Consider the following 126496-nt stretch of genomic DNA (forward strand, 5'->3'; position numbering starts at 1 on the left):
ACCCACGAGGCGGAGCTTGCAGTGAGCTGAGATTGCGCCACTGCACTCCAGCCTGGGCGACAGAGCAAGACTATCTCAAAAAAAAAAATTTATGAACATGTCTTAACTAAATATATAATTGGAAAAATTAATTTTTTTAATATACATTTTTAAAAGCCTTACCTGGTCTTCAAAGACCAGTTAAAATGCCAACTCCCCTGAGGGTTTCTGGGACCTCGGTCTGCTTTACTCTGCTGTGGTCCTTCCTTACCCCACAGTCTGCCTGGTACTGAGTTTAACCTGGGCCTATCCTATCTCTTCTCCAGCATCTTGAGGGTGGGGCCTGGCACAGTGTCAGCCACCCGGTAGGGGTTCTCTCTGCGTTGTGGACTGAATGACTGAGGCCAGCTACAGCCAAAAGGCTCCAACTGGGCCCCTCGGCCGGCTCATGCTCTGGCCTCTCTCCAGAAAAAGTCTGCAAATCTCTCTCACCCCAGAGACTGTCAGCTGCTCAGAGAAAGGTCTTTTTGAAAATGCAGCTGATCAAACACTTGCAACAGGCCCTGAGACATCTCCCAGATCTCGCTGTCACAAGTGCTCCAGAGGACAGGCTTCACAGCCTCGACTACACAGACACTGCTGAAATATTTACGAGGCTGCTGGCTTGTGAAACAGCTTTGGCTGGGGAGAAAGGGAAGGGATGTGGCGCTTGTTAAGTACCTGGACGTGTCACACCTCACACCGTGCAGGGAGCCTCCTGGCTCAGTGAAGGAGCTGCCATTAACCTCATCTAACCCCACTGGCAGGCTGAGACCCCAAGTCCCTGAAGCAGGACAGCACAGAGGCTGAGAGCTGGGCTCTGGGGGCTGACCGCAGGGCTGGGCAGCTGGCCCCATCACCTGCCAGTTGTAGCCAACCTTGGGCAAGTTACTTAACCTCTCTAAGTCCCAGTTTCCTGTCTATAAAATGGAGATGAGAAAGAGGACCTGCCACTGTTGGGAGGATTAAACAAAACAATCCACACAGCATCCTTAGCATGGGACCTAGCACATGTTAAGTGCTGCATAAATGGCAACAATTCTTATCATTATCGGCCCAGTCAAACAAGAGTGAAGGGGCTTGGGAAGGAGCCAAGGCCACTCACTAGCAATGGCAACCCTCCAGGAATGGGCCGGATCCTCCTCTGTCTTCCTCATGTTCACTCAAGCTGGAACCCTCTCCCTCTCTCTCACCTTCTACCGCCAGGCAGCCCTTCACCAGATCCCCCCTCAAACAGCCCCTGAATCTGTGAATTTTCTCCACCTTCGCTGCCCAACACAAGCCCAGGCCACCATCACCTCTCCCATAATGGCAGCAGTAGCCTCCTCATGTCTCTTCTCTGTCCTGCAGCCAGGCGGGCTTCTAAAATGGCCAAACTGGGCTGCACATGGTGGCTCACACCTGTAATCTCAGCACTTTGGGAGGCTGAGGCCGGTGGATCACTCAAGGTCAGGAGTTCGAGACCAGCCTGGGCAACATGGTGAAACCCTGTCTCTACTAAAAATACAAAACTTAGCCGGGCATAGTGGTGCATGCCTGCAATCCTAGGTACTCGGGAGGCCGAGGCACAAGAATCACTCGAACCCAGGAGGCGGAGGTTGAGCCGAGCTGAGATTGTACCACTGCACTCCAGCTCCAGCGTGGGTGACAGAGTGAGACTGTCTCAAAATAAATGAATGAATGAATAAATAAATAAATAAATAAATTAATTAAATGGCCAATCTGAGTGGGTGCCCACCCCTTCAACCTCCCTTACTCTGTAACTTCCCAAAGCCCTCCCCTGTCCACAAGGCTGGCATGATCTGCCTGATGCCCCAGGTACTTCCCCATCTTACAGCCTTTGCACAGGGGTTCCCCCTGTTTAGAACACTCATCCCCTCGCCAACCCCACCTCATCATTCGGGGCTCCTGGAGGCCTCCCCCCGACGCACTCCCCCAGCCATCTGCATCACTGCCCTGTTTTTCTCCCACAAGGCAGCTTGGGTTTTTGCTTTGAGGCACTCGCCATGTGTGATTCTGCACCGTTTACTTAAGACCTGCTTCCCCCTCTAGACTGTGAGCTCCTGGAGGGCGGGGAGAGGATCTCTTGCTTGCTTCTGCTCTCCTAGCTCACTGCATGACTCTCAGGCTGGGCTGGAAACACTTTGTTGAATAAATGAGCTCTGGTCCCCACCCAAGCACACAAGGAGTGACCCACACTGCTGCCAGGCCAAACTGCACTGAAAAATGGCATTGCTGTGTGGACGTGGCCCTGCCCACCTCCCGCAGGCAGAGCAGGGAGGGCTGAGGAGCCCTGGCCAGGCAAGGGGCAGTCATGGACACCTGCCCACCCCTTTCCAGTGACCCAGTCCTGCCTCCCACAGCCGAGCAGTGCTCTGTCAGTATGGATGGCCTGGACAGTTGGGGTCATGCAAGAGGCCTGGCATGTCGAGGGCTCTGGCCCTTGGCCCCGTCTGGCTCTCCGCTGTTCCCAGGTGTCTCTTCCTCATCACTCCCTCCTTGGCCCAGACTTATCCTTTCATGTTATTCCTCTGGGGATGGTCTGTCTCCTACTAGAGGCTTACTCAACGAAATGAATTTTTAGTGGTGGAATATTGAGCTTGTTATAGTCTCGGCCAAGGGTAGATGGCTGGGAAGGGGGTCCCTCAAACCCCACTTCTTAGACAATTGCCTCCTGTCCCTGTGAATACAGCTGCTTTGCCTGGATCAGCTTCCAACCTCTGGGCTAGGCCACCTTCCTCCTAAGATTCAGCTCAAAGTGGGCGCCTCATGTTTTCCTTCCTCCATGCCTTCATTTGCACGCCATTCTGGTCCCCTGCAGGGCCTCATTCTCCTCCCCCAACACCACTGTCTCTTGTCTGTTGAAGCCTACGCTTTTCTTTAAGATGCAGTTCAAAAGCCACCTCTCCTTCAGGCCAATCCTTTTCAATCTCCCAATCAGATATAACCTCTCCTTCTTCTGAATCCTCCAAAAGCACAGTACTGATAACCTTCAATCATATATGGCTTTGTCTGAAGGTTATTGGGGGACAAACAGCTGTCTCTGTTGTACCTGACATTCTAGAATGTTATGGTTCTTTGTTGCATGTAATACAAGTTGGTGCTGGTTATAAGCTTCTGAACAATGATGAGGATGGTGCCATTTGACGTTCGGTAGGTGCAATGGACTATAAGTTCCTCAAGGGTGTGGATGAGAGTTCCATGTCTTTGTCTCCCCAGCACCTAGCATGGTGCCGGCACACAGTAAATTCTCAGCAAATGGTTCTGTGGTTCAGAATGGATGTTCACAATAATGGCTGTAACTTGTCAGGCCTGTCGTATGCCAGGCACTGTGCTGAGCCCTGTCCAAATGTCATCTCACTGAGTTTTCACAATCACTCTCTGGGTCCGGCACCAATAGTCTCCACTAAGAAGTAACCCCACAGGGCCGGGATTTGTGTCTGTTGTGGTCACTGTTGTATACACATCAGTGCTTGACATGGAGTTGGCCCTCATAAATATTGTTTGAATAAGTAAATCAGTTAATGGATATCCATTGTATAAATGAGGAAACTGAGGCTCAGATTTACCTAAGGTCAATCATCTAGTAACTGGGAGAGTCAGAATTGGCACCCAGATTGATCTGACCCCAAACCCTGTATTCTTCAATACTGAACTCTACCAGGTCAAGGGATGGAGCAGGAAGGCTTGAGATACACAACCCATATCTTTAAGGCACTTGCCATCTGGTAGAGAAACGGAAATGTATGCACACAGCGGCACATGCGATGGCAACAGAACCCGTCAGACCCTAGGGAAAGAAATGACTTTTCAAGGGCCTGCTACAAGGGAGGGGCTAAGCCTGGCCTAGAACTCTAGTTTCCTGAAAGCTTGATTTTTTTTGTGTCATTCTAATGTGCAGAGGGCCTGTACCAGGCCTACTAAGGAGTGAGCTGATGCGGCTGAGAATTTTGGAATGTGAGGCTGGGATGACAAGCCTGGGGCCTGGTTCTTCTGTGCTCAATGAGGACTGCTTCAGCCTCAGCCCCAACTCGCAGCAAAGCCCAGGTGTGGGGAGCAGGGGAGGTGAGACAGAGACAAGGAGGGACAGAAATGTGGTTTCACACCTGACCCAGCAATTCCTGCAGCTGGGAAGCATGGCGACTCAGAATGTCGATGCCTGCCAGAGGCTTCGGCTTCTTGTCCTGCGTTTAGGAGACCATATCTGGAGAGGCACAGTGTTGGGGCATGGGGAGGCAGGAGTGGGACTGCAGCAGAGAGGGGTTTGGCAACCAGCCTCTGGCTGGTCAGCACGGGAGTGTCAGGTTCTTTGCTGTGGGGCTGCTGTGGATGAGAGAGGCAGGAAGAACCCCTGTGAAGAACAGTGAGAAGGCTAGGGGCCAGGGGCCTGCAGGGTGATGGCAGGCTTTGAAGTGTGTGGAGGGCTGCCACAGCTGAGGCCCAGCTATACCCAGGAGGGAGCAAGCAGCCGGATGCCTGAGCTGGCCTGGCCCATTCGCCTCTTGTGGCCCAACCTGAGAACCTTCTTACTGTGGGTGAGCTGGGCCCTGTCTAGCCCTGCCTCTGCGCCCCCATCACTGGCCTCAAAAGCACAGGTTCTCTTTTCCTGCACGGTGGGGAAGCAGAGAGTGGTGCAGGCTGGGTGTGCGGGTCTGTGTATCGGGGGGTTATTGGTGAGAATCTGGGGATAGGCGCCTGGATAGCTCTGATTCTACCCACCTAGGAGGTCTGAGACCCTCCCAACTCCTCCCGACTCCCAACCTCAGTGTTGTCGCTGAAACCCTCTTGAGCTGATGGTGCCTATGTGGAGTCAAATGCATTCTTCTCACCGGCCTTGGCCCCAGCGTGTCATGTGTAGTCACTCAACCTCTTTGGCCTTGTGCTTCCACGTCTGTAAAATGAGAAGTTGCCTCCATCCACACCTTTGCCCCTCCCCGCCGCCAACCCACACTTGCCCCAGACAGAGCTGGCAACAAAAGCAGACTGTGGAGTGGGAGGGCCTGCCATGGCGTGGGCCTGGAAGGAGGAGAGAGGCAATGCCTGCGGCCAGACCTTCGCTCCCCCCAGAGCAGCCCTGAAAATATTCCCGGCTGGTCTTTGCCTCTCCACGGTCACAGCAGCCTTGTGATGAAGATGGCAGGGGGAATTCTATAGGGAGGACAGAACTTCCTTCCTTCTTCTCCTGCCCCCAGCTGCTGCCTGGGATCCACTCATCCCCTTCTTCTCTCCTTGGCCTCACTCTGCAGTGGGGGGCTCACTCACTCCAGGGTTCAGCCACTGTCCACATGCTAATGAGCTAAGGAGTCTCAAACCTCCACCACCAGCCCAGCACTCAACTCCATGGGCCCCAGGGCTGGGCACCAGAGCGGGAAGGGATGTGGTCCTCCCCCTGAACACAGTGCATGGTGCCTCCTGGGGCTGCGCAGGGAGGAGGCCTTGCCTGGACCTCTCTCCTGGGCACCAGGAACCTCTGGCCAACTGCTTACAGGACATCTCCACCTGGATGTCCTACAGCCCTCAAACTCAACATGACCCCCACCGAGCACCTCAGCTCCTTTCCCTTTCCATAATGGGACCATTCTCCCAGGGACTCAGTCTTCACACCTTTGCCCTTTTTGATGCCCCTTCTGCCTTTCTCTCACCTCTACTGTCTTCCCAAGTCCTGTCAGTCCTGTCCCATGCTGTCCCTTTTCTCCATCTTTTCTGCCCCTGGATCACTTGTCTTATTTTCTGGTGATCAAACATGCATACAGCATGTGTTAGATGGCCGGCTATGCTCTAAGTGCCTTACAAATCCTAACTCTCCTCATTCTCACAACCTTCAGTTGACAGAGGATGAAACTGAGGCACAGAGAAGTCAAGCATCTTGTGCAGGGCCAGGATTGGGACCCAGGCAGCCTGCTCCAGAGCCGGGCTCTGAGCCTCCGCAAGAGCCGTCACTAAAGTTCCACTTACCGCTGCACCTTCAATCTCTTCCTCTCTCCATCCCTCCCACATGTTCACAGACGAAATCTTCTTCCTTTCTTATTTAATAAAACAATATAACGACCAGCCTGGCAAACATGGTGAAACCTCATGGCTACTAAAAATAGAAAAATTAGGCCTAGCGTGGTGGCTCACGCCTGTAATCCCAGCACTTTGGGAGGTCAAGGCAGGTGGATCACCTGAGGTCAGGAGTTCGAGACCAGCCTGGCAAACATGGTGAAGCCCCGTCTCTACTAAAAATACAAAAATTAGCTGGGCATGATGGTGGGTGCCTGTAATCTCAGCTACTTGGGAGGCTGAGGCAGGAGAATCACTTGAACCCAGGAGACAGAGGTTGCAGTGAACGGAGATCGTACCACTGCACTCCAGCCTGGGTGAGAGAGTGAGACTCCACCCCCCCCCAAAAAAAAAAAAGAGAGAAAACAATATAATAACAAAAATTACTACAGAGGTTGGTCTTTCTTATGTTTTTTTTTTTTTTGAGGCTGAGTTTCGCTCTTGTTGCCCAGACTAGAGTGCAGCAGTGCAATCTTGGCTCACTGCAACCTCTGCCTCCCAGGTTCAAGCGATTCTCCTGCCTCAGCCTCCCAAGTAGCTGGGATTACAGGCATGTGCCACCACATCCAGCTAATTTTCTTTTATTTTTAGTAGAAATGGGGTTTCACCATGTTGATCAGGCTGGTCTCGAACTCCTGACCTCAGGTGATCCACCACCTCGGCTTCCCAAAGTGCTGGGATTACAAGCGTGAGCCACTGTGCCTGGCCTGGTTGGTCTTTCTGAAGCATGACTTTAAACACGTCATTTCCATGTTCAATAAAACCTTGAGGCCAGGCACAGTGACTTACTCCTGTAATCCCAGCCTTTGGGAGGGCAAGGTAAAAGGATCGGTTGAGCCCAGGAGTTCGAGACCAGTCTGGGCAACATAGCGAGATCCTGTCTCTACAAAAAATAAAATTAACCAGGCATGGCAGTGCAGGCCTCTAGTCCCAGCTACTTGGGAGGGTAAGATGGGAAGATCACTTGAGCCTGGGAGGTTGAGGCTGAAGTGAGCCATGATTGTGCCACTGCATTCCAGCCTGGGCGATAGAGTGAGATTCTATCTCAAAAATTAAATAAATAATAAAATAAAATAAAGCTTGAAACTCCCCATTACTTCCCCACCTTGTAGAAACAGAATAAAGCCTATCATGGGGCTGGAGATTTGAGGATGTTACCCCAACAACCTCCCCAGCTCCCCTGGGGAGCCCCTTACTGTTTCTGACTCCCTTGAGGCACTCTTCCCCCAGCCCTCAGCCACCCCAGCACTGCCCGTCCCCTCCTGCCCTGGGGGGTGAGTCTGAAGGGACCTCATCCTTCTTGAAGAATGACTTCTATCAAATGTGTCAACAGGGACGGAGATCACAGACATGACAAATGAATGAACAAATGAGTAACTGTGGAACTGAGCTGCCTTATGTGGTGGAAATCATTTCATTAAACAATATTTGTGGAACCCTTAAGGCTAACACTAATAGCTAACACCAAGAGCTTATTGTGGGCTCATCAAACACGCATAGAGCATGTGTTAGATGCCTGGCTCTGTTCGAAGTGCCTTACAAATCCTAACTCTCCTCATTCTCACAACTTTCACAACTCATCTCTCACAAGCTCTCATACAGCTTTTAAATAGAGGAGCCAGGATCTGGAGCAAAGCTGTTTGACTCTGTAGCCTTGGCTTTTGACTACCACACCCAACTATCACCAGATCCCAGAGGAATGTTACACGAATGTTTAATATTTGAGTAATGTCAGCTGGGCACACTGGCTCATGCCTGTAATCCCAGCACTTTGGGTGGCTGAGGCGGGCAGATCACCCGAGGTCAGGAGTTCAAGACCAGCCTGGCCAACGTGGTGAAGCTCTGTCTCTACCAAAAATACAAAAAGTAGCCAGGTGTGGTGGCATGCACCTGTAGTCCCAGCTACTCAGGAAGCTGAGGCAGGAGATTAGCTTGAACCTGGGAGGCAGATGTTGCAGTGAGCTGAGATCGTGCCACTGCACTCCAGCCTGGGCAACAAGAGCAAAACTACACCTCAAAACAAAATTTTTTTTGAGTAATATCCAAAGACCACCTCATGGGAACATATACCTTAGTTACTTGGGAGGCTGAGGCGGGAGGATGCTTGAGCCCAGAATTCAGACTGTAATAAGCCATGATCATACCACTGCACTCCAGCTTAGGCAACAGAGCGAGACCCTGTCTCAAAAAAAAGTGGGGGGGACATATAAACAATGTCAAGGTAATAGAGTCCAACATCTGAGAAACATCATAGCACTGACAATGTCAACATGTCTGAGGAATATAAGGATTTTGTATAATGCTGTACTTTACTCAACCAAATGTTTATCAACCCACTACATCCATGTCAGGCACTATTTTAACCCACAGGTGTAGGGCAATGACACAACACCCCCAAACTCCTCCTCTTCTGTAGCTGACATTCTAATGGGAGAGAGAGAGAACTAAACAAAACTAAACAAAACAAAACATGTCAGAGGTGACAACTGACATAGAAAACATGAAGCTTAATCAGAAAAAAGGGACTGTCCAATGTGCTGGGCGGGGGTATGTGGGTGGCACTGCTACTTTGTATAAGATCAGGAAGACCACCCCTGAGATGATGGCTGAGCAGAGTAGTGAAGTTAGTGAGGGAGGGAGCCACGCAGTGATCTGTAGAATTTCCAAACAAGACACAGCCAGTGCAAAGGCCCTCAGCTAAGGGCATGCTCAGCCCAGTCTAAGGAATGGCCAAGAGTCCTGTGTGGCTGGAGCGAGTGAATGCGAGAGAAGGAACAGGAGGGATTCACAAACATGAAAGTGCTGAGGCTGATGAAAGTCAGGCTCTGCGTAGTGCCATGTCTGGGACACATTAATAGCTGCAATTGATGGAGTGCATTCCACACGCCTGGCCCTGCATTCAGTCCAGCTCCCACCAAAACTGCTACAGGACCTTAGAGTGTAACAGGGAGTCAGTCAAAGAAACTTCACAGCACCACGTGACAGGCGTTACATCAGGGTGCTGGGGAACTACAGAAGAGGAGCATCTAACACCAACCAGGGGGGAAGGAGGTTTCCTGGAGGAGGCGGCAATCAAGCTGTCAAGCAGGAGAAGGAAAACACTTCCAGGATGCAGATGCAGAGGGAGGGACCAGTTGGTCAGAGCTCCAGGAGCAGTGCTGGGGACCAGGGCACAGCTTGCTGGAAGGAGAGCTCGGGTTTGCAGGGTCGAGAGAGCCTCTGGACATGGCGGCCCAGGCTTAAGTGTGTTTGTGCAAAATTGGTGGTTATGGAGTGGGGGACAAAGGGCAAAAAGGGGTGGGATAAAGACTTTGATAATTAGGCCAGGCATGGTGGCTCACGCCTGTAATCCCAGCACTTTGGGAGGCTGAGGCAGGTGGATCACTTGAGGTCAGGAGTTGGAGACCAGCCTGGCCAACATGGTGAAACCCTGTCTCTACTAAAAATACAAAATTAGCCGGGCGTGGTGGTGCACACCTGTAATCTCAGCTACTCAGGAGGCTGAGGCAGGAGAATCACTTGAACCCGGAAGACAGAGGTTGCAGTGAGCTGAGATTGTGCCACCGCACTCCAGCCTGAGCAACAGAGCAAGACTGTCTCTGAAGAAAAAAAAAAGAGACTTTGATAATTTGTCTGCCCACCTGGGCCCTGCTTTCTCAAGGACTTTAGGTGGGTCCCTAGGCAGTGAGAAGGAAGCAGAAGGTAAGTGGCCACCCCCACCTGTCCCAGGTCTTAGTTTCTCATCCCATCCTAGCAGATTCAGATCCTTCTTTCAGGCAGATTTGTGGGTGCTCGCTCTGGGGCAGCCCAAGACACTCTGGTAGGAGATTCCTCAGTTAATAATGCCTCACATACTTCCAGCACTTCGTGGTCTTTTATGTGCTTTTACTGCCATAACCTGTGCGTCTGACAGTCAATCTAGGATGGACAGAGCTCTGTTTTTCGTAGGAGCTGCAGCTCAGAGAGGTTAAGGGCCTTGCCAAGGCCATGCGGCCAGTGGGTGACTAAATTGGGCCTTGATCCCAGCTCTTGAGATTGCAAACCCCCTATGGCACTGCAGCAGCTACAGAAAACGGGGCCTGATGATGGCTGGGTCCCAAAGACACGTCTGGGGAAGCGGGGAGAACGAGCTCTGGCATGGGAGGAATGGAACAGGAGGAAGATGGAGACGGGGTGATGGAAGCTAAGCGTGGAGGCAGGAAGAGAGCTCTGGCAGGGGTTGTAGAGGCTTTGAGACAGAATTTAGCGGTGTCTCCAGAAGGACCCCGTGAAATGTCCCAGCGGGGCTGAAAGAAACAGAAGAGGTGTCCTCCCACCCCATGTCTCTGTGAACCAAGGCAGGGAGGGACCTACTGTGTGCATTTCACAGGCGAGAAAAAGGAGCAAGGAGAGGTGGCTATTGGCTTGCCCCAGGCCCACAGGAGCGCAGGGCCCAGGGGCCCTGTTAGAAGCGGGCAGCACAGGCGAGACTTCCAGACCTTCCCCTCTACCGTGGATGATGAAATAACTGATGAGAGGGGAGGTGGAGATGGAGACAGAAATCACGGCCGCATCCAAAGAGGGAGGGGGAAAAGGCAGAGGCGCAGCTGGAGCTGCAGAGAGATGGAGAGACGGTGGAGAGATGAGGCCCTGATGCCCGGCTCTGGTTTCACGCGGGCAGCGTCAGCTGGTCGGTGTCACGGAGTTCCCGCGCCCTCCGCCCGCTCAGTCCCCGCGGACCCATCCACTGGGGTTGCTCCGCAGCGCGACGCTCTCTCATCCCGGGGGAGGGTTAAGGGCGGCGGTGGGGGGCGGGGGGGCAGCGGAGGGAGGGGGCGGTGCGCGGCCGCCTTCCCCCCACTCCGGGCTCGCGAATCCGCAGCGTCCTCCGCAGCATCTTCCCAGGCCCGGCCCTCTCCTCCCCCCCGCGCCGATGGTACGCGCCGGCTCGCCTGGCCCGGCTGCAGTGGATGTTGCTAGAACCCACGCGGAGGAAGGAAGAGACGCAGGCAGGCTGCGGTTACCCAAGCGGCCGCCCCGGCCTCAGGGACCCCTTCCCCGAGAGACGGCACCATGACCCAGGGAAAGGTACCGGCATCTCCCCCGCCTGCACCATCCTCCATCCTCCGGCTCCCGGCTCCCTGTCATCCTCAGCAAGCCCTCTGGACCACGAAAGCATCCTCCCCTGGCCCTAGTTTGAAGGTCCTCCGTGGTCCTTGCTGAAGTCAGAGGACCAAAAGGCCGGTGTCAAGGAATGGACCGGGGCCTCTTCCTGCCCGCAGGCGCGCCTCTCCTCCCCTGTCACCCTCCCACCCCTGCTTTGGCATCACAAGGCTCCTCACAGATACCCAGGCCCCCCGTGAGGAGTCAGCCCGGGCGTCTGGTGTGACTGTATGTGTGTGCATGGGTATGTGTGTGCCAGGGTGAGCCCTGAGGGGCAGTGCCTATCGGGCAACCCCCTCTGGCCCAACCCTCCAATCCCACACCCAACCACTTTATGCCCATCTTTACCACCCTCCACAGAAACAACCCCCACCCCACTCCCTGCCATTGTTCCACATCTGGGCGTCTTGGCTCCATCCCTGTGCTTGGGGCTTGCTATGACAACTCTGCATCGGGATGCTCTAATTGTTGTTTTGGTTTTGGCCAGGCTTGGATGGGTCCGGATGAAGCATCACTGCTTCTCCAGTTTTAGGCCTGAATTGTAGGGGAGGGGCTGGGGCAGAGACTTGGCTGGCCTAATAGGCTTATGTAACATCAATAGCCTGTGGAATTATACAACCACTAGGGCCTGGGGCTAAGGGGGAGGGTACTCTGCCCTCTGTTTGGGTTGCTAAGGATTGGGCAGAGAAAACAGGGGAAGGACGTCCCCTACACTCCCCCTTCTTCTCTTTGAGAGGAGCTTCAGAGCCAATGGCATCCTTCCCTGGACCCTCAGACCCTCCTCTCCCTGTATGCAAGCTCTTTGGGCCTCAAATGATGTCATTGGGTGATACCACCTCCTGCCATTGGTCACACCTCACTTGGGAGTGCCGTATGTGTGTCGGGGGGCTGGGCATTAGGGTCCAGGAGGCTCTGGGGGGCGGAGTGGTAGGGTGGGGGCTGAACTCGATTTAGGTGGGCATGATCCTTCAGATCCGGGTGTGAGGGGGGCTGGGCAGTGGGAGAGAGTGGGAGGCCTGGGGAGTGTTCAGTTTGGTAAACATGGAGAACCCACCCCCTTCTGCTGAGTCTCCTTCCACCTCCACTCTGCCTCCACCAGGCCCTTTAGTGGCGCTGTTCCCTTCCTGGTGTGAGGAGGACCTTTGCCTCCTCTGCCCCTTGTCCCCAGCTCACTCACAAGCTTGCTGGGGGACGGAGAAGACCACTCCAGTTCAGTGGTCCTTGGGCCTGGATGGAACCAGAAGTCTTCTGGTGCGTGCCTGTCTCCAGGCTGCCTCAGCCAGACGCCTCCTGCAAAGAAGGAACTCCGCAGTCTTCCTCAGTGGCCCTTTAGGTCTAACACAATCTTCTGGGAACCAGACCCAAATCCCATTTTCTGACAGCCAGGCCTTTTGTTGCTGTTTCACTTTCACACCACCCCCTCCACCCCAATCTTTCCATCTCTGGCTGCCTCATTCAGGCCTTCCCAGCTCAAATCCTCTCACCAAAGCTAAACATGTCCACGGGTGGGGGGCCGGGGACACACCTGAGTGTAAATGGACTCGCGTCTCCAACCTGCCTTGGGGACACTTCCCTTTGAGCCCCAGTTTCCTCATCTGTTCGGTGAAGAAAGAGACTCAACTGGATGTCTTCTGAGGCCCCTTCCACTGGGTCACTCTGTGAGTCTGTTCTGGTTTCGGGAAGAGGCTGAGATTCCTACAGGATGAGGCCAGACCCTTCACCAGGATCCTCTTGCCCTTCCTCCACCCTGAGGGCCCTTCCTCTTTTTTGTTTTCTCCCTCTGCTCTTCCCTTTCTGTTGCCCTTCTCTCTCCCATTTCCATTCTCCTTGCATCACTTCCAGCCCAACAGAAGGATCAATCCCAGTGGATGGTGCCTAGGCCCTGCCTCTCAGTGGGCCACATGCAGCTCTGTGACCTTGGATGAATCACTCTTCCTCTCTGATCCTCATTGTCCTCATTTTAAAGCAGGGGTCAAAATGCAACTAGCAAGTCTCAGGAAGATTAAATGACATAACCTTTTGTTTGTAACAGTCTACTATGTGCCAGGCCCTTTTCTGGAACCATAGAGGCCCTGCCCCTACCCCAGGGACAATGACAGTGACAACCAATGGTGGACACTCCTAAGAATTTTCTCTTTCCGACCGGGCGCGGTGGCTCACGCCTGTAATCCCAGCACTTTGGGAGGCCGAGGCGGGCGGATCACGAGGTCAGGAGATCGAGACCATCCTGGCTAACACGGTGAAACCCCATCGCCACTAAAAATACAAAAAAATTCTCCAGGCGTGGTGGCGGGCTCCTGTAGTCCCAGCTACTCTGGAGGCTGAGGCAGGAGAATGGCGTGAGCCCGGCAGGCAGAGCTTGCAGTGAGCAGAGATTGCGCCACTGCACTCCAGCCTGGGCGACAGAGCGAGACTCCGTCTCAAAAAAAAAAAAAAAAAAATCTTCTCTTTCCTCTGTTCCTATCCCAGCTCTACCGTGTGCCCCAGCTAGTTCTGACCCCTCTGGAGCTTAGTTCTCTTGTCTATAAAATAGAGACATTCTTGTCTGCACTCCTGGCTTCTGAGTGCAGGTAAGGAAGGACCCATGAAAATTCCAGGAATTGAGGAATTGGTGAGGAGGAGTTGGAAGGCCCCCTTTCCCTGGTGACTGTCTCTCTCTCTGCCTCTATTCCATAGCTCTCCGTGGCTAACAAGGCCCCTGGGACCGAGGGGCAGCAGCAGGTGCATGGCGAGAAGAAGGAGGCTCCAGCAGTGCCCTCAGCTCCACCCTCCTATGAGGAAGCCACCTCTGGGGAGGGGATGAAGGCAGGGGCCTTCCCCCCAGCCCCCACAGCGGTGCCTCTCCACCCTAGCTGGGCCTATGTGGACCCCAGTAAGTCTTTCAGCTCCTGGAACCTGGAGCATCATGGGGTGGGGGTGGACCCAGAGGCAAAACCTGAGTGGGAGGAAGTTGTCCAGAAAGAGGTACACTGTGTGGTTGTATGAAGCTGTGTTGTTAGATGCTTAGGATTTGGGGAACTCGTCTGAGGGTAGGTCAGAGACAACTCCATGAAGACGGAGAGAGATACAACGTCTGCAGCAGGGTGCTCTCAATAGGGAAGAGGGCATTTTTTTTTTCAAGTCACCATGCTAGAGTCAATGGAGGGGACGGATGAGGGAGAAAAGCTAAGGGCTAGTTAAGAAAGAACTCCTAGAAAAAAGAGATACAGAGAAGGAGGGGGCGTACGAGGCTGCCACTGGCCACAGCCTTCACTGGGCCTGGCCCCTGTGAGTGAGGGTGCAGTGTTTACTCACTGGCTGGTCTGAAACCTCAGTGGGGACAGGTCTCCATGGAGGCCCCAGGGCTGTTGGGGGATAGGGGTCTGGGGATCCACCTCACCAATCACTCTTCTCATATCTGTTCCCTTCCCCAAGCCCGTGCTGGGGCAGGAGGGCATGACGTGGGGAGGGAGTGTGGTTTCCAGCCTCAGTGTCCCCCACAGCCAGGCACACTCACCCAGGCGGATGCCAGATTCCTGCAGACCGAGAATCCCAGTGGGTAGGAGTTGCTCTGTTGGGTCAAGCAGACTGTGGGAGCTTTACCTCGGGGCCAGGGACGTATAGCTTCCCAAAAGCTCTGAGGAACTCCTCCCCAGCCCCTTCGGCCTTCCTCAGCAGCCCCTCCCCTCCCCCACTTTATCACTCCACCTCCAGCAGGATTCTAGAAGAGATCTCAGAGACAGTGCCCCAGACAGAGCTTCTGCTCACAGGGAGTAGCCACCATGGCCTACAGCTCCCACTACAAATCCCCTGGGCACAGACCCCTGAAGACTCACCCCACCGTGACCTACTGGAGGGTCAATGAAGGTCTGGTGTTTGTGGCCGTCCTCCTCCCTGCCCTACACACCTGCCGGCCCACTTTCCCTCTCTTTTTCCCTTCCCTCTGTGGCCTGGCCACCTGGGCTTTGGCAGAGGATGTAGACAGGACACGAGGGAGAAGTGAAGGACAAGAGGGCAAGGGTCTCCAGGCCCCAGGTTTGCAGTGGGTCTACCTCTCTCCCCCTTCCTCATTTCCCATATCCTCGTTGCTAGGACTGCTGTTTTAAGGAATGTTTTCCAAGGAACTGTCGAGGCAGGAAGGCAGCTATGACAGACATTTGCTAAGTGTGTGCCAGGGCACAGGGTTCGCGTCTGGGTTTGTTTCGGAGGATGCATTGACTTGCAAGACCTGCTGGGATCTCTGTCCTCAGAGAGCTGACTGTATAGACAAGTGATTGGACAACTACCACACAGTGACACAAACACAGTAACAGATGCCTGGGCACCTTCCCTAACCCACCTGACAGTCAGGGAAGGCTTCCTGGAAGAAGCAGTATTCACACTGAGTCCCAAAGGATAGGCATGAGTTAGTCTGGTGAAGAGGCAGGAAAATGAGTGTTTAAGGCTGAAAGAATAGAATGTGCAGGGGCCCACAGGCAAGAGAATACATGGTTGAAAAAATATATTCAGGTTGAGAACATGGTTGCGGGGAGGAATGTGTAGCGGGGCTGGAGGGTGCTGCTCAGGGAGGCCGTGGAGGCTTTCTTAAGAAACGAACTTGAGTGAAGGGCAGTGGGGAGCCATTGAAGAGCTCGAAGCAGGGCAATACCATGGTCAGCTTTGAAAGACCAAGACAGAGGCTACTGCTGGGGGCAAATGAGATCGTGGAAACCTACTGGGGACAGTGGAGGGACAGAATGAACACATTGGAGGACTTGGAAATGGCCATGATGAGGGGCACAAGGGAGAGGGTGAGGCAGTGTAGTTCCCAGCAGAGAGCATGGGCTTTCATTTCACACACCTGGAGGCTTTCATGTTTATAGTCCCCAGGAGGTGGGTATCACTCATCAGTATCAGAAGAGGCTCAGGGAAGGCCAGTAACTTTATCAGGGTCACACATCTAGTAAGTTCTAAGGGAGGGATCCACCCCTGCGTCTGTTTGACTGTGGTCAAAGGCCTCCGTTCTGGGACTAGGCCTGGAACTGTCATCCTCACCCCCACTTCTTGCCCTTGTCCTGGCTTTATTTCCCCTCCAGCCCCCTACCCCCTGAAACCCTGGTTTCCAGCTGGAGTACCAGCAGTCCACCACAGCCAACCAGTCCCCAGCTCCCAGCCCAAGAGCCTCAGCACAAGCCAGAGTCAGAGCTGGGCACAGTGGCTCATACCTGTAATCCCAGCACTTTTGGAGGCCAAGGCAGGTGGATTGCTTGAGCTCAGGAGTTCAAGACCAGCCTGGGCAACATGGTGAAACCCCATCCCTACTAAAGATACAAAAAATTAGCCAGGCGTGGTGGTGTGCACCTGTAGTCCCAGCTACTCGGGAGGTTGAGGTGGCAGGATCGCCTGAGCCAGGGGAAGTCGAGGCTGCAGTGAACCATGATCATGCCACTGCACTCTAGCCTGAGTGACAGGAGTGAGACCCTGTCTCAAAACAAAACAAAATAAAACAAAAACAAAAAGAATGAGCCAGGGTCAGGATCTTTGCTGCTGGGTGGCCCAGAGAGAGTGACTGGCCCTCTGTGATCCTTGACCACAAGGGAGCCAGAATGTCCAAGGAGGAGGGTGGGGGGAAGAAGATGGGAGATTCACATTCGTATGGCAGAGCTTGGTCCCCGGAGAGCCCCAGCTGGGGTGGAGGGAGAGGTAGGGGATGACAGTTTCTTCCCAGGACTCAGAGCAGGAAAAGTGAGAATTGACCAGGGAGAGAGAGCTGGGGATTGGGGTGGAGCCGGGCTGGACCAGGGCTGGGTGTTTGATAATGGGGCAGGAGAGAAAGACTTCAGGGTCCAGAGAGCCAGGTTGACAAAAAGGCAGTTTTGAGTTGGGGGCTGTTGGGGACAGTAATTCTACGTAGGGGGAACCCTCATGTCCTCCTCCTCCACGTGCCACACAGGCAGCAGCTCCAGCTATGACAACGGTTTCCCCACCGGAGACCATGAGCTCTTCACCACTTTCAGCTGGGATGACCAGAAAGTTCGTCGAGTCTTCGTCAGAAAGGTAATGCCCCTCTCTAGCCCTCTGGGACTGGGAGGCTCAGTGGGGGAGCCCCTGGAGAGGCCCCTGGCCCAACCCTCTGCCTGCAGAAGCCATCCCTGCCCCCTTCTCTTGTGATCCCAGCTGACGGCACCCACTAGGAATTGCTTCCTTAGGTGTCACTCCAGTGCCCTGTGCTACACCTAAACACACTGTCCCCTTTTCTCCCAATGCTGAGAGGGGGTGCGCTTGGCTCTGCAGCATCTTTGCTTTCCTTTCGCCTTGCCCTGGGTTCACTCCAATGACCCCCAAAAAGGAGGGTGGAGGGCACAGGATGGGGACCTGGAGAGGTGACTGAGTCACTGCAGGGCTGACAGGTCCCTAACAGGGCCCCCCAAGCTGAGTAGAACCCCTCTTACCCCCAGGTCTACACCATCCTGCTGATTCAGCTGCTGGTGACCTTGGCTGTTGTGGCTCTCTTTACATTCTGGTGAGTTGGCAGCATGGACCGGCACCTTCCAGGGGTGGCTATGGCCAGGCCTGGAGCCGGGGAACCCATGATCAGACTCCTGCTGGCATGCTGCCTGGAGAGATGCCTGTGGGCCAATGGGCCTCCTCCTGCTGGGAAAGAGCCTTAGAGAGGGCACCAGGCGAGGGGCCCTCTGTCCAGTGTGGGGTGGACCCGGGGTGCCTTCTGGGTGTCTGTGTGGCAGTCCTTCTGATCCAGACCACTAGCTGCATGCCCAGGCACCTGCAGGTCCCAGCCGGGGACTGTGGGCTGGGACTCCCCGAGCCTCCAGGGGCTGCATTCCTTTGGCTTCCTCTCAAGTTCTGTGAACTGTGTGGGACAGATGCAGATGCTGAACCAGAAATGGAGACCTAGGGTACATCCTGACTCGCTCTCCCACTCTCTCTCCTCGCAGTGACCCTGTCAAGAACTATATCCAGGCCAACCCAGGCTGGTACTGGGCATCCTAGTGAGTATATCTCAGTCCCCAGTCCCCTTCCAGAGAAGGCTTAGTGGCCAGAAGAGGGAATCTCTGTGTCTTTCTTGACCTAATCTGAGCCCATAGCTTCCCCCAGCCCCATAGGGGACTGTCCTCACAGATCCCCTCCAACCCTGCCCCATTCTGTCGGCTTCGGAGCATGGCCAGAAGCACCTTTCTGGGGTGTTACATCTGACGGGGCACAGAGGAGATGGGGGTAGGTTCTGCTGCCTGCACGAATTGGGAAGGGTTGGGCCAGGGCTGTAGCTGGAGAGACCCAGACCTTGGTCCTAGGAGGAAGTGGGGCTGGAACGCTTTGGCCCACACTAATGATAATGTTGCTACTCTTATTAATGTTGTTAGTAATGCTTATGAAATATTAATCATAATAGCTACCACTTAAAGAGTGCTTAATAAGGGCTGGGCATTGTTCTGTGTGCTTGATGTAAAGTATTGCATTCGGTCCTCACATCTACTAGGTATGACTACTTCAGAAAATTAAGGTTCGGAGAAATGAGGAACTTGCCCAAGGTCACAGAGCTAGTCAGTGGTAGAACTGGGATTCAAACCCAGAATTCAGGTTAAGGCTTGTGCTCTTAATCCGTCCACTTGGCAGGCTCCCTGCAGCCCTCGAGCCACTTGGCTCCTGCTTGTCCTATATTCTGTGAGGAACCCGGCCGGTAACTTGGGAGAGGAGGTTTGAATGTGTAGGTGATCCTGATCCTCCTTTCTGGGTAATTAAGGAGTCATCCTGGATATCTCCAGACCAGAACCATCCCGGGGCTCAGAGCAGAACTGCTCTTGCACTCACTGTGAGCCCAGCCCTGTACAGAGGCTGCAGGAGAGGAGGCCTCTGCAGGGAGTTATTGGGTGGCCCAAGGTAGCATGGACAGATGCAGCATTCGGAGAGGGGAGGAGGGAAGGAGTGAGCCTGTACACGCAGCCCACATCAGGGGCGCCCCCCAAAGGATGGGCCATGAAGACCGGAGACAGCGTTCCCAGGAGAGAAGTGGCTTAAGCAAAAGCGTGGGGCGAGAATGCACGTGGTACCTTTGGTAAACTGGGACTTCTCTGGCAGGGAGCTGGCAGGCTCCATGCAGGGGAATTCCAAAGCATCTTGGAGAGCAGTGGGGCCTTGTGGGGTCAAGGTTCTGACTGCCCGGCCAAGGAGCTTACACACTGCGGCTGTCCCAAGTCTGTTCCTGCATAGGGCTCTGGTGGGGAGGTGGGCTCAGCCCAGAGCCCCTGGACCACGTCAAGCCCAGAGTAGCCTCAGAGATGGGCCTAGAGTTCACGGAGGCCCACCAGAGGCTGATGGTAAGGACCCTGGCCTGGCCTCTGGGGGTTCCAGAGTCTTTCCTAGAGCAGAGGACAGAGGGCCTGTCTGCAGGCAGGGAGGCGTGTGTCTTGGGGAGCTGGGAGGCACTGTACGGTAAAGCTAATGAGGCCCCAGAGACCACCACCTGGGCCAGCCCATGTGGCAGGTTGGCATGGCTTCTGGCACGTCAGCATGGCCTGGCAGCTTTGGGCCCCTGAGAACTTGGGAAGGGATTCTTAGGCCCCTCTCTGAGCCTTCTGGAGGAGGGTCTGTGGGACTCTATGCTCTGAGCAGGTGGTGGCAGGGAGGCAGCCCAGGAGTGAGTAGGCCCAGGAGGTGGGGGCCAGAGTCCACTCCACTGGGGGGATGGGGGGATTGGGAGGGTGGAGTGTGAGAATCTGACCTCTGCATGGTGAGATCTGGAGTCCTTCCTCTTCGGCAACTCTGGGCAGAAAACAGAGATGCTCTCTCTGGCTTCTACCAGGGTGAGTGCTGGCAGAAGTGGGAGGTGGGCGTGGACTGGGCGCTTTTCATAGAGTGTCCCAAAGTGTGAAAGGTGCTTGGGAGTTTCACTACTGGGATGCTGCCCTTTTCCTCCAGAAAACCTGCCTGGGGTCCTGCCCTGCCCTGCCCTGCCCACTCCACACCCCTCAGCTCTCTCCATCCTGCCCCCTAAGTCGGCCTCATATCTGAGTCCTGGTAGGTCTCACCTCCTGCAACACATCATGTGCTCCCTGAGGACTCCATCCGGGTCTCTTCCTTTTAGAATAACAATAGGAGCATTGAGAAGCAGACAGCTCTTTGTCTGTATGGAGGGCACCGTGCTAAGCACTTTACATGTATTTTTCACTTGATCTTTCAATAGCCCTGCCAGGCAGACACTACTGTTATCCTCATTTAACAGATGAGGAAAGTGAGGCTCAGAGCAGCATAACCAGGGTAGAAATCCAGGTCTTTCTGAGGGTGAAACCCATGTACTTGCCCCCTGTGCTCTGCTTCCTCCTTTGTCTTAGAGCAGGACAAGCGGGGGAGGGCATTGTGTTTGGATGCTGGGCTGCACCTGAGCCTCACTTCCCTGTCCTGACATTCTGTAAACAGACTGTGGTTCCTGCCCAGGCCCTGGGGCTGGGGCTCTGATGCATAAATCATTGGTTCTCTCTCTCTCTCTCACTTCTTAAGTGACTCATTCCCTGCCCCCTGGGCTGCCAGCCCCCCCCTCCCGCACCCACAGCCCAGCTTTCTCAAGGCCCTCATCGCCTCCCTCCATCGGTTCTCACCTTATTGTCTGATTGCGCCCACTGAGCCACCATGTCTGCGGTGGTGGAAGGCTGGTGGGCCAGGAGAAACCCAGGCAGAGGAGGAAAAGTGTGAGACCAGAGCTGGGTGGAGGTGGGTCAGAGCCTTTCCAGGAAGCTGTCCATCAGCCAGCTTCTAATTATCATAACTCTAGTGGGGAGTCCCACCCCCGTGCCAGGCCCACGCAAAGCGCTTGAACTGTGCTGTCTCATCAGTCCTCCCAACAGTCCGGTGAGTTGGTACCAGTATTTCTGTTTCGCTAAAGTGGAAACTGGGTCTTGGCTGTTGTCCAAGGTCACACAACAGTAGTGGCAGAGCTGGGATGTAAATGCGGAGTGTCAGGCTCCCAAGCTGTACCACAATCCCAGGGTCTTTGGCTCCTCTGCCCTTCCTCTGGACTCCTTGTCTTGAGAGTTGAAGAGCTATGAACCAGAGAGAAAAGGAGACTGGGCTCTTGCCCTCAGGTAGCTTCCACTCTGGCTGGGGAGATAGAACCCACGCCCACATGGACAAGGGTATCATTATTAGCATTATCGCTGAGGTGGCTGACCAATGACTCAAGCGAGACTGAAAGAGGGCAGGTTCCGAGTGTTTCCTAAATCGGGCAGGATGGCTGTGCTGTCCCGCACGGAGCAGGATGTTCAGCAGCCCCTGGCACCAACTACCAGAAGAGCCCTCCAGTCACTGTGACAACAGTTCCTTATGATTTGAAAACCACTGAAGACCAGGAAAGGGTTAAGTTGAAGGGGTCCTACTCACCAAATCCAGTATGCTTGTCTCAACTCCTGCATCTCTTGTTTTGCTTTTTTGGGTTTTTTGTTTTCTTTTGTTTTGCATTTCATCCAGAAATATTTGAAGAGCACCTACCAGGCACCAAGCTCTGGGTCAGATGGTGGGAATAGAGAATTGATAAGTTGCAGGCTGGCCTCCAGATGCTATACCTGGGTGGGAAGTCAGAGGAGCTGGCCCGAAGGGTGCGGGGCTCAGGCTTTGGTTGAGGTATGCCTGCGGTGCACAGAAGATGCCCCCTCTAACCCAGTCCTCTCCAGCAGGAGCAGAGTGTGGCTGCCACGTTTCCAGGGAGCAGAGCAGGTTGTGATGAGAGGGGTGTAGTGGAGGGGCAGAGTGCAGTGAGAGAAGGGCTGGAGGGGTGGGCGGGAACGCATTGTCTGATTGCTCAGCCAGGGCATTGTCAGGTCTTTGGGAATTTTATACAGGGAAGTCACATGATTGGATCTGCCTGCAGCATGGAGGGTGGAAGGCAGGTGGGCTCCTGCAACAGTCCAAGCCAGAGAGAGAGAGGTGCCCTGACCTCAAAGGGTGGTAGTGGGGTGGAGGGAAGAGGGCAGCTTTGATAACTGCCTGGGTAGGAAGATCAACAAGTCCAGGTGGTTAATTGGGCGTAGCGGAGTGAGAGTTAAGGATGATGCTGAGGTCTCTGATTGGGTGACTTGGAGGATGCATGACATCCTCTGCAGGAAGGAATGCAGGAGATGGAGCAGGGGAGACAGGGAGCTCCCCTCTAACCCATTGAACATTACTTGTATCTGAATAGTCATGTCTGCCCAGTAGGCAGTTGGAAATTCGAGTCCAGGGTTGAAAAGGAAAATATAGATCAGAAATATGGGTGAGCAAGTCATGTGGATGAGTGAGCCCACCTAGGGAGAGCGTGGGGGAAGAGCTGGAGAGGACCCCACATCGAGGGAACCAGGCAGACTGAGAGAGACCCTGGAGGGACCGAGGAGTGGTGAGGGAGGTAGGAGGGACCCAGGGGTCATGTGGAACCAGGGAAACAATGATAGTGACCAGATGTTGAGAAGCCAGGCAACGTAAGGACTGACAAGTATCCACTGCACTCAGTAAGGTCCTGTGATGCGGCGGAGCCAGCTCTTATTGAGTAGTGCTGAGACTGTTTTTTGGGCTGGGAAGATGGAGGAGGGGGCATGGTGAATGGAGACCACTTTTTCAAGAAGCGTGGCTGCAAGAAAGGATGAAGTGGCAGTAGCTGGAGCCAAGGAAGGTGTTGGTTAAAGATGGAAAACAGCTGAGGAGGCTTGTGTGGGAGGAGAGGTACCAGTGGAAAGGTTTAAGTAATGGAGATCCCTGGGCAATTAAGGGGGTGGGAGGATTGCCCTGGGACGGGAGGAGGGACAGGAGGGCAAGTAGCACCACATGATATTTGCAGGTGGCAGGCAGGGATCCAAGGGAGCTCACCTCATTTCCAGTCTTTCTGGAGCACCGGAGGCAGACTGTGCGGGAAGAGAGGGGGCCTGGGAGGTTTGTGGATGGAGGAGGAAGCTTGAAACTGTGGGTGATGGGTGAGAGAACCAAGGAAGGAGATGGGGAAAGGATGGCAGTGCCATGTTGAAGGCCCATTGGGGGTTGGAAACTATGCATTGGTGGCACCGCTAACCTAGGTAGGCATGGGCAAGCTCCACCCTTGGGTCCCCAGCCATCATCTCTCACCTCCTGGACTGGTTTCTGCCTCCACTACCCAGAAAATCCTCAATCCTCCATCACTATCTCTGGATTGCCCTCAAGCTGCCTGCCAGCCTCCCACTGGACGTGGCCACCTGATATAAAAATTCACCCGACAGGTGCCACTTCCTGCTTGTGCCAGGTGCTGGCAGGACAGACGAGGGCCCTACCCTTGCTGAGTTTACAATTTAATAGGCTAGACCAACAGTAAAGTAACTCACAAGATCACTCCGGGTAATGACAAGGGCTGAGAAGGGCCTGTGTGGGGCAGTGGTCATGAGCAGGGACTCTAGAGCCAGACTGCCTGGGTTCTCATCCTGCTTCTGCAGCGTGGTAGCTGGATGGCCTTGGACAAGTCGCCTGACCTCCCCGTGCCTCAGCAGTAAAGTAAAGATACGAGGATTACATTCGTTGATACTCATAAAACACTTAAAACTGCCTAGCACGTGGAAAATGCTGTATATGGGCTTTTAAAATAGCAAGATAGTGTCTGGGGAGACCACTTTGGATTGGGTGGTCAGGAACAGCTGTCTCATGTGACCCAAGATTCCCTGTTTCTAGAAGCAGTCTCGTCCCATCCTTTTGCTCTCTTTTGGAACTGGACCGCCACCCTGCCCACTGCCAGGTTCTAGGATGACCGTTGCCTCCCCATCCTGTCCCGCCTGGCTGCCCTGTGGGCGGGGGTGGCAGAGAGTGGCATAAGCAGGGGGTCTTGGGGGAGGGACCCAGGAGAGGCTGGCTGACTCATCTATCCGTCCGTCTCTCACAGTGCTGTGTTCTTTGCAACCTACCTGACCCTGGCTTGCTGTTCTGGACCCAGGTATGCTAATGGCTTGAGGAGGGACTTGTGGGAATATGAGCAGGATCATGAAAGCTCTGGCCCCAGCCCTGCCTGCCACCAGTGAGCTGTGCACCCCTGAGAGGGCCCCATCCCTCTCTGGGCCTCTGTCGAGCAGGCGGCCCCTCCCTCCTTTACTTGGTGCCTCTGAAGTAGGGAGACGGGGGATGCAGAAGGGAGCAAATGGGGATGTGGCTGAAGGAAGAGGCTCTGAGGAGTGTGGAGGGGGTTGGTCAGAGACTCGCTCCCTGCAGCAGTGACACAGCCTGGGCCCACCGCCCCCACCCCCTACTCTCCCCTCAACTCTGTGGCTTGCCCTGCAGGAGGCACTTCCCCTGGAACCTGATTCTCCTGACCGTCTTTGTAAGTGATCCGGGGTGTGCTGAGGACAGACGCTGAGTGGGGTTGGAGGAAGAAGGGAAGCAGGGTGGACTGAGGACCAGGAAGACTGGGGATGTCCAATGTGAGGTCCCTGGCGGGGCAGGGGTGTTTTCACCCCACTTCTTCCACAAACACATTCCATCTTCTCTTTCCAAATGGGCTTAATCTTGCCCGTTCCCCATCCACTGTCTTTTTTCATTGTGAATTCTTTTAAGGGGTTTGCTTGAGGCATCCTAGAGCTACGGTAATAGAGAAGAGTGGAGGGTCTTAGAAGGGGGGAGCAGGGCCTCAGAAGAAAGGAAGGGACAGCTGGCACAGAGCCTGAAGCTGGCAGCAGGGACACTCCTTAGCCAGGCCTGACTCCTGAAAGTCAGTGTGTGGGGGGGTGACATAGACAAAGAGTTGAGGGGTACCTGCAAGGGGTGGAGACCTGGGCTGGACCTCGAGGGTGCCTGGGCCCCCGTGTCTGAGTTTGGAGCGTTCCTTTACCCCGCTTCTCCTTTCAGACGCTGTCCATGGCCTACCTCACTGGAATGCTGTCCAGGTAAAGGGAACAGGTGGAAGGAGAGAAGGACCATAGGCCAGGCTTGGAGCCAGGCACCGGCCACACCCGACGGGAGCTGCCCCACACCCCATCCTTCCAGGGAGCACGTGGGTGGGCCCGGGGGCTCAGGCATGCAGGAGGCTTTGGCCTAGGGTCCTCTCCTTGAGCACTCAGCTGGACAGTGACTCCAAGACCTGGCCTGGTGGATAGGGGGTGGGGAGCAAGGTGGCTCCTCCTAAACAGTAGCTTACAAGCCCCCAGACTCATGACCTGCAGTTACTCGTAAACCACCTCCGGGCCCGGCACAAACCCCTCCCCACTCCCACTCCCACCTCATCAAGATCCTTCTAATTTGATTTTGAGTCTAAGCCTGTTGGGAGGGGCGGGGCCCAGCAGAAAGGCTGGGGAGGCAGACAGAGGGATCTGGGGAAAGGGCACCAGATTGGGGCCAGGTCCTGGCAGAAGAGAGGGGCCTGCTAGGACTAGGGTGGGGGAGACCAGATGCCCTGCCTGAGAGCTGACCCCTCGGCCTGACGGTCCTCAGCTACTACAACACCACCTCCGTGCTGCTGTGCCTGGGCATCACGGCTCTTGTCTGCCTCTCAGTCACCGTCTTCAGCTTCCAGACCAAGGTCAGCTCTGGGGTCTGCAGGCAGGGACCCCTGGCCTGAGGCTGAGCAGGGGAAGGCAGATGGGGTGCGGGGCTCAGAGCTCAGACCCAGGGCTGGGGAGAGAAGTAAAGGGGGTGAGTTGGGTTTGGGGAGGCCACCTGGTGAGGGGGAGGAGGGGAAGGCATGCCAGGTTCTTGGGGTGAGCACAAGACTATGGCCTGCTGTATGGGCTCGGCCTGTAGTTGGGGCCCCAGGAAGGTCAGGCCGCTCCTGCAGCTGACCCCATCCTGTCCCCACAGTTCGACTTCACCTCCTGCCAGGGCGTGCTCTTCGTGCTTCTCATGACTCTTTTCTTCAGCGGACTCATCCTGGCCATCCTCCTACCCTTCCAATATGTGAGTCTCTGGGTCCCCCAGCAGGCCCCATGGGGAGGGAGGGGCCCCACTGGCCCAAGGTGCCGTTCCCTCCCCTGCCCGCCAGGGAAGGCCAGGAGCCAAGGCCCCACAGCCTGCCATCCTGTGCGGCCCCTCCTGGCACCTGCCACAGGCGTGCTGGCAGTGTAAGCAAACAAGGAGGCTTTTCTTGTCAGGCCTGGGTACCTGCCTGGCTCCACAAGCCACATCCGGCTTCACTTTTCCCATCCTCCTCTGTGGGGTGGAGGTGAGATTGAGGGTAGGGTGTGGAGCGTTTAAACCCTGGGCAGGGAAGGGAGTACTGGGGCTCCATGAGGCCCACCAGACCCAGAGGGGCCTTGAGGAAGGGTCTTCTGGGGGCTCCTGGGGGATCAGCCATGTCCAAAGAGGCAGAATCTAGCTGGCCAGGCAGGCGGGAGGTGGGGCAGTGGGGCTCGGAGCATACCCACATCCTTAGAGCATCCACCAGCTGGCGGCAAGTCTTAGCTCTTTTAGAGGTGTCCAGCCTGCCCTGGGGAATCCAAGTGAGACTCTGCAGGCACCCGGGCCCCTGCATGTGGAGAAGGGGCAGATTGGGGTCATCGCAGGAAGGCCTTGAGATCTGAATCCTGGGAACCCAAGAGATGAGCTGTTGGACCGCTCCTGGGAGCCCAGTACTTATACCCCTCACCCCCATAGCCACACATGGTACACGGTCCCCCACTGCCCTTTTCTAGCAGGGCTGCGAGCAGTAGTCCTCACTTCCCCCTCCCCACCTCCATCCTGCCCAGCCCCAGCCTCGGGGCACTTGGCGTCCAGTCCAGGACATCAGGATTGGTGCTGGCATTTCCTTGGCTCTTCTCAGGATCCTGTTGACGAAGGGAGGGGCCAGAGCTGGGCTGGGGGCCCTCTGTGTGTCTAGGATGGGGAGGAGTGTTACAGGAAGGGGCCGCAGAACTTCAAAGAACCCTTTATTGACCCAGGTCTGGTTGATGGGATGCCTTTGTTTCCGAGTCCTCTGGAGGAGGGCCCCATGGAGGGCCCTAGTGCGGTGCCTCCAGCAGAGTTTCCCCCACAGCTGGCTGCTCCAGACCTGGAGGAAGACTCAAGGGGCAGAGTGTGGGGAGGTGCTGTTCCAGCCTGTGCAGGCAAGCCCACCATGCACAGCTGGCAGAGACTCCAGATGCCCCCCCCACACACCCCTGAGGTGAAGTCTTTGTCCCCTTCTACCTGAGTTCCTTGCCTCCAAGGCAGAGCCCGGGAGTGCCCTGACACAAGGACAGACAGATCCTATGCTGGACGGGGATGAACGCACACTGGGAGGCGGGAGCAGCCTCAAGCAGTCCCAGGCTAGAGGGAGGACGGGGCCCACCGAGAGTCATCTTCATCTGCCCTGAGCCCAGGGCTGTGTGCTGCGGGAAGAACGGCCAGGCTCGGGGGAGTTCTCCCACCAGTCCCGCCAGGATCGCTCTTATCCCGGGCCTCACTTCACCCACCATGGGCACACAGAGAATCAGGGGCCACTGTCAGTCCTGGGGCTCCTTGGGGAGCGCTGGGCAGGGCTACCCCATGTCTTCCATTCTCTAGACTGAGCCCCCCTCCCTGCCCCTCTGACTGCTGCCCCTTCTTGTCATCCCTAAGCCCATTTTTCCTCTGCCGCAGGTGCCGTGGCTCCATGCAGTCTATGCAGCACTGGGAGCGGGTGTGTTTACATTGGTGAGTGTGGTCTGGCTCCTTGGCAGCCTCCTTCCCAGCATCCTGACCATCACCCCAGTCCCCTTCTCCTCCCATCTTCCTCACGACCCTCCTCCCTGGATCCTCGGGAGCGCCTGCGGGTAGGGCTAGGCTCAGTGCTGCGTCTGTTTGTTTGTTTGGGGAATTCTACCTAGTTTCCAGGACAGACCGGCTGACCTGGGCAGGAGGGAAGATTGTAACAGCAGGATGGAAGCTGTAGACAGAGGCAGAGCTGGGAAGAGGCATCCCTTCCTCCAGGGGAGAGGCAGCGGTGCTTGCGGGGGCGGGAGAGTGGGGGTGTCCTGGCCATGTGGACCAAGTTAGTAGTTACCCTCCTAGGGGCAATTGGAGAAGGCTTATTGGAGCCAAGGAGATTCCAGGTACCCTGAGAGAGAGACTGTTACATTGAGCATGTTCTTTGCTGTTCTCACAAAACTGAGAATGTTGATGATGATGATGATGGTTAGGATAACAGTAACAGCTAATATTTATTGAACACTTGCTTCCCCCCAGCCAGCTCTCCATAGCATTTAATCGTCATCTTAACTCTATAAGATAGGTTCTACTATTAATAAATTAAGATGGGGAGGCCGGTCACGGTGGCTCACACCTGTAATCCCAGCACTTTGGAAGGCTGAGGAGGGTGGATCATGAGGTCAGGAGATCGAGACCATCCTGGCTAACATGGTGAAACCCCGTCTTTACTAAAAATACAAAAAAAAATTAGCTGGGCGTGGTGGCGGGTGCCTGTAGTCCAGCTACTCGGGAGGCTGAGGCAGGAGAACGGTGTGAACCCGGGAGGCAGAGCTTGCAGTGAGCCGAGATCGCGCCACCACACTCCAGCCTGGGCAACAGAGCGAGACTCCATCTCAAAAAATAATAATAATAATAATAAATAAATTAAGATGAGGAAACTAAAGCTCAGAGATATCAAATAACATGCCCAAGGTCACACAGCATCCTAGGAAGTGATAGGGCCAAACTGGGAACCTGGACAGTCTGATGTGAGTCCCCCTTGGGGTCTGAGGCTAAGTGGGGAGTGGCTGGAAGCAGATGCCCAGGAGGCAAGAGATGACCATGGACAGACACCTGCCTGGAGCTGCCCAACACAGGCCTTCTGCTCAGGTGGGCCCCATGCACCCGAATGCAGTCGTGTTTTAGGACCCACCCAGTTGGGCAAGCTTGTGCTGGTGACATCCTCTCAGAAAGGCATTCAAGGTCAACATTTATTGACAATGGAAGCAGTAACCAGACTCTCCCCTCCCTTGCTGGAACGTTTAGCTCAATTCAAGTGGCCAGAGTTGCAGCTTAGTCCAGGTTCTAGAGGCTTGTGGGCGACAGGCTGAGGGGGCTGAAATGGGGGAAGGGATGGGGAGAGAGCTGTGAGCAGAGGTTTTGGGGGCTTTGGATAGGGGTCAAGCCTGAGTGAGGGTGTGGTAGGTTCATTCATGCGTCCTTTCCTCGGGTCTTTACAGAGCACCTACTGCGTGTGCTGTGCAGCGCGGCTGCCCAGATGCCTGGTCAGCAGGGAGAGTGCAGTGCGTGGTGCAGAGTAGCACACAGCCAGTATTGTAGAATGAATGAATGACCTCCAGGCTTGGAACTGGAGGGCTGAGATCTAGATGAGAAAACTGAACTCCAGAGAAATGGAATGATTTGTTCATGGTTTGCCGGCAAGATAATGGCTCAATGTGGTCTTGATCAAGACTAAAGTGTCAGCTTATCCCAGGCTACCTAGGACTTTCCCAGTTTCAGCACTGAAAGCCCCACTTCTTGAGGAGCCCCTAAATCCTGGGCAAACTGGGAGCCTGGTCACCAGAAGACACTAACTTTTCTCAGACCCCGCGCCATGCTCTTCCCTCCAGGCAATACTTCCCTAAAGAAAGGTTTCAAAGGATGTGGTGGGGAATCGGACTAGGAGAGAAAGAGGAGGGCCACATTTGGGAGAGCTAATCTGGGCAACAGCGCCTGGAGGCCCTAGAGGGAGGCATTTGCAGGGGACAGAAGAGGGATCAAGCCAGGGCAGACAGGCTGGTGATGTTGGAGGCAGTGAGCACCCATAGGGGGCCGGCCAGGGAGTTTACTTGGCTTCCGGTGGATCAGGTTACAGCCAGTGTGTGAACCACCCGAGAAAGCCATGCATGCAAGTAGGGCTGGGTGAACAGTAATCCCTTAAATTTGTTTGATAAGCCCTAGTGTTATTAGAATAATAACAATAGTCCCCATCCTCTGTTCCATGCTTTGTTTTACAAAGCACTTTCATACCTGTCACCTCCCTGCATCTCCACCACAGTCTGGCTGGGGAGTGGGGGCAGGCAGCCCTGAGGCTGTTAAGACTTGCTTTCCATCCAAAGCCCTGGGTGTTAAGGGGCTGGCACAGAGTCTTTTTTTTTTTTTTTGAGACGGAGTCTCGCTCTGTCGCCCAGGCTGGAGTGCAGTGGCGCGATCTTGGCTGACTGCAAGCTCCACCTCCCGGGTTCATGCCATTCTTCTGCCTCAGTCTCCCAGGTAGCTGGGACTACAAGTGCCCGCCATCATGCCCTGCTAATTTTTTGTATTTTTAGTAGAGATGGGCTTTCACTGTGTTAGCCAGGATGGTCTCGATCTCCTGAGCTCGTGATTTGCCCGCCTCGGCCTCCCAAAGTGCTGGGATTACAGGCATGAGTCACCATGCCCGTCCTGGCACAGAGTCTTATGGCCAGTAACAGGCAGATTGAGGACCAGGACCCAGGTGTCCTGTGCCTGGCCTGGTGCCATTTCCAGTGCCCCTGTGGTTCCCTTCAAAGAGTACACCTTCTGTGGTTCTACCGGCTTGGAATTGGGGAGAGGCTGAGGAGTTCTCTCCAGGAATTTTCCTCTCTCTCTGTCTCTGTCAGTCATCAGCATTGCCCTCTCTAATGGAGTAGTCCCATTAACATAGGAACATGCTGCAATTTCTCCCACCTGAAAATAACCCACAAAACACTCTTGACCCACATCTCCCTTCTCACTCCTGCCCCATTCCCTGCTCCCCATATACAGCAAAATTCCTTTTAAGAGAACCTCCACTCACTTTCTCCAGTGGCTCTCCTCCCTCTCTCCTTCTTCCCTACTCTCCTCACAATTCCTTTCCCTCCCATTCTCTCTCTCTCTCTTTTTTTTTGAGACAGAGTCTTGCTGTGTCACCCAGGCTGGAGTGCAGTGGTGTGATTTCCACTCACTGCAACCTCTGCCTCCTGGGTTCACGCCATTCTCCTGCCTCAGCCTTCTGAGTAGCTGAGACTACAGGCATGCACCACCATGCCTGGCTAATTTTTTTGTATTTTTAGCAGAGATGGGGTCTTGCCATGTTGGCCAGGCTGGTCTTGAACTCCTGACCTCAGATGATCCGCCCGCCTCGGCCTCCCAAAGTGCTGGGATAACAGGCGTGAGCCACGGGGCCCGACCATCTCTCTTAAACACACTCTCATCCTGGTCACAGGGACCTCTGTGTAGCTAAATCCGGGGACCCAGTCTCAGTCCTCATCTTGCTGGACTCCCAGAAGTATTGGATACAACGGTTCCTTCCCTCTCCCACCCGCCCCGAAGCATCTTCTTCCCTTGGTGTCCAGGCCACCACCCGCCCCGAAGCATCTTCTTCCCTTGGTGTCCAGGCCGCCACCCGCCCCGAAGCATCTTCTTCCCTTGGTGTCCAGGCCGCCACCCGCCCAGGCTTTTCTACAGCTTTCTTGATACTGCAAAAGGCCGACTCTTCTCTTTCCACCCTGTTCCCTCAGGGTCTCAGGCAGCCTCAAAGCTTTGAATGCGATACTTTATGATGATTACTCTAACATTTACATCTCTAGCCTGGATCTCAATCTTAAATTCTAGACTAGAATTTCCGGTTGCCTAGTGAGGGTCTGCATGAGGAAGTCTCATAGGCACCTCGGACTTCACATGTACGAAACCAAGCTCCTGCCCCTTCCCTTGGATGCCTGCTTTTCCCAAAGCCTTCCCCATCTTCCTGTCACTCAGGACAAATGCCTTGGTGACATCTTCCACTCCTCCCCTCTCCTCACCCCCTACATCACGCCCCACATCAATGCTGTGGCCCCCACTCCTATCCAGAATCTGACAACTTATCTCTGCCCTCCTGGCTAGCTACTCCCTGTCCCAGCCCCCGTCGCCTCCAGCCTGGATTGATTGTTGCCATGGCCTCCTGCAGGCTGCCCCTGTGCCCGGCGTCTATGCGCAGCACAGCAGCTGGAGTTGTTAGGTCCCCTCGTTCCTCCGTTGAGCATCCTGCAATTGCTTCCCACAGCCTGCAAGCTCTCTGACCTCCCCACTCCCCTCTGCTGTAGCCACGCTGGCCTCGTGCTGCATGAGCATGGCAGGCTGTCTCCAAACCCAGGGCCTTTGCACCTACCTCTGTCTGTCCTTAGGGTCTGCTCACAGCCCTCTCTCCCATCCTTCAAGTGTGTGCAGCTCAGTCCCTCCCTCTTCCTCCCTACTCTATTTCCCTCTCTCTATAGCGCATCTCATTCTGACCTACTATGTATTTTTCTGATCTGTTGCTCATTGTCTGTCTCCCTCCAGCAGAATCTAAGTTCCTTAAGGACAGGGATTGTAGTCTGGCTTGTTCATCACTGCAGCCCCAGTGCCCAGAACAGGGCCTGGTACACAGTAGGTACCCAGGAGATGTTTGTGGCATGAACAGATCCCCAAGAGGTGTGGCAGGGGGCAGGGCCAGGCCCACGGAGGTACAATCAGAGCAAGGCAGAGAACGCACAGGCTATGTGGTTGAATTCAGCACTGCCCATCAGTCTTCTGTGAGTCACAGGGGAGGGGAACTGCAGTGCCAATTATCTCATTAGGAGATCAACACTCCAAAAGGCCCTGGTCAGGATCATCCTGCAGATTACAGAAACAGCAATGGAGAGCATGGGGCCAGTTCCCCGGCTCCGTCCCCTGCCCGGGTTCATCTGCAGCTCCCCTGGGGCCCGTGGGGCAGGGGAATGTTGATGAGAGGGGCTTCGAGACTCATTCCCTTTACCTCCTCTCAGTTTCAGGTAGACGAAGGCCTTCAGAGGCCCAGCCTCATAACTAAATCCCCTTACCCTCCCATTAGCTTGAACTCAGAAACATGCTGACTTCGTCCTGACCCTCAGGCCTGCGGACTCTGTGGTCCCCTAGCTCCAGCCTATCCCATAACTAGCACCCAGCACCCCTGGTCTCTTGTCTGCCCATCCTGCCCTCTCCCACCGTAGCCTTTGGGGAATTCTCAGCACAGTGGGGGCCACTCCCAGCCCTGCAGCTGAGCAGAGCTGCAGACAGCACACTGCATGCAGGCGTCCCTGCCACGTGTGCCGCCTCAAGGAGACTGTGCGAAAGTGGGGTGAAGAGAAGTGTAGGAGGAGGCCCCAGATCCCCAGGGGGACCCTCCCCTCAACCCCCACCAACCTGAGCTTTGGAAGCGCTGTGAGAATCCAGCTTCGAGAATCCAGTTTCTCTCCCAGAAACATCAGCCCCTCCCTTGAGATTCTGCCATCTTTGAGGGCAGGGCTGCCCAGTGGAAGGGGCAGCACCTGAGGGGGTGGCAGGCGAGGCTTCTTAGGGCTCTGGTCCAGCTTTGAGGAACAGGCCCCTCCTAGGCCTCACCCATGTCAGCCTTAGTACATTCTCAGGGAGCCTTGGGTTTTTGGTCTCACCCCTACCCCATATCCCTCACTGGATGCCAGAACCGAAGTATGCCAGTAGAAGTGGGCGAGACAGCTGAACAGCCCTGACCTCAGAGTGGCCAAATCCTCCCATCCCCCCAGTGCCCTCTCTTTGGGTGCTTTTCTGTAGAAACTCAAGGAAAGTCGCACAGGAAGCATGAGGGTCGGGCTGGGCTGGCGTGATGGGGCAGGGAATGAGGTGGGGGCACATGCCTGCAGCTGGCTTCTAGCCGCAGCTGAGACTCCAGGGCCCATGGGACTTGGAGCAGGTTGCCCCATCTCAGAGTTGGTCCTTCCTTGGGGAAGCTAAGGTCTCTGAGCCCCCTAAATCAGGAGCCCAAGCCCCAGAGTCCTCGGGAAGGAATGAGGCATAGGACGTTAGAAATTAGGTGATGGGCCCAGTGGGGAATAGACCTCTTCACTTCCTGCCCAGCCTGGCCAATTTGAGGACCTTGGGAGCCATTGACAGTTGCTAAGAAACATCACAGTTGTCGTGCTTTAAGGAAGATTAGTGAGAAGCTGAGTGGACAGACCAGAGGCTGGGAGACCAGTTAGGAGGTCACTGCAGTGTCCCAGAGCCGGGGTGGGTGGGGGCAGGGAGACTGTGCATGGTCAGTACTGGATTTTGCAAGCCTAGTGGCATTTGGGTGCACAGAGCTGGGATAGGAAGATGCTCAGTAGAGATGCTGGATCTCCAGTTCTGATGTTGACCACTGACTATGGAGAGACATACAGCTATCTGTCCTCAGTCTCTGGAAGAAAAGCAGGGCTGAGACCTGGAGCCCTCAGAGCTGGCAGGGACCTGCCTGAGGCAGCTGCTGCTGAAGCTGAGCAAGCGCTGAAGCCAAGACAGCACGTCCAGAGAGACACACACACACACACATTCACGCATATACACACATGCACATCCATATACACACACTCACATAAACTCACATATACACACATAGCGACATGCACAAACACATACACATACATACACACTCATATACACACATATACCCACATGCACATACACACACATGCACACATACACATATACACATATACATGCATGCACACACATGGACTCACATGCCCACATACACATGCACATATAGATATGCACACACACATGCACTCTCAGACACACATGCATCTATACACACATGCACATACACACTCATGCACACACAATACACATGCACAAACACACGCACACATAGACACACACATGCACATATACACACACATATACACACATTCATACACACATGCACATATACACACATGCACACACACATGCACACATATACACATACATACACATGCACACACATGCACTCACATGCACACATAGACACACACATACACATTCACATATACACACATGCACATACACAAACACATGCACAGACATATGCACATATACACATGCACATACATACACTCACATGCACACAAACACACATGCACATATACATACATGCACATACACAAACTCACATGCACACATAGACACATGCACATACACACATACACTCACATGCATACATATACACATACATATACACATATGAACATACACACACACTCACACATACACACATGCATGCACATATACACACATGCACATACAGTCATATGCACACATATATACACACCTGCACATACACACATATACACACATGAACACACATACACAATAACACATATACACAAACACATGAACAACACACATACACTCACATATACACATTCACATGCACACACATACACAAACGCACATACACACATGCACACACACATGCACACAAATACACACACATATACACACATGCATATACACACATATACACACACTCACATGCACACAGACACATATACACGCACATATGCACACATGCACATACACTTACATATACACTCACATGCACATACACATGCACACATATACAAGTGCACATACATACACATATGCGCACATATACACATGCACATACACACACTCATGCACACATATACACATACGTACATATACACATATAAACATACACACATACACTCACACATACACACATGCATGCACATATACACACGCACATACAGTCATATGCACACACATACACGCACATACACATACACACATGCACACACATATACACACATGCACACACATTCACTCAGACACACACATGCACACATACACACATGCACATACACACATACACTCACATGCACACAGACACACATATACACACATGCACACACATAACACACATTCACATGCCCACATACACACACGCACATATACACACATGCACACACATACACTCACATGCACACAAATACACATACACACCACATACACACAGCACATACACCCATACACTCACATATACACATATGCACACACATATACACACATGCACATACACTCACATATACACACATACACTCACATGCACATATACATATACACACGTGCACATACATACACATATGCACACATATACACATGCACATACACATATACACACATGCACACACACATGCACTCACATGCACACTAAACACACATACACACATATACACATGCACAACAACACATGCATACATATACACACATACACACGCACACACTCACGCACACATGCACACATACACACATACGCACATACACACATGCACATGCACACACATAAACACATACATGCACACATACACATACACACATACACACATATACACACATACGCACATATACACACATGCAGATGCATACACTCACATGGACACATATACCCACATACACATATATGCATACACTCACACACACATGCACACACATACACATATATACGCACATAGACACACATACACATACGTACACTCACCCACACATATACACATGCGCACACATATACATATGCACATACACACATACACACATATATATAGAGGCACACATATCCACATGTGTGCGCCCACACACACATACCATGACCAGCCTGGGCCAGACCCACAGCGTCCAAGGGATTTAAGAAAAATACTCCCGTCTACCCCAACCCCTCACCCTGCTTTTCTGGTGAGGATGGCGATATATGCCCTACCTTCCTCACAATTAGAAAAACACTTCGAAAAGTAAAAATGGCCACACAAATCCAAGGCTGAGGCATGACTTTTAGACTTATCTTCGTTCCATTCAGAGCTTAGAGGCCCATTTCCCGCAATGCGTTGCGTGAGGCTGAAGGAGCCAGTGAGAACCTTCTCTATTAGGTCACCGACCCTCTGCCACTGAAACAGTCCCAATGCCTCCCCTGAGGCCTCCCCGACGCCTCACCCAGACAACCTGGAAGTGGCATGGGTTCCTCTGGGCTGGGGTGGGTGGACTGATCAGTGATTGCTCCTGCAGGGGAGAGTGTGCAGGCCCCCTCCTGAGGCCTGCCTGTCTCATTCCTGAGGAGCTCATCCCCCAGCCCACACCCTGCTCAAACCTGACGGGAGGAGGTGGAGAAGCCCTGGGGTGGGGGACTGAGGGAGGGGAGGCAGAGGCAGCTCCACACCTGCCTGGGGGCAGAAAGGAACTTCTGCTTCCATATCCAGGACCTGGTTCTTCAGAGCAGAGCCAGGAAGAGGCACTGGCACGGCCAGTAGGGGTGGGGAGGGGGCTCTGCAGCTGGCCAGTGCCCCCCACAAAGTCACATTCAAGTCCTCGCTGCTCCTCTTACCATTCTGTGACCTTGGGCAAAATGACTTGACTGCTCTGTGCCTCACTGGCCTCATCTTTAAAATGGGGCTAACCTGCCTGTCTCAGGCTGCTATAATGGATGAACAGGGTAACGAAGGGAAAACAGCCTCCTCACACTTGGCACATGGCAATTCTCAATCGATGACAGCTTTTACTCTTTTTTTTCTGAAACGGAGTCTCGCTCTGTCACCCAGGCTGGAGAGCAGTGGCTCGATCTTGGCTCACTGCAAGCTCTGCCTCCCGGGTTCACGCCATTCTCCTGCCTCAGCCTCCCAAGTAGCTGGGACTACAGGCGTGCACCACCACGCCCGGCTAATTTTTTGTATTTTTTTTTTTTTATTTTTAGTAGAGATGGGGTTTCCCCATGTTAGCCAGGATGGTCTCGATCTCCTGACCTGGTGATCCACCCGCCTCGGCCTCCCAAAGCACTGGGATTACAGGCATAAGCCACCACACCCGGCCCGGTTTTTACTCTTACGGTAAATGATAACCTTGTCATTTAGATCACCAGATTTAGCCTGGCTTCAAAATCTGGTGATCTAAATGACAAGGTTATCATTCACTGTAAGCATCAAAGCCCCTTCTCTGCCACATTCTAGCTGTGTGGACTCACCGAGTTACATAACGTGTTTGTGCTTCAGTTTCCCTATGTGTAAAATGGGGACAAGAACAGTACCTCCCTCATAGGCAGCTGTGACTTTTGGATGCATTCACATATGTAAAGCACTCAGTGCCTGGTGTGTGGTCAATGATCAGTAACTCTTACCTGTTAGTAAGTTCTCTGAGGTCTGAGCCAAGATTTGAACCCAGGTCTGTGTGACTCCCCAGTCTGTTCTTAGGCACTGTATTATACTGGACTCATGCCCTTTCTCGTATGACCACACATGGCTCTTTCATACAAAATATTTTATTCCACTTACTGCCACAGGCTATTGATGCTTACCTTGCCTCCTGGTTCCTTTTTTTTTTTTTTTTTGAGATGGAGTCTCGCTCTGTCGCCCAGGCTGGAGTGCAGTGGTGTGATCTTGGCTCACTGGAACCTCCACTTCCCGGGTTCAAGCGATTCTCCTCCCTCGGCCTCCCAAGTAGCTGGGATTACAGGTGCCCACCACAACGTCCGGCTAATTTTTGTATTTTTAGTAGAGACGGGGTTTCATCATGTTGGCCAGGCTGGTCTCAAACTCCTGACCTCAGGCGATCCCAAAGTGCTGGGATTACTGGCGTGAACCACCGCACCTGGCCCACTTTTTAAAAAGCTGATAGATAATCATGTGTCATTAACACACTTTCATACACTACCCCCCTTTCATTCTGATTCAAATGCCTGCCAGACCCTGTTCCTTTGGTGGCCCTCCTGGGGGTGCAAATGTTGTCTGTGCCATCTAAATTTTTGACACCCAGGTCAATGGAGAGAAGCATCTTCTATTGGTATCAGGCAAGAAATGGGCCCCAGATCTCCGCTCAGTGGTCTCTCTTCACTCCCTCACCCCCTCACCCTCTCCTGCCTAGTCGGCACACCTGGGCATATGGCTGGTAATCTCTTCTCCAGAGGCTCCCCAAAGCCCGAGCTCACCCTCCAGCTGTCCCTGGGCTGGGTGATGCGGGCAAGTCACTTACACTGTCTCTGCCTCAGTGTCCTGAGCAAATGATGGAGCTGACAGTGTGACACCTGCCACAGAGGCTTATGGTGAGAATTCAGTGAAAGAGTTCACGAACTCTTCTTTTGTGCTATTTTAACCCTTCTATTTTAAACTTCTAATTATATAATATGTGAATACATTTATTCACATATTTCACTTTTGGAAAATCTTAAATATAGAAAAAAGCAAATGTCATTTTGATCGTGTCCCTCCCTGCTTTCCCCAGCAGGAACCATGAATTCTCTCTCCTCCCAAACCTTTCTTCATGCATTTCATAGATATTTGCTACGCGAGCTCCTCTGACATGTATAGTTTCATGGGGATCATACGATATAGATTTTTCACAACTTGCTTTTTTCTCACAGTAGCGTCTGTCGCAGATGTCACCACCTCAGCACTGCTGCCCGGAGTTTATTTAACCAGCCCCGTGTTGGTGGAGTTTGGGTTGTTTCAGCATCTCACTGTTAGAACCAATGCTGCCAACAACAGCCTGGGGGTTGCCTCCATGCACCCTCACACTGGCATTTCTGCAGGACAGACGCAGTCCACGTGTCACTGTTTATGCTGATTCAACACATTGCAACCCCAGCTTTTTGTATTCAGTGCCTGCCTGCGGGTGGCTCTGAGCTGGCCTTTCCATGGCATGCACTGCCCAGAGCCCCTCAGCGTCACCTCTGGGGCCACATTCAGGGAGGACAACAGACATAAGCCTGGGCCCCCGGATCCGGCAGGGTCAGGCCAGATGTGTGGCTGGGGGCCCCGGCCAGGTTTAGCACTGGCCAGTAAAGTGAGGCGGGGAAGTTTGCCTTTGGCGCCTGTGCCCTCTGCACATGCTCCCTCCCTCCCTGCAAGCCCACTCCTCCCCTATCTCCACCAGCGTAGGAGATGGCACTCGATAAGCAGCCATCAGCAAGTCACTCAGCTCTCAGACTCCTTTCCTCATGTATAAGACCACGAGGACGCCCACCTCCCAGGGCAAATGGGGAGAGGGAGATGAGATCAAGTGTTGGTCTGGGGAAGGACTCTTCAGATGTAAGTTAATAGCGTCCTTGTCCCGGGGGACCTCCTGCCCCATCCCACGTGCTCCTCCTGCAGAGTCTCCTGTTCAGCTGGCCACTAACTCAAGTACCTGCCCTCCTTTTAGGGGTTTGCAGTCAATTCGGTTGCTAGCTCTCAGCCAAGATCCTAGCTACCCACTAAGATGTTAACTATAACCAAGATACCTGCTGTCAACCAAGACATTAGTTAACAATGCTTTCCATCTCCAAGGAGATAGCAGCAGATGACTTTCCCCTGTAAATCAATGCACTACCATGCAGAATCTCTGATCATGTCTTTTGCCCTCATTGGACTGTCAGTTCTATGAGGGCAAGTTCTCTGGAACATAGTAGGTGCTCAGCAAATATTGTTGGGAATAAATCAATGAAAAGACTTTGTTTGACTCACAGACATCAGATGGCAGTGATGGGTCATACTGGTCAGTGGGGTTGAAATTTGAAGCAGGCCATCCCAGAGAACACCACACAGATAAGCATCTGTGGCCATGGACCAAGGGCTGGGGCAGAAATCATTTCATTCCTCTTCTCTCCAAGAGAAAAGCCAGCTGGCTGCTCTAGGGGGTCTCCTGCGTGGGTGCTTCTCAGAAGGGCCACCCCCAGAGCTGGACAGGTCCAAGCCTTCCAAGTTAAGAGACTCAATTTCATTAGCTCACCCAGGGGTGACCAGGCTCTGGGAAACCAACCAAGCAAGCTACTGATTGATCAGCCAGATCAGCAGTTTATGAACTGATGCTGGCAGCTGTGACTGCCAAGTGGCCCAAAGCATTTGCGCTGGGCCTTCCGCTTGCTCATTCTCTCTGCAGAAGGAAAATGTGCTTGGGAATCCAAATCAAACACAGAAGGAGCAGAGTGGAATGGAGAGAAATCATACTCAAAAATACAAATAGTGGATGCCACATACACTGTCATAAATCTACCCTCAAAACCACACCATGGTGTGGGCATTGCTACTGTCCCATTTTGTAGATGAGGACACTGAGGTCAAGTGGATGACTTGGCTACTGAGCAATGGAGCCGGGTCTTAAACCCAGGCATTTCAACTCCTGTTCCTGTCTGGAGTGCCCTTCCCTCAGTGCCACTGAGCTCAGGAGACTGACGCACCCTGCGCAGGGCTCCTCTCAGCCCTGGCCATGGCTCCCCATTTTTGCTCTGTTAAGGCCACTCAGCTCCCCAAGGAACAGTGCTGCCTCCCTGATGAGATGCAAGAGATACCTGAGTCTCATCAGCAGCACGTGCACGTCCTCAAGAGGGCACCTCTCCTTCTGCAGATAATAACAATGAAACCGCGTTACTATAATAGCAAGCATTCATTAAGTGCTTCCCATGTGTCAGGCACCGTGCCAGGCCCCTTGCATGCATTATCTCATTCTCACAACAACCTCAGGAGGCAGGCACGCTCATCTCCCTTTTGCACATAGCGACTCACAGGCCCAGAGAGATTAAATGCTCTGCCCAGGTCCTACAGCTAATGAGTGGTAGAGCAGAGCCTGCAGTCCAAGTGGATCTGACTTTCAAGCCTGTGCTCATAATTGCCCCCACCTCCTCACCTTTGAAGGTGGCCCTGCCTCAATGTCCCGTGTGCTGGAATTGCTCCCTGTTGGAGCCCTGGCCTCTTGGGCATGGCGGGGGGACATTGCACCAGGGCTGGGATTCGACTAGGATTCTACGGGGCTGCGTCTATAGCAACTCTAAAGCCTGGGTCTTGGGGGTCAAGGAGTCCATGGCGGGGGTGAAGGAAAGGGAACTGGGCATGACCCCTGCCTACCGAGCAGAGTGCAAGCTGCAAGGGCAGGCCCCAATCCCTTCCTCCTCTATCCACTTCTCCCATAGTTCCTACCTCAGCGAGTCCCCCACTCTTCAGTCAGGCCTCCCAGGCTTCCCTAGGCCTTCCCAGCTAGCAAACTCCTACCTAAGCCTCAGGTGAAATGCCACCTCTCCTGGGTCACCTTCCTCTGGCCCAATTAGTAGGTCCTTCCTTCATAGTCCTAATTGTGCATTTCCTGGGTTTCCTTGTAATGACCTGTAAGTGTCCCCCATGATGCTGCGAGCTTCCCCAAGGGAGGCATGGCTTTGTGTTTCTCGTTGTTTCCACTCTCAGCAAGTCCCTGTCCGCAGCTGTTGCCCCATACATATTTATTGTATAATGAATGAGTTTCAGAGGACCCAGGGAACATGCCTTTCATACACAAGTGACTGAAGAGCCCAGTTAACAAGAATGCGACTCAATGTAAAAGAATTCTAATCCCGGGCTGGGCCTGGTGGCTCACGCCTGTAACCCCAGCACTTTGAGAGGCTGAGGAGGGCAGATCAGCTGAGGTTGGGAGTTCAGGACCAGCCTGACCAACATGGAGAAAGCCTGTCTCTGCTAAAAATACAAAATTAGCCGGGTGTGATGGCACATGCCTGTAATCCTAGCTCCTCGGGAGGCTGAGGCAGGAGAATCGCTTGAGCCTGGGAGCACGGTTGCAGTGAGCCGAGATCACGCCATTGCACTCCAACCTGGGCAACAAGAGCGAAACTCTGTCTCAAAAAAAAAAAAAAAGAAAAGAAAAGAAAAGAAATTCCAATCCCACGTGGCACGTGGATCAGTGCTTCATCACCTTTGAGATACCGGTGGACTTTCTGGCCTCTTTCTCCAGAAAAGCGCACCACGCCTGCCAAATTTCATATGCTACTTAAGGGTTCTGCTCCTTAGGCTTGGAACCCAGAGGAAAGCTATGTGGGGAAGGGTAGGAGCCACTGTATACAGTGGGCAGGCCTGGCAGGGGCAGCGGGGTGACACAGTGCTGTCTCAAAGGGAATCTGTTCCTAGTCCATTAGGCCAAGCAGGGCCCCAGGGAAGAGCCTGTTTCCTGGGAGGAAAGGCATTAATCCCGGGTGCTGTTAGCAGCAGGGCAGAATGTTTACACCTGGGGCTCCGGAGCCGGCCTGCTCGGGTTCAAATCTTGGCTTTACCACTTTCCAGCTGTGTAACCTTTAGCTAATATTTAAGGTCTCTGGGCCTCACTTCCTGCAGGAAGAATCTGATTCTTACTTGATGGGGATGTCGGTAGCACTGATGGGCTGATGTCAGTACAGCACAAGTGCTCGGGCCCTGCTTGTACCTGAAGCGTTTGCCTTCCTCTGAGAGCAGGGTCCTGAGGGAATGGCAAGAAGACTAGGCCTCAGCTTGAAGGTCCCCTCTCCCAGGAAGCCTTCCCTAACTTCCTGCCACACTCACATAGGTGAGGCTCCTTGTTATCAGCCCCACCGCTGCCTGGAACCTTGTTATACTCATCATCCTAACAATTACTTCCTCTAGACTCTAAGCTCTGTGAGGACAGGGATCCCGGCTGTCTCGTTCTCTGCTGTATCCCTGTGCCTGGCACACAGCAGGTGCTCAGTAAATAGCTGCTGAATAGAATTAGGGACAGAAGGTGTCACAGGAGGGCCACTGGGCAGTCAGGCAGCAGATGAGGGTAATAAAATTGGGGGTGGGGCTGAGGGGGGCACCTGGGCTGCCATAGTCAGTGTCACACTGCCTGGGCCTCTGACCGCTGTCTCTCTCCTCCCTTCTCCCAGTTCCTTGCACTTGACACCCAGTTGCTGATGGGTAACCGACGCCACTCGCTGAGCCCTGAGGAGTATATTTTCGGAGCCCTCAACATTTACCTAGACATCATCTATATCTTCACCTTCTTCCTGCAGCTTTTTGGCACTAACCGGGAATGAGGAGCCCTCCCCGCCCCACCGTCCTCCAGAGAATGCGCCCCTCCTGGTTCCCTGTCCCTCCCCTGTGCTCCTGCGAGACCAGATATAAAACTAGCTGCCAACCCAGCCTGTTGCCAGGCCACTCTCTACCCCAGCCCAGCCCAGCCCTCTGCCGCTTGTACATACGCCATGGGGACCCTGAGGAACTGAGGCCACGTCAATCCCCGTGCCGCCCCATTCCCCCCGTTACATCTTCCAAACTGGGACGGTCAAGGCTGAAGGCTCCTCTGGGTTTGAAGGTCCAAGGGACAAAGAGGAGAAGCCTAGCAGGATTTCAGATGCGGGAGAGACCCAGGAAGCCCGGCAGAGCCCTGAGCCCCCACCACAATTCCTCCTAGGGCTGCACAACCATGTGACCTTGGGGCACACTGTCCTGCGTCCAGTCTGTGTCCTCCTGTCTTTCTTGTCCAGGTCAGGCAGTGACACTTTGTAAGAAAGGGGGTAGGGGACACAGCTGGGCAAGTGGAGTGGGTGGGCAGGATGGCTGTCCCAGGCTGCCCATCTTCTCTTGGCTCTAGGACCAGAGGCTTGTTCTAGGGATTTGGACCTGGAGGCCAAGGGCAATAGGAGAGGGTCTGAAGCCTGTGCTGTCTGCTGCTTGCTGTGAATAGCCCTCCCGGGTCACGACAGAGCTCTGTTGGGGCAGGAGGTGAGGGCAGGGGGCCCCGCTCCTCAGTGACGGCCTGCCCCGGGGCTCCCAGGGAATCCACCCAGACCCGCGTCCACCTGGGAGGCATTTGGGGTTGCAGGACCGAGACCCACATCCTCTCAGTCGCTTCTCCACCCGCCAGGCAGCTGCCACAGGCCTGAGGCTGAGTGAGGTGTGCTTGGGCCCTCCGGCTGGATGTTCTGGGGGAGGAGGCAATTGCTCCAGCTGCCAGGCCAGCCCTATCTGGAAGGAGTCCTGCTCTGCCTCAGCCCTAACCCGAGGCTGTGTGGGAGTCCCTTCTGCACCTCTTAGTTCCTAAACCCTTCCCGTCAGCTGCGGTTTGCTGGCTCGTCCCCAGCCAGGCCTTCTGAGGTCTTCGTAGTTGGCAGAATCCACATCTCTTCTAGCTTCACTGGCCACTCACTCAGCCCAGAGTCCCTAAGTGCTCCCCCTACTTATCTCTGCATCTCTCCAATTTGGAAGCCATCCGGCTGATGCCAACAGCCAGGGCCAGTCCCTCCAGCTGGTCCCATGTAATGAGGCCAGGGCTCCTTATCAGCTTCCAGGCGGCTGGGATCTCATGTAGGGTGTGCTTCAGCCCTCCAACCCCCAGGGGGGCGCCTGTGGGGAGGGAGCCAGGAGGCCACACTGGGGGAGCGTGCAGCCAGCATGTGCAGTGGCCAGCTCCAGGCCAGTGGAAAGTTACTGTGTGCAGACAGGAAGGCTCTGAGTGGCTAGCAGGACCCTCCCTTTGCTTCGCCCTCCTCCTCTTCTCTCTCCCCTGTGCTGGGAGCTCCGTCTGCCTTGGGAAGGGAGACGAGGTGTGCTGTTCCTTCCCAACCCCATCCCTCCCCACCCTTCCTACTCCCAGCTTTCAAGAAACATTGCAGAAGCATTTGAAGTTTTGTTCCATCTTGGGTATTTGAAGAGAAAAGGAGCCAAGAACTGGCAGGTGGTGTGTGTGCAGCAAAGGCACTGGGGCCATGGGTGACATGCCCACTGTGTGCTGCTCTAAATTAATCCATCGCAGTGATCCTCCAGAGACAGCGCTCTGCTCATGTCCGTAGCAGAGGGAAAAGCCGAGGTGCTCAGAAAGGCTCGCTAATGAGTCCCAGGTCATACGGCTAGCGAGTGGCGGGCCTGGGGTTCAGACCCACAGCTGCCTCACGCAAACAGGGTATCACGCTGGCCCCTGGGCCTGGGTGGGGGCCGGAATGAGACCACATGAGAGCGCAAAGAGGTGGGTGGTCAGGCCCTGATGTCCTGGGGATTTCTTGTCCTCAGTGCCACCGGGCCTCCCGTCTTTCCTGAAACCCCTCGCCAGATTTTGCACTCTGAGGTTTGTATCTTCCAGGCAAGAGCTGGGAGGCAAGATTTCTGGTTTCTGGTTCCTAGCCTCACTGCCAGCGGGCTCCTGCTATTAGGTGAGGGTTTCTTGCTGTCTGGAATTCAGTTTTTCCATCTGCCACATGGAAATTCATAGCCAGGATAGGGCGGGAGAGGCACCAGAACATTTCTCTCCACTGACTTTCTCACCCGGTTCCCACCCTCCTCCACCTCCTCTCCTCTGGGCCCCTCACAGTTTCCTCTCCTCATCCCTGGTCTCAGTTCCAGAGGGTTAGCCCCAGCACCCCACTCTCCTGCCACTGTCAGATAGCCTTGGTCATGCTTCCTAGAATCTACTTGTCCAAGTTCTCCTCTCCCTGGGATAAGTTATTGCAGAAACTGGGGATTTAGAAGCTTATTCAGGGCTGAGTGCCAAAAGCTTGGGGGAGGAGGGACAGGTCCCCGGCTATAAACAGTGTCACACACGCATCACGGCCATTTGAGAAATGGCTTCTTTGCAGAGCTGGGGAAGCCGGGCAGAAGGTGCCGCAGCCTCCCTACTGTGGGTCCTGAGGGGCGTCCCGGGCACCACAGTGTAGGCAGCAGGGTCAGGGCCAAAGTCTGTACGTTCCATCTCCAATCCAGGCAGTGAGGAATCCTGAAACACCAGGAGAGGCGTCAGAAGGAGGAAGGGCGGGGGAACAGGAATGCAAGATTAAGGAAACCGCAGCTGAGCAGGTGTCACAAGCTGTAAAGGAGGAAGGGAGCCTGCAGGCCCCTCACATTTTTGGCCTGGGTGGGGCTGGGCCCGGGAAGGGGTGGGCTGGATTTTGTAAAGCTGGAGGCAGCCAGGAATCTGACCGTCTGGAATGTGAGTTGAGGGGTCTCCCACTGAAGTCCTCTCCTGGAAGCTGCAGATGGGGGCCAGGGAGGCACACGCAAGTCTGGGACTCATTCCCGGGCACACCTATGGCTCCTTCTGTATCACCTGGGGAAGCCCCGGAATCTTAGTTCTTCCACTCCCTACTCTTCCTTCCGAGGGAGTCAGGATGGGACAGACACCCATTTTCCAAAAGGCTCCTTGCCTCCTTCCCTGGCCCACCTGAAGCCAAGTCCCAGGTGTCCTGGTTGCGCTCCTGGGCTGGGTGGGATTTTGCACAAGCACTTTGCTGCCCTCCGGTGGCTGCTTGAGGAAACGCGGGGCCTGGTTTGGGAGAGTCACCGAGGGCCCATGTGGCTGGAGGTTGGGGGCAGGATCTGGCCCCCAGCTCTCCTCAGACCTCCCCAGACCTGTCTTCTCATTAGCCACCACTGTTTTCTTTTGCCGAACGATGGTTGCATCTCTCGGACACAGTGTACCCCCTCCCAAGCCCTCCCTGAGCCGTTCTCCTGAGTCCCTGAGGGCAGACACAGCTCCAGGGACCCGGCCCGGCTGCCACACCCCAGACACTCCTGCTGTCCACTGGCCTCAGCTCCTGCAAGTTCCCCAGTGTCCGCACCTGTTCCCTTCCCTGACCTCACCTTCCTGGGGTCTGCGACTGACTGGAGATAAAAATAAAAGCAATTCTGACACCTGAGTCGTTTCCCTCGTCTGCTGCGTGCTGGTTGCCTCAGATGGTCGTGAAGTCTGTGTGGGTCGAACCCGGACTGTGTGAGAGCCTTCTCACCAGAGCTGCTGAGTTTGAAGTAAATCTCCACGTTTATTTTCATGTGGACAGAGTTAAATTTGCTCTCCTGCTCAATAAACCCTTTACGGAGGCTCTCAGGATCCCAGACTTGGAAGCAATCCCAGAGGCTCCTCCGGAACAGGGGCTCACCCCTTTCTGTGGAAGCCTGTCCGTTTGTGGGCTGTTCTGGTAGAAGGGTCCTTCTTATTTTGAGCCAAAATCTGCTTCCTAAAAGGTACACAGAAGGAAGGAATGCCTGGGTTGCAGCTGGACAGATTCTCCAGAGTGACAGCTTTAAAACCACGGAACCTTGGCTGGGTTCAGTGGCTCATGCCTGTAATCTCAGCACTTTAGGAGGCCGAGGTGGGTAGATCACCTGAGGTCAGGAGTTCGAGACCAGCCTGGCCAACATGGTGAAACCCCGTCTCTACTAAAAACACAAAAATTAGCTGGGCGTGGTGTCGCACACCTGTAATCCCAGCTACTCAAGAGACTGAGACAAGAGAATCACTTGAACCCAGGAGGCGGAGGTTGCAGTGAGCCAAGCTCACACCGCTTCACTCCAACCTGGGCGACAGAGCAAGACTCCATCTTAAAACAAAACAAAACAAAACAAAAACCCTACAGAACCAAAGCTCCTTGAAGGCAGAGTTATGACACACGGTCTCAGTAAACAACTTTCCAGTGAATGGAAATGGGTGGAATGCATGGGTGAATGTGTCTACTCCAACCCTCTTATTTTACCTGAGAGGAAACTAAGGAGCAGAGGGTGCAGCGACTTGTCCAGGTTTACGCACAAATTAGTGACTGGGAGTGGGGTCAGGAGGCACATGGGTTAATGATCACCCCACAAGCTCCTGTGGGGAATGTGGGGTCAGGGCGCTGTGTGGGAGGGGAGGGAACGCCATCGCACTGGAACCACGGGGGACGCTATCCTTGTCTCTGACAAGGTTAGGGCACAAATTCAGTTGGAGCAGGGAAAGTGGCTGGGGCAAGAGTTAAGGGACTCTGAGGAGAGAAAAGTGACTTTTATTAAGCGCTCACTGTATACAAAGCACTTCCACAGACGGTGAGAGATAGGAGAGGGAGAAGATACCAATGGTGGTGCAGGAGAGAAACCAGGCACCGCGGCTCGAGACCGTGCAGCTGTGGGTCCTGAGAAGGTGCAGCCCCACGGGGGAAGCAGTGCTGAGCTGTGGCGCCGGGGAAAGGGAAGATCCCTGGATCAGGGCTCAAGGCATGCAAAATGTTGAGGGGCAGGGGCTGGTGTGACAGAAGGGATGAATGGTCTAGGTTGGGGTACACGCTGGGCCCCCTTGCCACCCCCTGCCTCCAGATCCCTTCTGCCTCACCACCCATTCTTGCCTGGACTGCCTGTTAGCTTTCCTAGGACTGCCATACAAATTGCCACAAACTGGGTGGCTCAAAATAACAGTGATTCATTCCACCACAATTGTGGAGGCTGGAAGCCTGAAATCAAGGTGTCAGCAGGGTGGGTTCCTGCTGGAGGCTCTGAGGGAGGGCCTGTGGCAAGCTCTCTCCAAGCCTCTGGCAGCTGCAGGTGATCCGCAGTGTTGCTTGGCAGTGGCGCCTCCAGTCTCTGCCTCCATCTTCCCATGGCCTTCTCCTCTGTGTCTCTATGTCTTGAAGCTCCCTCTCCTTCCTCCTAGAAGGATACCTGTCTCTGGATTTAAGGCTCACAATAAATCTAGGATGATCTCATCTCAAGATCTTTATTTGGAAAAAGATCCTATTTCCAAAAAAAGGTCACATTCACAGGTACAGGGGTTTAGAACTCAGACATATCTCTCTTGAGGGGGCCCCTATTCAACCCTTTACACCATGCATTCTCTTCTGGCTGCTACTGCCCCATGGTGGCCTCTGTATGCATCCCCCACCCATGGGACAGTCTTCACATACAGTACCCAGCCCCCAGTGAGACGAGAAGTCCCAGAGCTGGGCAACCTCATCCAGCTCACTTACACCATCTGTCTTTACTCGAGTCTGGCTACCCCCAGCAAACCTGTTTGCCCTCACAGATTTTGTGTGTGTGTGTGTGTGCGTGCACACACAAACATGCACATGCGTGCATGCACACACACACACACCATGGATGGCTAAGATGCTTTCTTCCCAGCTTCTCATCCTCCACTCCCCTCCACACTCTCTGCTTGCTTTATCTGGGAAAACCCTGCCAAAAGGAGTGAGCCTCACCTGTCCCGCATCACTGCTGTCCCCCTCTGTTGGCTTCTTTTTCTCCTGAGCCACTATGTAAGAAGTCCAATGTCCCGAGGCCGCCATGCCAGAGAGGCCACGTGTGGTGCTCCAGCCATGGTGCTCCAGCCAAGAGACCCAGCTGAGCCTCCCAGCCAGCCTCCCAGCCACGCCCGCCAGGCTGGCAGCTGTAGGCAAGAAGAACCATCTTGGAAGTGGATTCTCCAACTTCAGCTGTTCCAGCTCCTGTGCACCGAATCTTCCTGGTTGAGGTTCAAGACCTCACGGAGCATTAAAAATCCATCTCCTCCATGCCCTATCCTAATTCCTAATCCACAGAATCCATGAGAATAATAAAATGGTTGTGGTTTTATGCCACTAAGCTTGAAGTCATTTGCTATGCAGCAACAGATGCCTGGAACAGGATTTGGTACCTGGAAGCGAGGCACTGCCATAGCAGAACCTAACATGTGTGGGAGGCGCCTGACACCCTCGGTGAGACCGCGCGGGAAAGCTGGCAGGGGCTTGAGGAGACTGCAGGCGAAGGCTCCAGGGAAAGTTGAGTGAAACACTACTGGAATCTGGAGGAACAGTGACTCTGGTATACTGGTGGACAGTTGAGTGAAACTTCCCTCTGTACTAATGTGAAAGATAAAAAAGGTCTAATTAACTGATGACTCTGGCTAGGATTTTCAGGCAGTGTTGAAAGTGTGTTTGGCTTATTTGAGCCTTGCATCCTAAGATACAGATAGTGAGAAAAAAGCTAAAGAAAGAAATATTCCGTTTTTTAAGCAGAATTTGGAGGAGATATAAAGAGCCCAGGATAATCTTTCCAGCAAGAAAGAATTGTCAAAGTAATAAAAAAGCCTCGGGGCAAAGATCAACTCCAGAGCACTGTCAGGAACACACAGTCTCTGGGTAAAGATGAAGTCAAAGCTATGGCTGTAAAAGCAGTCATTAAGCACCAGAAAGATCCAAGCGGGTGCCTCAGAATCCTTCAGACAGGCAGAAGTACTCCTAAGGATCCCACAGGCATTTGTTGCAGACCCACTCTGTTAAACAATAGGACTTCTAAGGATCTTTTTCCCCCCCACAAATCCACTTTTATTTATTGACTTTTCATTAGTTTAAATCCTTGAGGGGTACAGCATCACTCAGATTCTGTGTCCAGTGGGCTTAGCAGGAAGATTGCTTCGGAATTTGGCACGAACCTTGCCACTGTTTCCATGGGCCCGAGTTACCTTTCACCAGATTACTCTGGTTTTGTTTGGTTTGCCACCAGGAGTCACTGTGGTGTCCTTTGCTTTGTATACATAAGCACATCTCTTGCCCAAATAGAATTCTGTTTCATCTCGGGCATAAACCACCTTCAATTTTAAGAGGAACTGCTGTGTGCTCCCTTTAATTCCAGAGACTGTGCTTACAGCCAGCAAAAACGGCCTTGGAGCACAGCCTTCCCGACTTATTTCCTTTTAGAAGTCCTGTTCCCAGCAGGCCTCCACAGGATTCAAGATGGCAGGAAGAGAAAGACCTTCTGAGGATCTTAAGGATATTATTCCTCCACGGCCTCACTGGGTACCCAAGATAGAGAAGGCCTTGTCTTAAAGAGACTTATCAGTGTGATCTTTGTCTAATGGAATAATCCTCCAATAAGATTCATAGAGACGGAGTGCGGTGGCTCACACCTGTAATCCCAGCACTTTCAGAAGCTGCGACGGGAGGATCACCTGAGGTTTGAGACCAGCCCGGCCAACATGGTGAAACCCCGTCTCTACTAAAAAATACAAAAATTATCCAGGCTTGGTGGCACATGCCTGTAATCCCAGCTACTCAGGAGGCTGAGGCAGGAGAATCGCTTGAATCCAGGAGGCGGAGGTTGCAGTGAGCTGAGATCAGGCCACTGCACTCCAGCCTGGGTGACAGAGCAAGACCCTGTCTCAAAAAACAAAAAACTTAGCAGCCACTAAAAAATGATGAGATGGGCAAATATTTACATACAGAATCACAGTACTGAATAATATTAAATTAGAAAGCAAATTATGAAGCATTAATGTTGAGTATAATCCTATTTTTTTATTGTTATTTATTTATTTATTTTTATTTATTTATTTTTTTTTTTGAGACAGAGTCTCGCTCTGTCACCCAGGCTGAAGTGCAGTGGCACGATCTCGGCTCACTGCAAGCTCCGCCTCCCAGGTTCACGCCATTCTCCTGCCTCAGCCTCTCCGAGTAGCTGGGACTACAGGCGCCCGCCACCACGCCCGGCTAATTTTTTGTATTTTTAGTAGAGACGGGGTTTCACCGTGGTCTCGATCTCCTGACCTCGTGATCTGCCCGCCTCGGCCTCCCAAAGTGCTGGGATTACAAGCGTGAGCCACCGCGCCCGGCTATTTTTTTATTTTAAAAAATATCTTTGATGGCTCTTCCTTATAGTAAAATGCCAACTAGTAGATGAAGAAGTAATGATAGAAAAATCACCATTTTGCAATATAGTAATGATTCAGTCAAGAATCATCAATGGATGCTAAAACTCTTAGGTGCAAGTTTGATAGGGAACAGAATATTGATATAGTTTAAACATTCCTCCACACAGACTTCTTTTTTCTTTGTGTTTGTTTTTTGTTTTTGTTTTTGTTTTTGAGACACAGTCTCACTCTGTTGCCCAGGCTGGAGTGCCCTGGCACGATCTCGGCTCACTGCAACCTCCACCTCTCGGGTTCAAGCAATTTTCCTGTCTCAACCTCCCGAATAGCTGGGACTACAGGCGTCCGCCACCAAGCCCTGCTAATTTTTGTATTTTTAGTAGAGATGAGGTTTCACGATGATGGTTAGGCTAGTATCAAACTCCTGACCTCAGGTGATCCACCTGCCTCAGCCTCCCAAAGTGCTGGGATTACAGGTGTGAGCCACCGTGCCCAGCCTTTCTTTGTGTTTAAACAGCTTTATTGAGATATAATCCAAATAGCGTATAACTTACCATTTAAAATGTGCAATTCAATGTTTTCTTAGTATATTCAAAGGGCTGTGCAACTATCACCACGATCTAATTTTAGAAGGTTTTTGTCTCTCTCTCCCATTAGCATTAGTCCCTTTTCCCTGCCTTCCCCTATCCTCTGGCAACCACGAATCTACTTTCTGTTTCTAGAAATGTACCTATTTTGAACACTTCACATAAATGGAATCATACAATACAGTCTTCCGTGACCGGCTTCTTTCACTTAGCATAATGTTTTCCAGTGTTCTCTATGTTGTAGCATGTATTAGTAGTTCATTCCTTTTTCTTTTTGGAGATAGAATTTCACTCTGTCACCCAGGCTGGAGGGCAGTGGCACAGTCTCAGCTCACTGCAACCTCCACCTCCTGGGCTCAAGCAATCCTCCCGCCTCAGCCTCCTGAGCACCTGGGACTACAAGTGCACGCCACCATGCCCAGCTAATTTTTGTTGTTTTTGTTTTTGTTTTTGTTCTTGTTTTGAGACAGGGCCTGGCTCTGTCACTCAGGCTGGAGTGCAGTGGCACAATCTTGGCTCACTGCAACCTCCACCTCCTGAGCTCAAGCCATCTTTCCGTTTCAGCCTCTTGAGTAGTTGGGACTACAGGCATGCACCACCATGCCTGGCTAATTTTTGTATGTTTTGTAGAGACAGGGTTTTGCCATGTTGTTCGTGCTGATCTTGAACTCCTGGACTCAAGTGATCTGCCCTCCTCAGCCTCCCAGAGTGCTGAGATTACAGGCATCTGCCACTGCACCCAGCCTAATTTTTGTGTGTGTGTGTGTGTTTTTTTTGTAGAGACGGGGTTTCACCATGTCACCCAGGCTGGTCTCGAACTCCTGGACTCAAGCAATCCACCACCTCTGCCTCTCAAAGTGCTGGGATGACAGGTGTAAGCCGCTGCACCTGGCCACTTCATTCCTTTTTATTGCCAAATAATATTCTATTGTATGGATAGACCACATTTTATGTACCCATTCATCAATTGATGGACATTTGTTTTCACTTTCGTCTATATGAGTAATACTGCTATAAACATTCCTGATTTTTGTGGGGATGTGTTTTCAGTTCTTTCGGGTATATACCTAGGAGAAGCATTGCTGTGTCATATGTACCTATGTTTAACTTTTTGAGGAACTGCCAAGTTGTTTTTCGAAGGGGCTGCACCATTTTATATCCCATCAGCAATGGATGAGGGTTTCCAATTTCCCCACATCCTTGCCAACTTGTTGATGTCTGTCTTTTAAATTTTAGCCCTATTTGTGGATGTGAATTGGTATCTCATTATGGTTTGGGTTTGCATTCCCTAATGAGTAGTGATGCTTCGTATCTTTTCATGTGCATAGATTGCTTTTTGTCCACAGATTACTTTTAAATTACAAAGGAGAGGTCTGGCGCAGTGGCTTACACCTGTAATCCCAGCACTTTGGAAGACTGAAGTGGGTGGATCGCTTGAGTCCAGGAATTCAAGACCAGCCTAGGCAACATGGCGAAACCCTGTCTCTATTAAAAATACAAAAATTAGCTGAGTAGCACATGCCTATAGTCCTAGCTACTTGGGAGGCTGAGGTGGGAGGATTACTGGAGCCTGGGAGGCAGAGGTTGCAGGGAGCCGATATCATGCCACTGCACTCCAGCCTGGGCAGAGCGAGACCCTGTCTAAAAAAAAAGTTACAAAGGAAAAAATGATAACACTACAGTAGAAAAAACTGTGAAGTTCCAACTTAATCATGAATCACAAATAATGGCACAAATTGACACCTATGTGTTTTCTGATATGATGTGCTGAGAAGGACAAAAACATACTTTATAACACTTCTGCCAAAAGAATGCAAAGCCGGCTGCCAGGATGTCTCACATCTGTAATCCTAGCACTTTGGGAGGCCAAGGCGGGAGGATTGCTTGAGCCCAGGCAGTGAAGGCTGCAGTGAGCCAAGTCTATGCCACTGCACTCTAGCCTGGGCGACAGAGTGAGACCCTATTTCAAAAAAAAGAAAGAAAGAAAGAAAAGAAGAAGCAAAGCCTGAGTCTTATCATGAAGAAATACTACACAAAACCAAACTGAGGGTGGGTGCAGCGGCTCACACCTGTAATACCAGCACTTTGGGAGGCTGAGGTGGGTGGATCACTTGAGGTCAGTAATTCGAGGTCAGGAGCTCAAGACCAGCCTGGGCAACATGGTGAAACTCCATCTCTACTGAAAATACAAAAATTAGCTGGGCATAGTGGCACATGCCTGCAGTCCCACCTACTCGGAAGGCTGAAACATGAGAATTGTTTGAACCTGGGAGGCAGAGGTTGCAGTGAGCTGAGATCATGCCACTGCACTCCAACCTGGGCGACAGAGTGAGACTCTGTCTCCAAAAAAAAAAAAAAAAAAAAAAAAAAATTGAAGGATATTCTGCAAACTAAATGGCCTGTATTCCTCAAAAATGTTCTGAAATGTAGGCTTCTGGTGGCATCTCCAAAGGAGGCTATACTCACAGTTGTGATATCTGAGTGAGTAATATTAAAACTACTTAATCTGTTTAATGTTGATTAAATATATATATGCACACACATTTTATGCTTACTTATGAATAGAAAAAACCCTAGATGGATATACATTAAAATGTTAGTTAGGCAAAGCTATCCTGAGCAAAAAACAAAGCTGGAGGAATCACATTATTTGACTTCAAATTATACTACAGAGCCATTATAGTAACCAAAACAGCATGGTACTGGTATAAAAGCAGATACATAGACCAATGGAACAGAAAAGAAAACCCAGAAATAAATCCATACATCTACAGTGAACTCATTTTCAACAAAGTTGCCTAGAATATACATTAGGGAATGTACATTCTCTTCAATAAATGGTGCTGGGAAACTGGATATCCATATGCAGAAGAATGAAACTAGGCCTCCATCTCTCAACATATACAAAAATCAAATCAAAATTGATTGAAGTCTTAAATCTATGACCTCAAACTGTGAAACTACTAAAGGGAAACACTGGGGAAACTCTCCGGCACATCGGGCTGGGCAAAATTTCTTGAGTAATACCCCACAGGCACAGGCAACCAAAGCACAAATGGACAAATGGGATCACATCAAGTTAAAAAGCTTCTGCTGGTTTTTAACAGCAAAGGAAACAATGAACAAAGTGAAGAGACAACCCACAGAATGGGAGAAAAAATAGTTGCAGACCATCCATCTGACAAGGGATTAATAACCAGAATATATAAGGAGCTCAAATACCTCAATAGGAAAAAATCTAGTAATCCAATTAAAAATGGACGAAAGATCTGAATAGACATTTCTCAAAAGAAAACATACAATGGCAAACAGGTATATGAAAAGGTGCTCAACATCATTGATCACCAGAGATATGCAAATCAAAACTACAATGAGATAGCATCTCATCCTAGTTAAAATGGCTTTCATCGGAAAGACAGGCAATAATGCATGCTGGTGAGGATGTGGAGAAAAGGGAACCCTCATACTCTGTGGGTGGGAATGGAAATTACTACAACCACTATGGAGAACAGTCTGGAGGGCCCTCAAAAAACTAAAAATAGAGCTACCTTATGATTCACCAATCCCACTACTAGGTATATACCCAAAAGAAAGGACATCATTATATCAAAGAGATATCTGCACTCCCATGTTTATTGCAGCACTTTTCACAATAGCCAAGATTTGGGGCCGGGTGCAGTGGCTTATGCCTGTAATCCCAGCACTTTGGGAGGCCGAGGCGGGCCGATCACCTGAGGTCGGGAGTTCCAGACCAGCCTGACCAACATGGTGAAACCCCATCTCTACTAAAATACAAAAAATTAGCCAGGCATGGTGGCGTGCGCCTGTAGTCCCAGCTACTCGGGAGGCTGAGCCAGAAGAATCATTTGAACCCAGAAGACGGAGGTTGCAGTGAGCCAAGATCAGGCCACTGCACTCCAGCCTGGCCACAGAGAAAGACTCTGTCTCAAAAAAAAAAAAAAAAAAAAAGATTTGGAAGCAATGTAAATGTCCATCAACAGATGAATGGATAAAGAAAATAAATGAAAGAAATTTAATCAAAGTTCTCCCCCAATTTGATAACAAACCAAAAAATTTACATGACATTGCCAATAACAACTTGTGAACTTGAAAGAAACTTTTATAACTGCCACAAATAATAAAAGACAATTTTGATCCACCACGTTAAGAAAAGACTGAATTACCTTCCTGGTCTCTCTCTAAAATGATATTATCAAGTGATTGTCATGTGAAGAAGCAATCAAAGAGTATGCAGCCAAAAACGTAAGAAAAAAAGTAATATTCAAGTGTGACTAGCATTTAATCAATCAAACTATTATAGAAAATTTTTTGTGATGCTTGTAGTAGTCAGCTTCTCAAAATTTGTAATTTGTTATGATTTCTCATTATAAATAAATATTCACTTTTATACCTATCTTTATATTTGTAAGTTGGTGGGGGGTTTTTCCTTAAAGAGGGCACCCCCTTCTTCCCCTTTCCCTTGGAATTATATGTGCATCACACTCCATAAAACCTGGCTGACCAAAATGCAGAGTGAGCTCTTAGGTGCTGCTACAGCTATTTAAGGTGCTGGGGCTGGTATTGTCAAGTATTGTCAAGACACCTGTGCTGTTCAGGTTCTGAAAAGTGGTCATAGGTTAGAAAAGTCACCAGAGTGGATCAAATTAAAACACCTCTTTATGAGGTCACCTCTCAGGCATTTTAGATCACCAGTAATGTTACCAGGGCCTATCTTTGCTTCTGGAGGAACCCCAGGGTCAGGAGTTCTTGCCATTCACTGTCCCGGAAGCAAGGTGATTCCAGCTCCTTGAAAATTGTTAATTATTTGTGCTAGCGTCATCTAGTGACAAAAAGTGGTAAGTTCAGCTCAGCTCACCAAAACTTGTCAAAACAGTGCAGCTTTTTCTCCTTTTCTGTAATTGTGCAGAATACTGTGGTTTACTAAATTCCAGAGTGACTTTTATTAACTTATGTCCTCAAATAAGTGAAACTAGAGAAACAGCAGGCCAGATAGAGATGAAAATATAAAGTAAAGGCTGGGCGTGGTGGCTCTCGCCTGTAATCCCAACACTTTGGGAGGACGAGGTGGGCAGATTACGAGGTCAGGAGTTCGAGACCAGCCTGGCCAACATAGTGAAACCCCCTCTCTACTAAAAAATACAAAAACTTAGCCAGGAATGGTGGCGGGTGCCTGTAATTCCAGCTACTTGGGAGGCTGAGGCAGGAGAATCACTTGAACCTGGGAGGCAAAGGTTGCAGTGAGCCGAGATCGTGCCACTGCACTCCAGCCCAGGCAAGAGTGTGAGACTCCATCTCAAAAAAAGGAAAAAAGAAAAAGAAAATATAAAGTAAAAACTGAGAGGAAAACAGCGCTTATTTTAACTCCTGATGGCACTGTTTGCAGGAGTCATGCTTCAGTGCCGTATAAGAAGTTTGCCGAACTGCCAGCCTCATGGAGCAGGATACCCCTTTAAGATGGGTGGGCCAGGTGCAGGGGTGGGGATCGGGGTCCTGCACAACTCTGCTGATGCTTGGTTGACCCTGATGGATATTCTGGGCCATCCTGGCTTTTGACTGGAACCTGCTACCTAGGGTGACCCTTCAGTTCCTCTCCTTATCAGCTCTGTTATTTCCAATCTCTGACTCACATCTTGCCCAACTCCATTCCACTATGTCTGTTTCAGTTCGCATCCTTTCTCCCTTCCATTTAAAGTTTCCCCAAACAGATCTGGCCTTATTGTATCCTCTACTGAGTTTTCATTCAACAACATTTGTTGAGCATCTTTGTGCCAGGCCCATGGTAAGTATAGGAGACTCAAGGCTGAGAATAACACAGCATTGCAAGCACATCCTCTGGATCCAAACTACCTGGGTTCGAATCCTAGTACCATCATTTCTAACTGTGGGATCTTGGACAAGTTACTTTGTTGTACTCCAGTGTCCTCATCTATATAAAAAGAATAATAATACGGTCATTTTCTCACGGGGTGAGAGGACTGACTAAGGAGCTTACAACGGTGTCTGGTGCCTGGTAAGCACTCTTTAAGTGCTGGCTCTTAAGGCACGGTCCTTGCCTCTCAAGGAGCTCATGGTCTACAGTTGCCCCTGGGGGAGAGGGCTGAGTCGGCTGGCTTCGCAAGTGACCTGCAGCTCCTGGCTACCCTTACCTGAACCAGGTGGAAGTTTTTGAGTCACAGATTCACTGTATGACCCCAGACAAGTAAGTTCTCTCGGTCTCACTTTTTGCATTTATAAAGAAAGGAAATTGGACTAAAATTGATTTCCAAGATCCCAATAAACTGGTATACTTGTTCTGGGTCAAGTAGCCCAAGTTTCAAACTATGTCAGCTTGGCCAAGACACGTAGCCCTCAGAGTTTGTTTCATCCCTGTAAAACGTGGATGATATTGCTAATCCCCTCCGAGTGTTGTGATGAGGGTTCAATAATACAAGGCAAGCCCCAGGCGCTCGCCGGCTGTAGGTATACAGCGAGAGGAAGTCTGGCCAGCCTTTTTGATTCACCGCAGAATTCTAGCCACCCGCCCTCGCCGTTCGGCGCACGCGCGCTGGCACCGCCACAGCCCACGCCGACCGCAGGTTCCCGACTTCCGGTTCCGCCAGGGCCCAGAGGCGGTGTTGAGGCTAATGGCGGTGCCCACGGAACTGGATGGAGGGAGTGTTAAGGAGACCGCAGCGGAAGAGGAATCGCGAGTTCTGGAACCTGGCGCCGCCCCGTTCGGAAATTTTCCTCATTATTCTCGCTTCCACCCTCCGGAGCAACGGCTCCGCCTCCTGCCCCCGGAGCTGCTTCGACAGCTCTTTCCTGAGAGTCCCGAGAACGGGCCGATTCTGGGGCTCGACGTGGGGTGTAACTCCGGGGTGAGTGACAGGGGAGGGATTGGAGCATCCGGAGCCAAGTGGTTGGCTGCCTACACATCCACTGTGGTTTTGGCCTGGGCTCACACCCATCGAAACTTTCCCAAAACGAGTATAAAGCGTGGCGTTGACTGAGCCAGTGCCGCTGCTGCCTGCCCGCCAGGGTTCCACCATCTGTCTTAGGAATCTCTCTTGGAGAGGAGTCCTTGTCGACTACGTTCCCACTTCTCTTTCAGGGCCAGACCCCACGTGGGAACGGTCCTTGTATCTAGGGTGGCCTCTGTCCAGCGTGCCTGGCGCTTTGACTGGGGAGAGGGGGCTTCCAGAGACACACGTTTGGGAACATGGGGTTAGGTTTGGTTTACTGGGAGAGAAGAGCCAAGGGTGACAGAATCATGCCTGATATTGAGACTCATGTGTGCTATACAGTGCAGGACAGACCCTGGGACCTGCATGTTTATTTCAAAAAAAAGTGAGTAGGCCGGGTGCGGTGGCTCACGCCTGTAATCCCAGCACTTTGGGAGGCCGAGGCAGGTGGATCACAAGGTCAGGAGATCGAGACCATCCTGGCTAACACGGTGAAACCCCGTCTCTACTAAAAATACAAAAAATTAGCCGGGCGTGGTGGCAGGCGCCTGTAGTCCCAGCTACTCGGGAGGCTGAGGCAGGAGAATGGCGTGAACCCGGGAGGCGGAGCTTGCAGTGAGCCGAGCTAGTGCCACTGCACTTCAGCCTGGGCGACAGAGCGAGACTCCGTCTCAAAAACAAAACAAAAACAGTTAGTTGACAGAGTACAGTGGAGAGGATCGAGAAGCAAATAGAGCATTTTGCCCAAGGGAATGGAGAAGGGTGACACTGCCACTCTTCTTGCTGCAAACTATTCTTAGGCATATAATGATTATAATCAAACCACATGCAAAATAAGGAAATGTCTCTCCCACACCTATCTGTAGCCACTGGGATATTCTACATCAGCAGGCAGTCTGAACTTACTTTGGCAAATGCTTCAAAAGTTAGTACCCTCTCTCCGCTCCCTCCATCACTCTAGTCCAGCATCTGGAGGGTGGGGGACAATTCTGTTGTGTTGCTGTCCTTTCACAGAAGAGACTTTGGGGGACGATTTCAGACCTTGTGGGACTCAGCTGATAAGTAGGAAGGGGACATTTGGATACAGTCTCAAAGACTGGAAGGAGGAGATGGGTTGATGTCTGGTGTCCCCTGCAAAATTTCCCCACTGTGATGATACGGGAAGTCAGAGCGTAAAAACAATGGAAAAGAGAGACTGAGGTTAAGGCTTGGGATTTCACGAAAGGCATTAGGAAACCACCAGAGATTTTAAAGTTGAGAGTAGTACACACGAGAGGTAAAGACATAGTTGGCAGCTAACTAGGGTAGTGGTTCCCAAACCTGGCTGTACGTTTATGGAGCTTTCTGTTTTGCACTTTTTAAAAAATGCTTTTTCTTGTGGATCTTTGTAGTCAGAAAAGGGAAAAAAAAATGCTTGTGCTTGATAAAACAAACAAATTCAAACAACAAAGGGGTATATAGTAAAAAGTAAGTCTCTACTCCCAACCCTAAATCCTCCTTCCGCCCCCCACAGTGGCACTACTGTTTATAATTTCTCAGGTATCAGTCCTGTGTGTCTACCAGCATTTATGTACGTATAAGTACCCCCCTTTTAGTTTTACAAATGGTAACACACTATTAGTAGCTTTTAATTCTGAGATTATTTATATCACCGCATTCTTTTTTAGCAGCTTCCTAATGTTTCATTGGATAGATGTACCATAATTTATGGGTGCTTTTTTCTTTTCAGTTTTAAAAACTCCTTCCCCAGCCTGGGCAACGTGGCAAAACCCCATCTCTAAAAAAAATTAGCCAGGTGTGGTGGTGGGCATCTGTAGTCCCAGCTACTTAGAGAGCTGAGGGAGGAGGATCGCTTGAACCCAGGAGGTAGAGGCTGCAGTGAGCCTTGATTGTGCCACATACCCCCAGCCTGGGTGACAAAGTGAGACCCTGTCTCAAATAAAACAACAAAAAACCCAAAAAACTGCTGGGCGCAGTGGCTGACACCTGTAATCCCAACATTTTCAGAGGCTGACACTGATGGATTGCTTGAGCCCAGGAGTTCGAGATCAGCCTGGGCAACATGGCAAAATCTTATCCCTACCAAAAATACAAAAATTAGCTGGGCATGGTGGTGTGCACCTGTGGTTCCAGCTACTCATGAGGCTGAAGTAGGAGGATCTCTGGAGCCTGGAAAGTCAAGGCTGCAGTGATCACGCCACTGTACTCCAGCCTGGGAAACAGAGTAAGACCCTGTCTCAAAAAATAAATAAATAAATAAAAAATAAACAGTTTCAGCACCCCACAACTTCCCCTATATGCCTTTTCCTGTTCATAAACCTCTGTCTCTACCCAGAGGTAACAACTAGCCTTCTGTTGTTTCCTTGCTTTTTTTTATAGTGTACTGTTTTTCTTCCCTAACGATGTACTTTAATTTCACCCATTTTTGAGCTTCATGTAAATGGATGCTTGTCATATATTTTCTGTTACGGCTTGCTTTGTTTCTCAGCATTATGTATTTGTGAGAATCATCCACGTTGTGCACCAAGCTGGGTGCCTTCATTTTTTAACTGCTATTTAGTATTCTATCTTCATGATTCTACCACATTTATTTGTCCATGCCACTATCATTGGACATCTGGGTGCTTTCCATTGTGCATTTTCTTCACCTGCACAAAAGGCATAAATAAATATTTTCCTCACATGCTTGTTACACCAAGCAAATAAAGTAGTAAACAGAAAAATGCCTTGATAATACTATGTGGAAAAACACAAATTTGAATTAGTTATAATGGTTATAGAAATCAAAGAGGCCAGGTGCAGTGGCTCATTCCTATAGTCCCAGCACTTTGGGAGGCTGAGGCTGGTGGATCACTTGAGGTCAGTTAAAGACCAGCCTGGCCAACATGGTGAAACCCTGTCTCTACTAAAAATACAAAAATTAGCCGAGTGTGGTGATGCATGCCTGTAATCCCAGCTACTTAGGAGGCTGAGGCAGGAGAATCGCTTGAACCTGGGAGGCAGAGGTTGCTGAGATCACGCCATTGCACTCCAGCCTGGCCGACAGAACCGGACTTTGTCTCAAAAACAAAGGATTCAAAGTTAGAGAAAGGAGCTGGTGACTTAAGAGTAAAAAAGGTGCTAATGTGGTAAAAATCACAAATCATTGGACTTGTCTAGAAGGTTGTTAGCAGTGACTTTTAGCAATGATGGTTATAGAAGCAGAATGTCTCAGAAGGAGGTGGTTAATCCTAAGACAGTACAATTGAAGCTGTAGTGAAGGCTGAATGAGGACTTTGGAATCCAGACTTCCCCCACCGCGGGTCTGAGAAGCAGGTTTTTATAAGATTGTGCTTGCTGTATTCCACACTTTCCTGGTAAGAGACACTGGTTATGCCTCTGGACCCCTTTTCTCCTCCCTGGGGTCTTGAGATAACCAGAAAAAGAGTAAGTTTATCAGCACATTACTTAAGCTGGGAAATACTGCTGTAGGCTCCTTTGCTGCATCCATTTGGCTGTAACTTTCAGCTATACAACCCAATCTATCATCAGTGTCGTGTCAGGAAAATATGGGGATGATGCATTACAGCATGTGACCCCTGGAGGGCACTGAGAGCCTACTCTGGAAAATTTTTGCACAACCTCTAGGTTATGGTTTAGGAACCTCACATCCTATACAGCCAGAGGTAAGTGGCATTCTCAGTGGGAGAATGATACAGATTTCTCTTCCATTCACTGATTGAGAACTGCAGTGACAAAGCTGTTTTGGATTCCTCTAGGATCTGAGTGTGGCTCTATACAAACACTTCCTCTCCCTACCTGACGGGGAGACCTGCTCAGATGCCTCAAGAGAATTCCGTCTCCTCTGCTGCGACATAGATCCAGTCCTGGTGAAGCGAGCCGAAAAACAATGTCCTTTTCCTGATGCCTTGACCTTTATCACCCTGGACTTCATGAATCAAAGGACCCGGAAGGTTCTCTTGAGCTCTTTCTTAAGCCAATTTGGACGTTCAGTTTTCGACATTGGCTTCTGCATGTCAATAACCATGTGGATTCATCTGAATCATGGAGACCATGGCCTGTGGGAGTTCCTGGCCCACCTTTCCTCCCTCTGCCGCTACCTCCTTGTGGAGCCTCAACCCTGGAAGTGTTACCGGGCAGCTGCAAGGCGTCTCCGAAAGCTTGGACTCCATGATTTTGACCACTTCCACTCCCTTGCCATCCGAGGTGATATGCCCAATCAGATTGTGCAGATCTTGACCCAGGATCATGGCATGGAATTAATATGTTGCTTTGGCAACACCAGTTGGGACAGAAGCCTTCTGCTCTTCAGGGCAAAACAAACCATAGAGACTCATCCAATCCCTGAATCACTGATAGAAAAAGGGAAAGAAAAGAACAGATTAAGTTTCCAGAAGCAGTGAGATGGGAGGGCAAGAAGACCAAGAAAGATATTGAAAGGGTTTTATATTGAGAATTATGTTCATTCTCCTTAACTCCTTAACAATCAGGCAGCCGCAAAACCTGGCAGGAGCTTTTGGTAAAATGTCCAAGGCACATAATTGAAAGAATCAGTGTCTGTTCCCCATTGTTTGGAACAAATCTTGAGGAGAATGAATCTGTGGAGTGATGAGCTAGGATATCTGGATTGAGATGGCCTAGGAAAAGTGGTCCTGGTTATGGGTTATGGAGAGGGCTGCTTTGGGGGATTATTTATAAAGATCAGACTAGGCTAGTCTTAAAATGTATCAGTTCCTGGGCTCTCTGAATCTTACCTGGTTTCTTCAGGCTTCCGGACTTGCTAGGCCTGCCTTTGGGCAAAACCTTAGTAATTCAGGTCTGGAATGGGGCTTAGGAATCTATTTTCTGTTTTTTGTTTGTTTGTTTGTTTTTGCATTCTTCTATTGTAATATATACACAAAATTTACCATTTTAACTGTTTTTAAGTACAGTTTTTCAGAACGTAGAAATCCCATCAAAAATTGGATTAAAAAATTAAAAGATAAATTAATAATTTTTTTTAAAGTGTACAATTTTGTGACATTAAGTATATTTACAATGAGGCATCTGTTTTTAACAGCTCCCCCAGATGATTCTGAGGCAAGCAGAGGTAGACCATACTTTGAGTGCTTACGGTTCCATTCAGTCCGCCTCTATGTATTTTTCCTGGGGTGAGTTCTTCCCTATGATTTTAACAACTACCTACATGCTTATGGTCCCCAAATTTATTGGTAGCCCTATATCCACAGTTCCAGACTAGCATTTTTCCAGTTTTGTCATTATATCCCTTAGTTCTTAGGTACATCAGAGTCAACAGATCTCAAAAGCAAGCTCACTACCCTCATTCAAAACCTAGTCCTATCTCATTTGATAGTAATCATTGCTTAAGCTAGAAACCTCAGTTGATTTTCTCACTTACACTCCCCACATTGAAATGCTCTCAAAGTCCAGCAGCAAATTCTATCAATTACATGTAAGTTTCATTCCATCCATGTGTCCGGTGCCTGGTGGGAGGTTCCTATATTAAAGTCATCTACCTTCCAATCCATTATCTGCCTTACAGCCACAGTTTACTCATCTGTACAACGAAATAACACCACTTTCCTTTTCCTATGCCCAAATGAGCCAAGGATGTGAAGGTATTTTGCAGAATATGGAGTGATAAAGAAAAATAAGGTGCTATGACACTGTGTGAGCACGCTGCAGACCACAACTGCACTTGTTAGACCGGAGGCTCATGAGAAAAACATCTCACCTTGTAGAAAACATGCATCTTACTATCTCTGATAACTTGTTTTCCAGGATGATGAAGTAATAAGGAGTCCAGCCTCAGTGCTACAGAGCATTTTAAAGGAAGCAGTGTTGGGAGGGAGGGATATGGAGCTAATGGAAATGAGGCTAGTTTAGGATGGTCTCAGTTATCACAGTAGTTACAGAGCTGAGTTTACCCACAAGATCTTAATTTAGGAACACTTTGAAACCTTGTAACCCTGCTGGCTGCTCTCTACTCTCACTCCACCAAGGCAGTGCACAGAAACATACGTGGGGCTGTGGTGGGATGAATAATCGTCCCCCAAGATGTCCACCTCCTTTAGCAAAAGGGGCTTTGCAAATGAGATTGAGGATCTTGAGATAGGGAGATTAACCTGGATGATCAGAATATACCCTAAGTGCAATCATCAGTGTTCTTATAATAGGGAGGCAGAGGGAGAGCTGACCACAGTAGGCGATGTAATGACAAAAGCAAGAGGTTGGAGTGATGTGAAGAAGGGCTGCAAGTCAAGGAATGCAGGTGGCTTCTAGAAGTCAGAAAAAGCAAGGAAATGTATTCTCCCCTGAAGCCTCCAGAAGGAACAGTCCTGCCAACACCTTGATTTCAGATTTAATCTCCAGAGCTGTAAGAGAATAAATCAGTATTTTAAACCACTAAGTTTTGTGGTGATTTCTTACAGCAGCACTATAATACATGGGCTCTGACTACAGTGAGACTGGCTTACAAAGCCAAGTGGCACCTTTCCCAGATAACTCCTTGATAACAGAAAATAACCTCAGTGAGCAAAAGGATACACAGGGGCTTTGTCCAACATGGCTAATTAAGAAATTGCCAGGTGCAGTGGCTCACCCCTATAATCCCAACACTGGGAGGCTTAGGCAGGTGGATCACTTGAGCTCAGCAGTTTGAGACCAGCCTGGGCAACATGGCAAAACCCCGAATCTGCAAAAAAAAAAAAAAAAAAAAAAAAAAAAATTAGCTGGGAGTGGTGGCATGCACCTGTAGTCCAGCAACTTGGGAGGCTGAGGTGCAGGATCACTTGAGCCCAGGAGGCTGAGGTTGCAGTGAGCCAAGATCATGCCACTGCACTCCAGCCTGGGTAATAGAGCGATACTGCCTTAAAAAAAGAAATCCTCAATAACTAAAAATACATAGAGGCGGACTGAATGGAACCGTAAGCACTCAATAACTAAAAGCTTCAGCATCCGAACCTGACCTGTTCCCTAGTAACAGATTGGCTGAGCAGTTACCTGACCTGTTGGGAGGAACCACTGTATTTCATGTCTGTGGCAGTTAGTTTCAAAAAGGATGTGCAGGTGCGTGCCTGTAATCCCAGCTACTTGGGAGGCTGGGGCAGGAGAATCGCTTGAACCCGGGAGGCAGAGGTTGAAGTGAGCTGAGATCGCACCACTGCATTCCAGCCTGGGCAACAGGAGCGAGACTCCGTCTCAAAAAAAAAAAAAAAAAGCAAAAAGGATTGGCTGGGCATGGTGGCTCACACCTGTAATGCCAGCACTTTGGGAGGCTGAGGCAGGTGGATCACGAGGTCAAGAGTTCGAGACCAACCTGACCAACATAGTGAACTCTCGTCTCTACTAAAAATACAAAAATTAGCTGGGCATAGTGGCGTGCCCCTGTAATCCCAGCTACTTGGGAGGCTGGGGCAGGAGAATCGCTTGAACCCGGGAGGCGGAGGTTGCAGTGAGCCGAGATCACACCACTGCATTCCAGCCTGGGCGACAGGGTGAGAATCTCTCTCTCAAAAAAAAAAAAAAAAAGCAAAAAGGATGTGCAATTAGTGCCCATTAAAATGAGGTCCTCAGGTTGGGTGCGGTGGCTCACATCTGTAATCCCAACACTTTGGGAGGCCAAGGCGGGAGAATCACTTGAGCCCAGGAGTTACAGACCAGCCTGGGTAAGACAATAAGACTTCATCTCTACAAAAAAAATTTAAAAATTAGCTGAACATGGTGGCGTGTGCCTATAGTCCTAGTTACTCGGGAGGCTGAAGTGGGTGGATTGCTTGAGCCTGGAAAGCAGAGGTTGCAGTGAGCCGAGATCGTGCCACTGCACTCCAGCCTGGACAGCAGAGTGAGACACTATCTCAAAAAAAAAAAAAAGGAATGGCAGTATAAGCATATTTAGTCATATAGAAGAATCAGCCAAAAAGTTAAAATGGCTCATTGCTGGAGGTAAGAAATGCAGCAAATAATTGCTTCAGTATTACTTGATTATTAAACCATATGGACATATTACTTTTTATAAAAACTAATCTTAAATGAATAATTTTTAAAATTAGCCAATGTTTTCTAAAATAACTGTACCACCCATCTATCTGCCTAATTTTTCCCTCACAGCATAGCCAAAATCTTAGAAAAGTTTTTTTGTTGTTGTTTGTGTTTTTGTTTTGTTTTTGAGACAGAGTCTCACTCTATCACCCAGGCTGGAGTGCCATGGCGCAATCAGCTTACTGCAACCTCCGCTTCCCAGGCTCAAGCGATTCTCCTGCCTCAGCCTCCTGAGTAGCTGGGATTACAGGCACGTGCCATGGCACACAGCTAATTTTTGTATTTTTAGTAGAGACGGGGTTTCACCATGTAGGCCAGGCCGGTCTTGAATTCCTGACCTCAGGTGATCCACCCACCTCGTCCTCCCAAAGTGCTGGAATTACAGGCGTGGGCCACTGCGCCCGGCCGAAAAGTTTTAAACACCCCCTGTCTCCATTCCTTACTTTGTAAATTTTTCTCAATCCTTCAGAATCTGGTTTTGCCAAGTCACGCGTGGTGGCTCACGCCTGTAATCCTAGCACTTTGGAAGGCCAAGAGGGGAGGACTGCTTGAGCCCAGGAGTTCGAGAACAGCCTGGGCAATGGAGTGAGACCCCATCTCTATTTTAAATAAACAAATAAAGTCTGGTTTTATCAAAGTCTCCAATGATATGTGGCCAGAGTCAGTGGGGATGTCTCTGTCCTGATCCAACTTGACTCAGCAACATCGGGGCCAAAAAGTTATCCCTTCCTATTCATGGGGAATTGGTTCCAGGACCCACAAGGATACAAAAATCAAAGGATGCTTAAGTCCCTTACATAAAATAGTATAGTATTTGCAAATGACCCGGGGGTATTCTCCTATATACTTTAAATCATCTCTAGATTACTTATAATATGTAATATCATGTAAATACTATGTAAATAGTTAACACTAAATTTTTAAAATTTTGTATTTTTATTGCTGTAGTTATTTTTTTTCTGATCTAGTCTTCAGAGAGATGTCGTTTTTATTCTTTTATTTTTTCTGATCTGAGGTTGACTGAGTGCGTGGATGTGGAAGCCACCAATAAGAAGGACCGACTGTATTTGGTCTTTTTTTTGGAAATTCCGTTCTTGGGTTCTGGTGACAGCGTTCATTCAGTTTTCTTTCTCCTTCTCTGGAGACCCCCCTCTAATGTTGATGTTCCTTGGGGTTCTGTTCCAGCCTTTCTTTTCTCCCCTTGCATGATCTCCTCAACTCCATGACTTCAGTAACCACCAACGTTCTGAGGACTCACAAATCTCTTATCATCCCGATTCCTCTCCTGAGCTTCAGAATTATTTATCCCACAGCCTGCATCAGTGCTTCCCAACCTTTTCCATGTCAGTACGCACATAGAAAATGATGGTGTTTTATATGCTGGATGATGCAATCTGGCATAACCAAGATTGCTCTCTGACTCAGGAAGCTTGTGCTGCCCTGAGAATTGTGAAGCCCATTATGCAGCACCACCGCAACCTCTTCCTGAGGCACACAGTTGGGGAGTTCTGACGAGTTGGAGAGATGTTTCTACTTGGATGCCCCCTGGGCATTTCTACGTCTCTACGTCTCTACGTCTGCAGCTACCAGAGACCTAAGAGGCGTAGCCTGTTTTGTTACACAGACGACTCAAGTAAATAACAATATATGATTAGTGGTATATCATAAGAGTGAAGAACAAACTTTGGGACTTCTGTGTAATTTTTAATTTATGCAAATAATAGCACTAAGGAATGAAAAGTGTCTTAAGCCTCATCAAAAGACTGAAAGGGATCTTGAAGCAATAGTAGCTACACTTCTTTCAACCCCTGTCAGTGAGGATGAAGGTTTGTGAAGCATACAGAATCTGCCAAAATCTGAATGCTGAAATTATCAAGTGCACAATAGCCTTTAAGGAAGGAGTGCAGGTACTTGCTCTGACAAACACAGATGTTCTGGCTGTGTTTATTAAACAAGGGTAAACATCTAAATGCAAAGTAAAATATTGGCTGGGTGCAGAGGCTCATGCCTTACTAATCCCAGCATGTTGGGAGGCTGAAGTGGGCAGATCACTTGAGGTCAGGAGTTCAAGACCAGCCTGGACAACTTGGTGAAACCTCATTTCTACTAAAAATACAAAATTTAGCTGGGTGTGGTGGCGCACGCCTGTAATCTCAGCTACTTGGGAGGCTGAGGCAGGAGAATTGCTTGAGAATTGCAAGAGGCAAGAGAACTGCCTCTTGGAAGGCAGACCTTGCAGTGAGCCGAGATTGTGCCACTACACTCCAGCCTGGGTGACAGAGCAAGACTGTCTCAAAAAAAAAAAAAAAAAAAAAAAAAGGAAGTAAATTATCATCTTGATGTTCTGTTTACTTCCAATAATTCAGTTATTTGGAAACATCCAAAAGTAGTTAGAAATGCCTGGCAGACCAGGCCGGGTGCGGTGGCTCACGCTTGTAATCTCAGCACTTTGGGAGGCCGAGGCGGGCAGATCACGAGGTCAGGAGATCAAGACCACAGTGAAACCCCGTTTCTACTAAAAATACAAAAAATTAGCCAGGCGTGGTGGCGGGCGCCTGTAGTCCCAGCTACTTGGAGAGGCTGAGGCAGGAGAATGGCGTGAACCTGGGAGGCAGAGCTTGCAGTGAGCCGAGACTGCGCCACTGCACTCCAGCCTGGGCAACAGAGCAAGACTCCGTCTCAAAAAAAAAAAAAAAGAAATGCCTGGCAGACTTTTAAGGTTTTCTACCTCAAGGCAGAATTAGGAATACAAGGCAATATTAGGAATACAACAGGTATATGGAGTTTTATTGGACTTTCAAGGCCTTTGAGGAAAGGACCATGTACTTTTTGTTGTAATCCCAGAACTAGCCCACTGATCCCTATTCAATAAATGTTAGATGATTGAATAAGAATTCACATTGCTGTAGGCTTCCAAAGATGCCACTATCATCAAGAAATAAGGTGAAAAGGAGAAATGAAAGCATGTCTATGAAAATATTTGCACCAGAATGTTAATAGCAGCCATATTCATCATAACCCCAACTGGAAATACCCAAATATCCATCAATTGAAGAATGGATAAACACATTGTGATATATTCATGCAATGGAATATTACTCAGCAATAAAAAAAGAACAGATTACTGATACACATGGATGGATCTCAAAAACATTACTAAGCTAAAGGATACAGACACAAGTACATACCGTAAAGCTCCATATATGTGAAATACAAATGCAGACAAATCTATGGTGCTATAATTCAGGAAGTTGCCAGGGGAGGGTGGTGGTGGGTGTGGGGTGATCAACTATAAAGGGGCATGAGGGAACTTTATAGGGTGGTGGTTCAGTATCTTGTTTTGGGTGTTTATTACATAGGTGTATATTTTGAAATTCACCAAACAAAGCACCTAAGATGTGTGCATTTTATTGCATGTTAAGAATAATTTAAGAGCCGGGCATGGTGGCTCACACCTGTAATCCTAGCACTTTGGGAGGCCGAGGTGGGCAAATTACCTGAGGTCAGGAGTTCGAGACCAGCCTGGCCAACATGGTGGAGCCCCCGTCTCTACTAAAAATACAAAAATTATCCAGGTGTGGTGGCGCACACTTGTAATACCAGCTACTTGGGAGGCTGAGGCAGGACAATCACCTGAAATCAGGAGGCAGAGGTTGCAGTGAGCAGAGATTGTGCCACTGCATTCCATCCAACCTGGGACAGAGTGAGACTCCATCTCAGAGAAAAGAAAAGAATAAAATATTTTTTAAGCAAAAAAATGAGAAAGCTGGTGGGGGTAACCATCAAGACATCTTTTAGGTTCCAGTAATAGCTGTCCTTGGGCACTCTTTTCATCAAACTACCTCTATGCTCAAGAACCCAAAATGACTTCTTTATCTTATGTCTTGTCACATCCATATCCTTATTCTGCTCTCCTCCATAAGAAACCTCCTCCATTAACTTCTCCCACTTCCCAGCGTACCACGGTGATCTGCTCACGGTCCCATGCAGAAAATTTGCTCTTTCCTATCTGAGTCTCCTTGTGGCCTTTACCCTGCCTGGACCCTACTCAAGCTCTCTCTGCCCTTCAAATCCCGTATTTAAATAAACCTCCTTCAGAAAAGAACTCTTAATCCTAGCCAATCTGAGCACCCTAAATTGCCTTACTTTTTATGTTCCTTTATTGGACTAATATGATACTCTAAGCTGCATCCTTTGTATACCCGCAACAAAGGAAATTTTAATGAAGTAGGCAGAGACTGTACCTAGGGATTCCTTCGTATTTCCCTGCAGAACCCAGTTGAGAACCTACATTTCTGGGGCAGTCACTACAATGCAGGTTGTGAGGATTATACGGTATTTAGGCGAGGGCAAATAGGTATTTAATTAAGGACTAATGGGAATGATATTGAAAGCTCTGAGGCTCTGCAGGGGCCTGTTTGCTTTTCCTCATCCTCACCGAGATAGCAAGTGGTTGAGAACAAGGTTGTATCCTTTTTCTGCCCAGCCTTCCCCCCAAATCAGTGAGGAAACGGCCAGCACTGCCGTCTGATGAGAAGAGCCTGTTCCTATCACTGTTTTCCAGATTACGGAGGTAGGGGGACGACCCCTTCCTGGAGAAGGAAGAAAGAGGCGGGAGCATTTAAGGCCAAAGAGGCACTCAAGCCTTTCCCCCATGGATTTACACCCAACACGTATGCAGAAAGGCAAATTACAAACACCGACGCTCACAACCACACATACACGTGCACGCCCAGCCCCACAGAAGCAAACGCGCATGCCTGTGGGCCCGCGCGCACCTACTTAGTTTTCTCTGTTCTAGACGCCCTCATTCCACCCCCGCTCGGCCCAGCCCGGCGTCCTCTACCCAGGCACGGCTGAGGTTTATCAAGCCCGGCCCGGCCTGGAGAAAGTGTTTCTACAAGGGGGAAGGGAGGTCCTTCCCACCAAAGCGGAAGCGGCGCGCGCCGGCCGGGCAGACTTAGCTCGCGTCCTGGGAACATCTGGAGGGGGCTGGGAGGGGCGCGCATCCAGGCTGAACGTGGATTGGCTGCTAGGGAGGAGGGGGGCGGGGTCAGAGCCAGGGGCGGGGCTCCCCGGCCCCTTTAAAGCCTTGACATCAGGAGGCGGCTCCGGCACCCCCCTTTCTCTGCCCCCCGCCCCCAAGCCGCGGCCATGGACCTGGCGGATCCGGCCTGCCCTGGCCCAGCTCAACACCTCATTTCGGTGAGTTCTGGGTCTACTTGGGATTGAAAGGGCGGCGAGTGCGGGGGGGCGATCTGTAGCTCCGGGCCGGGGGGAGTGGGGTGTGGAGGGTAAGGCTCTCGTGGCAGTACAGGGTCGGAGAGGGCGTCGCGGCTTCCTGCCCAAACCCTGCTGCCCGCCCCTCCGTCCCTCCCTCCAGCCGCATCCTCCTCGGGGGTCCGGCTGCGACTCTGTGCACCCCCACCCCACCCCCTCCCGCCCCCCGCGCCATCCTGGCGCACACTCCGTGGCCCCGGAAGGGAAACTTTCGGGAGTGGGGGATGTTCCGGGGACCGGGCTCCCCTCCCTCTTTGAAAGCACTGACCTTGCCCCAGCTGCTCACCCCACCCAACCCGCATCCCACCGTCCGGGTGCCGCTCAGCGGTGCCGGGTTATTGCGGGGGGAGGGGCTCTCTCCCCAAAGCGCAGGCGCGGAGACGAGCCTGGGGCTCCCTTTCGCACTCCTTCCATTCCCCGTGGCCTGGGGCGGTAGGGCCTGGGGAAGGCGGGGAGAGGCGGAAAGACCGGGTCTCCTAGAGAACAGCCCTTCAAAGGCTTTGAGGGATTGCGGGAAGGAGGAAGGACCTGGTGGGCTGCACGCTGAAGAGAAGCTAAGGGAGGGAGAAGGGTTGGTTGGGCAGGGAGCAGGGACAGGGCAGCGCCTGCAGAAAAGGCCCTCCGGGTGCTGGCTGCGGTGCCAGAAGAATGCAGAGAATTCATCTGTGCCCGACGCTCCCCTGGCTTAGCCCAACTAAGAAAGCGGCTGCCCGGATCCTAGCTCCCCTCTCCTTGTCCTGGGCCCAAGGTCCCGCGTTGTCTCCAGCCCTGGCACGGCCCCAAGGGCACAGAGGGCCCTCACCTCCCACAGGCCTGGTTTTCCAGGCATCCCAGGGCTGGATCAGCCGAGTCCACCTAGTCTGTCCAGCTGCTACTTCTTAAAGGCCTGCCTTGCTGAGGAGCTAGGGGTCTTGGGCTAAGGAGTTCGCTGGCTGTAGAGGCAATCCCTCCCTCCCACTTCTCCCCCTCTTTCATGGGTCCTCCTTCTTAAGCACAATGGTCAGCCAGAGGAAGTGGCCCGGGCAGGGGTGGCCTGGGGAGCAGTAGAAAGAGTGTCAATGCCTAACCGTTTTGTGGTCAGTACTTTTGGGGAAAATGAACATAGCCCATTTGTCTTGTTGCAGACCCTCCCTTACAGACATTACGCCATCTGGCTCTCTGAGACTCCTTGTGTGACAGGAAAATTCACTTCTCAAATTGGTCCCCCTATCTTCCTAAAAACAGCCTGGGATTAGTGGGTTTCCTATCCCAAAGAAACCGTGTGTATTCCTGTCCGGGGAGATATTCCCATGTTCAAGCTTGTTTTCAAAGTCTATAGTCTGTGCATGAGGTGGCTTCGTCCTTCCAGCATCTTTCTCCAGCTCTGGCCCTCACGAAGAGTGAGGACCTGGAGGGGCAGGTGCCGTGGTTGGCAGGGAAGGAGGATCTTCGTGATAGGCCGGTGAAGACCTAAGTGTTTGGGGACCAAGCGGGTATCAATAAAGACAGAGTCAGAAGCTCTGGTCCCTACTTCTCCTCGCTTGCTGTATGACCTTGGCCAAGACAGTTTGCTCTCTGGGGCTCAGTTTCCCCATCTTTAAAACTCAGTAGTTGGACTAGATAGCTCTAATATTCCCTTCCACTTTTTGACATTGAATGGTTCCACTGATGGGTGAATCTACAGAGGAGAAAGCTTCTCTGGCAGAATGGTTCCATTTAAAGGGAGCTAAGGTGTTGGGTGTGCTTTAAATTGCAATTACTTAGGATTAGAACCCTGGGTAGAGAGAACAGATTCCCTTATTCTAAGCCTGAGAGTAGACCTTGTCCCACACACCCCTGGTGCCTTGGGATATGAACTCCTGCTCCTGCTGGCTTGGGTTTGGCCCACCCATCACGCCTGTGGTGAGACATCCTGGCCCTTTGAAGAGAAACTGAGAGAGGAGGAGGCAGCCAAGGGCCAGCAGGGTAAGCAGATTCCCAGGAGACAGTTTACGTCTCAGCTGTTGGGACTTGTTTTAGGATCTGGGCCAGGGAGCACAACACACTCACCCGCCCACCCTCTTATAGGAGGAGGGCAAGGAGGGCCCCACTGCTTTTGCCCATCCCACCCCCAGCCCTGCCCACCTCACTGCTGTACTCACACCCCCAGGTCCCAGGCAAGGGGCTAAGGAATCTTCCCCACTGCCCTCATCCAGCCCAGCCAGCCTCCCAGGCCCTGCTATACCAGCCCGTGGCAGCAGTGAGGAGAAGCCGCCCCCACCCCAGCTTTCCCAGCCCCTTCCCTCCCCGGGGTAGCACTTCTCAGGAGTTGGGCTCTCCAGGTTGGGACTTGCTTTCCAGCCCAAGAGCCAGAGGTCTTGAAGTTCTTCTTGTTTGTTTTCATCCTCGGTCTCCCAGGTGAAGGGGAATGTTGAAGGAGAGGTGGTGGTTAAGGAAGCCCTGGGTTTGCTCATGGAGGGGCACATTCTCCCTGGGTTGCTTTTCCCTCTGCTGGCTCTCCTGGGCCTGGGAAAGCCTCTGCCCTGGGCCTTGCTGCCTATGAGGGTGAAGCTGCAGCAGGAGGTGTTTAGGTTAAATCCCAAGGAAGCCTTCCTTACCACTGTGAGTCCTTGGAATGGATAATGGAAGCTCCCAGGGAGGTCAGTTTCCCAGAAAGTGGCTAATGCTGGAGTCCCTGTCAGACCGAAGGATGCAGCTGTTACTAGGCAGAAGCTGCTGTTCCCTCTTGGGGTGTGGCTCTGAAGCTGGCCAGCCAGAGGCCCCGTTACAAACAGGAGGAGAAAGGGCCCTTGCCTGACAGCCAAAGTGAGGTCCCTGACCCCATCATGCCTGAGTCACCAGAGCTGCATCTCTCAAAACGAGTGCCCCTTCTAGCCCCTGCTTCTTAGCCCCCTCCCCCAGTTCACCACTGCTCTCACTGTCTCCTTCGACAACCCTCACCCGAACCTGGCAGGTTCCCCGAGCCCCAGTCTGGCTGCATTAATGGACTGATTGGATTTTCTATACTTGGAGTTTGGGATTTCTGATTGAACATACAAATTTATGTAAATCAATCTGGGATCTGCCACTACATCAAAACAACCCAGAGCATAGGCTGGAAGGAATCCTAGAGACAGTCTAGTCCAACGCCCTCGTGTTAAAAATGGGGAAACTGAAGTCCAGAGGGGGAAGTGATTCATGCGGTGGTGAGTGTCAGAGGCAGGACTCCTGATTCTGCTCTGTAGTTTTACATGGTTCCATTCTGCCTTAATGTTTTATGCATGAGGTAGCCTGGCTGGATTTAAAGCAGAGAGGGCCAGTTCTTGAACCTGAGATAGCAGAAAGCTGGGCCCTTGGAGAGTCAGAGTGTTATCGCAGGACCCCCCAGGGGCTCTGGTCAGCTTTGTAACATGCTGAGGAAAAACAGCTTCAAATCCCTGAGAACAAGACCCATAATATTTTCCCCCAGACACTGACCTGGAGGGTTGGAGGCTAAGGTCATTGGTTGCTGCCTGTCTTGGCCCTTGTGGTTTCTTGGGAGCTTAGATTTTGTCTGTCCCGGCATCTGTCACAGTACCAGGCACGCAGCAGGCTGTGGAAGGACCTGCATATGCGATGCCTCCATCATTGTTTACCCTTCCCTCCTAGTTTGAGTCTCTACTGGTTCCCTCCGGGGACACAATGGGAAAAGGTCGTTGGTCTCTTAGGATGCTTTGCCCACCGTCCTCTGCCCTCTTGGAGGACAGACGCCAACTGGACCTCCCCTGCAGGTTTCTATAGCACTGGCCAGACAGGCCTTGCTGTAGGAAGGATCTCTTTATTTTGGGATCAATACCAAGGATGCAAGGGGGCTTCAGAGATGGGCTGGGATCCCCAAGAAGCAGTATTCCCTATTTCTTGACTCTTCTTGATCTGATCTGCCTACCTGGCTGTAAGGTGCTCCCCACTCCCACTTCATGGACTGTGCCTGTGGCGTGGGGCTGTTCGGAGGGCTGAGCGCTCACTTACCCTGTGGCGCCTGGGCATACTGTATAGATGTGGAGGTGCCTGAGGCAGCTGTCAGCCTGCTTTGTGATACTCTGGGGGGATGGGGCATGGACTCAAGAACAGAGGCCTTGATTCCCAGCTAAGGCTACTCACCAGGCCCTGCCGCAGCCTAGGAGGGGGCTTGGGACACATATCTGGGTCTTTCTTCACCTTCTCCCCAAACCCAAGTCTGGAGGACTCTGGAATGAGTGCCCCTGTCTTCAGCACCTTCCCAAAACACTGCAGATGTGGAACTGGCACCCTCACCCCCCACCACCTAGCAGCCCTCGGCACCTGTGTCTCTAGTTCTCTGTGAGGGGAAATGCTTCTCCTTGGGCCTCAGTTTCCCAGCCAGTGTACCTGGATTAATCATGCATCACAACTGGGGTGTGGCATCTGCTCAATAACTACCATTTTCCCAGCTCTGGGAGTTGCGCAGATGAAAGAGGAGGCCAGGCTGTTATTAAGGTGAATTATTGTTGCTGTTATTACTGATTTCTAAAACCCAGCAGCTGCTGAGAAGAGCCCAGTCAGGCACAGCACTCTGGACCTTATGCTGGTCCTTGAACTCTGGGAATTCTCCAATATTCACTATGCTTTTTTTTTTTTTTTAATGTATAGATGTCTTAAAGGAGAGAAGACCCCATTCTGCTGCTCCTGCTGTTGCCTGCAGGGCTTGAGTGACAGGTGCTGCTTAGGACCTGTGGTCTGCATGTCTCCTCACCCTCATGTAGTTCAGCCTGAAATTGCCCCTGCCCTTAGACACTCTGGGTAGGCCAATGGTCAAGATTTTTCTAGGCAGGGCTGTGAGGGGCCCTGGAACTCCCGTAGTGTGGCTCTGGGGTTCTCAGCAGTTGCAGTTCCCAGGGGCTGATTTACCTCACTCCCAGCTGGCTTGATGTGGGAGCTGTAATCAGCCCTTCTGTACACGGATCTGTTCAGACACCCCCAGAACCTGCCCACAGCAGCACCAGGCACTTCCAGGAGTCACTTACCCCACTTGCCCCAAACTTCCCCCTGCCCTCTGCCTCTGCCCCTGACCAGACTGTCCCCCTTCCCAGGGACCTAGAATAAACCCAACTTTTACCCAGGTGGAAGTGCCCCTGACCAACTTCTGAATACTGGTGTTACCATGCCCACACCACAGCCTGGGGTTAGGAGGGCCTCTCTGCTAACCCAGGGCAAGATTGCTGGAGAAGAAAGGATGTGAAGGCATCAGCAGCCCTGGGTTGGAGCCCCCACGGTCATCTGACCGGCCGCCTCACCTGCTCCCTTGTCCTAGGGGCCTGGAAGAGAGTGGATGCCACAGCTGGGAGGAGCTTTGGAAATCACTTGTTGAGTAGTTTGATTCCTTCTAATATTTTTTGCAATTTTATTTTTTCACCAGGTTTTATAAACACAGTTTGAAAATTGAAATCTCTGCTGGGCATGGTGGCTCATGCCCAGCACTGTGGGAGGCCAAGGTGGGCAGATCACTTGAGGTCAGGAGTTCAAGACCAGCCTGACTAAGACGGTGAAACCTCATCTCTACCAAAAAAATATAAAAATTAGCTGGGCGTGGTGGTGTGAACCTGTGGTCCCAGCTACTGGGGAGGCTGAGGTGGGAGGATCGCTTGAACCCAGGAGGCAGAGGTTGCAGTGAGCAGAGACTGAGCCACTGCACTCCAGCCAACAGTGAGACCCTGTCTCAAAAAAAAAAAATCTCACCCCCACCTCCATCGTGTTCTCCCCCATAATCATTTATTAGTTTCTTGTATATCCCTGGAGTTTCCTTACACAATACCAAACACACACAAATATATATTCTTTTTTTCATTCTTACCCAAAATACAGCGTAGCGTGTCTACTGTATTTGTTGCCTTACGTATTAGCAGTACCTGGGTGTGCCTGGATTTCTCCTGCCGCCTATGTCGGCTCTCCTGTTTCTGGCTGTCTTAGTCTGTTTGAGCTGCTATAACAACATACCATAAACTAGGCAGCTTAGAAACAACAGAAATTTATTTCTCACAGCTCTAGAGGCTGGGAAGTCCAAGGTGAAGGCAAGGGCAGATTTGGTGTCTGGTGAGGGCCGGCTTTCTGATTCCTGGACAGAGGCTTCTTAATTGTGTCCTCACATGGCGGAAGGGGTGAGGAATCTCACCAGGCCCCTTTTCATAAGAGCACCAATCCCACTCATGAGGGCTCCACCTCCATGACCTATTTACCTCCCACAGCACCACCGCCCCGCCACCCCACAATAGCATTACCTTGGGTATTAGGATTTCAACATGTGCATTTGGGGGGATGCAAACATTCAGACCATGGCACTGGCCTTGACCACTCATCCCAGGGTTCCCCAGTTGGCCCCAAGTCATGAGCAGTGTTCATTCACCTTTGTATACCGAACTTCATTCAGATGCCAGGATTCAGGCCAAACTGGCCTCTGAGGAATTCTCAAGCTATATGAGCGGCCTATTCATTCAGCCAGCAGATTATTTAGAATTTCCTGTGTGCCGGGTGCGGTGCTAATCTCTACGGATACAGTGGTGATCAAAAAAGTCCATGTTAATCAAGTAATTAAACAGTTTTTTAATTATAGCTGTGATAAGGGTTGCAAAGAAAGGACACGTGCTGTAAGAGCAAGTGCTCCGAGGACCCCCCCACTGCGTGTTGGGGGTGGCCCATGCCAAGGCGCATGACATGGCACACATGCTGGAAGCAGGAGTCAGGCCAGGACTGCAGATGTGGGTACCACATGGCCTAGAATGCTGGCTTTCTCAGCTTGGCTTGAGTGGCTTCTCTTCTCCCCACTCCCCCAGTCTGTGGGATGTCCTGGGCCCCTTGAGTTTTATCGTGTCCAAGACAGGAGACCCCCTTCTCTGCCAGATGGTGCTGATCATTTTTCTTCCCCCACCCGCATCACGTCGTCTTCTATTTCCCCAGCTCTGAGCCTGCAGGCTCCTGAAGCTGGAGCCTTTCTTTCCACTCCAGGCTGAGGGGAAGTTGGGGGGTGGGGATGGGGGTTTGCTTCTCACTTCCTCTGTAGACAGCACCTCACTTCCTGTCCCCCAGGCTAGAAGAAGGCTAAAACTCTTGGCTTTGCTGTCCCTTCCTCTCTCCTCCCCCACTGCTTTCCTGGAAAGCCTACAGGCCTTGAAGGCACAAGGCAGCATCAAAGCCTGCAGCTTATCCCTGAAGGCCCTGCCTAGCTCCTTACCCCACCCTTACCCCTCACAAGGGACCTGGCTCCTCAGCTGCAGTCCTTTTCTAGACGGGATATTCTTCTCTCCTGTGCCCTGCAGGGGAGAGGAGTCAGAGGGCTCACCCCCATTTTACAGGAAGGAAACTGAGGCCCAGAGGGGTGCCAGCTTCTCCTAGGGTCACGCGGTTTGGCTGCATGAATCTCAGGAGCAGAATCCCAAAAGCCTGATGCCTGTTTGTTATCACAAACAAGAGCAGAGCCCAGTGGGGGCTTATGGGTGAACCAGAGCTGTTTTCTCCTCCCAGCGTAGAGCTGGCAGCTTGGGGTGTCACCTCTGGGCTCTGGCTGGATGGTGCCCACTAGCTGAGCACTGGAGTTGCTTGAGTGCAGAAGGCATATTGGCTGCCCAGAGCCTATTCTTTTTGTAGAAAGAAGCCAGGAGATGGGGGCCTGGGTGCAGTGGCTCACGCCTGTAATCCCAGCACTTTGGGAGGCCGAGGTGGGTGGATCACAAGGTCAGGAGATCGAGACCATCCTGGCTAACATGGTGAAACACCGTCTCTACTAAAAATACAAAAATTAGCCAGGCATGGTGGCACGCGCCTGTAGTCCCAGCTACTCGGGAGGCTGAGACAGGAGAATCGTTTGAACCCGGGAGGTGGAGGTTGCAGTGAGCCGAGATCGTGCCCACTGCCTTCCAGCCTGGGTAACAGAGCAAAACTCCATATCAAAAAAAAAAAAAAAAAAAAAGCCAGGAGATAAAGTTTGGGGGATGGGCACTAGGAGCTGGGAGGGTATCTGCCCAGCTCTCCTCCCCCTGCAGTTGTAACGTCCCAGGCCCTATTGTTTCAGACCTAGGAGAAAATACTAATAGCTGATGTTTCAGTGGTCAGCTCTGCCGTCACCTCCGCCATCACTTCCAGGAGCCTCTCTGCCTTGGTTCCTCCTGTGGGGCCCAGCATGTGTCTCTGGTTATGCCCAGGATATTGAAAAGATGCCAACTCCCTAATTCGGCCAGGGGACAGGAGAGGAGTTAGTTATTGGCATGGGCTGGGGAGCAGGAAACCATCACCTTCAAATGTCCTTAGATCCAGCTGCACTGAGTCATTCTAGTTCCATATACACCCAGAGGTTTCTGCCTCCTCACTTCAGTTGCTTCCCTTCCTTTTGTGTGGAATGACACCCTTCCCTTTTCGTTGTATGTAAACCCCACCTGTCTTTACCTTCTGTTCACTTGATGGCTCCAATTCTGAAAAATAGTTTCAGCTTCAGCTTAATATTTCTCTCCTGATTTTTAAAGTTCTTCAAAAGACTCCTCTTATGGAACTTCCTTCATAGTACAGCTATCTGTCCAGATGTCTGTTTTCTTCTCTTCCCTTGAGGCAGAGTCTTGCTACGTTGCCCAGCCGGTCTTGAACTCCTGGGCTCAAGCAATCCTCTGCTTCTATGCATTCAACTTTTTAGAATCCATATATAAGTGAGGTCATGTGGTATTTGTCTGTGCCTGGCTTATTTCACGTAACATAATGTTCTCCAGATTCATCCACATTGTTACAAATGACAGGATTTCCTCCTTTTTTAGGGCTGAATAGTGTCCTATTGTGTATATATAGCATCTTTTCTTTAGCCATTCATCTACTGGTGGATACTTAGGTTGGTTCCATATCTTGACTACAATGAATAAACATGGGAGTGCAGATACCTCTTCAACATCCTGATTTAATGGTAGTTCTATTTAAGAGTTAAAAAAAATTTTTTTTTTTGAGGCCGAGTCTTGCACTGTCGCCCAGGCTGGAGTGCAGTGGCGCAATCTGAGCTCACTGCGAGCTCTGCCTCCCAGGTTCAAGCTATTCTCCTGCCTCAGCCTCCCAGGTAGCTGGGACTACAGGCACCCACCACCACGCCCGGCTAATTTTTTGTAGTTTTAATAGGGATGGGATGGTCTCCATCTCCTGACCTCATGATCCGCCCACCTCGGCCTCCCAAAGTGCTGGGATTACAGGCGTGAGCCACCGCGCCCAGCCTTTTTTTTAAAATACAGGGTCTTGTTGTGTTGTCTAGGCTGGTCTTGAACTCCTGGCCTCAAGTGATCCTCCTGCCTTGGCCTCCCAAAGTGTTAAGATTATAAGTGTGAGCCACTGGGTCTGGCCTATTTTAAGTTTTTTGAGAAACTTCCATACTATTTACCATAGTGGCTATACTAATTTATATTCCCTCCAGTGGTGTACAAGGGTTCCCTTTTCTCCACATCCTTGCCAACACTTATTATTTTGTCTTTTTTATAATATTCTAAATGTATGAGGTAGTATCTCATTGTGGTTTAATTTACATTTCCCTGATGATTCGTGATATCGAGCATTTTTTCATATACCCACTGGCCATTTGTCTGTCTTTTAAGAAATGTCAGGCTCTGCATGGTGGCTCACGCCTGTAATCCCAGCACTTTGGGAAACTGAGGCAGGCAGATTGCTTGAGCCCAGGAGTTCAAGACCAGCCTGGGCAACACGGTCAAACTCTGTCTCTACAAAAAAAATCCAAAAAATTAGTTGGGCGTGGTGATGCATGCCTGTAGTCCCAGCTGAGGTGGGAGGATCAGCTGAGCCCAGGGGTTTGAGGTTGCAGTGAGCCATAATTGCACCACTGCAACCAGCCTGCACTCCAGCCTGAGTGAATGAGATGTGTGGTTTACAAATATTTTCTCCTATTCTGTAGATTGTCTCTTTAATCTGCTGTTTCCTTTGCTCTGCAGAAGCTTTTTAGTTTGATGTAATCCCCTTTGTTGCCTGTGCTTTTGGGGTCATATCCAAAAAGTCATTGCCCAGACCAATGTCCTGGAGTTTTTACCCTGTATTTTATTTTCTTCTAGTAGTTTTACAGTTTCTGGTCAGGTTTAAGGTTTTTTGTTGTTTTTTTTTTTCCCAAGACAGAGTCTTGCTCTGTCACCCAGGCCAGAGTGCAGTAGCACGATCTTGGCTTACTACAACCTCCACTACCTCCTGGGTTCAAGAGATTCCTGTGCCTCTGCCTCCCTAGTAGCTGGAATTATAGGCATGAGCCACCACACCCAGCTAATTTTTGTATTTTTAGTAGAGATGAGGTTTCACCATGTTGCCCAGGCTGGTCTCAAACTCCTGACCTCAAGTGATCTGCCTGCCTTGGCCTCCCAAAGTGCTGGTATGATAGGCATGAGCACTGCGCCCGACCAGGTTTTAAGTTTTTAATCCATTTTGAGTTGATTTTTGTATATGGTGTGAGATGAGGGTCTAAACTAATTTCACTCTTCTGCATGTGAATATCTAGTTTTCTCAACACTAATTACTAAGGAGACTGTCCTTTCCCTGTTGTGTGTTCCTGGCATCTTTGTCAGCAATCAATTAACTGTAAACGTGGATTTATTTCTGGTCTCTCTATTCTGAACCATTCATCTAGTATCTGTTTTTATGCCAGTACCATGCTATTTTGATTACTATAGCTTTGTAGTAGGTTCTTCAAATCAGGTAGTGTGATGCCTCCAAGTTTGTTCTTTTGCTCAAGAACAAACTTTTGTTCAGCTTATTTACCTGGCTTTACTCTAGGATGTGGTGTGATAGGTAGCACAGAGAATTTTGGATTCTCAGAGGTAGGTTCAATTCCTATATTCTAGAAATAAGAGGATTTTAACCTCTATTGTTTACTCTATCAAAGTAATTCTTTTGTCAGACTTATCGCTTTGGCTATTTGGGGTCTTTTATGGTTCCATATGAGTTTTAGGATTTTTTTTTTCCTATTTCTATGAAAAATATAATTGATATCTTGATACAGATTGCATTGAATCTGTAGATGGCTTTGGGTATTTATGGACATTTGAAAAATATTAATTCTTCCAATCCCTGAACATGGGACATCTTTTCAGTTATTCATGTCAATTTCTTTTATCAGTGTTTTATAGTTTTTAGCGTAGAGATCCTTCATCTCCTTGGTTAAACTTATTCCCAAATATTTTACTATTTTGTACTTTTTTAGGTAGTTCGTTGTTAACATATAGAAAGGCTATTGATTTTTGGCTGGGTGCGGTGGCTCACGCCTGTAATCCCAGCACTTTGGGAGGCCGAGGGGGGCAGATCAAGAGGTCAGGAGATCGAGACCATCCTGGCTAACACGGTGAAACCCCATCTCTACTAAAAATACAAAAAATTAGCCAGGCGCGGTGGCGGGCACCTGTAGTCCCAGCTACTCTGGAGGCTGAGGCAGGAGAATGGCATGAACCCGGTAGGTAGAGCTTGCAGTGAGCCGAGACAGTGCCACTGCACTCCAGCCTGGGCAAAAGAGCAAGACTCCGTCTTAAAAAAAAAAAGAAAGGCTACTGATTTTTTTTCTTGCATGTCTTATGTCCCCTATAGACTGAAAGCTCCAAGAAGCCCAAGAGCTGACCCTTCTCTGAATTGCCCCCAGCTATATACCCAAGCATTGCATTTCCTAGTGAGTTTGTCGGTCCAGAATATCTGTAGAATGAATAGGTTAGTACTATTTGCCAGAGAGAGTCACTGAGGCTTAAGATTGGGTTGAGAACTTTTTTTTTTTTTTTTTTTGAGACAGACTCTCATTCTGTCACCCAGGCTGGAGTGCAGTGGTGCGATTTCAGCTCACCACAACCTCCGCCTCCCAGCTTCAAGCAATTCTTCTGCCTCAGCCTCCCAAGTAGCTGGGATCACAGGCACGTGCCACTACGCCCGGCTAATTTTTGTATTTTTAGTAAAGACAGGGTTTCACCATGTTGGTCAGGCTGGACTCGAACTCCTGACCTCGTAATCCGCCCACCTTGGCCTCCCAAAGTGCTGGGATTACAGGCATGAACCACTGAGTCTGGACTTTTTTTTTTTTTTTTTTTTGAGAGGGTTGAGAACTTTGAAAGGGTCAGGGACAAATCTGAAAATGTCCCTTCCTCACCCCTCAGTATGTCCTATGGGCCCTAAGAGCCATTTGATGGAGAGGATAGTTAGGGGTCTTTTGGGGAACTTGATGAGCCCATGTATGTTCTTAGCTGTCCCTTCTTTCTAACCTTCTTTCTGATGAGAATGAAAAGAGATCACCAGTTCTGCAGGGGGCAGGGTGGCTTAGGGCCTGGTCTGGTTGGTAGGAGTGGTACACTGGCAGAGGGCGTGGCAGGGAGTGCAGAAATACAAGCAAGGGCCTGTCCTCGGGGAGCTCCCCTTTCTAACAGTATAGGGAGTCCCCTCCTCTTCACAGGGAATGTTCAAGAACACGATGCATTGCATTTGGAAATACTGATCTTGCAGGAGGCACTTGAAGAAGATAGAACAATGAGGCTGCATGAATCCAGGAAAGCTTGTCCAAAGAGTTGCTCTGGGGCCAGACAAAGGCAGAGCTTCGAGGGTTGTGTTGAGGGCTTTGGTCGTTCCCAAAAGCAGTAGGAGGTCGTGGGAAGATTTGAAGTGGGAAGAACACAATCAGATTTATAGTTTTAGAAGGTTGCTATGGTGGAGCTCCTTGGAGAAGTGTTTGTGGCAAGGAAAATACAAGATAAGCCAGGAACATCTCATGGCAAGAGAGTGCTTAAAAAAAAAAAAGGAAGCATTGGCGGGGTGTGGTGACTTATGCCTGTAATCCCAGCACTTTGGAAGGCCCAGGTGGGTGGAGCACTTGAGGTCAGGAGTTTGAAACCATCCTGGCCAACGTGGTGAAACCCCATCTCTACTAAAAATATAAAAATTAACCAGGTGTAGCGGCACACACCTGTGGTCCCAGCTACTCAGGAGGCTGAGGCATGAGAATTGCTTGAGCCGAGATCACACCACTGAACTCCAGCCTAGGCGACAGGGCAAGACTTGTCTTAAAAAAAAAAGGAAGCATGTTGAAAGAAGGACCCAACCTGAAAGATCCTCAATGGTCAATGGCCGTAGCTGGAATTTGGGCAATGAAATGTGATAATATTATTGGATTATAACCCAAAGATTCAAATAAATATCCAGTTCGTCCATACCAATATAAATACATGATTAAATGGGATGAAGGGACGATTCTTCCTTATAGAAAACTTGCAATTAATAAATATAGAAGGAAGATAAGAAATTGAAAATTATGTTTTAGAACACCATAGTAATTGCTACAAGCAAGATCCACTGATTTTGGTAAAAAATTGCTGGGTGAAAATTTAAGGAGAAACAGGATATTTACATAGTCTCAAAGTATTGCCCCCCAAAATATTTAATTGCAAAAGGAAAAATAGTGACTTTATAATGGAGAAACCAATTAATAGCTACTGCCTAACCAAGTGATGAGGTTAAAACATCACCAGGAGCAAGAAACCTTGATTATCATGTGTGTCCTCAGATATAATGCCCTGGGGAAGGCATATCACCTCCGTGGTATTCTTCTCAAAGCATATAACCTCAGTCTAATCAGTGAGAACATCAAACACCCCAAATTGGAGGACATTCTCCAAAATGTTGACCAGTCCCTTCAGAAGTGTTAAGATGATGAAAGGTAAGGAAAGGTCGAGGGATTGTCATGAATTGTAGACACTAAGGAGACTGGGTGACCAAGTACCCTGTGGAATCCTGGATTGGATCTTGGAACAGGATATTGATACAAAAACTGATAAGATCCGTATAAAGGCTATAGTTTCATTTTCTAAAAATTGTTCTGCTAAAGAAAGATGTGGAACCATGAGAACGTGCTGCTAGGTCTTTTTTTTTTAAAGTATGTATTTATACATAAAGTAACACATAGGCACACAGAAGAAGAGGTGGAAGAGGGGTGGGAGGAGCAGGGGAATGTAATAGGCAAGGGAAAAGTCATCCAGGAAGAAGTGGATACCCTCAAGAAAGTGAAAACACAGCCCACAGAATGGAAGAAAATATTTTCTTTTTCTTTTTTTTTTTTTTTGATACGGTGTCTCACACTGTCGCCCAGGCTGGAGTGCAATGGCGTGATCTCGGCTCACTGCAACCTCCACCTCCCGGGTTCACACGGTTCTCCTGCCTCAGCCTCCCGAACAGCTGGGATTACAGGCGCACACCACCACACCCAGCTAATTTTTTGTATTTTTAGTAGAGACGGGGTTTCACTCTGTTGGCCAGGCTGGTCTCAAACTTCTGACCTCGTGATCCGCCTGCCTCAGCCTCCCAAAGTGCTGGGATTACAGGCTTGAGCCACCGGGCCCGGCCATGAGAAAATATTTTCAAATCATATATATATATATATATATATATAAAATAAAAGACTTGTATCTAGAATATGTAAAGAATTCCAAAAACTAGACTGGGCTAAGTTGCTCATCCCTGTAATCCCAGTGCTTTGGGAGGCCAAGGCAGGAGGATCACTAGGAGGAGCTCAAGATCAGCCTGGGCAGTATGGCAAGACCTGTCTCTACAAAAAATTTTAAAATTAGCCAGCTGTGGTAGTCCTAGTTACTTGGGAGACTGAAGTGGGAGGAGCACTTGAGCCTAGGAGTCTGAAGTTACAGTAAACTATGACTGTGGCACTGCACTGCACTCCAGCCTGAGTGATAGAGCCAGATCTTGTCTCTTAAAAAACAAAATGTAGGCCGGGCACAATGTCTCATGCCTGTAATCCCAGCACTTTGGGAGGCCAAGGCGGGCAGATCACTTGAGGCCAGGAGTTCGAGACCAGCCTGGCCAACATGGGGAAACCCCATCTCTACTAAAAATACAAAAATTAGTCAGGTGTGGTGGCGCACGCCTATAATCCCAGGTACTCGGAAGGCTGAGACAGGAGAATCGCTTGAACCCAGGAGGCAGAGGTGGCAGTGAGCTGAGATCGCGCCACTGCACCCCAGCCTGGGCGACAGAGTGAGACTCCATCTCAAAAAAAAAAAAAAAAGAATTCTCACAATTAGATAATAAAAAGACACAATCCCCAATTTAAAAATCAGCAAAAATTTGAAAAACATTTCTCCAAGGAAGAGATACAAATGGCCAATAAGCACATGCAAAGATGCTTAACATCATTAGTCATCAGGGAGATACAAACTCAAACCACAATAAAATCTCACTTCACACTTACTGGGTGGCTGGAATCAGCAGATGAAATAATAAGTGGTCACGGTATAGAGAAATTGGAACCCTCATGCACTGCTGGTGGTATTATAAAATGGTACACCTGCCCTGGACAACAATCTGAGAGTTCCTCAAATGATTAAACCTGCAGTTATTATATAACCCAGCAATTCTACTCCTAAGTATACACCCAAGAGAAAGGAAAACATACATCTATACAAAAACTTGTGCAGTGATCCACATTTGCAGGGTCCAACCAACTGTGGGCCAAAAATGTTTTGGGGAAAAAAACAATAAAAAATAACGATAAAAATAATACAATGCTTAAAACAACGTAGTCTAACAACTATTTACATAGCATTTACACTGTAGTAGGTATTATAAGAAGCCTGGAGATGATTTATAAAGTATACCAGAGAAAGTGTTTAGGTTCTGTGCAAATACTGTACCCTTTTTTATATAAGGGACTTGAGCATCCTCAGATTTTGGTTTTTGCAAGGGACCTAGATCCAATCCCCTGGGGATGCCAAGGGATAACTACATAAATGATCATAGCAATATTCATAATAGATAAAAAGTGAAAACAAGCCAAATGTTCATCAGTGGAATGGATGGATAAACTGTGGCTGGCCCATACAGTGGAGCACTGTTCACCCATACAAAGGAATGGAGGCTGGGTGTGGTGGCTCACGCCTGTAATCCCAACACTTTGTGGGGCCAAGGAAGGAGGATCACCTGAGGTCAGGAGTTCGAGATCAGCCTGGACAACATGGTGAAACCCCATCTCTACTAAAAATACAAAAATTAGCCAGGCGTGGTGGCGGGCGCCTGTAGTCCCATCTACTCAGGAGGCTGAGGCAAGAGAATCGCTTGAACCTGAGCGGCAGAGGTTACAGTGAGCCGAGATCACGCCACTGCACTCCAGCCTGAGCAACAAGAGTGAAACTCTTGTCTAAAAAAAAAAAAAAAAAAAAAGATGAAAACAAAACAAAAGGGGTGGAGTACTGATTCATGCGACAACGTGGATGAACCTTGAAAACATCATGCAAAGTGAAAGAAGCCAGTCGTAAAAGGCACCAGTGATATGATTGAATTCACATGAAATCAGAATAGGAAAAAAAAAAAAAATAAAAGATGCTGTGACGAGCAGTAAAAAAAAAAAAAAAAAAAGTCAAAATAACATGAGATGCACGTATTCTGAGTAATAAGAACACTGAATGTACACTCAGGGTGAATTGTGGAACTGACTGTCTCAAAGCTTAAGAAAAAAGTCCAGGAGGAAGTGGTCACAGAGGTCTTATGCCTGTGACGGCAATGAGGATTGAAAAATATTGTTTGGATTTAGCATCGTGGTGGTTACCGCTGAAGTTGGACCAGGTTAAGGGAGGAATGAGAAGATGGTTTTGGGATTTTCTTTTTTGTTTTTTGAGAAGTTTGGCTTTGAAGTATCTAGAGTATTTTTTGAAATTTGGCAGTATCTGGGAAAATGTCAAGCAAAGATTGTTGTTTTTGTTTGTTTAAGAGAAAAAAGAAGGGTCCCTCTCTGTCGCCCAGGCTGGAATGCAGCAGTAGCCAGGTCGTAGCTCGCTGCAGCCTCGGAGTCCCTCAAGTGATCCTCCCACCTCAGCCTCCCAAGTAGCTGGGACTACAGGTGTGAGCCACTGTGTCCAGTGAGAAGACTGTTTTTAAGATTTAAAGATTTTAAGTTTTAAAGGGTAGATGGGAAGCTCTCTTCAGGAGGTAGGTACTGAAGACGTAAATGGGGAAAGTCTGGGACAAGCAGGACTGGCTTTGGCTGGGAGCAGGAATCTGTGTACAGTGGAGAGGGGGGGGGGGGGGGGGGGGGCGGAGGGGGGGTTTCTGCTGGCTTACCTGGGGGGGGGGGGGGGGGGGAGGGGTGTGCTACTCATGGCAGAGAATGAGAGAGCAGCTCTCTTACTCGAGCCGGGCAGGATTGCCAAGCTGGACTGACAGTGGGGCTGAGCTGGCCTTCTGTGGTGGGGAAGAGAGGGAGAGAGAGCGTAAGCACAAGCCCGGGGACAGGAGTCCCTTTCCAACACCCACTCCTTGTGGAAAGAAGCATTGTCCTAGAATACGCAAGTCGAGGAATCCCAGGGAGCTTCTTGAGCTCACATGTGGCTATCTAAAATTAAATGTAAAATTCAGTTCCCCAGTTGGACTAGCCACATTTCAAGTGTTCGGCAGCCAGGTGTAGCTAATAGCTAGCTTCCATGTTGGATAGTACAGACTAAGCATGTTCATTATCACAGAAAGTTCTACGGGACAGCACTGTTCTAGAAAAGCGACTCCAACTTTTTGGTCTGAGAACTCTTCTATATGCTTAAAACTTGAGGACCCCGAAGAGCTTTTGTTTATATATGTTATACTTAACAGTTATTTAATTATTATGTGTTTAAAAATAGCAATAAGCCCATCACATGTTAACATATTTTGTTTAAAAATATAATTATATATGTTCCAAAAACACAAATAATAAGAATGTCATTGTTCTCTATTTTTGCAAATTTCTTCTGACTTAAGAGAAGGAAGCTGGCTTCTCCTGTCTGCTTCGGTATTCAATCTTTTGCGGTATCACACAGCATAGTATCTGCAAAATGCCACTGTACACTCAGGAGAGAATGGGAGTGATAAAGGCAGATAGTGTCTTAGTAGTAGTATTAGGAAAACAGCTTTGACCTTACAGACCCCTGGAGAGGGCCGCAGGGTGCCGAGGCCCCACTGTGGGAACCACTGTGGCGGAACAACAACCACTTGGTGGAAGAAACTCATCTCGGGGAGACGGAATTATTTGCCTAGTCACACAGCATGTAAGTTAATTGCAGAGTTCGAACCGGACTCCATGCTAGACTCTTCTGCCTTCCAGTCTCAGGCTGTTTCCAGTACCCTCGGCTGGGCTAGGACGGCCTGGGCCGGACTTTTGGGACTGGGGCCTGGGCCGCTTGGCTGCAGAGCCCCTGGTGTGTGGTCCTATAAATAAACCCATTGTGTCGGCACCCCTTCCCTCTCCCCACCCCCTTCCCTCCCCCCACCCCCAGCAGCTGCTATTTTTGTTACTGGGTTATGCTGTGGACAGGGAGCAGGAGGGCTCTGAGGGAGGGGAGATGAGGGAATGTTGAAATCTGGAAGCCTTTGGGGCTCATAACACGACCGCCCTTCCTTCTTCCCTTCCTGGAAGGGCTGAGGACCTATCCTGCAGCCGGTTTGGAAGAACCCACGCCATGGTGGTTGAGGTGCTTAGAGTGCCTGTGAAAAGGAAGTTGGGGGGATGTAGGGGGCCCCTTCCAAGACAGATGCCTCTCAGAAGGGCTATTGTGTCTCCAGTACCAGTTGTCAGGAGGAGGGAAGGAAATTCTTGTCTGCCCTCTTACCCTGAAGGGGGAGGAGACCAGTTGGAATTCTCAGGGCTGAAAGATGCCTTGGGTCAGGGATTAAGTGGCTCCTTTCAGGCTAGAAGTGCCCTGGGAGCCAGGCCTCAGTCCTCCTGTCGCTCCCCACACTCCTCAGCAGCCCAGGGCTGATCTTGGCTGGCAAGGGTGTTTGCTGTGGGGACAGAAGTTGCTGTTTACAAGTGGATTCTTGGGTGTGACTGGTAAAAGGGCTGGGAGGGTAAGAGGGATTCCAGAAAGCAGCTGGGGAGGGCGCGGAGGGAAGCGGTTGGTGTTACGGGTGATTCTGTGATTAAGTGGGCTCTCCATCTCTGCCCTCCTACAGCTGCCCACCCTCCCCCACTCCTGGTCCCTGGCTTCTCTCCCTAGAGGACTCTGGGGGGAACAGCTGGTGAGTGAGGGGCTCACCAGGGGCCAGGAGGCCTTGGCTAAGGGCCGGGGTGAGGGAATGAGGACAGGCTTGCTGCCGCCTGCCTCTCCAGCCCCTTTCTCCCATGCCTGGTCTCTGTTCAGGGAGGGGTCTTGCCTGTGCCCTGCTGGAGAGGAGGTGGGAGCTACAGACCCCCTCTGGTGTGGCTAACTGAAAGGCCAGGACAGTCAGATCTCTTTGGAGGCCCTGAAAGCCCCTGTTCCCTCCTGGCTTTAAGGGGGAAGGGAGAGCTGGGGCCCTCCATGACTGACTTGGCTGAAGAGATGGTGGTCGCCCAGGTTACCCAGAGACCCCTGAGCAAGTTTCCCCCTTCCTCGGCCCTGGCTGCCTGAAAACTGGCCCCCTCCCCACCCCCTCTGAAGGACGAGCCAGAGAGGACTCCGCTCTTCTCCCCCCTCCTTCTCTCCCTCCCCCTGCACTGAGGTCACCTCCCTCTGAATCAGGCCTTTGTGGATGGAGGGGCCTCCACTGGCAATTCCGGCGGGAGAAGCCTCCAGTTCAAGTTAGAGTTCCCAGCCCCTGCCTGGCCGGCACTGTGTGTCCAGACCCAGCGTCCCAGATGTGTTGGGGCCACCAGAGGAATGTCTGAAAGCAGAGCCATTCCAAAAACCCCAAGCCTGGGGTTTCCCCTGCCCCAGGTCAGGCTGAGCTCAGGGCTGTGAGCAGGAGCTGTGGGTCCTGAGGGAGGAGGCGGTGCTCAGCCCCTGGGAATGCAGCAGGGACCAGCACTGTGAAGCCTGCCTGGGCAGGCATCCCCCATGAGATGCAGGCAGAAAGCCCAGACTCCAGAGGGCCACATTCCTGACTTGGCTTCGATTTGGAGCTGGTGGTGGTGGTCTCTCTCTGGATCTTGACTTTCCCTAGAGAAGGGTAAGGACTCAGGAGGTTTTCTTTAGAAATCTTGAACTCAGACTCTGGGCCGACTCTCACGGCCCGTGCACCTCCCTACCACCAAGCTTTCCTGCAGGTCTCCTCCCTTTGACAGCTTCCTGCCCTCCACTGTGATGGCCCTGCAGATGCAGAGGAGGCCCCTCATCCTGGGCTGACCCCAGACCCCCTCACTGTGAGGCCAGAAAGCATTTCTCCCGAAGTGGGGCTGAGTCCCAGCCCCACTCCAGCTGGGGCACACCGAGAAGAAGAACTGTGGCCACTGGCTGGCTCATAAATCGGAGGGTCTTCTCCATTCTCAGTGGGACTCAGGCCTCCTGGCCTGGGATTCACAGGGGCTTAGCTGTGGATAGGGGCCACGCCTGGCTTTGTGGAGTGTGTGGGGTCTCCATGCTCCTCAACACGGAAAACCACTGCATGCACACATAGAGAGTCCGCAGCCAGTCCTCACAGCCTGGCCTTGCTCTTAACCTGGACGCTTTTTTATTCTTTTGGGAAAAGATACTCTACTAAACCACTGTCACCCATTGTTTCGTTGTTGCTTTCTTATGAAGAACACAAACCTTAGGGTTTCCCGGTCCTTAATGTTATCCTTTTCCAGACCCTGGATGCTGCCTTCTTCATCCCATTCCTTTCCCTCACCCTCCCAACTTTTTTCTCCTCCTCCACAGCATACCTCAGCCACACCCCAGCCCCTCTGATGGTGAGGGGATTGAGGGACATGCTGGGGACCGACGGGCAGGTTGCTTCAGGCAGTGGGAGGACAGTGGCCCAGAGGCCAGAGTTGTGGGTGAGGGTGGCAGTGGTCAGATGCTGGACATTGTCTGGGTTTCACCCCATTTGAGTGTGGGAAGGAGGATAATTCTTAAATTTTTTTCATTTTTTTTCCAGGCCTGTATATTTCTAAGTCTATCAAACGTGATAATGTTATGAGCAAACCAAGTTAAATATGATACATTTTTATGATGTTAAAATAAAAAACTTCAGGCCGGGCGCGGTGGCTCACGCCTGTAATCCCAGCACTTTGGGAGGCCGAGGCGGGTGGATCACGAGGTCAGGAGATCGAGACCACGGTGAAACCCCGTCTCTACTAAAAATACAAAAAATTAGCTGGGCGCGGTGGCGGGCGCCTGTAGTCCCAGCTACTCGGAGAGGCTGAGGCAGGAGAATGGCGTGAACCCGGGAGGCGGAGCTTGCAGTGAGCCGAGATTGCGCCACTGCACTCCAGCCTGGGCGACAGCGAGACTCCGTCTCAAAAAAATAAAATAAAATAAAATAAAAATAAAAAATAAAAATAAAAATAAATAAAAAACTTCAGATTATTATACAGTATTAACAATAAGCATTAGAGGCCAGGTACAGTGACTCGTGCCTCTCATCCCAGCCACTTGGGAGGCTAAGGCAGGAGATCACTTGAGCCCAGGAGGCCAAGGATGCAGTGAGCTATGAATGTGCCACTGAACTCCAGCCTGGGCAGTGAGGTGAAACCCTGTCTCTTAAAAAAATAAAAAAATCAGTATTAAACAGGTCTTCCTTTTCCTCTAAGTGTTTTCAGAAGTCCCCTTCCCACTGTTGTGTACACACACACACACACACACACACACACACGAAGAAGCATTCTCTCTTTTCACTGTAATGCCAGCCCCCAAACATCCAGCTGCTTCTCTTTCTGGGGTATCAGAAGAGAAGAGGGAAGGCAAGGCTGGCCCTGGGGCTGGAGGGCCGGCTGGGAGGAGTTGGAGAGAAGGCTTCTGAGAGCAGGGTGGGTGGGGCAGCATTCTGAGATCCTCAGGTGCCTCTATAGCCGAGACCGCTGAGGAAGGGCCCTGGGACTTGGAGTCGGCCTCTGTGTGAACGGACAAGGTAGCAGCAGGCTCCACAACAACCCCATAGCTTTGCACTGTGCCTCTGTCAGGTGTTGATATGAGAAGTCTCCATTTATGGAATTCGTGCCAGACACTCTATATATATTAACTCATTTTGTCCTCCAACAACCCTTTGGGCTAAGTGTTCTTATCCCTGCTTTACAAGTGAGAAAAAGAGAAAAGAGATTCTTTAGTGTCAGATTTCTAGCCCAAGTTTCTAGCCTCCGGGGAGCCCTAGGGCTGTATGGAGCTTAAATGTCTGTTTTACTGTGGAGCTTACAGTGAAGCTTGGGTGTGTGCAGAGGAGTGGGAAAATGTAGGCCTGTCTGGTGTGCTTTGTGAAGTAGCCATGTGACTTAAGCAATATCCTCTGCCCCAGAGCCTGCCTCCTCCCACAGGCGGGTGCTCCCCTTGGAGGGTTGTTAGGAGAACCAGATGGGATGGTGTGGAGAAAGCACCTGTGCTATTCATCACACTGGGTGAACAGTGTGTGCACGTGTAACTTCCTGTTCCTCAGTTTCCTCATCTGAAACACAGGCACTGATAATAGCATTTCACATTGTTGTGGTTAACTGTTGAGCACGAGACAAGACAATGTATGTTGTAGAACCGGGTTGTAAAGCACCAGGTGTGACTGTTCAGTCTCCTCTGTTATCTGATGATTCCTGGCTGAGGGCTGGGGACCTTTGCACTGGCTCTTTCTGCTGTCCCAAATGCTTTCCCATTCCAGGATTTCATCTGGAATTCATTCAGGTCTCTGCTTAATTGTCATCTCTCAGTGCCTTATCACAACCCAACGCTGTACATTGTCGGCCTCGCCCAATAGAGGGGAAGCTTCATAGCGGCTGGGCTGTCTCTGGCTGTTCGTCCCATGTCCCAGTGCCTGGCGCATAGCAGGAGCCCAGTAAGTGCATGGCTGACATCATCTTTTTTTTTTTCTCCACAGGCGAGGTGACCGTTCTGGATGCTAGAGTGAGTGTGCCCACCTGTGTAAGGGGGCAGAGACAGGTGAGGGGCTTTGGGGCCTGTGCATGCTGGGGGTGGGAGAGGCACCCCTGGGCTCCACTGTGGAGGATAAGGGAGCAAGCGCTCAGATGGCTGGGTGGTGAGCTGCTGAGGACCCCTCTCTCCTATAGTCCAAAAGCTCCAAGGCTTTTTATTTTTGTTTTGAAACAGAGTCTTGCTTTGTTGCCCAGGCTTGAGCGCAGTGGCGATCACAGCTCACCGCAGCCTCGAACTCTAGGGCTCAAAGGATCCTCCCACTTCTTTTTTTTTCTTTTGGTAGATGCGGTCTCAGCATGTTGCCCAGGCTGGGCTTGAACTCCTAGCCGTAAGCCATCCTCCCACCTTGGCCTCCCAACGTGCTGAGGTCACAAGGCATAAGCCACCACGCCCAACCCCATTTTTCTTTTGTGGGGGCTTCAGTGGCACAAGGGGTGGTCGGTGGTGGACCAAGGTCCACCCTTTTATAATAGGAAGGGTTGCCCATCTACTGGAAACCTCCACAATATTTGTATGAAAGGAAAACCGCATTTTTCTCTAGCAGAGAAATGGGAACTCAATTGGAAGATGAAGACTAGTCGGTTCAAGCTAGCAGCGACGGCAGTGGCTTGGTGGGGTGGGAGGATCCCATGGTGTGACGCAGGTCTGAGCCCTGGCCGTGCTGGATGCGGTCATGAGCTTCGTCTAGTTATCAGTCTGTCTCCTACATGCCAGGGATCCCACCAGGAGGCATGTGAGTTTGGATGGGGAGGCAAATGCAGTGTTCCTGCCCTCATGGAGTTGACTGTCTGGTGGGGGAGGCTGGTGTACAATCTTGCAGGAGCATCCCTGGGAGCCCTGAAGGATGAATAGGGAGGAGCTGGCCGAGTCGAAAGGAGCGGGTGGCGTCAAGAGACCCCAGCAGAAGGACCATCGTGCACAAAGAGCCTGATCTGACGGGGCCTAGCTCCTGCCAGGGCAGTGGGTGCCTAGTGAGGCTGGAGCTAGAAAGCAGAGCCCCGGAGGGGTGCAGGGCACTTCCCACTCTGTCCAGGAGGAGCCTGAGGCCCAGGGAGTGGGACCTTGCCCTGGGATAACCCAGCAAGTGAGCACTGGAGCCAGAGCTAGAGCTAAGGGTGCCAGGCCCCAGGCTCAACTGTATTCTCCGCATGTGCTGAGCCATGTTCTCAGGGTGCTGTTCCCTAGGTGGGCCAGGCAGAGGCTTTTGGCCGCAAAGCCAGGGTTTTATCCATTTTCTCCACTACCTAAAGCAGGTGCCTGCTCCAGGCAGGGGACCACCGACGCCCAGGACAAAATCCTAGATGTCTTACTTGTTAAATTAGTTTAAATTATTATTACTGTTATGAGTAATAACGGTCTTGTGTTTTAAGTGTTTTTTTTTTTTTTAACTTCTTCAAATCGCTTTCACAGACCTAATCTTTGTTTGCAAATACTGAATGAGATTAGGGGATATTGGTGTTATTTTACAAATAGAGGGACTGAGACCCAGGGAGGCTGAATGACGCGCCGGCTTGAGGCCAGTCCCAGTGGAGAAATCGGGTTTCTTGTGCGAGTGTGGGGCTTTCTAAAACAATGGTCTCTGTTCTTAAGACGAGGAGAGTTATCTGTGTGTCTGCCCCGTGACCGTGACTGGGAGATTCCCAGCCTGGCCCTGAGTTGTTACAGTGTCATGCATTATAGGTCACACTGACCTAAGCTCCAAGGAGACTGAAGGGTTTCATCTTTGTCCTCTTCCTCCTCACTTCCTCCTCGTGCCCTGGAGTAGCCTGCCGGGGCTTCTCTTCCTTGTTCCCAGGGCCAGATGTCGGAGGCCATGGACCAGCCAGCTGGGGGTCCTGGAAACCCAAGGCCAGGAGAGGGTGATGATGGCAGCATGGAGCCGGGCACCTGCCAGGAGCTTCTGCACCGACTGAGGGAGCTGGAGGTGCGGCGTGGGGCATGGTAGGGGCAGCAGTGCCAGCCAGATCCCTGGGGAGGCAGGGCTGCCCCTCCTTCTGAGCTTCCTGTGGGTTTTTGGGTGCCATGGGCCTTCCTCTCGGCCTGCTTTGCCAGGCGGGAGGCTGGCAGAACATTCTTTTGCAAAGCTCCTCTGAGAAGCCCTTTCCTTGCTCTTAGCTCCCCAGCCCAGTGACGGCTCGGGGACAAGAAGCATGCACAGGGATGAGCGTCCTAACCCCTGAACACCTCCCTTCCTTAACCTCTCATGCCTCTGCAGGCTCTAGGAAAGGGGTCTCCTCCAGAGGCCACAGGAGGCCACAGGAAGAAGAGGCTGGATGGCCCAGGGCTCAGGAGTTGAGGGATAAGGGTGCAGATCCTCAGGCCACACCCCCATCACATTCTTAACACCCTGTCATCCTCCCTACAGCCTCCTCTGCCCGTCTCCCAGGGAAATAAGGGTTACCGTGGGCACCTCCCACCTCAGGTCTCCCTGGCCACTGTGTCTCCCCAGAGCCCCCATTGCCACTGACTGAGGTCGGGGTTTATAGAAAGCCATCCCAGGTCAGCCCGGCCCTCCTGCTGCCCTTGGCCTCTGCAGGATTCCTCATATGAGAATCTGCTCACAGCCAAGAGCTGGAGTGGTGGTGTAGTTGGCACCCCTGTAGTTGCCTCCCCTTTCCCAAAAGGAATGTGCCCGGGGGGAAGAATAATCCCCAAAGCCACCTTTTTGCCCTCTTCCTCCCTCACTCCTGCAGGCAGAGAACTCGGCACTTGCCCAGGCCAACGAAAACCAGCGGGAGACTTATGAGCGCTGTCTGGACGAGGTCTGTGGGTCTGCAGTAGGACTGGGGGGACGTGGCTCATCTGCTCCTGGCAGAAGCTGGGGTCAGCTGATGGCTCTGCCTTGGGGCTTTCTGTCCCCAGGTTGCCAACCATGTGGTGCAGGCGTTGCTGAACCAGAAGGTGAGTAGCCTGGGGAGAAGCCCTGGGCACAGCAGATGAGACCCTTCCTGGAGACTAAGGGCTTGGAGGAGATGGGCTGTTGCCCTCCGGTGATTCCCCGTCTTTCCGTCTTGAGCGGGTCCATACTGTTCTACCTAGAGGCAGAGGTGGGACTAGGTAAGGCCAGGTGTCTGAGCAGTGGTCACCGATTTGAGCATGACTCCTTCCCTTACCCTGTCCCCAGCTGGCTTTTCCAGGTTGTGATAGCCCTTAAAGCAGTGTCGATGTTGTGAGCCTAAATGGCATCTGAATATTTACTCACGTATGGTGGATAACTTGGTGGATAACTTCTTGACATCGGGGCCACTTTGACTCCAAGGCCTTGCTCTGTCTTATATAGGCCCTTTTTTGATGTGTGGTTTCTAAGAGGCAGAGGGCCAGGCGCGGTGGCTCACGCCTGTAATCCCAGCACTTTGGGAGGCCGAGGTGGGCAGATCACGAGGTCAAGAGATCAAGACCATCCTGGCCAACATGGTGAAACCCCGTCTCTACTAAAAACACAAAAATTAGCTGGGCGTGGTGATGCGCTCCTATAGTCCCAGCTACTCGGGAGGCTGAGGCAGGAGAGTCGCTGGAACCCAGGTTGTGGAGGTTGTAGCAAGCCAAGGTTGCACCACTGCACTCCAGCCTGGCGACAGAGTGAGACTCCGTCTCAAAAAAAAAAAAAGAAAAAAGAGGCAGGGGGGTCGATTCTAGGGATGAGAAAGATAACAAAGAGAATAGGATTTACCTCCCACCAGGGGTGATAAACTTTAGAGAATTTACCATCCCCAGAAGATGCTATAGCTACCAACATCGGCAGGGTCAGATTCCTCATAGAAGGAGGTTGCAGCGGAAGGGTGTGCCCAGAAGGGTCCTGGAGCCTCCAGACAGGATCCGTGCATGCCGCTGTTCTGATGAAGAGCACTGTGACACTCCCACCATCCTCTCCTCTTCTTCCTGCACCTTCCGGGGTGGGCGGCAGGACCTGCGAGAGGAGTGCATCAAGCTGAAGAAAAGGGTGTTTGACCTGGAACGGCAGAACCAGATGCTGAGTGCCCTGTTTCAGCAGAAACTCCAGCTCACGACAGGCTCGCTCCCTCAGGTAGGCATCTGCGCTCCTTTCACTCCCATCGCACTGCCTCCTGCCTCCTCGGCTCCATCGGCCCCATGACTCTCTTCTCACGTGCACCTAGGGGAGCAGGCCATCAGCTGTCCACCTTCCATTCCGGGGGTATGGAAACTACCCAAGTCCCGTGGGTTTGGCTGTTCCCTCCTCCCAGTGCTCCCCACCAGCGGGCATCCCTTCTTGTTGACAGAGCTTTGCATTCGCTCCTGCCTCGGGTGGGGAGATGGATGGAGTCTGCAGATGCAATTATTTCAAGCTTCCAGGAGGCTTATTTGGCCACTGACGCAGCCTCTTCTTGGCCGGGCGCAGGGGTAGGGCTGGGTGTAAGGCAGCCTAGGGTATGGAGTCACGGAGAGGTCAGGAAAGACATTTCGGTTCTGCTAACTGTTCACAGACAGTCTCTGCTGGGAGCCCTGACACCTGCCTTCCCCAGGAGAAGCAGGAGGCTATTGGGAGTGACTCCTGGGCTGAGTTAAGGTGTCACTTGAGGTTACTCTGTGAGGAACCCCCAAGGATAGGGTAAGACATGGGGGTGGGAGGATCAGGAGCAGCTCCAGATGCCTGAGGTGAGCAGCAGGTTGTTTCTGAGGTTAGCCAGCCCCTTCCCCTCACTTTGACAAGAAGAGAAGCACTTTTCTGTGTGTGTGTGTGTGTGTGTGTGTGTGTGTGTATGGGGGAGGGGGGTGTGCGTGTTTGTGTCTGTCTGAGGCAAACTAGGCACCTCTTGGCCCCCAGTCCCTGAGCAGGCAGCCCCTCCACTCACTGGTAGCCTGGCCCTTGCAGAGGAGGCCCCTCGTCACCATGGCCACTCTGGAGCCCCCGTCTTGCCAGGTTGGTACAGAGCTGGGTCAGAGTCCACAGCAGCGACTCTGCGGTTCTCCTTGCCCTGGATCTGTCCCTGTGGCAGGTTCACCCTGGAATCCCCAGAGGCCCAACCACACCAGCTCAGCCCACCCCGGCACACTCTTCTCAATGACTGCTGATGACTGAGGGGTTGAGTGTCCTTAAATCATTTACTTTTTACCTAAATGAATTCTAGAACCTCGTGGGGTTTGGGCCAATAGATTTATCTTCCCCAGAGGTAACGTGACATAATGGAAAGAGCACGAAGCTTGGCCTTGGATAAACTTGGGTTGGATCCCTAACTTAGCTACTTCTTAGCTGTGTCACCTGGGACAAATTACTAAGCTTTACAGACTATAGTTTTTTCTTTACAGATAAGGATAAAAATACCCATATTACGGCCGGGCGCGGTGGCTCACGCTTGTAATCCCAGCACTTCGGGAGGCCGAGGCAGGCGGATCACGAGGTCAGGAGATCGAGACCACGGTGAAACCCCATCTCTACTAAAAATACAAAAAATTAGCCGGGCGTGGTGGCGGGCGCCTGTAGTCCCAGCTACTCGGAGAGGCTGAGGCAGGAGAATGGCGTGAACCCGGGAGGCGGAGCTTGCAGTGAGCCGAGATTGCGCCACTGCACTCCAGCCTGGGCGACAGAGCGAGACTCCGTCTCAAAAAAAAAAAAAAAAGAAAAAATACCCATATTGCAGTTGACGTGAAGATTCAATGAGATGATATGTCGCGCTTGGCCCACAGTAGATAGTCAGTCGGTGGCAGCTGTTTATGATGTGATTCCCAGCTTGTGCTTTGCTAGGGTGAAAGCTCCTTTGCACAAATGCCAATTAAGCTCTTACTGTGAGCAGTGCCTTTGACAACACGTATGGAATTGGACTGCATCACAAGGCCCTGTCTAAGGGCTGAGGCCTCTGCAGGCCAACAGGACCCCAGGACCCTGGGACTGTTGGGAGCTCAGGGAGGTAGAGACACCATGCCACAAGGCAGAGTGTGACAGTGCCGTCAAAGAACCCAGGGGACAGTGTGGGGAGGCCATCAGAGAAGGATGGAAATGACATTGGAACTGGGCCTTAATGGATGGATGGAAGATTTTTTTGAGATGGAGTTTCACTCTTGTTGCCCAGGCTGGAGTGCAATGGCACAATCTCGGCTCACCGCAACCTCTGCCTCCCGGGTTCAAGCAATTCTTCTGCCTCAGCCTCCCGAGTAGCTGGGATTATAGGCATGCGCCACCACGTCCAGCTAATTTTCTATTTTTAGTAGAGACGGGATTTCTCCATGTTGGTCAGGCTGGTCTCGAACTCCTGACATCAGGTGATGCACCTGCCTCAGCCTCCCAAAGTGCTGGGATTACAGGCATGAGCCACCATGCCCGGCCAGATGAGAGATTTTAAGAGTGGAATGGGGACTGGGGCGGAGGGATTCCCTGTGGAAAGAACAGCATGAGCAAAGATCCAAGGGCAGGGAAGCCCAGAGAGCAGCAAGCTACGTAGCTTGGCTGGAACAAAGGACGTGTGAAGGGACAGTGAGGGTGACAGCAAGGTGGAGACGGTGGCATGGGAAGAGCTGGCCAGCCAGGCCCGGAATGCCTGCAGAGGAGTTCACACTTGTTTCCATGGGCAATGGGCAGGCATAGGAGGCTTCTGAGCACAAAAATGCTTTAGAAAAGAAAATGAGGCCAAGCGCGGTAGCTCACGCCTATAATCCCAACATTTTAGGAGGCTGAAGAGGGAGAATCACTTGGGCCCAGGAGTTCAAGACCAGCCTAGGCAACATAGCAAGACACCATCTGTACAAAAAAAAAAATTTTTTTTTAATTAGCCAGGCATGGTGACACGCGCCTGTAGTCCTAGCTACTTGGGAGGCTGAGGCAGGAGGATTGCTTGAGCCAGGGGATCTAGGCTGCAGTGAGCTACAGTCGTGCCACTGCATTCCAGCCTGAGTGACAGAGGCAAAACCCTGTCTCAAAAAAAAAAAGAAACTCAACTCATTGTTAGAGTTTATAGTTTAAAGAAAAAAAAAAGGGCCGGGCGCGGTGGCTCACGCTTGTAATCCCAGCACTTTGGGAGGCCGAGGCGGGCGGATTGCAAGGTCAGGAGATCGAGACCACGGTGAAACCCCGTCTCTACTAAAAATACAAAAAAATTAGCCGGGCGTGGTGGCGGGCGCCTGTAGTCCCAGCTACTCGGAGAGGCTGAGGCAGGAGAATGGCGTGAACCCGGGAGGTGGAGCTTGCAGTGAGCCGAGATCGCGCCACTGCACTCCAGCCTGAGCGACAGAGCAAGACTCCGTCTCAAAAAAAAAAAAAAAAAAAAGAAAAAAAAGATGCTTTAGGTTGTCTTGTGCACAGGAGATTGAAAGACCACCAAACCAGGTCAAGGAGACTGAATGAGATGCGCAGCAGTACAAGCCAGAGGCAGGAAGAACCGGGCTGGAGGTGCTGCTGCAGCTGGCCATAGGTTGTGGGGCACGGGGGCTTGGGGGCGCTGCAGAGATAGGGTTTAAAGGCTGTGAAGAATGAGGGAGAGGGAGGAGTTAAAGCTGACTTATATCTAGCCGCAAGATGCCCAGGAGAAGGAAATTACATTCTCAGGGACTGAGAATGATTAAATCCTGCCTTTTCAGTCCTCAGAGTAGATGTTCCACATGAGACCAGGTAGGGGAGACGGAAATATTCTAACTCCCTGCCATCTCTTTCCTAAGACCATCTAAGACCATTTTATCTCAGCTGTCCCTGTGATCCTCAGATCCCAGGTGGTCAGAACAGGAGGAGACCTTTGTGGTAACCCTCTTTGTGAGAGGAGAGGAAGCCCCACAGAAAAGTAAAGCAGGCCTGGAGCTGAGAAAGGCACCCTGAGTTAGACTTGCTGTGGCCCTCTGGGCCCGGGACATTCATGTTTCTCCAAAGCCCTCTGACCAGTCTCACTCTGAGACCCCAGATCTGCCTGTGCTGTGATCTCCTGAGGCTTCTCTTACCGGTGGGTGGGGCAGCAGCAAGAGCTGCATTTGGGGCTGGGAGTCTGGGAGTCCTCCGTGAAGGAGCAGACTCAGGGGAAGGCCTGGCTTTGCGAGGGAGTAGGGAGCTGGGGTCAGACAGCTACTGTGCTAACTCTGCCTCTCCCTCCTCAGATCCCACTCACTCCACTTCAGCCACCATCAGAGCCACCAGCCTCCCCCTCCCTGAGCTCCACTGAGGGACCGGCTGCCCCGCTGCCTCTGGGGCACTGTGCTGGGCAGAGAGAGGTAGGAGGGCTAAGTATTGTGGTCAGTACTCCACTGATGTTTCCTAGCAAATAGCCGGAGAAGGGCTGTTGCCCAGTGCTCAGACGTTTGTCCAGGCTGGAAGTGTGAGCAGCCGAATGCCAAGAAAAGCAGATCCCCAATCCTAGCCACTGGCCCTGTGAGCAAATGCATTAGTAATGCATTAAGAGGCGTGGTTAACACTTACCGAGCTCTTACTGCATATGCCAGGCACTGTGTAGAACACCCTGGATCTCATTTGTCTTCTTTAGTGAGAGGTTAACGTAAGAATCATCCCATTTTACAGATGACACAATGAAGCAGCTTAGAGCTCAAATAACTCGAAGGCCCTATGGATATGTAGAACTGGAACTGGAGCCTACACAGGCTAACTCCAGAGCCTATGGGTTGCCCACTCTACCACACTATGCTACACCTGAGAAAGGGCTGGGCATGGCATCACCCCCAACCCCTTTCTGCTGGGGATGAGGTCAGCGGCATCGGCTGTGTTCCCTGAGGAGGCCTGGGTTTGCCTATAGTGACTGACTTAGGACTTGGCCACATCACACTCCCTTCTGGAGTCTGTGTGTTCTTTCTGAGCCTGAGAAATGGACAGGCCTCCCTCCCCTGGGACAAACACAGAAGTCAGAGTTTTAGGTGGTCAGCCCTGCTAATCCAAATGGCTGTGGGGAGTAGGGGCTGGGGCAACCACGAAAAGGATGTAGGGTACCTGCCCAACCCCAAGTGTGCCAGGAAGAAGAATTGGGGTAACCAGGGTTGAGCAACCCTTGAGGAAGCGGAACCGTCATATCCCAGTTGCTGTGAATTCCTTTCGGGGACACAGACACAACCAGGCCAGCTGTGTTCCTGGCATTCCCTGTTAGGCCAGCCCAGGGCCTGGGCGGGGAACTGGATCCCAGCTGCGTGTGGTCTCCTCCTCATGCCATCATCTCTCCCCTAAGGTATGCTGGGAGCAGCAGCTGAGGCCAGGAGGCCCAGGCCCCCCAGCCGGCCTTCCCCCAGCGCTGGATGCGCTATCCCCATTCCTTCGGAAGAAGGCCCAGATTCTGGAGGTGCTGAGAGCCCTGGAAGAGACTGACCCCTTGCTTCTCTGCTCACCTGCCACCCCCTGGCGGCCTCCAGGCCAGGGGCCTGGCTCCCCAGAGCCCATCAACGGCGAGCTGTGTGGCCCGCCTCAGCCTGAACCCTCGCCCTGGGCGCCCTGCCTGCTGCTAGGCCCTGGCAACCTGGGAGGCCTGCTGCACTGGGAGCGCCTCTTGGGGGGTCCAGGAGGGGAAGAGGGCACTGGGCGGCCCTGGGGTCCTAGCAGGGGACCTCCTCAGGCCCAGGGCACCAGCTCTGGCCCAAACTGTGCCCCAGGCAGCAGCTCCTCCTCGTCTTCTGATGAGGCAGGTGACCCCAATGAGGCACCCAGCCCTGACACCCTGCTCGGTGCCCTGGCCCGCAGACAGTTGAACCTGGGCCAGCTCCTTGAGGACACAGAGTCTTACCTACAGGCCTTCCTGGTCGGGGCTGCAGGCCCACTCAACGGGAACCACCCAGGTCCCGGGCAGCCATCCTCCCCAGACCAGGCGCCCCCACAGCTGTCTAAGTCCAAAGGCCTCCCCAAGTCAGCTTGGGGTGGGGGTACCCCAGAGGCCCACAGGCCAGGCTTCGGTGCTACCTCAGAGGGCCAGGGGCCCCTCCCCTTCCTTAGCATGTTCATGGGTGCTGGGGATGCCCCACTGGGCTCTCGGCCTGGCCACCCCCATTCCTCATCTCAGGTGAAAAGCAAGCTCCAAATTGGCCCCCCTTCTCCTGGGGAAGCTCAGGGACCCCTTCTGCCCTCTCCAGCTAGGGGTCTCAAGTTTCTAAAGCTGCCTCCAACCTCGGAGAAGAGCCCCAGCCCAGGAGGCCTGCAGCTCAGTCCCCAGCTGCCCCGGAACTCGCGAATCCCCTGTCGGAACAGTGGCTCAGACGGCAGCCCCTCCCCACTGTTGGCCCGAAGGGGTCTGGGTGGAGGAGAGCTGTCCCCAGAGGGGGCGCAAGGCCTGCCCACCAGCCCTTCACCCTGCTACACAACCCCAGACTCTGCACAGCTCAGACCCCCGCCGTCAGCCTTGTCCACCACGCTGTCCCCAGGCCCAGTGGTGTCTCCCTGCTATGAGAACATCCTGGACCTTTCTCGGAGCACCTTTAGGGGGCCTTCCCCAGAGCCACCTCCATCCCCACTGCAGGTGCCCACCTACCCACAGCTAACTCTGGAGGTACCACAGGCCCCTGAGGTCCTCAGAAGCCCTGGAGTCCCCCCGAGCCCTTGCGTCCTAGAATCGTACCCCTATGGGAACCCCCAGGAGAAGAGTTTGGACAAGACAGGCTCGGAGTCTCCCCATCCTGGCCGCAGGACCCCAGGCAACTCATCCAAGAAGCCCAGCCAGGGGTCAGGACGGCGACCTGGGGATCCTGGCAGCACACCTCTGCGGGACAGACTGGCGGCCCTGGGGAAGCTGAAGACAGGCCCCGAGGGGGCCCTGGGCGCAGAGAAGAATGGGGTGCCAGCCAGGCCTGGCACCGAAAAGACCCGGGGACCTGGGAAGTCAGGGGAGAGTGCTGGAGACATGGTGCCCTCCATCCACAGGCCACCGGAGCAGCTAGAAGCCAAGGGGGGGATACGGGGGGCAGTGGCCTTGGGCACGAACAGCCTGAAGCAGCAGGAACCTGGACTCATGGGGGATCCCGGGGCCCGAGTCTACTCCTCTCACTCCATGGGGGCCCGGGTGGACCTGGAGCCTGTCTCACCAAGGAGCTGTCTCACCAAAGTGGAGCTGGCCAAGAGCCGGCTGGCAGGGGCCCTGTGCCCCCAGGTACCCCGTACCCCTGCCAAAGTGCCAACCTCAGCCCCAAGCCTGGGCAAGTCCAATAAGAGCCCTCACAGCAGCCCCACCAAGCTCCCTTCCAAGTCACCCACCAAGGTGGTGCCTCGACCTGGGGCTCCCCCAGTCACCAAGGAGTCCCCCAAGCCTGACAAAGGGAAGGGCCCTCCCTGGGCAGACTGTGGTAGTGCCACGGCCCAGTCCACACCCCTAGTACCTGGCCCCACTAACCCAAGCCAGGGCCCTGAGGGGCTGGCTCCACACTCAGCCATCGAGGAGAAGGTGATGAAGGGCATTGAGGAGAACGTGCTGCGGCTCCAGGGCCAGGAGCGAGCCCCCGGCGCTGAGGTCAAGCACCGCAACACCAGCAGCATCGCCAGCTGGTTCGGCCTTAAGAAGAGCAAGCTGCCAGCGCTGAACCGCCGCACGGAGGCCACCAAGAACAAGGAGGGGGCTGGCGGGGGCTCCCCACTCCGGAGGGAAGTCAAGATGGAAGCCCGGAAGCTGGAGGCCGAGAGCCTCAACATCTCCAAGCTGATGGCCAAGGCGGAAGACCTGCGTCGGGCACTGGAAGAGGAGAAGGCCTACCTAAGCAGCAGGGCCCGGCGACGGCCTGGTGGCCCAGCCCCAGGGCCCAACACGGGGCTGGGGCAGGTGCAGGGCCAGCTGGCTGGGATGTACCAAGGTGCAGACACCTTCATGCAGCAGCTGCTAAACAGGTGAGGGCCTGGGATCAGTCAACAGGTGCTTGGTGGGCATGGGGCAGTTTTCCCTTCGTGGGCACACCTGCGTCTGGAGCTAGGCCTGCTTTTCCTGGGAGCTGGGGCTTCCCAGAGGTCAAAAGGGATAGAAGGCCACCAAAGCAGCTGGGGGGTCAGTGACTTGGCCTGGAGGAAAGATCAGGGGCTTGGCCTCATTGCTGGCTTCTCATTTGAGAAGAGTTAACAGTCCACATCTTCCTGGATGGTCTCCATACCAAATGAGGCAGCCTGCGTGTGATAGTTAAGTGCAGGATAGAGCGTAACTATGGGCTGATAAAGGTCTTCTCCCTCAGGAAAGGGACAAGGGGAGTTTTCTTCCCATCTTGCCCTTTGACACCTGCCACGACAGGAGTTGTGGTTTAAAGAAGGGATCCACCCATCTTGGGGTTGCTTTGTCTGGGCCAGATGAGGCAGAAAGTCTGCAGGAATTGGGCCCCAGGTAGGGTGCATGGTTTGGACCGCAGGTGTGCTCAGAAGTTCAGCTAGAGCAGGTGGAGTGTGTCGTTCATGGACCAGGATGTGACCGGGTCTGCCAGTCTACCTGGAATCACCATCAAGCAGTCTCTAGGCTTGACCCTGGATAACTTTCGGGGAGTTCTCCCATCTTCTCCCCTGCCCTCTGTTCCTCTGGGGTTCCCTAGTGTCCTTGCCTGTTGCCAGGGTCAAGAAGGGTGGTGGGAGCAATCAGTAGCGACATGTCCCCTTCCCCGGGGGTGGATGGCAGGAAGTGCCTCCCTAAGCCCAGCACCATTGGCTGGTGCAAGGCTGGAATGTCTGGGCAGGCAAGACCACCCTCACCTACATCTGCGCTGTTGCCCATAGGGTGGATGGCAAGGAGCTGCCATCCAAGAGCTGGCGGGAGCCCAAGCCTGAGTACGGGGATTTCCAGCCGGTGTCTTCTGACCCCAAGAGCCCCTGGCCAGCCTGTGGGCCCCGGAATGGCCTGGTGGGCCCTCTTCAGGGTTGCGGAAAACCTCCTGGAAAGGTAAGTTCTTGGGGCAGAGACTGGGTAGAGGGCCTGGCTCTCTGGCCCTGCCAGGTCTCTTACTCCCTAGAGGGTTCCCCTTCCCCAAGACCATGAGTGCCAGATGGGTCTCTAAGGGGAGACTGGAGAGGGGAGAGGGGCTTCCCAGTCTGCAGGGGCTCTCAGATCCATACTCCAAGGCCCTAATCCTCATACTCCCATATGTTTACAGCCACATTCCCACCCTCTAGAGGCATGGGGAGGGGTGTGGAGGGGGGAGGAGTGGACTATGAGGTCTCCTGTACCCCACACAGCCGAGCAGCGAGCCAGGGAGGCAGGAAGAGATGCCCTCGGAGGACAGCCTGGCCGAGCCAGTGCCCACCTCACACTTCACAGGTCAGCAGGGTCAGGGGCTGAGGATGGGCCTGCCCCCACCCCCCTACCCACTTCTTCCCACTTTACTTCTTCCTGTCCCCGCAGCAGGTGCCAGGCTCTGTGTGCCATCTTGGTGCCAAGCACCAGGCGGGCACTGGAGCTACACAGGAACAAATCCTTCCCTGCCCTCAGGGTACTCGCCCCACCTACACCCCTTCCCCAAGCCCAGGGCAGGTGGGGATGGTGGACAGGTGCTGTGGAATGAGCCTGTTGGGCCAGGAGGGGCCCTGAGTAGGGATGGAGCCTGGGCTGGGCAGGAAGTGGAGGCAGGCCGGGGACTGAGCCCAGCCTCACACTCTTAACGGGCCCTCCCCTTCCCAGCCTGTGGCTCCTTGACTCGAACCTTGGACAGTGGCATTGGGACCTTCCCACCCCCAGACCATGGTAGCAGTGGGACCCCCAGCAAGAATCTTCCTAAGACCAAGCCACCGCGGCTGGATCCCCCATCTGGGGTACCCCCAGCTCGGCCCCCACCCCTTACCAAAGTCCCCCGCCGTGCCCACACACTGGAGCGGGAGGTGCCAGGCATAGAGGAGCTGCTAGTGAGTGGGCGGCACCCCAGCATGCCAGCCTTCCCTGCACTGCTACCCGCTGCTCCGGGCCACCGGGGCCATGAGACCTGTCCTGATGGTGAGTGTCCAGGTGGGAGGGTGGGATGCCCCCGGGCATCCTGGAGCTGCCCAGGCAGCTCCATCCACCTTCCCTTTGTTCCTGGACAGATCCCTGTGAAGACCCAGGCCCCACCCCTCCTGTCCAGCTGGCCAAGAACTGGACCTTCCCCAATACTAGGGCAGCCGGCAGCTCCTCGGACCCTTTCATGTGCCCACCCCGACAATTGGAGGGGCTGCCCAGGACCCCCATGGTGAGAATTGCAGCAGAGGAAAGGGAAAGGACTCGGGAGCAGGAGGGAGTGATGTGGGGAGACCAGTTTCTCCAGTGAGGTACGGCCTGTGTGTCACACAGTCTCAGCGCTGCACCCTCTGGGAGGAGGACCCCTGGGATGCCCTGTGAGCGGCCCTCCCCGCTGCCCTCCTTGCACTCCTCTCGTGGGGAAAGGGTTTCTGTCCCTCCCCAGAACCTTGTAGGACTGTTCTCAGTTGTACCTCCAGCCTGTTTCCTCTGAAGTATACCCCACCTTGGGCCCCCTCTGGAGCAGCCCCCCATCAGGTGCACAGACGCCCCTCAGAGCTCAGTGCCTCTGAGGCTGGGCTGAAAGGTGGAGAGGAGCTTCCTCCCGAGCTGCCCCTCCTTTCCCAGGCCCTGCCCGTGGACCGGAAGCGAAGCCAGGAGCCCAGCCGCCCGTCCCCTACGCCCCAGGGCCCACCTTTCGGGGGTAGCCGCACCCCCAGCACTTCGGACATGGCTGAGGAAGGCAGAGTGGCCAGCGGGGGGCCCCCAGGGCTGGAGACCTCGGAGTCTCTCAGTGACTCTCTCTACGACTCGCTCTCCTCCTGTGGGAGTCAGGGCTGAGGGGCAGCGCCACGCCACGGCCCCGCTGGAGTTGGGGACCACAGACTTGACCGGCTCTCTTCATGCCCAACCCCTGGAGACGGGGGCCCCTCCCTGAGGGGACCAAGGAGGCAGGTGGATAAGAAGGTGAAAAGGGGGTCCCTGGCACACCCCACCACCCACTGCTACTGCAGATGAGATGACCGTGCTCAGCTCAGGGAGAGACCCCGCCCTTGGTCCCTTCTCTCACCCAGAGTAAGGCTCTTCCTTGAAGGGACTGGGGGTTTAAGGCCACTGTGTCGCAGGCCCCCAGCCCCTACTTCAGGCTGAGCCATCTTGTGGTGCTTCCTGCCCACCAGCCGTGCCATCTCTGCCCGACCCGGCTGCTCCTCTGCCCCGAAGCCCTCGCGAGGACCTCTTGGAGGCCCCCGTGCTGGTGGAGTTTGGGGGCCGGGGGACAAGTTGCCTTCTCTCTCTGCCCTGGTCCTCCCTGCTGTCTGGATGGTGCTGCCCTCCCCTGCCCCATGCCTTTGGGGTCTATTCGTCCGTCTTTTTTGTTGTTGTTTTTATATATTGAAGCGCCTGGCCCAGCCACCAGCCCCCAGCCCCGCACTGCGGTTAATTTATCTGTTGTTTAAAATTCGGCTGCTCTGCTTCCTGCCTCTGCTTCTGCCGTATCCCTAATAAAATGTGGAGGCCCCCTCCCTGCCCCTGACTCGGCTTGTTGTGTGGGAGGACTCAGGCAGGCCAGGTCGGGGAACACTGCATGGGTGCCAGGTTGAGGGACCCCAGGCCCCCTTGTGACACAGCCCCCTCACCAGGGCAACTGGCTGGAGTCATCCCAGAAGGTAACTGAGGGTTTGGGAGAGTAGGGCCTGCTTAGGCCCGGAAGGGTACCTGGGCTCGGAGAGATTCTCCCGGCCCAGGGCTTGGGCATAGCACGAGGCTGGGTGGCCCCTTGGAGAGGGAGCTGGGGAAGATGGCTGTGGACATGCACTCAGGCCCCACGTGTCCCAGGCTGGGTGGGACATGCAGACTCTGAGCAGAGTTGCATCTCTTCTCCAGACCTTGGTCTTCCTCCTCTATAGAAGATTAGAAGGTTAATCCAGACGAGCTGGTCCCATCAGCCAGACTTTCTTCTCAGCATTCTCCTCTTCCTACCCCTTCCCCAATTCTCTTCCTACCCCTTCTTAGTTAATATCATCATTGAAGAAATTAACAAGACAGAGAGGGTCAAGTCAGATGTCTGGGTTTTTTGTTTGTTGGTTGGTTTTTTTAAGTCAGTATCCCATTTTCTTACCTCTTGTCTTCTGCTTCCAGATTCCTATCCCACTGTCCTATCCTTTCTGCTTTTATGGGCTTAAGCATAATATTACCAAGCTGTAAATCTCTGCTTCTTGCCAGGTGGGCTTCAAGAGGTCTACCTCCTTCTCACTTTTTATTTCTTGGTTTTTCAAGCCCTCCTCTCTGCTTGAACTTGGTAGATTACGTCATTTCCTAGTTAGAACAGAATTGTTTGCCTGCAGGATATTCCTCCTGTTTCCTTTTGGGGAAGGAGTTTGGCATAGTAGGTTTGATGCAGGACTCCACCTCTTTCAAGCTGAGACCAGAGGGTCCATCCGCATTCTTACCACCAGGGTCTGATCCATCTGCCGCCAGGCTCTATTCTCTGGTGTTTGCAAATGCAAGGTGTCACCTTGGTTTCCAGGGCAATGTGGGCTGACTGACCAGGGCAGGGCAGGTGGCATCAGTCACACATGACGCCTGGAGGCAGCCCTTGCCTACCAACTGTTCCATGGTGGGAAACTTCCTAAATCCCCCAGCATTCTGCTAAGAGACCCTGGACCCAGATGAGCCACCCCACGGCCCACATAATTGTGTGCCCTCCACACAGACCCAGTATTTTATCTAAAATGATTCTGTGGAGGAGGAAATGCAGTTGAGTTTAAAGACACTCATGGGAATCAATTTCTTGCACTTCGAAGAAAGGTTTGGCTGAAAGACCATTTGATCCTTACTAAGGCAGAACACTTCATATCTCAGTTTGTAACATCTTCCTGCAGAATTCAGGTAAATTCACTGTTTTCTCCAAGAATAATAGGTGAATGTTTGTCTTTCCAATGTGCAAGACCCATTCTGCTGGATTTTCCAAACAAAGGAAGACAAAACTGCCAGGCCACCTCCCCCATCCCCCCAAATGGCATCAAGGCATTAGCAAAAGGTATGACAAGGCTTCAGGTTGAACTTCACCGGGCACTTTGCCTTTTGCAGGAACTGTCGCAAAAATGTTAACTCAAGTGTTCTCTGGGTAGCCAGTGGTTTTTTTTTCCCCTTCTTTACCCTTTTCTAGATTTTCTACAAATAGTGTGCTTTGTTTTCTTTAAAAAAAAATTTTTTTTTTTTAGAGATGGGGTCTCACTATGTTGCCCAGGCTGGTCTCAAACTCCTGGCCTCAAGAGATCCTCCCACCCTGGCCTCTCCAAGTTCTGGGATTACAGGTGTGAGCCACTGCATCCAACCTGTTTTGTTTTCTTTATCAGAAAAAGTTTTAAGGCCTTGCGCAGTGGCTCACGCCTGTAATCCCAGCACTTTGGGAGGCTGAGGTGGGCGGATCATGAGGTCAGGAGATCGATACCATCCTGGCTAACACAGTGAAACCCTGTCTCTACTAAAAATACAAAAAACTAGCCGGGCGTGGTGGCACGCGCCTGTAGTCCCAGCTACTCTGGAGGCTGAGGCAGGAGAATCACTTGAACCCGGGAGGCGGAGGTTGCAGTGAGCCAGGATCGCGCCACTGCACTCCAGCCTGGATGACAGAGAGAGACTCCGTCTCAAAAAAAAAAAATTTTTAAAGAGAAACAATTATTCTCTGCAGCAAACTCTAGATATATACCCTCATTCTGTAATCCTGTGTGAGTTAGTTCAAGCATATAAATAAGTTATTTAAGGCAACATGAATTTGAAGTTAATACAGGTGAGCATTTCTATAGTCTTGGGAAAAAAAATTTTTTAACTTTTCTTTTTTTGAGACGGAGTCTCACTCTGTCGCCCAGGCTGGAGTGCAGTGGCGCGATCTCGGCTCACTGCAAGCTCCGCCTCCTGGGTTCACGCCATTCTCCTGCCTCAGCCTCCTGAGTAGCTGGGACTACAGGCTCCCGCCACCACACCGGGCTAATTTTTTGTATTTTTAGCAGAGGTGGAGTTTCACCATCTTAGCCAGAATGGTCTCAATCTCCTGACCTTGTGATCTGCCTACCTCAGCCTCCCAAAGTGCTGGGATTACAGGCGTGAACCACCGTGCCTGGCCCCTTAAAAGGTTTTTAATTGTTAAAGGAATAGAAATTATAGAGTTATATGTTCCCCAGGCACAATGGCTCACGCATGTAATCCCAGCAATTTAGGAGGCCGAGGTGGGTGGATCACCTGAGGTCAGGAGTTCGAAACCAGCCTGACCAACATGGAGAAACCCCATCTCTACTAAAAAATACAGAATTAGCCAGGCGTGATGGCACATGCCTGGAATCCCAGCTATTCGGGAGGCTGAGGCAGGAGAATCACTTGAACTTGGGAGGCGGAGGTTGCAGTGAGCCAAGATTGTACCATTGCCCTCCAGCCTGGGTAACAAAAGCAAAACTCTGTCTAAAAAAAAAAAAAAAAAAAGTATTATGTTCATGGTTTTTAGAAAAAGGAATTGAAATTGAATGTTATAACTAATTATCAGGGAAATGCAAATCAAAACCGCAATGAAATACCATCTCACTCTAGTTAGAATAGCTCTTATCAAAAAGACAAAAGAAAACAAGTGTTGGTGAGGATGTAGAGAAAATAGAACCTTTACACACTGTTGGTGGGAATGCAAATTAGTACCTCTATTAAGGAAAACTGTGGAGGTTCCTCAAAAAATTAAAAGTAGAGCTACTATATGATCCAGCAATCCCACCAGTGGGTAAATGTAGATATCTGTACTCCCATGTTTATTTCAGCACTGTTCACAATAGCCAAGAATTGAAGTCAACCTAAATACCAGCAATGGATGAATGGATAAAATGTAGTATATCTACACGGTGGAATACTATTCGGCAATGAAAAAGAATGATATCCTGTCATTTGAAACAAATTATATGAACCTGAACATTACGTTAAGTGAAATGAGTCGGACACAAAAAGACAAATACCACATGATCTCACTGATACGTGGAATCTTAAGAAAAAGAAAAAGCCAATCTTACGGAAGTATAGAGCAGATCAGTGGTTACCAGAGGCTGCGGAGCCAGTGAAGGAGAGGAGGTTGAGAAGAGGTTGTTTGGAGGTGCAAAACTAGGTAGGAGGAGTAAGTTCTGGTGTTCTATTGCACATAGGGTGACAATGGTTAACAAGAAGATATGGTATATTATTACAAAATAGAAGGGTTTTGAATGTTCTCACCACAAAAAAAATGATAAATTCATAATGAGATGGCTGTCCTAAATACCCTGATTTGATCACTACACAATGTATCCATGTATGCAGAAACATCACATTGTACCCCATAAGTACATACAATTATAAAGTGTCAAAAATTGAAAAGAGGCCAGTGCTGTGGCTCACGCCTTTAATTCCAGCACTTTGGGAGGCTGAGGCAGGCGGATCACGAGGTCAGGAGATCGAGACCATCCTGGCTAATATAGTGAAACCCCGTCTCTACTAAAAATACAAAAAGTTAGCTGAGCGTGGTGGCGGGCACCTGTAATCCGAGCTACTCGGGAGGCTGAGGCAGGAGAATGGCGTGAACTCGGGAGGCAGAGCTGACAGTGAGCCAAGACCGCACCACTGCACTCCAGCCTGGGTGACAGAGCAAGACTCCGTCTCAAAAAAAAAAAAAAAAAAAAAAAAAAAAAAAAAAATCGAAGAGGCTGGGCACTGTGGCTCACACCTGTAATCCCAGCACTTTGGGAGGCCCAGGTGGGTGGGTCACGAGGTCAGGAGATCAAGACCATCCTAGCCAACACAGTGAAACCCCGTCTCTACTAAAAATACAAAAATTAGCCGGGCGTGCTTACACATACCTGTAGTCCCAGCTACTTGGGAGGCTGAGGCAGGAGAATCTCTTGAACCCGGGAGACGGAGGTTATGGTGAGCCGAGATCATGCCACTGCACTCCAGCCTGGCAAACAGAGCGAGACTCCATCTCAAAAAAAAAAAAAAAAAAAAAGAAAGGAAAAGAAAAAAATTGAAAAGAAATTAGGCCAGGCGCGGTGGCTCACTCCTGTAATCCCAGCACTTTGGGAGGCCAAGGTGAGCGGATCACGAGGTCAGGAGTTTGAGACCACCCTGACCAACATGGTGAAACCCCGTCTCTACTAAAAATAAAAAAATAATAATAAAAAAAAATTAGCCGGGTGTGTTGGCATGTGCTTGTATCCTAGCTACTCAGGAGGCTGAGGCTGGAGAATCGCTTGAACCTGGAAGCAGAGATTGCAGTGAGCCGAGATCACACCACTGCATTCCAGCCTGGGCAACAGAGCGGGATTCCATCTCAAAAAAAAAAAAAAAAAAAAGAAAAGGAAAAGAAATTGAATGTTATACAAGGAAAAAAAGGGGCTGGGCACTGTGGCTCACACCTGTAATCCCAGCACTTTGGGAAGCCAGCGGAGGAAGATCACTTGCACCCAGGAGTTTGAGACCAGCCTGGGCTACATAGTGAGACCGTGTCTCTACAAAAAAATAAAAAATTAGGCCGGGACTGTGGCTCACACCTGTAATCCCAAGCACTTTGAGAGGCCAAGGCAGGCAGATCACTTAAGGTCAGGAGTTTGAGATCAGCCTGGCCAACATGGTGAAACCCCATCTCTGCTACAAATACAAAAATCAGCTGGGCGTGGTGGCGCATGCCTGTAATCCCAGCTACTTGGGAGAGAATCGCTTGAACCCAGGAGGCGGAGGTTGCGGTGAGCCGAGATTGCACCACTGCACTCCAGCCTGGGCAACAAAGCAAGACTCTGTTTCAAAAAAAAAAAAAAATGAAAAATTACCCAGGCATGTTGGTGCACACCTGTAGTCCCAGCTACTTGAGAGGCTGAGGTGGGAGGATGGCTTGAGCCTGAGTGATTGGAGCCTGCAGTGAGTGATGATCATGTCACTGCAGTCATCTTGGGTGACAGAGTGAGACCCTGCCTCAAAAAATAAGTAAAAAATTAGCTGGGCATGGTGGTGTGAGCCTGTAGTCCTACCTGCTTGGGAAGCTAAGGTGGGATGATTGCATGAACCCAGGAATTTGAGGCTGTAGTGAGCTATTAGCATCCGACTACATTTCAGCCTGGGCAACAAAGCAAGACCTTGTTTCTAAAAATTAAAAATAATTTAATAACAAACAGAAAAAAGGAAAAATCCCCTTCATACTGTGCCCTCAGTTTCATTCCACAGGCAACCTGAGTTAATTGGTTATCCTTCCAGATGTTCTCATTTATTTTTATTTATTTATTTATTTTTGAGACAGTCTCGCTGTGTCGCCCAGGCTGGAGTGCAGTGGCGGGATCTCGGCTCAGTGCAACCTCTGCCTCCCAGGTTCAAGTGATTCTCATGCCTCAGCCTCCTGAGTAGCTGGTATTACAGACATGCACCACCACACCCAGCTAATTTTTGTATTTTTAGTAGAGACGGGGTTTTGCCATGTTGCCCAGGCTGGTCTCAAACTCCTGGCCTTATGTGATCTGCCAGTCGCAGCCTCCCAAAGTGCTGGGGTTACAGGCATGAGCCACTGTTCCTGGCCCCTTTCAGATGTTTTTAAAATCCACATATACACAAGCATATTTATGTTTACCTTTTATTAGACAATGAGATTATCCTGTAGTTACTGATCTTCCCTTTAGCATTCAATAATATATCTTGGAGATTTTTCCAAAACCCATGAATCTCCACTTTTGTACGTCATACTTCATCGTATAGACATACTTTATTTATTTGTTTTGTCATGACAACACTGCAGTGAACATGCCATATGTGTCTTTGGCCACTTGTATATTTCCATAAGATAAATTCCTATATTCTCCAGGTATAGTAGCTCATGCCAGTAATTTTAGCACTTTGAAAGGCCGAGGCAGAGAGAATTGCCTGAGGCCAGGAGTTTGAGACCAGCCTGGGCAACATAGTGAGACCCCATCTCTACAAAACCTACAAAAATTGGCCAGATGTGGTGGCACATGCTTGTAGTCTTAGCTACTTGGGAGGCTGAGGCAGGAGGATCCCTTGACCCCAGAAGTTTGAGGCTACAGCAAGCTATTTTCCCACCACTGCACTCCAGCCTGAGGAACAGGGTAAGAGCCTGTCTCCAAAATAAATAAATAAATTTCTATAAATGGAATTGCTGAGTCATAGAGTATGCTTAGGTTTTTGTTTTTTGAGACAGTGTCTCACTGTCACCCAGGCTTGCATGGAGTGGCGCCATCTCAGCTCACTGCAACCTCCACCTCCCAGGTTCAATTGGTCATCCCACCTCAGCCTCCCCAGTAGCTGGGACCTAGGCATGCACCACCACACCCAGTTAACTTTTGTATTTTTTGTAGAGACGGGTTTTGCTATGTTGCCCAGGCTGGTCTTGAACTCCTGGGCTCAAGTGATTCACTCGCCTTGGCCTCCCAAAGTGTTGGGATTAGAGGCATGAGCCACCGCCCTGGCCTTAACTTTGTTTTTTAATAGACATTCATAAGTTACACTCCCACAAGCAACATACAAGTTGAACTGTCTCCCCACTTCTTCCATATCATTGATTGTATCAAACTTCCTGTTAGCCAATTTGGTAGAAGAGATCTCGTGGGGTTTTGCGTCAGCGTCGGGACTGCTTTGGCTTTCACTCAAAGCGAAATGGGGAAGCAGTGCAGAGTGATGAGAAGAGACTGTAGAGGGCTGGCACAGAAGCAGGAGCCGGTAAGGAGGCCTCTTCAGGAACCCCAGCGAGAGATGCTGGTGACCTGGACCAAGCGGAGACAGTCAGGATGACAGGATTTGCTAACATAATTGATGTGAGGAAAGAAGAGTCAAGGATAACTCTAAGAGTTTTGGAGCAAATGGAAGGGTGCCATTCACTGATATGGGGAAGACTGGCTAGAGCAGATGTCGGGGAGGGAAGGAAGGTCAGGAGTTAAGTGTTGGCCATGTTAAATTTGAGATGCCTGTTGGATAACATCCAAGGGAAAATGTGGAGTAAGCAGTTGGGTTATAGAAGTCCAGAGTTTAGAAAAGAGGCCTGGCTGGAGGCATAAATTAGTAAGTCATCAGCATGTGGATGTTATTTAAAGCCAGAGGACTGGATGAGATCACCAAAGAAGTGAGAAGAGGAAAAGTCTGGGTCCTGACCCCTAGCATACTCCATTCTTTAGAGGTCAGAGGAAACGAGGAGGAAATGGCAAAGGAGGCTGCAGGGTGGTCCTAGGAGAATGTGGGGTCTTGGCATGTAAGTGAAGAAAATGTTTCAAGAAGGATTAAGTAATCAGCTGTCACTTCTGCTGATGTGTCTGGCAAAAAGAGGATTGAAAATTGCATTTTGAGCCAGGCATGGTGGCACGCACCTTTTAGTTTTAGTGCTTTGTGAGGCTGAGGCAGAATGATCACTTGAGCCCAGGAGGTCGAGGCTGCAGGGAGCTACGATTGTGCCACTTCATTCCTGGATGGATGACAGAGTGAGACCCTGTCTCAAAGAAAAAAAAAAAAGAAAATTGCCTTTTGGATTTAGCAGCACAGAGGTCACTGGTGACCTTAACAGGAACAGTGATGGAAGTGAAAGCTGTTTTGAGTGGGTCAAGAGCAAATGGGAAAGGAAGAATTGGAGTATAGACAGTTCTTTTTTAGCATTGTGGCACATCCCTATAGTCCCTGCTACTCAGGAGGCTGAGGAGGGAGGATCATTGAGCCCAGGAATTGGAGGCAGCAGTGAGCTATGATCGCACCACTGCACTCTCCAGCCTGGGCAACAAAGCGAGACCCTGTCTCTAAAAAAATAAAAACCGATAATTTAAGAAACAGAAAATTATTTTAAGATATAGGGTAGAAAAAGGCACATGCCTATAAGTCCCCCACCAGCTACTCAGGAAGCTGAGGTGGGAGAATCTCTTGAGTTTAAGAGTTCAAAGTTCGAGGCCATCGTGATCTCGTTTTCCCTAGACGCCATCTTTTTTTTTTTTTTTTTTTGAGATGGTGTCTCGCTCTGTCGCCCAGGCTGGAGTGCAGTGGCACGATCTCAGCTCACTGCAACCTCTGTCTCCTGAGTTCAAGCAATTGTCGTACCTCAGCCTCCTGAATAGCTGGGATTACAGGCATGTGCCACCACACCTGGCTAATTTTTGTATTTTTAGTAGAGACGGGGTTTCACCATGTTGGCCAGGCTGGTCTTGAACTCCTGACCTCAGGTGATCCACCCACCTCAGCCTCCCAAAATGCTTGGATTACAGGTGTGAGCCACTGTGCCCAGCCTAGATGCCTTCTTTGGGGACAAGTAAGTAGGGTAGAAGAGAGTGGGAGAGGAGATGGGGGTCAAGAAATTAGACTTTTAACATTTTAAAGTTTTTATTTTTGGAACTATTTCATACACAAATGTTTCAAATACAGTACAAAGTTTTTTTTCCTCTCTTAAACTATCTTTTTTTTGTTTTGTTTTGTTTTTTTTAACAGAGTCTCACTCTGTCACCCAGGCTGGAGTGCAGTGGTGCGATCTCGGCTCACTGCAACCTCCGCCTCCTGGGTTCAAGTGATTCTCCTGCCTCAGCCTCTTGAGTAGCTGGCATTATAGGCACCCACCACCACCTCTTGAGTAGCTGGCATTATAGGCGTCCCGGTCTTTCACCTAAACTATTTAAGAGTAGGTTGCTAACATGATGTTTTATCACCCCAAACACTTCAGGTTTGTTTACTACAAACAAGGACACTTTCTTATCTTCCCCAATACCATACATACCACCATCAAAATCAGAAATTAATATTGATAAAAAAAGCTTATCTACTCTTCAGACCACAGACAACTTTCACCCATTGTCAGAATAATATCCTTTCTAGCCAGTTTAAAGTCACACATTGCATTCAGTTGTCATGTTTATTCAGTCTCCTTCAATCTGGAACAATTCCTCAGTCTTTCCTAACTTACAGGACTTTGAAATTTTGGAAGATTACAGATACTGATATTGATTTGTCTCATTACTAAAAATGCTCATTTTCGTTACTTGCTGTGTGCTAGGTTTCTCCATCACACATTTACTATTTCCCTTTGTAATGAATAATTACGTTGTAGGTAGGTACTCTGAAACTATGTAAATATTTAATTTTTATTTAACTTTTTATGTGTTCATTTAAGTCAGTATAGAATTATGGTTTCTTATTTTATTCAGTGGTTTATATCTCAAATGCTCAAACTGTCCATGATTTGGCCAGTGGGAGCCCCTTCAAACTGGCTTCTGTGTCTTTTTGACAAATCTGCATCATTCTTCAAGGACGTACTTACTTTCTGCCATAACATGCTCCAGATTCATCTTGGATTTTCCCCAACCCAGTACTGGAATCAAGCATTTTTCCAAAGAGCCCTGTTTTATTTTCGTGGGGAATATTTAGAAATAAAGATTTGGAAGCTGGTATGTTCATTGCTGTTGGAGTGTTGTTGCTCCCAGGCTCTAAGGGGGGGGGTTTCTTAAACATAGGAAAAGTTAGCCAGACAGGCCCAGTGGCATATGCCTGTAGTCCTAGCTAGTTGGGAGGCTGAGACGGGAGGATTGCTTGAGCCCAGGAGTCAAGTTCAACCTGGGCTGCATAGTGAGACCCCCCATCTCTAAAAATTAAAAAAAAAATAAAGAAATTACAGCATATTCTTATACTTATTGGAACGATAAACTGGAGAAAATCTGCAGCCGGGTGCAGTGGCTCACGCTTGTAATCCCAGCACTTTGGGAGGCCAAGGCAGGCAGATCACAAGGCAAGAGATTGAGACCAGCCTGGCCAACATGGTGAAACCCGTCTCTACTAAAAATATAAAAATTAGCTGGGCGTGGTGGCACATGCCTGTAGTCCCAGCTACTCCGGAGGCTGAGGCAGGAGAACCACTTGAACCTGGGAGATGGAGGTTGCAGTGAGCGGAGATCATGTCACTGCACTCCAGCCTGGCGACAGAGTGAGACTCCATCTGAAAAGAAGGAAAGAAAGAAAGAAGAAAGAGAAAGAAAGAAGGAAGGAAAGAGGAAGGAAGGAAGGAAGGAAGGAAGGAAGGAAGGGGAAGGGAAGGAAAGGGAAGAAAGAAGGGAAGGAAGGGAAGGAAAGAAAGGAAGAAAGAAAGAAAATCTGATGACTCACGAAAGAGAAGAGGGAATTATCGAGCTCCAGTGCATAAGTGGCTTTAAATAGCATTCATAGGTACAGGAAGGAGGAAGGCTCAGAAGCAGGTAGTTGGGTATATGTGATGGTGTCTAACTATAGGAGCTCTCTCCTGGGTGCTTTTATTTTCTCAAGGAAATATTCAAGATCATCAGCTGAGAAAGATGGCAGGAGAAGATGTTGGAGGCTTGAGAAGACAGGAGAACGTATGAGTAGTCATCTAGGAGCTCAAAAGAGTGAATGGACTGGGAAATGTAGTAGGATTAGCAGGCAGCATGAAGGGTCCACCTTATGTAATTAGGAATTTAAAGGGAGACTGGTTAACATGAATGTGTTGGTTTTCTTCTCCAGCCCATGCTTCCCATGCAGTGAGGTGAATTAGCCAGGGCTGCCATTTACTAATTGAGTACAACAAAGGAGAGGGAAAGAAGCAAGGAAATTGAAGATGTATGCAGGGGAGTGATTCTATTTTTTTTTTTTTTTTGGAGTCAGTGTCTTGCTCCATCACCCAGGCTGATGTGCAGTGGAGAGATCACAGCTCACTGCAGCCTCAAATTCCTGGGCTCAAGGAATCCTCCTGCCTCAGCCTCCTGAGTAGCTGGGATTGCAAGTGTGACTGTGGTCTTTAAATTGGATAAAAAGGGAAAAAGGAACAGTAAAAGAGGGAGGCATGCGGGAGTAGGGACAGTAGATTGTAGGTCCCAGTGGGATCAAAGGAATTTTGGAGGTAGAGTACTAGTGGGAATAAGTTGGGAAGATGTTGGGAAGAAATGAGGTGGTGGTCACAGGATGGCTGCATGACATTGAGAGAATGGGAATGGGAATGGAGTGTTATGGGTTGCATTGTGTCCCTCTCCCTCTAAGATGTGGAGGCCTACCCCCGGTATCTCAGAATGTGAGCTTATCTGGAAATAGGGTCTTTACAGAGGTAGTCAAGTTAAAATGAGGTCATTTGGGTGGGCCCTACTCCTATTTTGACTGGTGTCTTTATAAAAAGGAGGAACTTGAAGCCAGATGGACAAGCACACAGGGTGACACCATGTATATTAGTCCATTCTCATGCTGCTAATAAATACATGCCCTAAACTGGGTACTTTATCAAGGAAAGAGGTTTAATTGACTCACAGTTAAGCATGGCTGGGGAGGCCTCAGGGTGGAAGGGGAAGCAAACATGTCCCTCTTCACAGGGCAGTAGAAGGAGAAGGTGCTGAGCAAAAGCGGGGAATGCCCCTTATAAAACCATCAGATCTCGTGAGAACTCACTCACTGTCACAAGAATAGCCACTCCCATAATTAAATTACCTCCCACTGGGTCCTTCCCACAACACATGGGGATTATGGAAACTACAATTCAAGATGGAATTTGGGTGGGGACATGGCCAAGCCATATCACCATGTGAAGATGAAAGCAGAGGTCAGAGTGATGCATCCATGAGCCAAGGAACCCCGAGCATTGCCAGCAACCACCAGAAGCTGGGTGACAGGCACAGTCAGGTTCTATCTCACAGCCTCAGGAGGAACCAACACTGATACCACCTTGATCTCGGACTTCTAACCTCCAGAAGAAGGCTACATTTCTGTGACAATATATTTCTGCTGTCTAAGCCATCCAGTCTGTGGTACTTTGTTATGACAGCCCTAGCAAACTAATACAGAGGAGGTGCAGTTATTACTAATGACAAGGAGCAGGGTGTGGCCATGAGAGGTCTTTGGAGGAGAGGAGATCGTGGAAGTGAGAGGCCAGGGTATGGGGAGGATGTATCTACGTGAATATTGAAATCTCTAAGGACCTGGTGTGATGGCTCACGCCCAGAATCCCCAGCCCTTTTGGAGGCTGGGAGAAGGATCACTTGGCCCAGAAGCTCGAGAACAGCCTGGGCAACACGGCGAAACCCTGTCTCTACAAAAAAATACAAAAATCAGCCTGGCGTGGTGGCACATGCCTATAGTCCCAGCTACTCAGGAGGCTGAGATGGAGGATCGCATAAGCCTGGGCGGTTCAGGCTGCAGGGAGCCAAGATCACACCACTGCAGTCCAGCCTGGGAGACAGAGCAAGACCCTGTCTCAAAAACAACAATAGGCCAGTGTGATGGCTCACGCCTGTAATCCCAGCACTTTGGGAGGCTGAGGTGTGCGGATTACCTGAGGTCAGGAGTTCGAGACCAGCCTGATCAACATGGTGAAACCTCATCTCTACTAAAAATACAAAAATTAGCCGGGCACGGTGGTGCGCACCTGTAATCCCAGCTACTCAGGAGGCTGAGGCAGGAGAACTGCTTGAACCCAGGAGGCGGAGGTTGCAGTGAGCCAAGATTCTGCTGTTGGACTCCAGCCTAGGATATAAGACCAAAACTCCGTTTCAAAACAACAACAGCAACAAACCAAAATCCAACCAAACAAACAAAAAGAAATGTCTAAGAATTAGGGCAGAAATCATGTCAGAGAGAATGACAGTGAGGTAGGAATGAAACCTTCAAGAAACACGGAAGTAGCCCAGGGATTGGTAGGTGCATGGAAGAGGGAGGCAGCGTCCTACAACCTGAGACTCAGAGCTGAGGGATTTTAGGGAAGAAGGTTCTGAAAGCAGCACTGAAGAACAAGGAGGGCGCCTCGAGGCATAAAGGTGAGGCAGGGAAAGCTGCACCCACCTGAGGGAATTGCAGGGAGGGCCGTGTCCTCCAGGGGGAGCCAGAAACCTGCTGCCTGGGAAGGCAAAGGGACCACTGGGAGAAGATCCAGTTGGGGAGTTGTGCAGATGTAGGGCTGCGAATTCTAGAGGGCCCAGTGGAAGGGCTTCAGGAGTTGGGAACAGACTTGGGAATGTGCAGAGCAGTTTGAGGATTAGAGTATGGGAGATGAGGGGTCATCACACGTCGATGGAGGAGCTACAAAATATGATGGCCATTGTCTATCAGTTTACCGTATGGAACCCTCACCTTCATTCTCTATCTCTCTACCATTTTAATTTCACACCGTGTGGATGGGGAAATAGCAAAGATGTGGGATGGTCACTGCAGACAGTGGAGAGGGGCCAGACTAAGGACAAATCAAGGGTTTTCAAAGGAGGCTGGAGCCCAGTGGAGGGTGAAGTCCAGGCATCTCCTTAGCACCAGACTGCAGGAAGGTCGGACTTCTGTGGTTGCTGCTGCTTCTCCTAGCAGGGTGCAAAGGCCTGGTTCTGGGGCTAGAGAAGGAAGATTGTGGGATTAATCCAAGGTCAGGCTTTGCCCATGAGGGAATTGGCGAGAGGCTAAGTGGAGTGATCCAAAGCCTCCAGCTCGAGTAATACTAATAATAATACACAGGAGCAAACGCATATATAGTATTTACAATGTGCCCGCACTGTTCTAAGCACTCTATACAGATTAAGTCCGGTAATCCTTGCCACAGTGTTTTTGGGTAAGTATTATTGTTATTTCTGTTTTACTAGGAGAAAGTGAAGATCAGAGAACTTAAGTAACTTTCCCAGCATCAAAGCTTGTCTATGGAAGAGCTGTGAGACAAGCCCAGACAGCTCAGCCCCAGAGTCTGCATTCAAAATCACAACACAAGCCGGGTGCTGTGGCTCATGCCTGAAATCCCAGCACTTTGGGAGGCCGAGGCAAGAGGATCACTTGAGCCCAGAAGTTTGAGACCAGCCTGTGCAACATGGTAAAACCCCATCTCTACTAAAAATATAAAAATTAGCCAAGTTTGATGGCAGGCGCCTGTAATCCCAGCTACTCGGGAGGCTGAGGCAAGAGAATCACTTGAACCCGGGAGGTGGAGGTTACAGTGAGCTGAGATCGTGCCATTTTACTCCAGTTTGGGTGACAGAGTGAGACTCCGTCTCAAAAAAAGAAAAAAAAAAAAAAAGGAAGCAAGATAAAGTGGAGGGATTAAGGGGCAAGACTGGGCTTGTAATACAACCAAAGTGTAGGTGAGGAGGGGGCAGAGGAAGTGAGAACTGAATAACATGGCTGTGGCCTGAGAGTAGGAGGGCAGATGGTGAAATGGGGCTGGGGCGGGTGAGCGTCCCTGCAGGAGACCAAGAAGCTGCGGCTGGGGAGGCTCAGCCACAGGAGCCCTGGGGTATCCCAAGTGATATGAACAAGGAGGGAGAGGACACCTGGATACAGGTCTGATAAATGCAGAGAACAGGTCATGCGAGAGTCAGCAGGCAGGTCCAGTCAGGTGGCAAATGCCATCAAGAAATCAGATTTCTCCCGCTGACTCAGGAAGCCAAGAAGATAGCATTGGGGGCCTTCTCTAAGGAAAGAGCATTCCCAGGAATTGTTTTTTAAATAACAAATATAAATTTGCCACGTATGTTCTTTGTTTTCGATTCCTTCAACTTAAAAAAATATATTGTTGGCCAGATGCAGTGGTTCACACCTGTAATCCCAGCACTTTGGGAGGCTGAGGTGGGCGGATCACTTGAGGCCAGGAGTTAGAGACTAGCCTGTGCAACATGGTGAAACGTGTAGCCACCAGATGGTGCAACCGAGGCAGCACCCATCCGAGAAGTTTGCAGGCCTGAACTGCCACCCTGTGGTGGGAAGAGGAAATGTGCAGAGTGCCTTCCTTTCACCCTTTGTGACCAATGCACCAAATCCTGACCACAGTCTCCCCAACCCACTGCAGGCCTTGGACAAAGTGCAGAGAATACAAATATATGGGCTTGACGGACAGAAACTCTTCCCTGGCTTTATCTGTTTCTCCTGGAAGTAACCCTGCCAGTCCTTCCCCCAGCCTGGCATGGGAGGCGGGGGCACTTATCCTACAGTCAGCCCCAAGGTAGAAAGCGTTGGCAAGGGAGCAGGATGGATGATGAGCCTTGTCTGCGTTTCCTACCCTGGCCTTTCTAAAGTCAGGACGCACTTCGGGTGACCTCCCTCCCCATGCCGTGCCTCCACTTTCAGGCCTTCATTTTCTCATCCAACCACGTTGTTAATTTGCAGAGCTTCACACCAAGTAGGTGTGAAACGCTGAGCCAGACAGCAGGAATTCAGAGGTGAAT

At 51.2% G+C, this 126496-nt stretch overlaps 3 protein-coding genes, 2 long non-coding RNA genes and 1 pseudogene across 8 annotated transcripts; 4 read left to right on the forward strand and 2 right to left on the reverse strand.

The window, feature by feature from the left end:
- Positions 1-3121: 3121 nt before the first annotated feature.
- LOC105740144 lies at positions 3122-6079 on the forward strand. Its single transcript, XR_001116160.2, has 3 exons — positions 3122-3171; positions 3683-3800; positions 3920-6079. It is a non-coding gene; the product is annotated as an uncharacterized LOC105740144 (long non-coding RNA).
- A 4833-nt stretch (positions 6080-10912) lies between these two features.
- Positions 10913-47176, forward strand: FAIM2 (Fas apoptotic inhibitory molecule 2). Its single transcript, XM_030816603.1, has 12 exons — positions 10913-11127; positions 13879-14074; positions 17114-17217; positions 17619-17683; positions 18117-18170; positions 24041-24091; positions 24433-24472; positions 24997-25034; positions 25579-25666; positions 25945-26040; positions 27700-27753; positions 43436-47176. Exons 1-12 carry the CDS (start codon positions 11113-11115, stop codon positions 43583-43585), a joined length of 951 nt encoding a protein of 316 aa, XP_030672463.1. The 5' UTR covers positions 10913-11112; the 3' UTR covers positions 43586-47176.
- Positions 47177-50607: 3431 nt separating this feature from the next.
- On the reverse strand, positions 50608-58052 carry LOC100581953 (annotated as a pseudogene).
- Positions 58053-59098: 1046 nt separating this feature from the next.
- On the forward strand, positions 59099-65857 carry BCDIN3D (BCDIN3 domain containing RNA methyltransferase). The gene is made up of 2 exons (XM_003252172.4): positions 59099-59368; positions 63211-65857. Exons 1-2 carry the CDS (start codon positions 59135-59137, stop codon positions 63853-63855), a joined length of 879 nt encoding a protein of 292 aa, XP_003252220.1. The 5' UTR covers positions 59099-59134; the 3' UTR covers positions 63856-65857.
- Positions 61074-72476, reverse strand: LOC105740148. 2 transcript variants are annotated; one of them, XR_004031256.1, is made up of 3 exons: positions 72275-72476; positions 71931-72084; positions 61074-63804 (listed from the first exon to the last, which is right to left on the reverse strand). It is a non-coding gene; the product is annotated as an uncharacterized LOC105740148 (long non-coding RNA). The 2 variants fall into 2 exon arrangements; XR_001116165.2 differs by having other exon boundaries at positions 72271-72476.
- A 123-nt stretch (positions 72477-72599) lies between these two features.
- Positions 72600-110886, forward strand: NCKAP5L (NCK associated protein 5 like). 3 transcript variants are annotated; one of them, XM_030816604.1, is made up of 13 exons: positions 72600-72697; positions 95492-95553; positions 97313-97471; positions 98241-98309; positions 98410-98448; positions 99452-99571; positions 103579-103692; positions 104652-107281; positions 108146-108308; positions 108602-108683; positions 109044-109352; positions 109442-109584; positions 109980-110886. In XM_030816604.1, exons 3-13 carry the CDS (start codon positions 97349-97351, stop codon positions 110190-110192), a joined length of 4005 nt encoding a protein of 1334 aa, XP_030672464.1. In that variant the 5' UTR covers positions 72600-72697; positions 95492-95553; positions 97313-97348; the 3' UTR covers positions 110193-110886. The 3 variants fall into 3 exon arrangements, with proteins under 3 accessions (XP_030672464.1, XP_030672466.1, XP_030672465.1); XM_030816605.1 differs by having other exon boundaries at positions 72607-72697; positions 97343-97471; XM_030816606.1 differs by lacking the exon at positions 109044-109352.
- The last annotated feature ends 15610 nt before the right edge of the window (positions 110887-126496 follow it).

The sequence above is a fragment of the Nomascus leucogenys genome, chromosome 8 (assembly GCF_006542625.1).
Source record: "Nomascus leucogenys isolate Asia chromosome 8, Asia_NLE_v1, whole genome shotgun sequence".
NCBI lineage: Eukaryota > Metazoa > Chordata > Mammalia > Primates > Hylobatidae > Nomascus > Nomascus leucogenys.

Bases quoted from the DNA above. Each gene is read 5' to 3' on its own strand.
- BCDIN3D (XM_003252172.4), top strand. From the start codon at position 59,135: ATGGCGGTGCCCACGGAACTGGATGGAGGGAGTGTTAAGGAGACCGCA. The intron at 59,369-63,210 runs GTGAGTGACAGG...GGATTCCTCTAG, and splicing joins ACGTGGGGTGTAACTCCGGG to GATCTGAGTGTGGCTCTATA.
- FAIM2 (XM_030816603.1), top strand. The intron at 24,092-24,432 runs GTATGCTAATGG...CTTGCCCTGCAG, and splicing joins GCTTGCTGTTCTGGACCCAG to GAGGCACTTCCCCTGGAACC. The intron at 26,041-27,699 runs GTGAGTCTCTGG...CCTCTGCCGCAG, and splicing joins TCCTCCTACCCTTCCAATAT to GTGCCGTGGCTCCATGCAGT.
- NCKAP5L (XM_030816604.1), top strand. From the start codon at position 97,349: ATGTCGGAGGCCATGGACCAGCCAGCTGGGGGTCCTGGAAACCCAAGG. The intron at 108,309-108,601 runs GTAAGTTCTTGG...TACCCCACACAG, and splicing joins GCGGAAAACCTCCTGGAAAG to CCGAGCAGCGAGCCAGGGAG. The intron at 108,684-109,043 runs GTCAGCAGGGTC...TCCCCTTCCCAG, and splicing joins GCCCACCTCACACTTCACAG to CCTGTGGCTCCTTGACTCGA.